At 40.3% G+C, this 144,179-nt stretch overlaps 2 protein-coding genes across 2 annotated transcripts; one reads left to right on the forward strand and one right to left on the reverse strand.

Moving 5' to 3' along the window:
• Positions 1-18,926: 18,926 nt before the first annotated feature.
• MRAP2 (melanocortin 2 receptor accessory protein 2) lies at positions 18,927-30,645 on the forward strand. The gene is made up of 6 exons (XM_008495371.2): positions 18,927-18,975; positions 20,047-20,176; positions 20,900-21,004; positions 22,215-22,348; positions 26,758-26,857; positions 30,252-30,645. Exons 4-6 carry the CDS (start codon positions 22,222-22,224, stop codon positions 30,643-30,645), a joined length of 621 nt encoding a protein of 206 aa, XP_008493593.1. The 5' UTR covers positions 18,927-18,975; positions 20,047-20,176; positions 20,900-21,004; positions 22,215-22,221.
• Positions 30,646-36,700: 6,055 nt separating this feature from the next.
• CEP162 (centrosomal protein 162) lies at positions 36,701-81,753 on the reverse strand. The gene is made up of 27 exons (XM_030447613.1): positions 81,562-81,753; positions 79,584-79,687; positions 74,504-74,642; positions 66,821-66,973; positions 66,365-66,551; positions 65,341-65,390; positions 63,118-63,233; positions 62,225-62,255; positions 61,753-61,872; positions 60,952-61,143; positions 60,689-60,770; positions 58,737-59,001; positions 57,296-57,563; positions 55,570-55,712; positions 54,562-54,789; positions 53,768-53,905; positions 52,719-52,831; positions 51,836-51,944; positions 51,398-51,524; positions 50,334-50,497; positions 48,718-48,822; positions 47,415-47,639; positions 45,288-45,952; positions 44,122-44,263; positions 41,565-41,663; positions 38,537-38,671; positions 36,701-37,090 (listed from the first exon to the last, which is right to left on the reverse strand). Exons 2-27 carry the CDS (start codon positions 79,641-79,643, stop codon positions 36,872-36,874), a joined length of 4,275 nt encoding a protein of 1,424 aa, XP_030303473.1. The 5' UTR covers positions 79,644-79,687; positions 81,562-81,753; the 3' UTR covers positions 36,701-36,871.
• Between the last annotated feature and the right edge of the window lie 62,426 nt (positions 81,754-144,179).

Genomic DNA, 144,179 nt, shown 5'->3' on the forward strand with positions numbered 1-144,179 from the left:
TTGACCCTTTCCAGAATATAGAAGTATTAGTGCTTGCTGAGACCATGCCAGGGTTTCAGGAACTTAGATACCTCTGTGACTTAAAAAATAAGTTTCGCGTTTACTTTGGAATTTTGTTGTCTTCTGTTCTTGTTCAGATGCAGTGGGGAAACAGAGGTCAGAGATAGAGAGTATGGAGTGTGGTGAGCTGAACAGATGTGGCATGGGAGCTCTTCTGGGAGGCTGATATCCAGCATCTTTCCAACACAGACCCATCAAAGTAACATTCATTTCACATGGTGTTCTGGGTCTGGCTGGAATTAACTCAATTTACCTCACAGCAGCTCATGTTTTGGTTTGGATTTGTGACAAAAACAGTGTTGATAACACACTCATATGTTAGCTATTGCTGAACAGTGTCTGCATAGTGTCAAGGCTTCCTTGGTTTTTCATTCTACATATCCCCCTGGCCACTGAACAGGTTGGAAGTGGAGAGGGGGCACAACCAAGCAGATGACCCCAACTCACCAAATAAATATCCCATGCCATAGAACATCATGCTGAGGAACAAAACAGACAGGAGGAGGTTTAGGGAGATGAGCCATTTTTTGTTTTGCTCATTACTGGGCATCACTCCACCTGTGGGAGGTGGTGAGTGTTTGCCTTTGCATTGTTTGTTCTGGTTTTGTTTTCTTTCTTCTTCCACTTCTTTGCTTATTAAACAATTTTTATTGTGACCAACAAGTTTTCTTGCTTTTACTCTTCCTTTTCTCTTCCTCTGCCCCACTGGGGATGCAGGTGAGCAAGCAGTTGTGTGGTGCTTGGCTGCCCACCAGGATTACCCCATAGCAGAACATCACTGCATTGAAAAGAAAGCTTCCACCTCAAATCAAGCTGCTTGATTTCTGAAGCCCTGGTTACACAAGCCTATACAAGAACTGAAACAAACAAACAAAAAAAAGAAAAATAAACTAAGAACATTTATCTCAAGTTACAAGCCCTCCATCACTACGTCTCCACTGCCCACACTAAGCAGTCCTCAGCTCACAGCAGCTAAACTGGTAACTACATGGAGCAGTAGTCTATATCCCCAAAGCTGTCTGCATGATATTGCAGCTGACTCATGAGCTATGTCTCTTGTCAAGGCTCATTATTTCTAACACAGAACCACATCAGCATGGCTGCAATATTTTTCATCTCCCACAGATAACTCTCTCCACACCTAACAGTACACGTTCTGCACAGCATCAGAAGGTGTGGTAATCCTCAGCATGTTTATAGGAGATCTTTGAAGACATTTAAGCCAGCCAACTTTTATAGGATGGATCCTACCAGTGCAAACACTTGGTGAAAGTCATAGAACTTCTGAAAATAAACAGGCATAAGTGTCTTGGCAGATATGCATAGGCCTGGCTCTTATCCACAGTTGTGAACCTTGGCTTACAAAGCCCTGGTCATTTTTAAGTGCTAGCTGCTTTGGGATGACCAGTCTAGACCTGGCAATATCTAGCCCAGAGTCATGCAGGAGTGAGAAATACTGGTCTTAAGTACCAGCTGGTTTCAGCTCTTGGCTTAGCCATGGACTGCTTGGGAAAGGCCCTTCAAATCTGTGCCTCAGCTCCACAATATCTGCTCCATTAGAATGGCAGTGGGAGGGTGCCACAGAAAAGCTCAGTATCAGCTCAAATAATTGTGCACATTATGGCTACAAATAATTTTCTCATGTGCTTTGAAGCTGAGCTACACAAATTGCATGCTGAATGAAGGAAAACAGAAAGCTCTTCATGTCTTTTCCCTCCTATGGTTTAATTTTTTAAATTAAGGCAATTTTGATCCATCACCCTTTCTCTGCACCTTTATTTCATTTCCAGCCTCTTGGCATTTTTCTTTCCCTTTTTTATTCTTAAAAATTGCTCATGATTTTTACTCTTCATGTTTTTATTTTATTTATTTATTTAGGGCTCCACCTATCACTTGTTTATTGTCTGACTCACTTGCTCTCCCCATTTTCCTGTTTTTTAATACTTAGTATATACATTGCACTTCCCAGCTGCAGCAATCTTTTCTCCATCTTTCTTGGCTGTTGTCCAGTATTTTGCTTATGAATAGTTCTCATGACATAAATTCTCCCCAGTGTAATACATCAGTGTTGGAAACCTTCAGGTCAGCTTCTTAGCCAAAAAATGGACCTTGTTCCACCATTTTTGCAACTTTCAGTATTAGCTAGTATTGTCATGGCTAGTTAAGCCACCACATTGTTTCTTTTGTGATATCAAATGCAAGCTTTGAAAAGACACATATATATGTATATCAAAAGACACAAGTAAGGAAATTAAATTTGAATCAGGTCTCAGTGCCAGAACATTTTGATGGATTCTGCCACTGACTGCACCCTTGCCAAATACAGAGGATGCCTGGAGATGTCTTGAGAACTGTCTGAGTGAAAAGTCTCTGTTCTTGCAAACCAACACCTGGAGCTTCACCTATGACTTCTTACTGACAGATATCAGACTGCACGTGGAGTACTCAAGCTCTGTCTATATAGTTCCTGTGAGATACTAGCTTATGTTAATTGATACCATCTTATGGCCACATTACTTCTGGTTGACTTAGAGAGCAGGCAGAATATGGTCTTTTTGTATGCAAAAAGCATGCAGAGATGCAGTTAAGTAGCCCAGTCTTATCTCCATGTACCTCGTACTGGCTTTACCTGTGATGGATTTAATTTTCTTCATAGCAGCTTGAGTGATTCTTTGCCTTGGATTTGTCATCAAAACAGCACTGATAACACACTGATGTTTTAGCTGTTGCTGAGAAGTGCTTACCCAGAGTGAAGGCCTTTTCTGCTGCTCAGCAAATAGTTAGGAGGGAACACAGCCAGGAAAGCTGATCCCAACTGATGGAGGGATCTTCCATCTCATATAATATCATGCTCAGCAATAAAAAGCTGATGAAAAAAGGAGGTAGAGAGAAACATTCAGAGGTATGGTGTCTGTCTTTCCAAGAAGCTGTTCCATGAGATGAAGCCCTGCTTCCCTGGAAATGGCAAAAAAAACCCTGATGATGGGAAGTAGTGAATTAATTTGTTATCTTGCCTAACCTAAATGGCTTTTGTTCTACCTATAAAGCTGTCTTTATCTTAGCCCAGAGGCTTTCTCATATTTATCCTTCTGATTCTCCTCCCTTATCTGTTTAGGGTGGTGCTTGTCTGTCTACCAAGTCAAGCCCACAACATGCTGGCAATAGAATTTCAAGTCAGCATTTGACAGTCTAGCCAAAGCTTTCATGGGCCAAAGGGACTATAAAGTGAACGTAAGGCTGGGATTCAGACTTGGACCCCAAATGTCAGTGGTCTCAGGTCTGAGGTAGTCAGGCTTCCTGAAACATCAGGCTTGGGCTTGCAGCAAAGGCACATTTGTGTGTCCTCATTTAGATGAGAGAAAGAAAAGATGCCTGTCTGCCCCCAAATTTGAGAGAGATGTTTTTAACCATGGGGTTGTGCTGGTATCTCCAGCCTTATGCTCTCCCAACATTTCCTGCTCTTGTGCCCTTTTTGCTTCTGTGAAGATGGTAAGACAAAAAAGGTTAAATATATTGTATTCTTATATTTGGCTTTTCTTCTGGTAAGTCACAGATATGTTTGATACCAGTTGAAACAAATCAGTGTAGCACAGTGATGGGATGCATCCATCAGCAATTCAACAGAGTTTACTTTCTCACTGCTGTTGATGGAGGATTTAATCATACTGACAAGGTAAGATTTGGAAATAGAGTTTCTAGTACATTTTTATGCTTCACCCTTGAGATTGGCATCTGGAGTGTCTTTCCCTGGACACAAATTTGACTGATTTTTTCTACTTTGGACTTCTCAGTTGTCTCTTTGGGAACCTTGCTATAACATCCCCCCTCTCTCATTTAACCTCTATGTGATTCAGGACAGGGCCTGTACCACTATATATTCTTGTACTATGCTTCCTACAGTGAAACCTCAATATCTGAAGCTACTGCCAAGGCATATGTTAAAAGAAAAAAAAAGCAAATTACGAACAGAAACTCTTAGTTTGAAGTTCTTTAACTTGTATGTCAAGCTTTTTTTCTGGATGTTGTTCTCCACAAGATCTGAGGGCACTGGTCTCTTTTCATTACCATGAAGGACTAATTAATAGATGATAAGCTGCTTCCCAGAAACTTGAGTTGTAGAGCTATTATGTGCTTTGTTTTCATTCCCTCCCATGTAATCCAAAAACTGTTCTCCTTGAAGACATGTAAATGTGGCAAGAAGTTAATAAACAGACCCTGGTGGAGAGAAGCACATCAGCATTAATTATATTTGTCAGGAGGAGACTTGAGGCATATTGCTTCCACCCACACTAACCATAAAACCAGACCTGTGAATTGTTTCACAGTTGTATCTCTGTCAAGCCAGTGCCAATTTATGACTGGTACAGTCTTTTAAATATTAAAACCTTTTTTTCTTTTGATTAATACAGATAAAGTCTGTTAGTTTTGTTATGAGGTGTACAGTATGATCCCATAAAGCTGCCTATTATTTATATTATTGACCTGTTTGAACTTCACTGTCAGCCTAGCAGGAGAATTAGCATATCAGGCATATAGTGTCACTGTCACATTTGATAGCCTGAATTTACCTGGTATTCAACTTTTAGCTTAGCTTTCTAAACCATATGCTTTACTATAGTATGTTCTTGTGGCTGTGGATTTTGTTTTGCTCTCTCCAGGAAATGGTTGTGTGTGTGTTTGCCTGGAGCATACAGAGGACTGAGTGATTCTCCAACCTGGTGGCCCCCACCTCTGTCCCTCCCACTGATGTCCCATTAAATTCCATTTGAGAACAAGTTGCCAGTGAGGATGTCAGGAACAGGGCTGACTTGGAAACACAGAGTTGCTTCTATTAGGTCTGACAGTCAGTGGACTGAATTTTTGACCTAAGTGAGCTGGAGAGAAGGTTTTTTCCTCTACCAAAGACCTTGAATGGATACAGAATCTTATTTCTGAGTGCAGACTTATAAATTCCATACTTGTATCACCTCTGACACGAGAGACTTCTGCTGAAGTCAGGCTGCATGCCACCCTGGGAGGTTTTCAATGCTGCAGAGCAAAATTCTTCCAGACTGTGAAATAATCCTTGAACTGTTGGATGATCCAGATGACAGACCCTCTGTAAGAAAGGCTTGCAGGTTAGAAAGTTCAGACTTTTGATTTGTTAGTCAGCACTCCAGGATGTAAGCAACCTCATTCAAAGGAGCAGGAAGGAATACTCCTCACTTATTTGCTGGTAAGAAGTTCTGACCTCCTGCCAGCAGGATTCCTGTATCAATCATCCTTGTTCTCCATGCTCTCCGTTTGCTTGAGATTTTCTGGCCTCTGGAGCACTTCATTTCTCATCAAGCAGAAGATAAAATGGTGTATGGTCTTCTCTCTAAGACAGGAGGCAGCTTTTACATACTTTGTTGAACACGAGTTAGATGTGAAGCTGGCCAAAAGCTTGAGGCCTCCAGATGAAAGATGCTTTGCTATTCAAATACCACTTACTTAAATATTAATAGCTATTTCTGAGCCCTATCCTAGTCCAAGCAGACAGATCATTTCTTTGAAGAAACATGACTCATGAAGACTAGAGCCTAAAGAAAAAGATCATAGGAGAAATATGTCTGCTTTTATTAAAAGGGAAATTTCCAAAACCAAAGGTGTATGCCACATGCAGACCTCTGTGACTTGTGCCTTTATATCAGCTGAGGATTGAAAACTAATTGTTTGAAACACCAAACCCATTAAAGAGCAACATCTCCATTGAAGGTTAAATGAGTTCTAAAGTTATGTTTGGCATTTTAAGTGTATGTTAGTAGAAATGAGAACTGTTAAAATTTCAGGAGTCCCTGCTGATCATCTTCAGGAAGGGAGGCAATCCTTCCCCACCATGGATCTTTTCTCTCACTGTAGATGGTGATTCACTCTTTATTGTGCCTCTCTTCCATACACCCACCAGTACTGATGCTAGGTGACAGATGTGCATGTACCATACACAGGGTTTGTTAACCAGAAGAGCCTGACAAGTATAGTTCATAATCATACTGCATACTGAAAACTTCAGACTGACAAGAAAGCTGGTGTCCTGGTATATGCTGCTTCTGCCTGCTTCCCACCCTTGGCTTGCCTCTTAAAGATCTACTCTGTAAGGAGTAAACTACTTGTCTTTGAGAATCTGACTTTTCCTGCAGACCAGAAGAAGGGCTGTGTGCATGTTTGTTTGCCTGTCTGATTATTTTGGTTTCTCTAACAAAAGAAATTGTCTCTTGCAGCAAACAATGGCTCACAAAAAGTACTGCAATAGTTTTTTTTATGGTGAGTTGTGTGGTGGTTCAATGATGCTGTTTCTCAACAGCATAAAAAAAGTTGATCAAGATCCTCTCTACAGCACTGAACAAGTTATTGTGTATCTTCTAAGAGTAGTTGTGGCAGAGAATGATGCTTGCTATAGGTTACGTGCTCTGCTCTAAGGAGAAGCCAGAAAGAAAGGAAATACTGTAAAAAAACTATTAAACTGAAGCTTTCAGTATTAATATGCTAGGCAGGTCTTCCCTGCCTAGGGAAGAAAGAATGTGAATCTATGAAAAGAGAACAGGAGAGCTGCAGATAGAGTGAGTTGCCCTTGCAGGAAATCTGAGGATTCTTCCAGTGGAAAGATTTCCTTTCCTCCAGCTTCAGAGCCACCAGTTCCTTACAAACAACTTGAATGACACTTGACTTTCAGTGTAAGAGCCTGTGAGCACTTGTGAGCCTGATCTCAAGATGCAGAAACGAACTCAGTATCCTTCCTTCCCTTTCCTTGGAGCTGTTTATCAGTCTGTAAAATAAAGTATATGTAACCTGGAAGAGCTGTTGCTTAGGTGTGATGGGTTGACCTTGGGCAGGCACCCAGTGCCCACCAGAGCCACTCTATCACTCCTCTCCTCAGCAGGACAGGGGAGAGAAAATACAACAGAAGGTCAGTAAGTCTCGATAAGGACAGGGAGATCACTCAGCAATTACTATCATGGGCAAAACAGACTCAGCTCTAGGAAAAGCAATTACATTTATTACCAATCAAATCAGAGTAGGATAATGAGAAAATAAACCCCAAATCTTGAAACAACTTCCCCCACCCTTCCTTTCTTCCCCGCCCCAACTTCACCCCCGATTTCTCTACCTCCTCTCCCCCAGCAGTGCAGGGGCATGGCAAATAGGTCAGTTCATCCTCAAGTTCTCTCCACCACTCTCTCCTCCTTAGGGGGAGGGCCCTTCACACTCTTCCCTGCTCCATCCTGGGGTCCCTCCCAAGGCAGACAGTCCTCCATGAACTTCACCAGTGTGAGTCCCTCCCATGGGATGCAGTCCTTCAGACTCAGAAGCTCCAGTGTGGGCTTCTCTCCTTGGGTCCACAAGTCCTGTCAAGAGCCTCGTCAAGAGCACAGGATTTCCACAGGGTCACAGCCTCCTTCAGGAATTCACTTGCTCCAGTGTGGGGTCCTCCATGGGCTGCTGGTGGGTAGCTCCTCCACAGTAGACCTCCATGGGCTGTGGGGTCACAGCCTGCCTCACCATGGTCTTCATCATGGGCTGCAGGGGAATCTCTGCTCTGACACCTGGAGTACCTCCTCCTGTCTCCATCTTGACTGACTTAGTGTCTGCAGAAGTTGTTCCTCTCACATACTCTCATGCCTCTTTCCAGCTGCAATTGCTGCTGTGCAGTACTTTCTCCCCCTTCTTAAATATCTTATCCCAAAGGTGCTACCACCGTCACTGGTGGGCTCAGCCTTGGCCAGTGGTGGGTTGGTCCATCTTGGAGCTGGCTGGCACTGGCTCTGTGAGGCACAGGGGAAGCTTCTAGCACCTTCTCACAGATGCAACCCCGACAGCCTCCCTGCTAAGCTAACAAAACCTTGCCTTGCAAACCAAATACATTTGGGTACTTTGGTGTACTTGTGGTTTCCACCAGTTGCTGTGGCTCACCAAATACAGAAGGTGAACACAACACTCTGGTAAGGCTTAGAACTACATGCTGTGGCTTATCAAATTTCAGTGATGCAGACCACATTTCTGTGTTACTGATGCTGGGCTCGGCAGGTACTGCAGAATATTTTACTGAAGTATGACAGAACCTGTAAAAGAAACTATATTTTGCTGGATTAAAGCTGCTTCATATCTAGCATAAATATTTAGAAAACAATACCTGAAATTTCTTGGAGTGACACCTGCCAGTCTCTCTCCTTTTGCTTTGCATACAAGAATGAACTAGAAGCCTTTCAGGTTCATCAGAAAAGATGCTCCACAAATCAGGGTGAAGCATGCTAACTGTGATCACTATTGTGGGATCAAAATACCAAGAAAAAGGATGCTGTGCTAAAACATTAATAAAAAGACAAGATGAGAGGATCTGTAAAAGTACAGTCTTAGAAAGTTTGCTACCAGGTGGTCAAAAGAGAATAAAGAGTGGCATAGGATTACTCTACTAAAGCACAGACACCAAGCATTTTTTAAAATTTAGTCTTTCTTTCCATAAATTAAAATAGACTGAGAGGTAATTGCAAATGCTGAGGCATGGGACAATATCCAAGAATCTGATTATGGGTATTTAATGGCTATCAGAGAGAGATGTTAATTTCCTAGCCTAAATCTTGTATTAGTATTTTAGGGGAGTAAGGGTATATCTAACAATCATAAACCAGTTTTTCAAGGAGATTACAAGTTTGGGCTAAGGAAAATACCAGTCATTTACATGCGGTATCTGCACTGTGTTCAGATGAGAAAATTAATCACATCAAAATTGCCAATAAGAATGCATCAGATGGTGGTTCAAATTTTAAACAGCTGTCAGTGACAAGATAGCATAGGCATGAGCTTACATGGATTATTTTTTTTTAAATATTAAAAGGTACTACAGAACATTCAGTCTATAGGGAGAGGAACACAGACTAAAGGTCACACATAAAGAAAGAGTTTATGCAAGAAATTTGTCATTCTGACTAATTTTTGAAGGACAATACTATCAGTAAAGGACATACCTGCTGTTATGAAGGAGTTATGTCAGCTTTATACCTTACTTAAAAGGGGAATACTCAGGATTAGTAGAGAGGCAATACTTACATCTCAGGTGGCTGATGCTGGAATAACACCTAAAATCTGATTGATCTTTATTGAAAGCTTGAGATGTGTTACCAAAAAGGAAGAAAAAAAATCACTCTAAGTGATGGAGTGCTCAAGGCTACGGAACCTTAGCCAATGTTAACTACAATTACACAGCAGGTGAAAAACATACCAGGAAACAACTTCCTTTCAACACAGAATCAGTACTAGAGCTTCAAACTCCAGCTGGAAACTGAGACAGCATGTTTTACTGTTGGGCACAAGAGCAATGAAAGATGCTCCAGTGGAGGGGAGTGGATTCTCCTACTGCTACTGTGGGCAAGGAGGGTCTCTCTGAAGCTATACTTCTCACAGAACATGGGAGTTTTCCTATAGTTACTCTGAAACCTCAACTTAATATTAATTCCATCTTAAAAACTATATCTTATTAAAGTGATATGGCTGCAAGAAATGAACATAATTCATTACTCGCCCACTTTTTATTACTGTTATGTATCATCTGTGGATTTGCACCTCACTGGCCCGGGTGGCTTCTGTTAAAACTTTACTCTCTATTCATGGATGTGACAGTTTTAGCTTTTAATTTAGTTTCACATCATAAGGAACATAAAACAAGCTTTCCCCTGTAATATATTTCTTTTGAAGCAAGACAAACGGAGGAACTCAGCAGAGTATGAGAGACAATTGAAATAATTTTTTGGCAACTGGGAACCCTGAATGTTTAAGTACATTTGTCTATCAACAGCATTGGGAAGTTGCTGACTTCCCAAGGGCAGCCTGTTCATAAATCTGCAACCCTGGAAAATGTCTTTGAGATTGAAGTATAGAAAAATGGTAAATATGCTGTAGTTTGTTTCTGTATTCCATTTTTATTAAGATAAAAATGCAAGCAAGCAGCTTTATTCTTGTCATATAGTCCTACTTGTCATAAGTGGTACAGGAAATTCCTGCTGTTGCTTTCTTTTAAATCACCACAGATCTGGAAGAAATGCAAAGCTCTTAACTCTGTAGTAATGTTCCTTTTCAAAATTGCTTTTCTTTTTTTTTTTTTCTTGTTTTATTTCTTTCTAGACAGCTGCTAAACCCCAGGCAGCTACTAACTATACATGAATCTAAAGATTTGGCAAGTGAAGACTGATACAATGAATTTCTGCAGCACTTGTGCTTTAATTGTAAATGTGGTCTCTAGCTATGTATCAGTAATACCTGGGCCGATGCTGCAGGTGCTGAGCCATAAGAGGGCAGCTACTGCAGATGAAGCTCCATCATCATACTGGTCAGCTGTAGCATGAATGCCTTCTCTGCTTCTCCTCTTCCCTAAGCTGAATTCCTCTGCCTTCTGAAAATTCTTCCTGCTGTCTCTGTTATAAGGAAGAGACATCAATGATGTGCACAAAGGGACAGGAAAGGAAATGACACGAGGAGTGAAAAAAAGATTGTGCAGCACCTTGGACTTTGTGCACCTGCAGTTCCACATCTCATCAGGAAAGATCACTACTTTTCCTTCACTGAGATCACAGCCACATTGCTATTACTGAAAAGTCATTAATTCTGCATTGCTACCAATAAGTGTTAGAAATGAAATTAAGAATCTTGAGAAAATGCTACGATGCTGTTTCACCAGTCCAGCTGTGGTTTGGTTTTGTTTAGCCTCTCCTGCATTTTGTATCAAAGCTCTGAAATTTTTCCTTAAATGACAAAGCACAGGAGAAGTGGTGGAAGAGGGGCTTTGGCTACCTATGGCTTCTTTCTTTTAGATGAAATTTCAGTGATTTTTTTTTTTAAAGACTCAAGAAAAACAACAAAAGCTGGAGTAATTTTGCTTTTCCAGCACCAGTGGAATTAGTGGAAAGTGGCAGGTTCCCAACTTGCCATTGTGCTCCCTTTCTGATCATGATCTTGATGTCAGTTCTATATTTTTGAGATACAGATGACAGCATTCATAACTTTTATGACTGAGACCACACCTGGAGTACTGTGTCCAGCTCTGGAGTCCCCAACATAAGAAGGACATGGAGCTCCTTGAATGTGTCCAGAGGGCCACTAAAATGATCAGAGGGCTGGGAGCACCTCCCCTGTGAAGCCAGGCTGAGGAAGTTGGGGTTTGTTCAGCCTGGAGAAGAGGAGGCTTTGAGGTGACCTTATATTGACTTTCCAATATCTGAAGGGAGCCTACAAGAAAGCTAGGGTAGGGCCTTTTGCATAGCTGTGTAGCAAGAGAATAAGGGGAAAGGGTTTAAAACATGAAGAGGTGAAATTTAGGCTAGATATTAGGAAGAAATTATTTGAGGGTGGTGAGACACTAGTGTCTTCCCTCTTCCTGAGTGTTCAAGGCCAGGTGGATGGGGGCTTTGAGCAACCTGATCTAGTGGGAGATGTCCCTGTCCATGCAGGGGGGTTGGAACTGGATATCTTTAATGTCCCTTCCAAACCAGAGCATTCTATTGGATTCTGTGACTGTTCAAGGCATCACCTGGTCCTTGGCTTAAGAAAAAGAAAGAAGTGGTTTTTATGGATGCCCTTAATTCTACATGATCTGCATTTGAATGCAAGAAGAACAAATGGATATAAAACCACATGGAAAAGCTGATGCTAAAGAGTAGGAGCACTAGTAAAAGAATTGAAAGAGCAGTGCCAGAGCACTAGCAAGGATCACTAAGAACATCTAATGGGGAGTATTGCAGCAGGCTGTTGGCTTTGTTAGACAGATCTGTGAGACTTGTTTCTGGTACTGGATTGAAAAAATTAAGTGATGCCATTCATTATTACAAGTACTTGATTGCCACAAAGATGATTAAAAGCCATGAAGATGATGAAGGAACTGCAGCATGTGATAGCTAGAGAAGGCTCAGGGTGCTCTTAACAATGTGGATAAGTAACTGCTGGTGGGGAGCAAAGATGGAGTGAGATTCTTTCCAGAGTGTTCCAGTAACAGAAGAGGCAAGGGGCACAAATTGAAATAGGAAGGAAATTCCATTAACGACAAGAAAAACGTGGGTTTTCCTTTCTTGGCAGTGAGAGCAATCAAACAGCAGCACAGGTTGCCGCAGAGACATTGTGTCTCTATCCTTGGAGACTCATGTCCTGACTTCAGCAGGCCTAGATGATCGCCTCATGTCCCTACCAACCCTCAATCATTCTGTAATTTCCCGTCCTTTTGAAATTTCAAGCAGCAAGGTGAAGTACCTCGCTGTCACACACCCACAATACTATCTTTTTTTTAGAAGCTGCAGCTCACAGGGGATGGAAATGGTGCAAGGGACCCTACAGACCCTGTAGATTTTAAAGCCCTTCACCTCCTGAACAGCTGAGGCAGCACCCTCTCACAGCTTCTCATTCTCCCTGCCAGGACAAGGGCTGACAGCAGACCTGGCTGCCAAGGGCCACATGCCCATGGCTCCCCACGGGGTCGACATGTGCTAACACACTGACCCTACACCTCTATGTGTCAACAGACCATTGGCTCTCCTCACACTCCAAAACTAACACTCCCCCCGTGAGACGCGTGTGCCAGGCAAGCAACCACACGGGGTTACTCCACACTGGTGCTCTGCCCATGCCAAAACCCCCCCAGCTCCCTCCTTTCCCTTTCTTTCCTTTCCTGTCCCCTGCTTTTCCTTCTCCTTCCCTTCCCTCTCTCCCTTTCCCTTTCCTTTCCCTCCATTCTCCTTTCACTTGCCTCACTTCTCTTTTCCTTCCTTCCTTCCCTTCTCCCTTCCCTTCCCCTCCCCCCTTCCACTCCCTCCTTCCCCATCTCCTTCTTTCCCTTCCCCTCCTAATTATCCCTTTCCTTTCCCCTCTCTTCCTTACCCTTCTTTCCCCCTTCCCTTCTTCCTTCTACCGGTTAGCTTTTCTCTCTCCCTTCCCTTCCCTGCCCTTCTCCCTTCCCTTCCCTTCCCTCCCTTGCCCTTCCCTTGCCGCTGTCCCTTATCCTTCCCTTCCCTTCCCTTCCCTTCCCTTCCCTTCCTTCCTTCCCTTCCGTTCTCCCTTTCCCTTTCCCTTCCCTTCCCTTCCCTTCCCTTCCCTCTCCCTTTCCCCCCTTCCCTTTCCCTTCCCTTTCCCTTCACTTCCTCCCTCTCCCTTACCCTTTCCTTCCCTCCCTTCCCTTCCTTCCCTTCCTTCCCTTCGCCTTCTCCTTCCCTTCCCTTCCCTTACTCGCCATTCCCTTCTCCCTTCCCGTTTTCCCTTTTTTCATTTTTTCGCTTTTCCTTCTCCCTTCTCCCTTCTCCTCCTCTTCCCCTTCCCTTTCCTTTCCTTTTCCCATTTCCCTTCTCCCTTCTTGCCTTTTCTCTTTGTTTTCCTTTTCCCTTCTCCCTTGTCCCTTCCCCTCCGATGCCCACACACGCTCTCCCCGCCGCCCCGGCTGCCCGCACCTGGCCGGAGCCGCTCTCCCGCCGCCCGCTGACGCCACTGGCTGGGGAGGGTCACGTGGTGCTGCCACACCCGCACGGGCGGCGATTCATGGGCTGGGCCGGGGCGCGGCCCGTTTGCCACCGACCAGTCCGTCCGTCGGTCCTTCGGTCAGTCAGTCAGTCAGTCAGTCAGTCAGGTCAGTCGTCAGTCAGTCCAGTCAGTGCAGATGTCAGACAGTCGGGTTCCGTCAGTCAGACAGGTAGGAGGGAGGGAGGTAGGAGGGGAGGCAGGTAGGAGGAGAGGGGGCGGACAGACGGGCGGACGGCGGGGGAGACCGGTGTTTCCTCGGGGGCTACGCCTCTCGCCCGGACGGCGCTGCGCTTCGAGGGAGCGGGGCAGACGGGTCCGGTGCGGGTAAGGGGACGGTGCTGTGGGTGTGTGGCGTGCGGGTGTGGTGTATGTGAGTGACCGGAGGAGGGCTGAGGGTCGCCCCGCCCGCCCCTCCCCCGGTTCCGCCCCGCCGCAGCGAGGGTGCTCCCGGACGAAAGGCTGGGACGCGGTGAGGGCTGCCGCTGCCCGGGTGTCTGTAGCTCAGCCTGCGTCGGGTAACAGGCAGCCGGAGGATTTCGGAACCGAGGAGACTTTCGCAAGCCTTAAGGTCTGAAATACTCTATTGATTTTTCAATTGCGCTCAAAATAATAATAAAAAAGCTTGAGCTGGCAACTGTTCGCTTGGGTGATAGTGAAGAGGCCACCTGCAGAAAGGTGGTGTCGTGTTGCTGAATTTGCAGCGGAGTGATTCCTTCTGGTGTTGCGAAGTCTGCATGTTCAAAATCAAAACAGATAGCACAGAGCTTTCTTGGAATGCAAGGAAATTATTTTCTGTGTCACCAGATTTTATGATGTGTTGTGCTCTGACTGCTAACTATTTCATAGAATCATAGAACATAGAATCGACTGGGTTGGAAGGACCTCAGACATCGTCAAGTCCAAACCCTTGGACTTGAATGAACTTAAAAGTGTAACCTAAAGTGCTTGAAAAAAACCCAAACCAACCCAAACAAAAAAAAACCCAAACCCAAAGCCAAGATAACTTTGTGGGTGGTTATGTTTGGGCACTCACTTTTTTTTTTTTCGTTTCTTTTTTTTTTTTTTTTTTTTTTAGAGGAGGCTTTGGTTGTGATTTTGGTTGTGGTGTGGTTTTTTTCGTTTTGTTTTGGTTTCTGGTTTTTTTGGGTCTTTTTGTTTGGTTTGGTTTTGGTTTTTGTTTTTGTTTTTTTTTTCCCCGTCCAAATGACACCTTCCTTTGTGCTTTCAGAGGAGGGATGCCTAAGATTACTTCTTTATTCTCAGTCTTGCCTTCTTCCCATGGGCTTTTCCCTAGTCTTCTGCTGATTTGCATAGTTTTTTCCTTCCCCTGTGGCTTTCCTTCTCCCTTACCACTGTCTTTCTGAACAGTCTTCTTAGCAATCTCATCCTCTGCTGAACAACCTCTGTTGAGAGTGCCTGGTATGATAAGCAGTTCAGGTCCTTCCGAGCTGTCTGCTCTGTTTTCTTTTTCTGCAGATGATCGCCTCAAGGAAAAGCTGCCAAAACTTCCTTCCAAACAGTCTCTGCTCCTTGGCACTTGACTGCTTTGTCCTGGTGCATCAACCTTGTCCTGTGCTTAACAGTGTCTGGGAGCAAAGGCACACAATTAGTTTGCTGCTTCTCCTGTGACATGTGTAGCTGTCAGAACAGTGGGACAGCAGTGTCAATACTGCCTTAAATTGCCTTGGCAAGAAGGCTTGGTGGGGTTGGTTTGTCAGAACACAGAAGGATTTCTGTTTCCAGGTGTTTCCCAGCCTCATGCTCTGTTTTGGAGCTGCTCTCTCTGCTTTTGTCTTTTACTCTAATTAGAGCTTCCCAGAGGCTGTATACTCAGGGATGCAGATGTATGTAATTGCTGTGGAAATAAATGGATGTTTTGGTTTCTGCTTGGAAATGATTGGGTAATAGCCTCAAATATGGCTTGTTTTTTTTCTTGTGCATTTGTGGTTTCCTATTCAGGTTCCTAATCAGAGAGTCGAGATAATTTTTGCATCACAGGAGTAAGTACCTGGAAAGATTCCAGGGGAGTGGCAACTCTCCATTGACTGTGGAAAATCTGCCCCATCTGCTGAAAATAGACACATTCTGGGCATATCAATCACAAGTAAAAATGTATAAAATAAATCAACTGATTGAAAGATTTTTTTTTTAAAGGAAAAGAAACCAAATCAGAATATTATGAGCAGAAGTTCTCCACTGGAAAAAAATCCCAAACCAGTTTGACGTTTTATTAAAAGCTCTTTTTCAGTGACTGTTTGAATTTGTTGCTGTAAGCCCTGAGCTGATTAAGGCAAAATTTCTGCACTGTGTAGCAGGCTAACTACAAAAGTCCAGAAAATGTTTTGGCATCAAAGTGTGGAAGTTTTCAAGAAAAGCTGTAGTATTTTTTTTTAGTTCTTGAGGAAACTAATTGCACTGAATTGACAAATTGAATAGTTCAAGCATTGCTTTGTGTCTCTGAGTTTGATTTTACAGACCCTGTGTGGGTGAGAGCATAAACTGAAGATTTCTACCATAGCACAGCCAGAGCCCAGCTGTGAGATACCCAAGTGTGGGAGTGACTCTGAAGAAATGGTCTGTCATACCTGGGTTATTTGTCATCTCTGATGCTTTATCTTCTGCTAGCTTTAGTGTAGACTAGAAAAAAAGCTATTTCTGTGGGGAAAACTGCTGAGAAGTGAAGAGGTGCTGTGAGAGATGTGCTGTGGTCTGTACTTCAAACCAGATGCACCTTATGTGAAGATTAGTCTTATTTTGTAACAGGGGAGGAGAAATGTACTCAGCTTCCACTCTGCCTACCAGCCTTAGCACTTTGGTTTGGGGTTTTTTTTGAGCTTTTAAGTGAGTCCTGAATGCACTTACCCATTTTCTGGGCTGTTCAACCCTGTGAAAGGTTGCTCTGTATTTATACCCAGGACTGGCACAGTGATGGGGCACAGAAGGGTGGCCACAGCACCCCCACTGCATGGCACAGGTAACACATAAAAAGGGAGCCCAGATAACTTCAGCTGTTAATCAGTACAGAGTTTCCCAGAAACAATCACTCAAGAGTAATTCCTTCTTTCAAATGGTCATTTGAAAATACTTGTGAGTGAGTATTTTTCTGTGTTCTGACATGATACCAAAAATAGAAGGTATTTGAAAAGCAACTCTTAGAGCTTGCTCATCTTCTGATGCAGCCATCAGTGTGGGCTGATCAGTAAGAGTATGGAGGGGGGCAAACTTTCCTTTTCTCTGTTCAGAATAAGGCATTTAATTGACAGGCTTCAAGTGGAAATAAAGTTAATAAAACAGGACATTTAATAAAATAAAAAGGGAACCAATACTTTGCCAAGCCAGGAAAGTAGTTCACCCCAAAAGCAGAGGCATATAAGACAGGCTAGTGGAAACTTGCTTTATGCTTTACCCTTCCCACATAGGTGGGAAGGCCAGAGCTCTTTCACTTCAGGATTTTCCATAAACAAATCAGCCTGAGACCTCTATCTGTGATGTTTACTGAAAGTTTAAAGGTAAAAAATTTTTAGTGTGAAAGGTTAAAATTGGTAGTATTCTGAACAGCTGAGGGAAAAGGCAGCCTTTCTTTTGGAAAGTGTTGAATATACTTACATATACCAGTCATGTCAGCATTTAGTGATGGAACATTATAGGATGGAAAAGTTCTCAGTACTTCAGTGCTTACTGATGGGGCATCTTCTAGTCTGGTTGGTATTTAGGGAACTTGGGTTTTGAAGGTGCCATAACAGCACCTAAGAACATCTAAGAGGAGGTTGACTTTTAGTTAGAGAGGAGAATGGGCTCAGCAATACCCAAGGGTCTCTTCTGACCAGAGCTGCATCTGCAGCCATTTCTGTGAGCCATGTTCTGAATTAGGTTAAGCAGTGGTTCATCTGGGGCATATCTGGGAGAAGGCTGTTAAAAGGACAATCTTCCTTCTTTAAAAATGGCTCGGAAATATAAACATGTTAATTTGTCTGTTGAAAAATAGACTTTGCTTAAAAGGAAGAGGTAGTCTTGTTTTCTACTGTGACTGTAGCAACTGTCAAGTTGTTGGGATTTTTTTTTTTTTTTTTTTTGTGTAGAGAGGTATTATTTGGTGGGAGGTGAATTATTATATACATAGCAGCTTTTACTATCCTGAATGTCAAAAATGAAATGTTTTTAAAATGTTTACTGAGCTCAACTGAAACTCAGATTCATACCTTGAACTAGATCATAGATTGATTGTGTAATTCCTCCCTAGTTGAAGAAAATAAGAATAATTATAGCTAATGTACCTTTATTATTTGTAGATAATTCTGTCTCTTCAGATTGTATATTCTGGAGAGAACTCTTAAGGCTTTGGTATTAGAGCTGAGCTAAACATTTTGCTTCGTTATGTTTTGGGAGTAAATCCCAGGGGCTCTATTCTAACTATTCCCTGTCCCTTTGGTGTCAGTACAGGACAGACACTTTGTAAAGAGAGAGAAATATATAGCTTCTGTGATGCCACATTAGGTATAATTCAGCTGTCCTCTCAGACAAGGCTTATAAGTGAGCTTATATGCTATTAGTTTTATCTCTGCAGATCCATATGTTGTCTGTGAACTCATAGTATGGTATGATTTCCTATCACTTGCTTCCAGGTCATTGCACTACTAAGTGAACATTAGTGTTTGCATAAAAAAACATTAGTGTTTGCATATTCCTAAAGGAAAATACTTGGCAAACTCTTTTGGTCTTCTGTTTGGTAAATTCTACTTTAAAGACATAGTGTCATCGTTTTTGAACTAAATACAAACTGTTGTTGCACCATTAGCATCCAAATTGTATATAGTTGTGTGGAGAATTCCTTTTAAACTGCAGCACACATGGCGAGATATTAGGCATTAGTACATGGAAAATAAGGCATTTTCATGAGAAAATGTGTAGTGTGTAAGTATTGTTGAAGTCTAGTTTCTATTGCAGTTGTAAGGATAATAATAGGTATGTTATATGCTGTGTAATACAGTAGTACGAGGCACAGATGGCTGTAACTTGGCCTTTTTTCATCCTTAGCTCCCAGGATAAACAGTGACTAAACCAGCATTTTCCTTACCAGTTGTTATAAAAGCCTTTTGTGATGAGTCCAACATCATTCTTGTTATTTTATTGCAACAGCTCAAGCAGATGATGCTGTTTGTGAGCATCAGTGACAAACATGACCAGTTTTAACACTGGTACTTTCTTTTCTCCCTAATAAAAGGTATCACATACTCGGTATTGGCACTGTAGAGTCAGTTTTCAGATATCTTTTGTTTTTTCTTGCTAAATGTAATTTATTTTGTATAGCTTGCTTTTCTCTCTTTTATTGCAGATGAAAAGACCACAAGTTTGATCTCAAATCCTGCCTATTTATGACCTTGAGAATTAGCAAGAAGCGAGGACCATTTGGTTAAGTATTCCCTGCAGACTTCTTTTTCACTGATGGTTGGTAGCAGCACAGCTTATTCAAAGCAATAGCAGTGTGGCAGAGCAATAGAAAGATGGGGTTTATATTACCATTTAGCTGATACAATGCGAAGTAAATAATTTTGTGCCTTTTCTTTTCTTTTCCTTTCTTTTTTTCATTATGCCCAGCTGTACTGAGTGATTTGGAGGCACATTTTCTATGTTCCACAAACCCTGAGGCACAGGTTAGCCTGGGAACTGGGGACCCATGTTTCAGTTTAGTGCCTCTCCCTCTCCTAGTGGTTTGTCTGCCTTAAAAGTAAGTCTGGAAATGCCTGTAGTTAGTGGGGAAACACTGAAGCTTCAAGTCCTAACCTAAGTTTAAACCAGGACAGATTTTTTTGTGTCTTAGAAGTGGCTACTCTCCCCATAAATCATAAATAGGCACTATTTGTATGACTAGATCAGGGAGAGATCTGCCTGCACTAGAGGGAGAAGAAGAAATATTTTTTTGATAGTTCATGCACACTCCTCTGAAGTTTTCTGCCTGCAGATTCCTGCTCAGCTCTTATTACACTAAAAGCAAAGAGGTGACAATGAACATTGGTGATGCCATATGGGAAATATTTTAATGAAGGATTTCTCTGGAAGGCTATAAAAGAAAAAACCAGACCTTAAACAGGAATATGCTAATAAAGTTTGTCAAGAGTCATGTCATCAAGAAAACTGTGAGGAGAATAGGGGTAAGAAGATGGTGGGAAGCCTGTGCAGCAGCATGTAGTCTCAGGGTCCAGTCACAAAATGAAACACAAACTCTTATAAATATGCAACAGGCAGAGTTGATATGGAGGAAACTAGGACAGGAATCTTAGTTTTTTTCACGTACCACTTGCTTTTACCAGAAGCAGCAGTTGACTAAACCCAAGAAAAGCTCTGTCTAATGCTTAATTAGACATTCTGTCTTTGATTCCAGGAAATAAGGTGGGTTTCTAGTCATGGGGAAAGCAAAGGAGGAACTTTATTGCTAGCACAGGCATATGAAGTCACTTACCTCTTTCTATCATGTTTTTGTAGGACTGGAAATAGCAGATGGGAAACATCTTCAGCCATGACCTGGATTCTCCATTACAGCCATCTTTTTGTTTCCTCCTCTGTGCTTCAGGCTACTTATTCTTCTTGGGAATTTCTGAGTGGCTAAAGGAAGGTGAGGGTAATGGCAAACTCCTTATCCTGACTGAAGAATGGGGTTGGTCACTTCTCTTCCCACCCCATTCCCCTCACCTTTCTGTTGGCAAGTTGCTCCTTGTGAAAAGGAAGTAGGTTTGAATTGAAAAATAGTTCTGTTTCTTGTTTTAAAGGATTTGTCATTTGCTAGTCAAGTTTTGGTATTTGTTTAAAGTTCTGAATGTTGTAACTGGGTATGAAGTTTACTCTTTCAAGCATACTTCACTATTTATTTAAAGTTGGTTTTAGGTATTCCAGACTGCACTTGCTCAAGGTAAGATAGTTTCAGAAATAACTTTTATGAAAATCTGAGAATTTCTGAGAAGTTTCATTGTCCACAGAACAACTGATTGCAATAGTTTTATGACTTGCATGAAGTCGTCACCTTGTTGGGTTTTAACTGAATACAGAATTACCCAAAGCTTAATTTAATTTTACAAAAATATTTTTGTAATATGTTTCGAGTTGAATGTCCTGAGTCCAGCTGCTGCAGGATATGTTTTGTGCAGAGATGTGCTCTCTTTTGGTGTGCATAGAACTGTCTTAATATTCTGAAAAAAAACATTCTGCAAAAATGCACATCCCTAATAAGGTGTTGTAATGACAGAATTATCTATCAAGAGAATTTAATGATGATAATGTTGCATTGCCATTTTTTGTTGATCTAAGGGGAAAGCCACTCCTGATTATTTTCCTTCTGTAGAGGCATATTGAAGCTGTCTGTTAGCACAGATAAATTTACGTTGGAAGGGACCTCTAGTGGTCATCTGGTCCAACCTCTGGCTCAAAGCATGTGCAACTAGATCAGGTAAATTTTTCCTTGTATCTAATTTAAATTTCCTGTTTCCCAATTTGTGTTTCTTGCCTCTTGTCCTCTTACTCTGCACCTCCAAGTAGAGACTGGCTCTGTCATCTCTGCACCCTCTGACTGTAGCTGTAGACAGCAGTAAGGTCTCCCTGCACCCTTCTCTTCAGGCTGACCAAACCCAGTTCCCTTAAGCTCTGATGCATCCTGGCCTGCATCTCTCTGACCATCTTGGTGGCTTTCCACTGGACTTACCCCAGCGTGTCTGTGTCTTTCTGTTACTGGGGGTACCAAAACTGGATGCAGTAACTCCAGATTCAGTCTTACCAGTGGTGAGTAGAGAAGAATAAACACTTCTCTTGACCTGCCCAGGACACACTTGGCCTTCTTTGCCACAAGGCATGTTGTTGACTTAAGTTCAGCCTGTTCCTCACAGTCCTTCTCTGCAGAGCTGGGCCTCACCAGTCAACTCCCAGCCTTTATTACTTCATTGGGTTATTCCCTTCCAGATGCAGGACTTTGCACTTGCACTGCTAATCCACATAATGTTCCTGCCACTCTTTCTTCAGCTTGTCCTGGTCCCTCTGAGTGGCAGTCTGCCCTCCAGCCTCTTGACTGTCCCCCTCATAATCTGTGGATTTACTTACCAATGCACTTCAGTCTCTTCACAATATCCATCCGTGAGGGGTGCCACTAGTGAGCAGCTGCCAGCTGGACTTTTTTTAGATAATAAAACCCTTTGAGCCTGATTGTCTGGCAGTTCTCCACCCATATGAAAAATTTCATGGGAACATTTATCCCAAGCTCTGAGGCTGGGGGTCTTTGATATTTACTATTTTTGAGCTCTAAAACCTGTACTCAATCTGAGGAGCCTGGTTTTGATTCTTCATATGCTTAAAGTCATCTCTCTGGAGGTGAAGATAGGTTCTTCCCTTCCCATTGAAGAGACACTTTGTATTGACTCATGGTTGGCCATCCAAGATTGGGGAAGGAATGGGAGAGTCTGGGATAGCCTTGTCTGATGAGACAGTGATACAGGATGTGAAAGGAACAGGTGAGAGAGAGGGAGGCTTTTTAAGTATGAGTGGCTGATCCTGGGAACGGTGATGAGGAAGAGATCCCATAAAAGAGAGAGGAGTATCCATAAAATCAAAAGATGTGCTACAAGTACCTAGTTTCTCTGAATGCATTTTGTATCCACAGGTATATTGAGGTTCAGGATGTCTGCCCTGAGGCTGATTTCTAACAGAACCTCCCAGCAGACCTTGTCTAATTCTGACTACACCTGGGAGTATGAGTACTATGAGTATGGACCAGTGTCATTTGAAGGCCTGAAAGCTCATAAATGTAAGTTCAGTAGAGACATACTTCACCGCAGCTGAGCTTCCCCATCTTAATGTTCCTGCTCTTCATTTCTAACTGAATATTGTACAAAAAGATACTCTTAATTTTTTGGTTTCTCCACACTCAGAGATATTAATATCTCTATTACATAGAGATATTACTGTGTTAGACTATTATAATTATCGTTCTGTGTCTTTTTGTTGACTGCTTTTATTGTGCATGTGAGAAACATGGATTTCTTGGCTGTGGTGGAAATTTGCCAATACTGAGGAGTAACAGACTATCAGAAAGAGTTCATAGCACCAAAGGCACTGCTGCTTCTGGTGACTACTCAGTATGATCCATGTTGCTTTGTTCTTTTTCTTGTTAACATTGCAAAGGCAGTGGTGAGCAACCTTACTGGTTTTGTTTGTCTTCATAGAAAATAAATGTAAGGCTTTAAAAAGATTTGAAAAACTCCAAGAAATTTCTCATTCTGAACAATGATTATCATTGGGAATTAATACTGGAGCTGTTTTACATCATAAGTAACAAGTGGAGGACCAGAGAGATGAAAAATATGGATAGGAATGAAAGGAAATACAGTTGGGATAAGCTAGTACATTTACCTAAATCTAGACAATGGCTTCAGCTTTTTTTATTTTTTAATTTTTTAATTTTTTTTTTAAGGTGGAAGCAGTAGTGTAGGGGAGGAAGAAAAAAAAAAGTAACTCAGTATTACTGCATGTGTTTTGCAAGCACTTTGCTAAAAAGAAGCAAACCGTCTTGTTTCTGTGTTTCTACACTGGACACAGTGTGAGAGGGTTTGAGCTCCAGTGTTAAAAGTACCAGGGAAGGGTCTCCATAGTCCTGGAACACTGCGCCGGGGTGAGATGTGTACTCTCTGCCTCATTTGTCATAATGAGTATTCAGAGTGCCTGCACTGGTAAACAGCAGCCCAGAAAGGCTGATCCCCCTTGGTGCTGCACAGCCAGGTGGTTTGGGAAGCCTGTGTAAGATTCAGAAGAAATTTTAAAAAGTTATTAATGCTTTAAAAAAAAAAAAATGGGGGGGGGAGGGGGGGAGGGGGAGCAGAATTTTATTTTTATCCTGAATTGTATTTCTCTTCATTTTTTTTTTCAAGCAAAAGGTCTGATTACTGTCTGTATTTTTACAGATGGTAGGTTGGTATGTACTTGAAAATTGTAGGTTCTCTTTTGTCATGTCTCTGATTTATATTCTTCTACTCAGTCAAAGGCTAAACCTGATTACAAAGATTACTGGTTACAAAGATTAGCTCTAGGGTTAGGTACATGCCTGCTTTTTAGCTGGGTGTGTCAAAGAGTGTGATGGGGGAAAACTTTATATATGATAGTTACCTCTGGACTGAGGAAGGTACAGTGGCAAAACAGATGTTGGGTTGCTATTTGTAGAGCAGGCAGGTTCTGAACAACCATTAGTAGAGAATGGGACCAAGGTAAAAAAGACTTTTCAGATGGAGATGGATGTACTTAGGAAAGAGGTTAATAGAAGTAATGAATCAGTGACCTAGGAAGTCCCTTCTCACTTGGTAGTTGGTTATTTATTTTTTTTTTTAAATCTTTTCCAGTGGTTTACTTTGTGTTTTTTTTGTTTGTTTTTTTTTTTTTTTTTTAAACTGATAGGTTTGAGTTAGTTCTGTTTACTTCAGTGGTGCTGCATGCTTTCTGAGAGGGCTGTGCTTAACTTCATAATGGAACATTCTATGTCCATATTGTGGACAGCGTGGTATTTCTTGTCATGGTGTGTTTTTTCCTGTGTTTTTTGGAGCTATTTCCAGCTGAGTTGAGGCTGTTAAGGAGTGTGGAGGCAATATGGTCAAACATTTAACTTCACTGAAATCCTAAACTGGAGAGGAAGGAAGAGATTGAACTGGGATTGTATTGGGAAGGAGACCTTGAATATTGAAAAAGAAGTGGGGTTAATAAATAAATGCCTGTAACTTATGTTGGAGAGCATAAAAGGGGAGTGGGCTCCAGTTTAGGTGATACAAGCTGGCAGTCACACTTGGCCAGTTGCAAAACATCCTTCTTAAACTTAGAGGTGTGTGATTATTTTTTAAAATTTATTATTTATTTACTCATATCTGATAGACAAGGCATTTCACCCAAAATGAGAGGATGCTGATTTGAACCATAATTTAAAATGAATTCCACAAGAGGAAGCTGGAAGCCTCTTTCATTTCAGCATTGATTTAATTAATTGGAGGCAAGGTCAAGGTTAATGTGTATACATAGGGATTCAGAAGCCTGTTTTTTGAAAGCAGAGGAAATTTTCTTCAGTGGCCTTTGAAGAAGAATACTGACAAAACAATTTAATACACAAAAATAAGTTTCTTGAAAAAAGTGAAGATGGGAAGATGATGAATTTTCAAATATAGGACTTAAAAAAAAAAAAAAAGTTGCTTTACAAGCAAAAAGTATGTTTGAGCTAGGAGATATGAAATCAGAAAAGCCAGAAAAGTAGGACAATTCTTTGTAAGCTAAGCCTTTAGAAAGAAAATAGACAAAGATAGCCAGGATATACCTATGACTAGCAGAGATAAGAACAAAATTGTTTTTTTGGGACAGAAGAAAATTCAATTAGAGAGAGGTAAAATAGGTAGGAATGATCAGGGGAGTCAGAACTGCTGCCAGGATGTTAGGAGTCTGTGTTAGGAAGGAGAAGGCTGATCCTGCAACTAGAGAAAGTCAGAGCATATTTCTCAATCTATTTGGAACTCGAGACAGTTTTATGGCTGTAGTTCTATGTACCACATTTTTGAATAAAGATTTTGTTACATACCTTTTATTTTGAATGAATGTTTAGAAGCTAGGATATCTGGATAATTTGCATTAAAATGACTGAGACTTAAATAGCAGAGAGTATTTAAGAGAGCCAACTGCTTTAATTTTAAACAAATCCAAAAAATGTAATTGAAATAGCAGAGGGCTGGAAGTGTGTCAGGAGGCACAATAAAGCAAGGAAGATGTAGTGCTAGGCTCAGTTAGGAATTCTCCTTGGGGGAAACACCAAACAAATCTCTAGTCAAGCTTGTTATTAATCAAAAAAAGCTGGCAGGTGTGGGGGGTTTGTTGTGGTTTTGTGGTTTTGTTGTGTGTTTGTTGTGTACACTCAAACCACCCTCTAGCTGTTTCACACAGGGTGTTGCAGCAGGCATTTTGACTTCACAGAGAAAGAGCAAATGGTTAGAATTAATTTCCAGATTCCATATCTACCTTTTAGTATGGAAGATATTTCACAATGAAAGTGTGATTAACCAGCAGGGTCAAGCACCAGGCAGGGTGTTCTTGTTTTCTGGTGTCTTTAGTTAGTCCTGTGGGAGATGTAACAAGCTGGCTAAAGTTCTGTGCTGTGCTTGCTGCACTGGGTTTGACACATCACTGTGCACCTTTACAGCCAGCATGGGTATTTGAGGTTCAGGAGGAGCTGTGTAATGAGAGGTTGAGGATAGGTAGGGTATCTGGCCCCACCAAGACTCCCCAATGGCATGGTTGTACGTTAATTAGTTTTTTTTTTACTTTTAACTTTTGCCATTTTTAATATTTATATGAACAAAAACAAAAAAGTGAAGTTGTAGGTGAAAAATCACCTGTGTATCATGAGTCTGGACCAGATCATACTTTAAATTGATCTGCTTTAACTTTGGGGAATGCTCATCAATTGATCATTGCCTGGAAATAATATTTGTCCCACTTGGACCTCTCTTAATCAAGTTCCTGGAAGCTTTAAGCTTCCTTCTGGAGCAACTCTGCATCAACTTTGAAGTCCCACGGGGATGTAGATTTGTTTTAAGTAGGTCTGGCTATTTATCTGTGGGTCCATTGGTTATAAACGAGGACAGCAGGTGCATCTTATGCAGAAGGAAAAAAGCAACACCCTTCTCATTTACTTCTGTTGGTGTTTACCTTGTAATTAACAGGTGGTTTGACTTTTCTTTTCCAAATCTTTAAGGTCCCTTCCAATCCAGACCATTTTATGATTCTGTGAATATAGCAGGAGTTCAGTTCTACAGGGGCAGAGGTTTTTGCTGAAAATTAAATAATTCTCTCTTCTGAGTTTTAGTACTTAATTTTTTTTCAAATCAATGCTTGGAAATGGGCCAGGCATCACAAAGGGAGCTGCTCTCATTTTATTAGCTAAGAGAATTCAGTATATTCCTTCTTTCAGCTTTTGTTTTCTCCAGGCATCAGTAAAATCTGGGCTTGAAAAGAAAGCTTCAGTGACAGCTTTCTGTTTAAACATAGGTAATGATAAATTTGATCCTCCTTCCTCTTTGCCACATGGGAATAAGCTGCAAAATCTTTTGGGACTTGCAGTCATGCTTCAATGCCTCCTGGATTTCTGCAAGTGCAGGTGAAATACTGATCACCTTGTTTTTTCTTTTTTACTAGATTCCATTGTGATTGGATTTTGGGTTGGTCTTGCAGTTTTTGTCATCTTCATGTTTTTTGTCCTGACTCTGCTGACGAAGACAGGAGCACCACATCAAGAGTAAGTCTAAAAATTGGAATAACAAATGCAGGTTGCTAACTGGGGTGTCTGTTCTTTTCCAGCCCCCAAACAAGCAGCATCAGTGCTGACACTGCACTGGCTCAGCACCATTTTGCTTTAGTTTATTTTTACAAAAGGGTGCAGTCTATCTTTGTTTCAAGTATTCTCTGTTCTAAGCACTTCTAGGTTCAGTAGATTCATTATGAACATGTTCCCTATTTAGTAAATAGTCAGTAATCATGCAGTAAGAGAAGGGAACAGCTGCCTGTATGCATTTTCAGGATAAGAGAAACTTGGTGGGTAGGCTGCCAAAGAGGTGGCTTTAGGTTACTTTGCTCTGCAGATAAACCAGGTCGTTCTAGATAGGCTGACATTACGATGGACAGAGAAATGTGAATAGAGTATACACAAATAAAATGCAATGAAGGTGATTAATTAAGGAGGCTGAAGTGTGGTGGGTTTCCTCATGTTTGCATTCAAGTCCAAAAGGTAGGTATCAGTAGTATCTACAAAATCTTCCCTTAACCCTGTAGCTCCCCTAATCTCAGTGTCTTGGTTTCTGCCAAGAAATTCCAGGAGGTACTGAAGTACAGATCAGCCCCACATTTTTTTGATACCAGACTCTCCTGAAAGTCTGTATGGACCGACCTTTTTTTCTTGTTCTTTCTTAGTGATTAAGTGTGTGCAGACCATGCCTTGCCTCAGCTGTTTGTCTGCATCTGCACAGCACACAGCCTGTGGGTGTCCCATCCTCTGAAAAAGTCTGGACCCTCATCTCCTCTCAGGCTTGTGTGCTGTGAAGTAGAAATAAAATCCTCTCTGGAGGGTGAGATCATTTGCAGGCAGGCAGCAATGAGGAGCTGATTGTGAAAGGCAAATTAGTGCTTATTGCTTCCTAAAGCATCCTGCTTATCTCTGCATACTGAATGCCCTTTGCTATTTAGTCACATATAAATAGGCTCTGAAACTTTATGTAATAGCACATCTGTAGAGACAGGTCCATATTAGAGAGAACATCTCTATATTGTGAGCCTCTTCTTTGCTTCTAAATTTTTGCTTCTGTAAGAAGGAAAAAGAGGCAAAAATTCAGCTCCCCAGAACTGACTTGCCAGTATTTTTCTCTCCCTTGCAGACTTTCATAAAGTAGCCAGACTGTGCTCCCAAATATCTTTAAAGTTCCTGTGATTGTTGGCGTGCTGCTGATTTTTTACTGGAGATCTTGCTCCTTAGCTGAGCAGTATCCTGCAGCAATAATTTGAGAGAGGAAGAAGTGATGAAGTTGTCAAATCCACAACTAAGAGAATTTAATATGGGTATTTTTGTCAGAAGTGTGTACACTTGTAAAGTTGTACTTTCAGGTAGCAGAGGCCTGCTTGGTATCTCTCACTGTCATCTTGCTTTCTTCATCAATTTTCTTGGAACAGGTTGCTCAGAGAGTTTGTGAAACCTCATTTTGATCAACTTCTACATCCAGATAACCCGATGTTAAGCATGGTTGGCCTGGCCTTTATCAGGGCATTAGGCTAGGGACTCCAGAAGTCGTTTCCAATATAAACCTTAATCTCATTTTTCTTCAGTTGCTGAAGAGGGCCTGGTTATTCCTTTTAATATTGGTTTTTAACTTCCTTTGCAGCTTTAGGAGCAACCTTTGTGCTTGCATGCTTGCTCACTCACCATGTATGCTGAGCTAGCACCTTTAAAAAATTTGAGCACTATTTTTTGAGATTTGATGATCAAATATGTGTGCTACTGGAAATCTTATCATCTAGAAATATACTAAGGGCAGTGCAAATTGTTTCCTCTTGTTTTTGATACATGTGTATAAAAACAGGAGATTGTAAATACCTACCTTTAAAACCAGTCCAGACTGTGGTTTTAGTTTGCCCAGATCTTTTGTCTTTAGACCTGACTGGATTCTTCATGACTCATCTTTTCATTAGTGGGCTGTCTTTCAGTCCTCTTTAGACACAGATGTTAATGGAATTCCTGGGTGCTGGGTGAAAGCCAGCCTGACTGATGGACATGTCTCTGACTTGAGTAAGTCAATCTGGCTGTTCTTTCAAGTACCATTAATGTGGGAGAGAAATGTAGCTAGGTTCAGATGGATGCATCTGAAGTAGAATACTCTTGATTTTGCTAGCACTATATTCTCCTTGGCTCAGTAGAAAGGAGTATGATAGCATGTACTTTTCAAAATTGTACAGGATGTTCAGAATTAGGTACATTCTTGGACCAGAACAGAAGGAAAGGGTCAGAATATTGATGGGGAGAGGTAGAAATTTACTTATGGGAATAATGCCTCTTGCACTTTTGCTTGCTTGCTTATTAGCATGGGTAGAACGTTAGCTTATGCCATGAAATAATTTGTTGACAAATTTTATGAATGTCTGCCTGAAAAGTGCAGAAAGGTTCATCATTTACTTTCTACTGCAGGTTTGAGGGACTTAAATTATGTTTCTGTGAAAATCTCAAGTGCTGTGTCCACCTATTTGACTCTGGTGTCACTCACTGCATGTTCATGTGTAAAGAGTAAGCTTCATTAACTCTTACTTAACAAAACTTGTATTTTATGTTTAGATTTTTTCATTACTCATCCTCTGAACACCTCTACTGCCTTTCAGATGCAAATCACTTCCATTTTGTGATGATAGCACATAAATTCAGCCTGACAAAGAATGTAGAACTATCTGTAAAACTTGTGTCTAGATTCAGGTTTTCTCACCCCCTGTTGTTCATCCCTTTTGCACAGGTCCATGCAGAGTGGAGCTGGTTTGAGCTCATACTTCTAGAAAAGTCCAAGAGAGATGTTAAGATGTCATTCCTGGGCCATGTCTCTGACATGTCTCTGAGCAGTCTTTAGGTCCAGCTCTCCTAATTTGGGAATCTGAATGTCATTGGCTGAAGTCAGTACAAAAGATGGTTTGATATCTGGTCAGCCAAGCACTCAAGTGATGGCTTTAGTGACAGCAGTGCTGCCTATGTCTCAGATTTTCTTTACTGAAGACTTTTTTTCTCAGTGTTCTATAGGCCATTAAAAAAAATCTTATTACTTGACATCAAGAGGAAATACTGCAGTGTATTTCTAAACTCATTTGGTGACCTGATTAATAAAATATATTTATTACTAGAAGTCCCATTTAAGAGTTTTGGCATTTATAACATTCCCATGGAAAATCATGTTGACAAACCAAGACTTAGAATATCTTCAGCAGGAAATAATAAGTCATGATGGCTTTTCAAGTCTGTTGTAGGTAAACTGTAGTGTTTTCTTTCTTTCTGATCAGAATAACCATAATGATCTGAAACCAACACTATGACCTGAAAACCAGTTTGCTGCTAACAACTGCAATAGTTCTACTTTCATGTTTACTGTATTTTTCTTTTCCCTCCTTAGCAATGCAGACACTTCTGAAAAAAGATTTCGCATGAATAGCTTTGTGGCAGATTTTGGAAGACCTCTGGAGTCGGAGAGGGTCTTTTCACATCAAATAGCTGAAGAATCCCGCTCACTTTTCCATTTCTGTATTAATGAAGTGGAACATTTGGATAAAGCAAAACCAAGTCAGAAAAGCCCAGGTCTGGAGACTAATATCCACTTCCAGGAAGTTCCCAGGAGCAGTGAAATGTTTGAAGATGACCTGAATTGTCTTACAAAATTTAACATTCCTAACTTTGTGAACACAGAGCAGAACTCTTCATTAGGTGAGGATGATCTCCTCATCTCAGAGCCACCAATCATTTTAGAAAGCAAATCAGTTATGCAATCTTCCCATCGGATCCTTGACTGAAGTGTCTTTACTTTAAACATTCCAGTTGGAAACCTTTCTTGGCTTTCTGGGATTCTGACAGAAGGTATTTCCTACCTGTTTTTTTTACTGTATGTAAGAGTGGCTGTGCTGACAGAACTCTGTTCAGGCGAAAGTAAAATGCAGAATGCTTTATTCTGATGCCTTCTGTGGTCTAATCCTTTTGCCCAGCATTATTTTTGCTTCCTGATTTTCTGGGTTTTGTTTGTTTGTTTATTTGGGTTGTTTTTTATGACTGTTTATGTTCAACTTCAGAAGGATACAGTAATAAATTATGAGGACTGTCAAGGCTGAAGCATGGCACAGGGAGGTCTATGAGAACTCCTTGGCCAAGAAATGTGTAAACCTCAAGTTAAGACTGAAACAAGGAGTAACCAGGTAGCCTCTGGGGAGGTTCTGCAGCTTCTGCCACTCTCAAAAAGGACACCTGAAACTGAGCACCACAATGGATATTTGCTTGGTGTTAGCTTCAACTTCTGATTTTTAACTGCTTTTTACTGCAGGTTAAACCCAACTCACAAACCTTATAGAGGGAATACTTTGCATACCCAACTTTTCAGTTACAAAATGCCACCCCCATCTGCTGCTGAGTGAAAGCAAAATAGTGCCTGTAATTACAGTTTTTCAGTGACATTCTGACAGCTGCCCAGTGATGACCTGGAAGCAGTATTCTACATAGAGTAATTTTATTTTATTTATTATTTTACTGGAGATGAGAACTTCCTTTTTGGCAAGTGCAGTATTCAGTACCTAAATCACAGGAAATCAGACAAAAACTACTTTGCTGTTGCCAATAGAGTTACTATATGCAAATGATTGTGGTATGTTAAGCTGCTTATGCTTTTTGGCTCTTTTAATGGCCCTTTCTTGACTAGTGGGCCAGTGAAGGTCTAGCAGGCTTCCAGCTCTTGAGAGGACCAACTCCAAAGGCACAGCTGAGCTGCACTTGCTCCATTTTCTTTGTGCTCCTTTGGGCTGATGTTGCAACAGCAGCTGTTCTCCCAGTTGAAGGTTTGTTAAGGGACTGGACAGGTATAGTGGCAACTTTATTCCTATTACAAAATGCCAATTACTTTTTAGAGAAGGAATAAGGTTCTGCACCTTAGCCAGTACTGAAATTATGTTTCAGCTTTCTTCAAGAGATGGGTAACTAAGAGTGAAATGGTTTTAGGGCAAGCACGTAGGATTCAGAGGAACCAGGACCAAATCCTTTGCTTGATTTGGAGTAAGAGTGCTCTGAAGGAAGTTGTTAATAAACCTAACTTGTGGATTCAAGCACTTGTGCCTAGCTGGATTTTCTTGAAACTAAACTATTTTGTGTACCACGTGTTTGTGGCAGAGTGAAAATGTAGCAATGGTCTCCTGGTACATTCTTCAGGTGCTTAAACACTGAATTCATTCTTCCTTTACCTGACAAAGATAAAAAAATTGTGAACGGAATTCACAAGGAGGGGGGAAGAACTCAAGGAGGGGGGAAAAGATCTTGTTTTCCTTTCCTGTGCACTTATTATAAACCATTTATACATAGATTTCCTGCTTTCAAATGCAATTTGAAACAGATTTCTTTTTTAAACTAGCAGATCATTGAAAACAGTTCCCAAGAGAAGTCTGAAGTGAACCCTTTCACACATGAGCACAGCTCCATGGGTTGCAAGGTGGGTCTCCAGTATTTGCTGCATGTGCAGAAAAAGTCTCCTTTTACAGTAAGAACTTAACCAGGAGCATTCAATTGTAGCTGTCACCTTCCCTTTTCCCAAATTAAGAGATTTGGGAAATCTGCCTTCTGAATGTGGCACCTCAAGCAACTATTAGCTGACTAAGGGTTATGCTTTTGTCCTCACTGAAGCTCAGTATTGTTCTAGCTAACAAGCTCAGAGCCTTCTACTAAATGTGGCTTTTCTATTTCTGGATGAGTGAGCTGCCCTCAGTGATGTCTGATCTATTATTTTTTTTTATTATTTTGTTGTGCTTGAAAAGAGAGATGCTGCTTAAATGAAGGGAAAATCTGTGTAAAAGAAATATGGTTTCTTCTGCTACTGAGAAATGTAAGTTACTCTTAAAGCACCTAAAACTAGGTTTCAGAATAATGAAGATCTGGTTTTAGAAGAAAAAAAGCTTGCTACTCCCAGTGGGCTAACCTAAGCTTTGCTTAAGTCTTTTTGGGTTTTTTGAACATGCAAAACTGCTACTTCAGGGAGAAAGGAGAAGTATTGGTGTATCTGGATGCTGGTGACACTTCAACCTGGTTGACAGATAAGTAACAAAACGATTAAGGGATTTTACTAACTTAATTTACAACATATTTGAGTTGTATTCTTATGTGCTTGTGAAGCATGTATTACTTCTGTAACGGGGTATTTAAGTGTTTGGTTCTGTTCTTCCCTGATGGTTCTACTTTTCCCCTCTTATCTCCCTTCTGTATTTGAAGTTCTTCACAGTGCTTTTTACAGTAAAGGAGCCTGCCTTTTCCTGCTCCACAGCTCCCACACGACTTCAGAAACTGTGGCAACAATAGAGTCATTCACATTTTTGCTCTGACTCTGCATTAGAGCAGAATCAAAGACAAACTTTCTGCAGCTTTTGAAAGCAGTTATTTTAAAGCTTTTTTTGTTGTTTTTTTTTTGTTTTCCTTTTAAAGCACTAATAGGCATGGATTTTCCCTCAGAGGAAAGGTGACAGGCATAACAATCAGCTTTATGAAAAACTGTTTAAAAAAAATCTTCCATCTTTTCCTAGAAAGCCAAGTTGGTTCATAATGAATGGAAAGTGTTTTGACCTTCCTTTCAAAGGGTAATCCTTAATAAAAAATATTCTGAATTTAATGGAGTTTGACAGACCAAGTAGTCAGAAAACTTGCAATAATTCTGTTTTCAGAGAGCCTTTTCTCAAAATTCACTATAAATGTGAATATTTACTATACCTGTGGGAAATTTAACTTCATGGAGAGTCCCCCCAAGATAAATACCTATGTTTACATAAACATGTAATTGAATTCTGTAATAACTTACTAGGTCATGTTATGCATTCCACTTTTCAAAGCTGAATCTTTGTGAAATGTTATTCTGTGTAAACACTTTTTAGCTGTGTACCTTTTAAAAACCAAAACAATCAAAAGGCAAACCAAACTCTACAACCTAAAATCAGAAAGTGCCTGCTTATAAAGAGAAATAGAAAGGTAAACACTTGAAGTTCTCTACTAAGATCCAGTGATCTACACTCTCTGATGCTAAAAGGTTAAAGTGATGTGTGTTTGTTATGCAACTTAGTGTTTATGAACTGGGGCAGCAGAACTTGAATAATAGTTATGCTACTCTGTGGTTAAAAGAACCCCACAACACCCTCCACGAGCCACTGGCAAAAGAATTCAAATGTGCTTCTCCCCTTTCTCCTGGCACTGAAAGGTGAGAAAGCTAAATAAATCAAGTTGAGATATTGCAGAGCTGAACTGAACATAGTTGCCTCAGGTATGGAAAGGGAGCAAGGACGGCACCGAGCCAGAACCTTTTGCTACACATGTCCAACAAAATCAAGAGTTGGAGGCCTGTGCTTTCTTATTTTTGGCTAAGAGGCTTGTAGTAAGCAGCAGGAAAGACCAAACATTACCCAAGTGCTCAAGAGGACTCCGTTCAAAAGAGTCGTGGCAGCACTTGATGCATGGTCTCCCTTTGTTTCAGAACTGGATTTGCACAGCTGGTGCTCGCACACAGCTCTGTTTTCCCTCTTTTTCCAAAGCAGATTAAATACTAAGAGATAGTGGCAGACTTAAGAATGTATTGTGTACTGTCAAATAAAGTCTTCATGCATGATAACCTATTTAATTTGTTATATGAACAAATCTGACATTTCAGAAAACATGAAACAGAGCACGCTGCTTATGTCTCTGCCACAGATGCCATGCTGAGATCTGATGTTCTTCTGTACACCCAATTTTGCTCTCTTGAAACAAACAAGTGTCTTTGTAATCTGGGTCACTGAGTCACCTAGCCAGCTGCTCACGTGGTTGCCTAAAAGCTTTAAGCATGACAATTCAAATTATTGTACTCCAGCTGCTTTGCAGTAAACAAATGAATTCCAGATAAACGTATGGCAATGATGCAAGGGAATGATATTAAAGTCTTTTAATCAATTCATTGTAATGCCTCTTGGAAATGCATGATGAAATAGTAAGGAAGAAGAAAAGGAAAATGGTACAAAAGGAGTATTTAATTCTGTTACTGTCTGAAAGATCCCACTGAAAGCAGCCAGAGCTGGTGACCTGTTTTGTCAGCCTCTGCTCCATTTCAGGGTATTCCTCTTTCTTGAGTGTACAGCTACATAAATACATAGGGAAAAACATGGTCCCTAGAAGTAAAACAAACTCAGAGAATTTACTTTGAAATTTAATTCAAATAGATAAAACAGCATTTTGCTGATACCTGAATGTGAGAATTTTAAAGGGTGTTTGAATGAACTCTATGAATGCTAAAGCAATACTTTCTTGATGACCTAAGGATTATACATTTGGAGTATTTTTTTTATATTGCAGCAAATAGAAATGCTTCCCCTAGCCCTTCCTGTCCCAGGCAGTGCCCTCTTATACTTACAGCCAGGACCTGGGCCCCTCTGAGAACACAATGGTCGCTGTCATTTCAAAAATCTTACTTCAGATCACGTGCTTTAATACATTGTTACGTATATAGCAAACTGTACAGGAAATAAATAAGTTTCAATTACTCAGTTTTATCCTTTTCATTTGCAAACCACTCACAAATCAAGAAAATACAGCATCTTTACACATAGCTCTTCCTTTATATACAAAGCATTATTGTATTTACATGTTTTATGATACTAATACTTCATTACTGGGGGACAAAACATCCATACTAAAAATATCTGAATATGAAGCAACCATGATTACTATATTGATTGCTTTCACTTTGTGTGTGTACATGCTTAAAAAAGCCCCCAAACAATCCTTGCACTGTTGATTTCTGTCTGTGCCTATATGGAATAATTTGTTAGACTATTTTGTTCTTTATCCAGGCTCAGTCACGTGCTTGTATAAGCCAAAATGCATGTTTACTGCTGATCCCTGAAGAAGAATGACACATAAATACATATACACAGAGCTGAACTGCATCACATTTGACTTAAATGCTAGCTTTGACCCATACTACAAGGACCTGAAGAGTACATTCTAGCTTTATCTTCTCTTTGCCCTACATAAAAGTTGTTTGTCCAGAACCTCAGTACATGTGCTGTGGAATTCTTAAGAACTTCCCCTGTTGAGGCTTCAAAACTAGTAATTTCATGATTTTAATGTCTGAAAAACCTGTCATTTAAGCTACCAAATAGCAATCTCCCTTGACTTTTCCTTACTACGATCTGTCTTACTGGTTCTCCTTTTTCTGTCCTCTTAGCAGCAGGTTTTTCATGGGAAAAACCTCCCCAGTCTCCTCTCTGGGGCAGGTAGCCCCAGTGGCTTCAGTAATTCCTAAGGCTACACTTTCTAGACTGCTTTTTCCTTCCTGCCCAGCTGGTCCATCTCTTTTCTGAAACAAGGGAACGAGACCTTAGCACTCCAAGTTCCATGTTAATGATGCAGTAAGCAATTGCTCCTGTGCTGTCAGGCTTGACCCTTATGTGTGTAACTCTAACAGGGTGTGAGAGGGAGAAGGGAATGGTCCCTCTAACATTGAGAGGGGTCTTGAAGATATGGGAAGGAACATTTTATGAATTGGAGGAAGAGAAGCAAAATTTTGGAAAAAAACCCAGATTTTCATGTTCTGCCAAATGAAAATAACCCCATATACTAAAAATACAAGCCAAACAGCATATTACTCAAATTTTTGTCCACAAAGGAATTACTGTAAGTTATAAACAGAAGTTAAAAATATTCAGGTATATTCTGCAGTATCTGAAAAAACACTAGATGGAATTTCTCAATGGTAAATGAATATATAGAATAACCCCAATGAATGCATAGAATAAATAATAAATGAACTTACAGAATATTTAAAAATACATGTAACTATTCCTTAAGAAATAAAAGACAATATGATTGGGGTGTAATTTGCTCAGTGCAAATATACCCTTGGACAAGGGTAGGTTCCAGATAAGAGCAGAATGGAACCCAATTTACCAGTGTTATATCCATGATTTTTAATAATATTTTATTTATATAACTTTGAGTAATAAACCCCTTTCTCTCTAACCAACTCCTACCTAATCAGGTCTTCCAGCAGCCGCCTGTCACGCTGCATCCCCTGGGATCAGGTGCAGGGATAACAACCCCTTGTTTCTGCAGCTCCCGTAGAACATCCAGTATCGAATCCAGTTCCACCCGGAACCTCTCGAGTTCCCGGTTCTTGCGCTGCGCCAGCCTGCGCCACTTCTCAGCCTCCTGACTCTGCCTCCCCTCGCTCAGAGCCTGCGGGAGTTGGGCTGCCTGAAAACCAGAAACAAGTCAAACACTCGGCCAGAACTGCCCCCGGGCAAACCCACGCCACTTGGTTACATCTGATGCTCGGTCTCAAAGCCCAGTGCTCGCTTTAAGTGGAAATAATTTGTTCTGAATGTAACAAAAGTAATTCCAATAGCAATAAATTACTGTCAAGATTTGCACTGGTGACAGAGGGGTAGAATCTATTCCTGACTGGTGAGCCTCAGGAAAATTTAGCTTCTCCTCGCCAGAGCACCAATTAAAAATTTAAATATTGAAGACAAAGCTGAGAATGTAACATAACACCCTCTGTCATCAAAATTAACCTTATAAATTGCTATTTAAATGTGTTAATTAAAAGAACACTCTGCATGAGAAAGAAACCAAATCTAACGTATTCTGGACTACTACTGGACTTTTTAAAACCAGAAACTTCAATACACAAAGGTCTGAAGCTCCTGCAGATAAAAGCTGGTATTAATTTTGACATGAATCCATGGCATAATCCTATTAAATGACCCCAAATAAAAAAAACTGGGTAATTTCACAACGTACCAAAATCTCCATACTGCTGTTTATTCTAATAGAGTCTTTAATGAATGCTCTACCAGCTAAAGGCCATGATTATTGCATTTGTAGTTTGATAATAAAGATAACCTATTATTTCCTAGTTCAGCAATTAGTTTTTCTACATTGCTCCCTTTCATCATTGTTTGGGGGATGTTGTTCTGTGCCCCACTGCAGATGATGGAAGGTAAAAGAATAGCACAAAAAAACCCCCCAAAGCTTCAGACATAACAAGGCTGGTAGCACCAGGAAAGATGAAAGTACTTAGAACTAGTTGGTGTGTATACTATTATTTCTATTTTTTTACAAAAAAAGATTAATTTGGTGGTGAAAGATCACAGACTAGGAAGCAGCAGATACTTTGCAGAAACAGTAAAGAAATCTTCACATTATACAAAAGCAAACAAATACCATCAAAAAAGTAACTGTATTACAGTTGCCTTTAGCAGAACAGAATGTGAATAAATTGGTAGAGACCAATAAAGTGTGGAGACATTTTTTAGCTTCATCATATTTACCCTCAAGTTTTGTTTCAAACGTTTTAATTCTTCTATCCCCCCAAAAGCAACTATGTTTGTTTTAGCTGAAGGATCATTAGTTTTCTCAGCAGCAGCAGTAAGATAAATCAAAAGAGGCAAAGTTGCTTCTTTCTATCAGCTGATTCCTGAGTCATGCACAAGTTATCTCAATTACCACAGCAAGAACATGAGAGCAAGGACTCCATCTACATTCTGTTGCATCTGGAGGCATCAGAGACAAAACCATGGCTGGATCAAAAAGTAATTGCCCCCCCTGCAGCATGAGCTAAATGAGCCTGTAATAATGAAATTACAGTTAAAGAGATCAACTGCTCTTAAGAATAAATGCAGATGTACCCTGGTGTACCTTTTGAATTTCTTGCTCTCTTTCTGCATGTCTGGTTTCTATATGCTTGATTTTCTTCTCCAGACACAAGAAATGCTTCATTTCAGGGCTCTGGCTCTCCTTAGCCTCTCTGAGTTCTTCCAACAATTTTGTCACCTACAGTTGGAAAGAATTGAAGAAAATTGCTATCACTGTGTTAAGTAGTGGCTAAGACAGATTCCTTTCATAGTGTATTTGAATAGCTTAATCATTCCATTCAAAAGCTGCAGAAAGGGAAACATAAAAGATATCTGTATTCACCAGCTTGAACAGGGGCTCTGGGACTTGGACTGGGATCTTTGATTTGTAAGGAGTAGCCTGAGGGTATGAAACTCTAGTCCTTTTTGATAAATCCAACCCTGTTCATAATATGTGATGAGGTGATTACTGACAGTCAATTTTTATACTTGTAAACATACTAAAAAAATAATAGTTGGGGTGGTTCAGCCTGGAAGAGGCACTGGGGAGACCTTACAGTGGCTTTCAAGTATGTGAAGAGGGCTGGGGAGGGACTATTTACAATGGCATGGCGTGACAGGACATGGGGAAATGGCTTTAAACTGGAAGAGGGTAGAGTAAGGATGGGCAGTAGGAAGAAACCCTTCCCTGTGAGGGTGGTGAGACACTGGCACAGGTTGGCCAGAGAAGTGGCAGACACCCCATACCTGGGAGTGTTCAAGGCCAGGTTGGATGGGGCTTTGAGCAGCCTGGCCTAACGGAGGTGTCCCTGTCCATGCCCATAGGTGATCTTTAAGGTCCCTTTAAGGTTCAAAACATTCTATATTTCTGTAAATAGCATGATTAGATGTTATTACACAATCCCTTCTCACACCCTGGATAAAGAGAAACTATAAAACGTACCAGTGTATTTCTAAGGAATAAGTTAAAGAGATGTGCAGATGCACATTATTACAAACCTCCTTTGGTCTAATAATTCTCAGGTCAAATCAAATCAAATCTATCAAGACTTACAACAGATTTCCTGAGCTCATCTCAAGTAAATAATTAAATCCAAGAAAAACTTATGTAGGAAAGATGTTATGAAGGGAAAAAAGCTTCAGGATAACAATGGCTCCATATATTTTGCCAGAAACAGAACTATATTAAATAAAAAGCAGTGTTACGTGCAAGCTATGTTATATAGTTAAAGGAAAAGATCCACGAACAGCATATCCCAATAGCTATCTTTCAGTGAGCCTCACAAAAGATGTTTGCCTTATCTGAGGTACCACCATTTTAGACAGTCCTACTAAAAATTGTAGTGCTTTTCCCTATCACAACTCATTACATTTGCAGGTTTGGTTGCCTTCTTTTTTTCAGCTAAAATTATCAAACCATTTAATGCTTAAAATGTATTTTAAGACCAGCAGAGAGTATTACATAAAGCAATCATACTTAGAGGGTGACAAGCAAGATTAAATGTCCATTACAGAATATGAGAATCCTTTTTAATAACTTTTGAAGGTTAATTACTGTGTTATCAAAATGCAATTAAAATTAGCAAAGTTTCTACACCAAGGAGATGGTGAATTAAGCACAGGCACAATGCTAAGACAGGCTACATTCTCCTCCTGACCAAGAGGAGACAAAAAGAACATCAGCGTTTTAAGAATGACAAAAGCAGAGCCAATAGTTAAGAAGCTTGAGCTTAAAGACAGAAATTTTACACAATATTAACCCAAAAATGAAAACATGAACAACTCTAATGTTTAGACTACGTTAACAGTAGAAGTAGAAAATTAGGAAAACCCAAGATACCTCTCAAACCAGTGAATTTCAGAAGAACTATTACAACTAACCTTCTCTTTAGAGACCTCAAGTTTCATAGATATCAAAGGAGAAAAGCAAGAATATAATTGCCTAGGTCAGTTGTATAGCAATGAAGGTTGAAAAAAGGAAGGCTTTATCTGAAGAAGGAATCTGAAAACAAAAATTAAATATCCTATTTTAATAAAGAAAAAATCCTGTGGCCTATTTACTGTCCCTCACAACTCTCAAAGAAGAGGTCAGGAATGCTTGGATTAACCTGTTGATCATTTTTCATACAGCTGTCAGACAGTTCTAACTTCTTACTACTAATCATTAATAGTGATGATCACTGTAGTAATGATAACAATACTAGTGATAATGCCAGAAATACTACGACTAATAATGGCAGGTCAAAGTTCCACCTTCTGAGCTATGTTTTTTTGTTCATATAGAAAAATATATAGCATTCTCAGGTAATAATTGGTAGGAGCAATGACAAAGATACCCTTTCTAAAACTTATTTCATAGAATCATAGAACTGGCTGGGTTGGAAGGGACCTCAGAGATCATCGAGTCCAACCCTTGAACCACTGTTGCGGTTGCTAGACCATGGCACTGAGTGTTACATCCAGTCTCTTTTTAAATATCTCCAGGGATGGAGAATCCACCACTTCCCTGGGCAGCCCATTCCAATGCTTGATCACCCTCTCCGTAAAGAAATTCTTTCTAATATCCAACCTAAACTTCCCCTGGCACAACTTAAGACCGTGCCCTCTTGTCTTGTTGAAAGTCGTCTGGCAAAAGAGACCAACCCCCCCCTGGCTACACCCTCCTTTCAGGGAGTTGTAGAGAGTGATGAGGTCTCCCTTGAGCCTCCTCTTCTCCAGGATGAACAGCCCCAGCTCCCTCAGCCTCTCCTCATAGGGTCTGTGTTCGAGTCCCTTCACCAGCCTGGTTGCCCTCCTTTGGACCTGCTCCAGGACCTCGATATCCTTCCTGAACTGAGGGGCCCAGAGCTGGACACAGGACTCGAGGTGTGGCCTCACCAGGGCTGAGTACAGGGGCAGAATCACTTCCTTGGACCTGCTGGCCACGCTGTTCCGGATACAGGCCAGGATGCCATTGGCTTTCTTGGCCACCTGGGCACACTGCTGGCTCATGTTCAGCTTCCTATTTTTTACATATCATTTGAGATTTTACAAAGATGAAAGTGAAACCTCTTTTATTTAGCAAGGTAGCCCCAACCCAAATATAAAGATACCTCTTTTTGTAGAAGTTCCTCTCTCATTTGTGACAATAGAAGGGCTTCCTGCCGTGTCTGTTGTTCACTGATCTGTTCTTGGAGATGTTTTATTAATATCTGCAAAAATGTTAAAAAATAGTTGTCATTAACACGAATACCCATGACAACATGTGAAGAGCTAGACAGGAAAAATACACCAAGAATACAATCAGTATGGTAGTACTACAGGTCTAAGTGATGCATGGATTAACAATACTACCTCTAACACATGTGCATCCTCTACATATACTGTTAAATAGCACATATGTACATATACAGGATATGAAAACAAGTCTTAATTTTCAATTTACTTTCCTCAGTTAAAAAAAAGTTCTGAAACAATCTGAATGCAATAGGTCTTTATACTAAATGTAAAAAATCTCCCAAAATTTTAAAGCACAGATATAATCACAGGCCTGGCTCCTCACTGGGGACTTTAACTACCCTGATACCTGCTGGAGATACAACCCAGCATGGGATAAGCAATCCAAAAAAGCTTCTTGGAATGCAAGGATCACCTGCCCCCAAGCTCAAGAGCAGCCCCTCTGAACAAGCAGGAAGTTAGGAGGCCTGCATGAATAAATAAGGAACTCCTGGCAAAACTCAAACATAAAAAGGGAACACACAGATGGTGGGAAAAAGTACAGAAAGCATGGGAGCAATAGAGACACTGTCTGAACATGCAGAGCCCTGGTTAGAAAAGTCCAGGCCCAGGTGAATCTGGTGAGAGTGGCAAAGGCAACAAGAAGGACTTCTATAAGTACCTGGATGGCAAACAGAAGAATAGAGCAAATTTGGAGTATTTGATGGATGGCATGGGGGCCCTGGTGACCCAGGATATGGAAGAGACTGAGGTACTGAATGCCTTATTCACCTCAGTCTTCACTAGCAAGACTTGGCCTTCAGGAATCCAAGGCCCCAGAGACTAGGGACAAGTCTGGAATGAGGAAGATACACCCTTGGTCAAAGAGATCTGGTCAGGGAATCCTTATGCAAGCTGCACATACATACGTCCGTGGCCCTCAAGAGTTGTAACCATGTGTGCTGAGGGCAAATGTCACTCTTACCCTCAAAATGGGCAAGAAGGAGGATGCAGGGAACTACAGGCTAATCAGCCTCACTCCCCCTGGGGAAGCAATGGAACAACTAATCCTGGAAACCAGGCAGACACAAGAAGGACAAGAAGGTGATCAGGAGCAGCAAGCATGGATTCACAAGCATGGATTCACAAGTGATGCTTGAGCACTCTGAAAACCCTCTGTGATGAAATGGCTGGGCTGGCACATGAGGGGAGAGCAGGGAACATTGCCTGGACTTGAACAGCAAGTCTTTCAGCACTGTCTCCTGAAAGACCCTCATAGAGAAGATGATGAAGTGTGGGTGGGATAAGCAGATAGTGAGGGGGATTGCAAACTGACTTAAATGTCTGAGCCAAAGGGTGGCAATGAGTGCAATGAAGTCCAGTTGGAGGCCAGCAGCTCAGCTGTGTGGTGTGTAGAATTGTCATTTCTGGGTCAAATCCTGTTCAACATCTTCATTAATGGTCTGCATAATAGGTCAGAGTGGAGTCTGAACAAGTTTGCTGATCATATAAAACTGGAAGGCATGGCATGATAGACTAGAGGGTTGTGTTGCCATCCAGGGCGTCCTCAACAGGCTGGAATAATGGACTTACACAAATGTAATGAATTTCAACACAGGAAATGCAAAGTCCTGCTCCTGGTGAGGGACAACCACAGGCATCAGTGTGCCAGGGGCCACCCAGCTGGAAAGCAGCTATGTAGAAAAGGACCTGGGCATCCTGGTGGATACCAAGCTGACCAAAAGGCTAATGGCATTAGTATGAACATTGCCAGCTGACTGAGGAAGGTGGTCCTGCCCCTTAGCTCAGCTCTGGTGAAGCCACACACCCAGTGCTGTGTCCAATTCTGGGTTCCCCAATGGAAGAGACATGGAGCTATGGGAAAGAGTCTACAAAAGGACACTAAGATGATGAAGGAACTGGATCTCTCTCACATAAGGAAAGTCTGAGAGAAGGCTGAGAGAACTGCAACTGTTTAGCCTAGAGGAGAGAAGCTCAAAGAGGATCTCAGAATCAGGCTCTTTCCAGTGGTATCCAGTGACAGAAGCAGAAGCAAATGCCACCAGCTGAAATACAGGTAGTTCTGTCTGAACACAAGAAAAACTTCCTTACTGTGAGGGTGACTATGCACTTGCTTAGGTGTCTAAGATCAAAGAAGTTATGGAACCTCCCTCCTGGGAGATACTCAAAAGCCTTCTGGCGTGGTCCTGAGCAGCTGGCACTAAGTGACCCTGCTTGAGCAGGATAAGATGTGATATTCAGAGAGCAGGATAAAATGTGATATTCTGAATGCCGTTCCAACCTCAGTCATTGTGTGATTCTGTAAATATAGTGGCATGGGGCCATGTTTTAAACAATTGATTCTACTAAAAGAAAGATAAAGTTTGTTGTAATCTAAAAAGAAATAACTTTAACAGCTAACTACATGTGATGAATGCATTTCTTGTATCTTACCTCTTGTGCTGAAATTCTGTTGTTTAGTTCAGCTACTTTAGAAACAGAATGCTCCTTTGCATGCTGGCAAATGATCCTCTCCACTTCCCTCTGATGGGAAGCTTTCAAAGATGCAATGTATTCTGCTGTGTCTTCCTGTATCCTGAACAGTGACAGGAAAATAAGATATAGTAAAGCAGCTACAGACAGTTTTTCAAAAATGTGGCAGCTTCTCACTTTAATATACAAAGTATCAAAAACATTAAAGGCAGCCTGTATGTAAAATTTCATTAAAAAACCTTGCAAGATAACATCACAATTAGTTCTACTGCTCTAGAAAGATCATAGAACAGTTTGGGTTGGAAGGGACCTGAAGGATCATCTTGTTCCAACTGCCCTGCATGGGCAGGGACACCTTCCACTGGACCAGGTTGCTCAAGGCCCCATCCAACCTGGCCTTGAGCACTTCCAGGGAGGGGGCAGCCACAACTTCCCTGGGCAACCTGTGCCAGTGTCTCACCACCCTCATGTTGATGTCAGGGTGAGAAGCCATCAACATTGGGTATGTGTCTCATTTAACCAGAGTTAGCTAGAATACAGAAAATTTGGCCAGTCTAGTTTTTTTTTGCTCCTCTTATAAAAAAGAAAAGAGAAAAAAGGTTATTTTTAAATCATAATGCAGCTGTCCTATTTCAGGTGTGTATTTCAGAATAGAATATGTTGCAATCTAAACACACCAGTTTCCTTTACTTTGACTTTGAAGGGATCTAAGGGAGAGCAGGTGAAGTGTGAAGTTCCTACAGTTGGTCAAGAAAATCCCACTGAAAACATACCCTAGTTTGAAGGGAAGTATATGTATCAAATATGCTATACAACACAAAGCATCTAAAATGCAATTATCTATACTGAGATCTTTTTACTAAAAACCATAATGAACTGCAGCATTAATAAGAAAGATTAATCAGGCTTACTTGTAGAAAGAATCATAACAGTGCACTGCTATTAAAAACCCAGAAACCAAAAAAACCAAAACCAAAACCAAACAAACCAAAAACCCAAACAGCAAAACTGAAATGTACAGAGAACATCAGCCAAGTATAAGCTGGTTCCACACACAGCTGACATGTCAGCATGTTTTTCCATCAACATTTTAACAAAGTTTATAAAGGAACACATTGGGCATTTACCTTCGTATGTTATTTTCGGAATAAGCCATTGCTGCTTGAGACTTTACCCTCTGCTGGTTCATTTCTAGAGACAATCTTTCTAGTTCTTCTTTCAGCTGTGCATTTTCTTGCAGAACTTCTGAGAGATTAGAATCAGAAAAGGCACATGGCTGGTATATTTTGTCATTGTTGATAATGCTTCGAAAGGGTTCACTGTTGCTGGAATTCCTTTCATCTGAGGTATTCTTTTTCAGGATCTCTGTTGAGTTTTCCTTATTATCATTTCTGTTTCTCAAATTATCATCTGACAACATCACCATCCTTTCTTTTTGAAGTTTCTCTACAGTTTTTGTAAGGTCTTGTATTTCTTTATTTTTGGTGACCAGTTCTTCATTTAGCTTCAGCAGTCTGTCTTTTGTGTTAGCTTGTTTCACCTCAGTGTCTTTGGCCTCCATGTCTTTATTATCCTTTTTATTTCTGAGTTTTAATTGGGAATTCTGACTTTTAAGGTTTTCAATTTCTGTCTGGAGGTTTTTAACGGTGATCTGATGGGTCTTCCTGAGATTCTGAAGCTCTTGTTCAAGTTCTGTTGAAATGGCTTTACCACCATTCACTTCTGGTGATTCACTCATAAATTTGTAAGCAAGTAGTTGTTCAAGCTCTGCAAGTCTTTGCTCATACTGTATCTAGGGGGGTGGAGGAGTGAAGAAAAAGCAGTTTCTTCAAGTGCACTTTTATTAGCTCTTCCTATTATTCTCTAAAGTTACTGCACATCTGAAGCAAGATTTTACATGATAGGATAGACATCAGCATTACTAACAACACTGCTCAATCAGCTCAGAAATCAGTGAGTGAAAAAATTATGGGAAGCAAACCTAAGTCTACTGTAAAACAGAATTACTCAAAATATTTATGACAAAAACATTTACTACAAAGTAATGCTTACAATGCATGCAGTAACTATGAGAAAGAAATTAAATTAACAAGAAATTATTTCACAGCTGTCGCTTCAGAACTGCACTTCACATTTTTAAAAACATCTTAAATTTACTGGAACAGATTTTTATTTTTTACTTATTTCAGTATGAACATACAAGTACGAATTCAGAAAGACACAACATCTTTCTTCCTAATGAACTGAGGGAAACCTTAACACTTCCTAATAGCCTGGATAGCCTTGAAGAAAGCACAGGGAATTACTCACATGGAGAAAAGAAGGAACAACTGGCCAAGGTTTTCCTTTCCTGCTCATTAAGAACCTTTCTTTTCCTTGAAGTAAAATGCCAGACTTCCATGATTCCTAACACAAGTCTTAAGACTCACTATCATGTAATTTTGGAAAGAATGTTTTGTTCCCAGAGATTCCCTGCAGAAATCTCTAGACAGCAGCCCTTTGAAACCACAGCCTTTGGCTCAGCAAGGAGCTAGGTTAGCAGCTACTCTGACCCACAGAATGAAACCCTCATCTTAATTGTAAGAATTAAATTATTATGCCTCAAAAAACTGTCCTCTCAGCTTCAATACCATTTGAACAATTCAAATGATCCTTTTATCTTAGGTGCTGAAGCTACCAAAATTCTGGCTATAAATTGATGGAATATTTTTTTCCCTTGCATGTCACAGAATCATAGAATTGTGTTTGTTGGAAAAGACCTTCAAGATCATCACTTATAACTATTACCCCAGCACTGCCAAGTTCACCACTAAACCATGTCCCTCAGCACCACATCTACACACAGCTTAGATATTCCCGGGGATGGTGACTCCCTGGGCAGCCTGCTCAGTGCCTGAAGACCCTTTCAGTGAAGGTATTTTTCCCAATATCCAATCTAAACCTCTCCCAGCACCACTTGAGGCCATTTCCCCTTGTTCTATTGCCTGTTACTTGACCAACCCCACAACAACCTCCTTTCAGGTAGTTGTAGAAAGCAGTAAGGTCTCCTCTCAGCCTCCTTCAGCAGATCCTTGGAAGACTACTCCAGACCCTCACCTAAGATTCACTGACCTACTCTGGACTTGCTCCAGCACCTCAGTGTCCTTTTAATGAGGCAAAATGTAGTTTTTGCCTTCAGTTCTCACTGCTAGACCCCAGTAACCTTGTGATTGTTACTTGTGGAACAAACTACTCAACGATCCTCCAACTTTTACCTTTATTTTTTGAAATTGTTGTTCCATGGCACGGAGACTTTTTTTAGCTTCATCATCTTTACCCTCGAGTTCTGTTTCTAACTTTTTAATTCTTCTTTCCAAAAAATCAACTGTGTTTGTTTTAGCTGAAAGATCATTATTTTTCTCTGCAGCAGCAGCAGCATAAATCAAAGCAGGCAGGGAATTTGGATACCTTCTTTTTAGAATTCCTTCCATTTCTCTGATCTATCAAAAAGAAAATTAAGTCAGAAGTAAAATAAAGTTCTAATGAAAATTGAACTGAACTAAATTACAGAATGTTAACAAATGTCATCCACCTTACCTGGGCAAGAATGAAAACTACAGATGAATAGATTCAGATTTTTTTTTTACATGGTTTACATTTGTTATTGTTTGCAGAAAAGCAAGACTCATGATTGACTTGCATATAATAAAGTATTGCTCTGGTCTTCAGACTGTCTTACATCACACACTTTTATTTACTTTTTCAGCACTTTTGTATTATTATATGTTATTATTTATGGCTCTTAATGCTGGTGAAGTACTTGTTTCTTTGTTTTTTTCTTTGACTTTCACTCATGTTCTACTCCTTCCCAATTGTTAGAGAGATAATTTGTAACAGTCCTGAAAACATTATCCCAGTAACAGATTATGTGCCCTTTATTTTGTAGTCTGCAATAAAACAAAACTAACACTTTGCATGCAAGACTAATAAAATACCCCTCTTTTATCTGTGGATAAGATATTCTTCACATTAAGAGTACTGCAGAGGCTTTTTCCCATTTGTTCCATATTCCTACCAAATGCAGCTGCCACTTCCTAAAATTCAGAAAGGCCCACTTCTCTCTGACTTTTACTCAGTAGAGGCATGGATTTTAAGGTCTCTACTCCCTCATTTTCACGAGTCTTGCAGGAATCCAATAAAATTTAAACCCCAACTCTTGAATCAGCTTGCTTGAAATTGGTTATAATGTTAAGGGATTACAGAACATAGAGAGTCTTAGAAGATAACCAGCAAGTCTGTGTGTGCTGCTTTTGCCCTCTTACCTCTTTTCAGTAAACTCTATACAGTAGTTTAATGTTAAAGGATCTTAAGAGGGAAATATCAGTAAATACCTTATTAGAAAATAGTAACAGAATAGCTCTTTGTAAGTAAACAACTTTGTTTTGAGTGTTCCATAACACAAGTTAATTTATCAAAGGGCTTCATTTAATGCTTTATCCTTATGAAATGGCTGCTAAATGTTGTAAGAGACCTTATCTGAAAAAAAGTTAAACAAAACACAGCTCTACTATTGCATACCTGTCGCTCAAGATCCTGAATTCTTTTAGCATCTGCTGCTCTGTCTCGCAAACGTTTCTTCTGTTGCACACATTGATCTCCAGCTTCAGTTCTCAGCTTCTCTACCTACCCAATGTATGAGAAATAAATTGAAATATATACTCAGACATTGCCCTGTAATACACAAAAGTAAACATTTCAAACACACAAAATAGAATGGAAGTATTCTGTAACTTAAGAACTGGTAATATTAATTTCTGTAGTAACAGATTCTTGAGGTTCCTTAACTAAGTAGCAGCTTCTTCAGGCCACTTAAGGTCAAAGAAGCTGAAGCCATCCATAGAAACCCGGAAGAGAACTTCAGCTCTGGGACATTCTTGTCTTCAGACCAGTAAACCACCTTCTTTCTCCCATCCATCCAGTATGAGGGCTTGGTTAATAAGCCAAAGCACTACAGTGCATTATATGAATTCAAGGGGAGTTAAGCAAGTAGTTTGTGGTTTGCAAAGCTATGCTCTGTGATGAGCTATAGAAACAGCCAAAATGCAAAATTACTTTGTGACTAAATAAATGGATAGCTAACACTCCCATGCTCCCACTAAGTCTGACCACGAAGATTCAAATCTTTAATCTAAAATTGAATTTCCTAACTTTATCAGCCACTAAAGAGATATTACACTTTGTATCTTTGGAAGTATTCTTATCTTCATTTCTCTCTCAGTCTGGCATTGCTACAGTGTAAGTAATCATAGAATCACAGAATGGTTTGGGTTTAAAAGGATCTTAAGGATCATCTACTTCCAACTTCCCTGCCATGGGCAGGGAGAAAGTAATGCTTTTATACCAACATAATTTGTCTACTTTGATTGCCTCTAGTTTTTAATTGTTTTTAAACACAAAATCATGCTGGAAAATGGAAATAAAAAATTTTCTTTCATAGCAATGATATGCTCAGGAAAGTTTGACATGGTGGTGTTTAAGGGATCACCTCCCCTGGCTGCTCCTTCATAATAAGCATGTCCTTTCATCTGTGATGACTCCAGTAAAAAAAAAACCCATGCCAAATTATATTTTACAACTGGTATAACTCTTTATTTCTGTGAATCCAAAATCAAATCTGCTTAAAAGCAGGAGATGCAAGTTTCAGAATTATTCAAGATTCATGTATGCTTGCCTAATACTTTATGTGTTTTGGCTTTTTCCTTCCTCCTACATCAACCAGAGAATTTTTCTAGGCAAGATTTAGAACTGATGCATCAGAGAAAAAGTAAGTGCTGCCTATGCTATCATAGAGCAAAAAGAAGGAAGAGAATGATGACATAGCACAGGGATGTGCGAAGTTTTTCATGTAACAATGGACTTCCTTTTCTTAGTCAAGAAATTTCCAGGTTTTAAGGAAACATGTAACTTTTGTTCCTAGAAGCACCATCAAGATGCCCAATAGAAGCAAAACCAGGTTTTAAGCATTCTGCACTGGCAACTCTCACTGCAAATGCAGTATTATCAATTTTACATATATGGACACCAGATTTGATTTTAAAATTATGAAGAATTCATGTTTTTTCTTGAAAAATGGGAGTTAAAAAGACAGAATTACTATAACTTCCAAGTTCTTAGATAAAGCTAGATATTATCACCTCTAGTTTTAGTTTCTCAATTTCTTCCCTTGCATCTTTAAGACGGGCTGCATCTTTATCCAGAAGATCTTGATTTTCTGCATACCACTGAAGTCGTCTTTTTAAATTAGTGATTTCCTGTTTATATGATTCTTCCATAACTTTATATTCATAAGACTTCTCACCTGCAAGAATAAAAAAACACTTATTATTGTTTTATTAGTAATTATCTATTGAAAAAGTGATTAGTCCATACTTCTCAGCACATTTCATACATTTATACTTCTGACAATCATGTTACTGCAGTACAGTTTTAAAACCAGACCCTAATTAGGATTTTAAATGCAACAGTATTTGAAAAAACCCTTTTTTCTCTCATAGACAGTAGTACTCAATGGTTCACAGCCTACCACGGAAAGTATTTAAAACAGAATCTCAGGGTGATTTACTTATGATGGCATTCCAGTAAACAAATTTTCAGTAACAAATGGATGACAATATAGAGTATGTGCTTAGATACATACTGACCAAACTCCTCCCATTTAGGGATCAAGAATTTTGGGGAGACTTGGAGGCAAGTCCTACAGCTCTTAACACTTGTGATGCCTGGTACTGGAAGTGTTAGAGCCCAGTTTCTGGCCCTCTCTCATCAAGAGAGATAAAGTCAAATTGAAAAGAGTGAGTCCTGGTAAGACTGTTGAAAAAAAAGTCACAAGGCTCAAGGTACAGGTGAAAAATGGGCAAGCTCTAAATAGGAGACTAAGATGCAATCTAGTAAAACTATTTGTATGAAAAGTCTTCTCACATAAGTGGAATTGTTAACCATGCCCTGTGGGAGATGAATGATAAATCAAAATAAATAGCAATAAGGAGTTTGGTTGGATGCAAGAAAAGGATTTCAAACAGAACGCTAAAGGTACTGTAGCATGTCCTTGTCTCTACACTTGTGAGGTTTAGACAACATCTGGAAATGGTATAGATGAATTTGACTAAGTAATATTTGAATTAGAAAAAGTTTTAGTTATATATTTACTTAATGAAGCACAGACCAAGCAAAATTACTCAACAAAATGAGGGTGCTTTACCTGTTGCGATTGCAATCTGGACTTTTGCTAAATCTCTCTCCTTCTTTGCTTGTCCCAAGTCTACCTCCAGAGCTTGTTTATCTTGTTTGAGACGTTTTATCTCTTCTTGTAATTTATTTTCTTCCTTCTGAGTTTTACAGAACATGGGAAAACAAACTAAACACACACTGTCATACAAAAAACCTCAACAATCATTTTCATCATAAAATGACTAAATCCCAACAACTGTTCCAGACCTCAGCAGCAATGGGATTTCCTAATTTTGGCATTATTCTCAGGCTCTAGAAGAAGAGTTCATCTGATGAGACATTGGTGATACACAAGTATGGCAAATAATAGCATAGTTGAATACTCCCTTCATTTACATTATTAGCCTACAATATGGATGGTTATGTTTTTTGTAAGAACACATAAGATCAGGCTTGGCCAGACACCTACCCGTGCTGCTCGAAGTTCTGAAATCAATTCTGTGAAACTCTGATTTCTGGCTGCTTCAGAATCCTGCACAATCGATGACTGGATATTGTTAGTCTTCTCTATCTTTTCTCTAAATGGTAACAGCAAAAACATTTATGCAATGCAAGGACTTGCACTAACAGTGGCATAGTAAAAACCAAACACAACCTCCCCCCTAGTGGTATTACTTTGTATTTACTTTGTATTATTGAAGCATGTGCAGGCTTAAAACAAAGAAAGAAGCAACTATGCAGTATATTTATACCCCAAAAAACAACCTGTTAGGTAAAATCTGCTCACGTTGCAGACAGCCTGTTAGGAATACACAAGGGAGGAAACAAAACCTGCCTCAGTGGAACTCATTTGTGGCAAAGATTTGTAAATTAGGAATACACACAACTGCTAGGTTTTTTTTCCTTGTTGCAAGCATAAGATGCAAATCTTAACAGGACCTACAGTGCAGTGAATTTAATGGTTCCTCCACTACCAGGATCTCCTGTGGCCCCTGATCTGCTGTGTACCTTACAGCAGTATCAAAACACTTGGACATGTGAGCAGAGCCATCATACTGGAACAACTGTTGCATATGTATTATACCCTGATGTGAATACTTGAATTTTATTAGTCCCAAAATGGAAGATTACAGTCTTTCCACAGGTCTGCAAGAGCAAAAAAAAAGCCTAAGAATTAAATGGCCATAATCAACATAAATCAATTCTCAAAGAAAAAGGAAACGAAACACAAATCCAAGAAACACTGAAAAACATGCATTTGACAGACTCTGCAGTGATTCTTCCTAAGTAAAAATAATAAAACACAGCTGAAAACTCCAGGGATTTTAGATTGGGTGGTCAAATAAGCCTACCTTATGGCTACTAATTCAGACATTAAGCACTGATTTTCCTTAAACATTCGTTCCTCATTTTTTTTGTTTTGGATCTGTAGCTCTTTCGTTTGTTTGTACAACCTTTCATTTTCCTAAGACGAGAAAGAATTAAAGAATGTTCATTAATTACTGTTTCATCCAGTTCAAAACCAATTATCTATGACTTATATAGTTCCTCTACTGAAACACTAAGTATTTTGTAACTAAGTTTCTAAACTAGGTATCCATTTTCATTACCCTTATGCTAGAGTAGCATACAGTGACCTCTACATTTTTATCCAACCTCACCCTGGAGAGCCTATGTCATCTCCTCTACAAAGTTATCCCTATATTATATATAGGGACATATATATTCCTATAGAATATATAGAACTATATTCTAAAAGCCCATTGATGGAGGAGTGCTGACAGATCAGCACTCAGCCTGCCCAAGCTCCAGTCCTGTGGACACAAACCATTGCAGATTTGGGATATTCACAGCCACACTGGCAAGGCACTGCACCTACACCAAAAAATGCTGCTGAGCACCAAGTGGAAGCTGGTTACAGAAATCTATTTGATTTTACAGCTGCAGAAGTGTTCAGAAGGATTAACCTTGCATTATGTATTTCTACACTAAGTAATAAAAATCAGGCACACTAATAGCATTCCCTTGAAATCAGCTGCTCAGATCCCGTGAAAAACATCTTAAAATCAAATCCTGCCAATTTCTAATATTGCTTAAAAAGCCTAGTTTTTCTACTGTATTTGAGGCAAAAAGGTTGTGGTTCTTTATTGAACATAAAGCATTATCCCAGTTGTCAAGTGACTACTGCAAATTTTCACAATTTAGAACGTTTACATGGAATCAGCTAAACCTTAGCACAAACTAGACCATGTAGGAAATACTACAGAAATGTGCCCTTCCCACCTAAATTTAATATGCTTTTTAGATAGAAAGATAACATTTTTTAACAGAAAAGTAGTAACCATTAAACAATATTGTCTCTGAAACAGGACAGAACAAGTTAATATGCTGTGTTGCATACCTGTTGATAACCTTGAATAATGACCTCTTGATCTTCAATTTCTTTTCGTATCTGTGCCAGTTTTTCTTCAGTGACAGGAACTGTTTCTGTATGATGGGTCCATTTCTTTTCTTTAGTCTGCTCTTCCATGCTTCTTAACTTTCAGAAGGAAAGAGGCAGACAACTAATATAAAAATTCTGTTAGCAATAAGGAAATCTCTAGGAGACTACACTTTTATCATATAAGTAGGTCAATATTTTCATTCAGGTATGCAAGCAGAGCCAATCTTACTGGAGTTTTACAGAAGCATTACAAGAAAGTAACGAAGTATAAAAAGCTTGGGAAAAGTTAACAAAGTTTTACCCCCACTCTTCCATTCTTACATATCTGGACAAGAGGGAATAGGGGAATAATCCTGGGAATATGCCACACAGACAAAGCACAACGCTGAAAAATGTATCAAATAAATAAACAATATCTCAACATACAGTGCTTATCTATGTAGCAAGTGGCACCTGTTAATATTTTATTTTTTTAATGTAAGAATGAGTTAAATCTTCACAAAAAACCTGCTGCAGAACTCTCAAAATAGTGAACTAAAGGAACTTGGGATAACATAGTTTTTCTCTGCACAAAAAAAAAGATCATGTCTTCTAAGCAATACATGCAACAGTGAATAGGCATTTACAAACTAGCAGTGTGTGTGAAAATCTGGATTTTCAACTCATTAACAACTCATGTAAAATAATATTAATTTGTTTTTCAGAAGCAATGTTTCTCCCATACAGTAGTGGGATATGAGATGATAAAGTACCTTACTCTGAAGAACATAGTTTTCCTGACCCAACCGAGAGAGCTCTTTTCCATGCTGTGTTTTCAGTTCTTCTATCTTTGTCTCCATTTCTTTCTCTTTTTCTGAAACCATGCTGGTTAGCTGGTGAATCAAATCACGAGCTGCACTCAGGTCATCTTCTGCAACTTGCACTCGTTTTAGCAAATACAGTTCTCTATCACAACTTCTGACAGGAGAAATTGATAAATCCTAATGAAGAGGAAAATTCAGGGAATCATTACACTGAGCTGATTGTTAATCAAAAATTTATCAGTTTTATTTAACTGGCTTGTATCTTTCTTGGCAACTCCATAAAGCACTTCAAAACAAACCAGGACAAAACAAAAAACCAGCCCAAAATTCTAATAGCAAACCAACCTGCATTTACTTTTATGAGCTATTTTCTCATTTCTGAAATATGTATGAAGAACACAAGCCAGAAAAACAACAACAAACACCTCTCATAAGAAGACACTACACAGCTACCAGAATTATTCTGTCTTATTTTTTGAAAAGCAGTAATGATTTAGGTATTCAATTAATAATTTTTCATAGAGTTTATAAGGAAGAAGGAAAATCCATGATGATTCTATAAATATGCTATTAAATACTCAATGCAATGCAAATAGAAAGAAACCCCCAAACAGCAGTACTGTGTAGCACTCATAACAGAATACTCTTAATAAAAGTTTTATTTAAAATTCACCACTCTTCTACCACAAAATATGTGTTTTTTTAGAAATTACTAGGCATTCCAACTCTAAGTGTATAGAAACATCAAAGTAATAGAATAATTCATGCAACTGAAAAGCAGCATGATTATACTTCTGTATTTTAAAAAGCAAAACCTAGTGTGTGACTAAAGGGAAGTCTTTATTCAATATTTCAGCATTTGCTAATCTTGTGATGATTATTAAAAGTCTTGACAAAATAGGCTTGGAAAGCAGGTTCTACATACTATAATTAGGGGCATCACTGGTTATTACTTACATGCTGATACTGCCTGGAATAATCCCCAGCATGGTGTCCAAGATTATTAACATCTGATTGGCCAGACATAACTCTGCTAATATTCCCCTTAGAAGTTGGTTCATTTGTTGCAGATCTTGTTATCCTTGTAGCAAATAAGGTTTCTTCATTTAGGCAGACAGTAAAATAGAACAAAATGAAATTCAGAATTTAATGTCCTTTCAGAAAAATCTAGTCATGTGATATACCCCTTAGACATATAAATTAAGTATTCTACAACCAGAATTTTGAATTAAATATAGAAACTTGAGAACAATTAAACATAATGTCATAGTTATTAAACAATAAACTGATGACAAGAAAAAATAAAACCCAAGTGATTAACTGAAACAAGTAGCTGGATAATAAACTCTTCATGATACAGGTTTTCTGCTCAAGTAATGGCCAGGTCCCCAAATATACAGAAATACAACATATTTCAAGCTATGATGAAGGCAAGACACAGCAACTTTCAAAGCAGACTTCAAAGTGCTGATAGCATGCAAAACCATTCAACATATACTTGTTGCATCAAACAGTCACTTGGCTGGAAATTAAAGATTAGGAAAGTTCCCCCTAAAGAGTAACAAGTAATTATTCAGACCTTCATCTTTTGAAATACAGACAGCAAACTACAACTGTCAATTTATGTCTGTCTATAGCAATTTACACTAAGCACTCCTGCTTAGGAATGCTATACCTGAAATCAATTAGGCAATGATAATTTTCCACATTTAACACCTTTTACATTTTTCATACTATCCCCTCACAAAGGTGCTCCCTTAGCACTGATGATCAGGAATTGTTTGATTCAATTCTGTTTTCTTCCTCACTATTGAAGGCCCCTGCAGTATGCACCCCAGTGAGATGAACTTCTGGAGTCACCTGGAACTGCTATGGAGAACACTTAGAGCCAGAGGAGGGAAGAACATGTTTGAATGAGACCAGTGGCTTCATTTTCTCAGGATTTGTCATGCACTTCACAACCCCCATCTGGCTGTGCACCCTCCTCTTCTCCAGCAAGTGCCACAGCAATACACTGAGCAACAAAGGTCCCTCAGTTTTACAGCAGCCACTGAAGAGCTCCCTACAACATACAACATAATCCTAAAATGCTTTTTTCAGCACTACTTGAGTGGTTTAAAGCAATTACATGCTAGAAACATGCTAAAACTTGGGCATGTGTAGAGTCACTTTCCCATGCCTCAGAGACAGCAAACATCATCTGCAAGACACTAAACTGAATTATCTCCTTAAACTCTTCAGGCTTTGTTCCAAAATAAAAAAAGTTCAGGCCTTTGCTTGCAACTCAGCTTTCATAGGACCACCATGTTATTCTTCTTCCCTTAGTGTCACAACAGATGTAAACAGAAAAACAGGACTTTTTTTATAGTGCTTTCTTTGTTCCCTACGGAAGCAAAGATTAAAAGCTGAAAACAGAAATTTGGTATAACACGCAGAAGTCTCAAGTCTCAAATATTGCAGTGGTACATGTGGGTAGAAATGAAACAAGATTACAGTGCAACTCTCTCTTTAAAAGCCTGTCTTCCAGCAATTTCATGCTCATTACAGAACACAGTAATTACCTAATTGAGTTTAGATTTAGATTTCTTCTACAACATTTTGAAACTTTTTTTTTTAAATATATGAAGCGTGAACAGCAAAACTCTCTGAGTCTTAAAACTCAGACTTCTTACAACAGAATTACCTTTAGATCTTCCTCTATCTCCAGGACTTTTGGCTTTCACATTGGTCTTTTTGAAAGTTTCTTTTGGTGTTTTCTTTTCATGAACTGGATAAGACTGTTTTGGGAGTGAAGTGGGTTTCCCATACCCAGAACTTCTAACCACCCCATGGGGACCATATGAAGATTTCTTTTTATGTAAAGATGCTGGACTTCTGATATTCTTGGGTAACATTGGTTTAGTGGTCATTGATTCTGATCTTTCATTCTTAAAGGAATAAGGTGGGAGAGCCTGTAATAGAACACATTTATTGAAAACAGGTTTTAGGCTCTCTGTAATCTGAAGGTAGCTTTCACTACTAAAAAACCCAAAGAACCAGTCACCAGAATTACACAGCAGTAAGACTCAGGGTGACAGGAAGCATAACTTTTAACCAAATTAACAGCATGTCATTTTGCAGAATTTTATTACTTCAGAAGTGCACTTAGCTCAAGTATTTTGTACTAGCTCCATTTCATTGTCCTGAGGTACTACACTACAGGATCTTTAGCTTACTAAAGCTAACCCTAGCTTACCAAAGCAGGTAGCTTGTGAATAAAGGCTCATCAGTGAACACAGACACGCAGTGATGGAGAGAGGAAGAATGGCAGGCACAGGAACCTTACCAAACTTGATGAAAACCAGAACACGCAACCCTGAATACTGCCAAATGTGAAAGCTTAACCTGTTTGTCCTGGTGGGAATTCCACCAGGATGAATCAACCAAACAACCTCTCTCCCTGCAATGCCTTACAAACAGAAGCAGGGATGGCATAATGGAGTGTGGAGCTAATTCAGGGGATGGAAGGAGAAGAGAAACTGGAGATGCAGGGAGAAAACTTGAGATCATGTAGATCTTGTTATGGAACGTTTGAGGGGATTTTGAGAATATGAGAATTGTGAGAATGTGCAATACTTACAGGATGTTTAGGAAATGGATAAACTTAAGTAAAGGGTAAGATAAAGGTGGATCAAATAGGAACAAGTGTGAGAAACAGAGGGAAAATAGGATTAAAGAAGCTGGTGACATGACCAGGTTGCTGGTCAGTACATCTGTCTAAGCCTACACTGATCACTGCAGTCTCTCCTATATTCTTTTTTAACTGTATTGCTCATTCTGCTCTCTGTAGCTATGCTCTCTACTCTGACCCTGGGTGTGTTGCTCTTACAGGAACAAGTGACTCAGGGGACATGGAACTGCAGCAGCCTTGTATACATTAGGTTTGGACAGGAAGCATCCTGCTGGTCCCAAAGTGCACTGGATTTGCCTACCTTAACAATAGCAATGGTAACATGAGTGTTTCAAGAAAAACAGCAATAGCATCTCAATTTCTAAGCACAGAGCATAACCAAATGATAGGCAGTCTAAAATATATAAATTTTAATATATTTCCATTTAATAAAAATCTGGTTGGTATTACTTACTTGTTCAGTTTTGCTGTCTTGTGAAAGCAAAGAGTCTTGTACTATTTTTTCTCTTAGTATGTCAGGCTGTACTTCATTGGTCTGAATTTCTCTCTCAGTCACTCTCTGGAAGTTACAGTCATTCACAGATGTCTGCAGAAAGTTGCTCTTTTCTCTGTTAAATTTGTCAAGTAAGTTTGTCTCCCAAACTATATTATTCTGGTGCTCTTCAAAGGGTGAGTGGCTGATAAGGTCATTTGCAGTGCTGTCTACCAGTTTCACAGGACTACAAGAGAAAGGAAAAAAAAGTCATATGCAACAGACTTTCTTCTTTTGATTTTCTATCACTCTGGAAAAAGCAGGCCATTTTACTTTTAGGCTGTCAAGACTGCTGCAATGGTAAAGAGCCACTAGGTTTCTTCTAAGAACAACTTTGCAGATTTAGTTAAACAGATAAATATGGGTTTGATGGATGGACCACTCAGTGGATTAAGAACTGGCTTGATGGCCACACCCAGAGTGGCTGCCAATAGGTCCATCCAAGTGGAGGGCAGTGACAAGTGGAGTCCCTCAGGATCAGTACTGGGTCAGGTCTTGTTTAACATCTTTGTCAGTGACATGGACGGTGGCATTGAGTGCACCCTCAGCAAGTTCCCTGATGACCCCAAGCTGTGTGTGCAGGTGACACACTGGAGGGAAGGGATGCCATCCAGAGGGACCCTGACAGGCTGGAGAGGTGGGCCCTTGGCAACCTCATCAAGTTCAACAAGACCAAGTGCAAGGTCCTGCACCTGGGTTGAGGCAATGCCAAGCTCTGATACAGGCTGGGCAGTGCCTGGCTTGAGAGCAGCCCTGAGGAAAAGGACTTGGGAGTGCTGGTGGATGAGAAGTTCAACGTGAGCCATCAGTGTACACCTGCAGCCAAGAAAGCCAACCAGATCCTGGGCTGCATCAAGAGAAGCGTGGCCAGCAGGTCCAGGGGGGTGATTCTCCCCCTCTACTCTGCTCTCATGAGACCCCACCTGGAGTATTGCATCCAGTTCTGGAGCCCCTGTTACAAGAAAGACATGGATGTGCTGGAGTGTGTCCAGAGAAGGGCCACGAGGATGATCAGAGGGCTGGAGCACCTCTCCTGTGAAGACAGGCTGAGAGAGTTGGGTTTATTCAGTATGGAAAGGCGAAGACTGAGGAGACCTTACTGTAGCCTTCCAGTATCTGAAGGGGGGCTACAGAATGCTGGTGAGGGACTTTTTAGGGAGTCAGGCAGCAATAGGACCAGGGGGAATGGATTCAAACTAGAGGAGAGTAGATTTAGTTTGGATGTTAAGAAGTTCTTCACCATGAGGGTGGTGAGACACCGGAACAGGTTGCCCAGAGAGGTGGTGGAAGCCCCATCCCTGGAAGTTTTTAAGGCCAGGCTGGACAGGGCTCTCAGCAACCTGATCCAGTGGGAGGTGTCCCTGCCCATGGCAGGGGGTTGGAGCTGGGTGATCTTACAGGTCCCTTCCTACCCGGAAAATTCTATGATTCAATTCCATGCTGTGGAAGAAGAGCCATTTCCCAGCAGTGTCTGTTCTTGTGGAAGTACCAAATTTGGATGCAAGATGAACACCTAGAAGCATGAAATTAATGCTAATAAAACATTGCATAGGATGTGGGGTGAAATCCATGTATGGGGAGGGGAAAGAGCAGAAGATGGAGAGAGATGCCTGATGTGGTAGCTGTGAGCATGCAGAACACTCCTTCAAATGATGTGGCAAACATTACTGATTAACACTCAAACAAAATTTGGGAATGCCTTGTCTAAACCAATTAACCCTGTATATTCATTTTACAATCCACTGCCAATACCATACCAATGCAGACAATGAAATTTCATTATTTAATTAGGCAAAAAGACAGATGACTTATTTTACAAACAGCTAATGCACTTAAGTTATTACAATTTTTTGCATGCTTTCTGAAATAAATACCTGTCAAGCTCCACATCAATACTTCTGATATCACATGAATGTCCTTTAATTGGTTTCATCAATTCATCCATTGTAGGTAAATCTGGTTAGTGGAATATGAAAAAAACCCCACATCACAAACAAGCAAAAAATAACAACTTAGAAAAAGTATTTGTAAAAAGGGCAACATTTCAAAATATTTCATAAATGGAATATTAAAAGATGTTTCTAGTCCACTCATTTTACATGTTTATACAATACATGCCTGCCTTTAAGGTTTTTACCTGATTCAATAGTTGACATGTTTTTTGAATAGATGTCATTATTTTGTGAAACATCTTGTACGAGGCATTCTGAGATCACCATTGCAGAATTATGCAATTTCTGTTCATCAGTGTCACCCAAAGACTGATCAATGTGATGGTAAGCTTGGTGTAATGCTTCTATGTCACTAGCAGTTTGTTCATAGGAAGTGCCTGTGAAAAAACACAGGCTGGTAAGAGACATTAAAGGATTTTCTGTTTTCAGAGACAACCCACTGGAACCTATGTTTCAGTTCCTGACTTGGTTTAGTAAGTGGTAAGAACAGTGACTTCAATTATGAAAAAAAAATTTAAAATCTTATTTTAACAATAAAATTAAACAGTTGCAAAGTTACTTAGTACGTACTAAATAGTCTCAACTAGTTTGCAGGCCTCTCCAGCTTTCCCACATCAGTACTGAAACTAACAGTATAGTTATATTATAGAATTGTGTTCATTGCTGTCAAAGAAGAATTTTAGCTACAATGAATAACCAAAGAGATGATCCTTAAAATCAAATTGCAATGTCAAAAGCAACTTTACAATAACCAAGTGTCAAAAGGTGTTTCTTTAGCAGAAGACTCATGACTTTTTTCCTGAAATATTTCCTCTTCTTTTCAAGATGTTACTAAGAGCCAAGGGCTTCCTGATCACTAATAACCTAAGAACAAATTAAAGGATCAGACCCATCTACTCTACTCAAGTAAGACTTTGGGGGTTGAGTTCTGTTGTGTGGGTTTGTTGTTTTTTGTTTGTTTGTTTATTTTTTTAAGACATCCTTACCTGCTTCATTCACTGCAGTTCCACTGACTTCAGGCAGGTAATGTTCATCTGGAGCTACATCTGATGTTTCAACAGCCTTCTGAAGTTCTGGAGTTGAATCTTGTGAATCAAGTAATACAACTAAAACCAAGAAGATAATTAAAAAAAAATAATTCCCAAATACTCTTGAGTATATCAAATCTTATACTGATGTACTAAATGTGCAAAAAATGCTATCTAGATTATTCTAATGCCATTAATGGTAAACTGATTAACTCTGAATGTAAGTGTTAAAATCTGAGTCCTGACTTGATTTAATAAAATAAAAAATACACTGATGAACACTTGGAAGTGCTAACATGCAGATTTTTTTTAACCATTTTGGTTCAACAGGATTTTAGTAGAAAACAATGTAATCTGTTGAAAAACATTAGAATAATAAAAATCTGGTAAGAAAGCTTCAAAAAGTATTCTCCTACTCATCAAATTTTACCTTTAGCCAGCATGCCAGTGTTTGCTTCTTCCTAACAAAAGTAAAGAAAAAAAAATTACTTTTTGAAGTAATTTTCAAGGGATGAACTTTAGAAGTTGGTCCAAAATGCAAGAAAACTTTTTAAAACTTAAAACTAAGCAGTTCTTTGTTCTCCAAAAATATACACTTCCCTATAACTCTCTTTAGAATGCCAAAAGATCCTCAACACACTCAAACTCTCTCACAAGTGACTGGTAACTAAATGGTGCTCTGCATAAATGGAGTATTTTTATACCTTCCTGCTTCTCTTATATTGTAATTTGAGAAAAGAAAATAATGTAACAGTAAGTACATTACATTCTATTTGTTCTCTTCAAACATTTATTAGAAATATTACTCTAATAAACTTACTTAAAAAGAATTAAATCTACCCCCACGTTTATCTGTTATAGATGAATGCATAGTGCTCTATAAACACCTTTCATTGCAAAAAAAAAAAAAAACCAGAACATGTGTTCCAGGAATCCACCTGATGTGCTCTACTACATGTGCCCCACATCAAAAGAGCTCAACAACAGCAGCATCCCCAAAGCTCAAGCAGTGCAGAGTTTGAGTTGAGGTTTTTGGGGCTGAGATTTTTTTGTCTGAGGCTGAGGCTCCAACCTGAACTTATCATTTGTGGACTCCCATCTGCAGTTCTTAATTCCAAGGAGGAAGAAGCCTATGAAGAACTTAATACTAAGTGATTTATTACAAGAAAATGTATATCCTTAATAGAACAATATAGTCCCAGGTTCACTGTATTCTTTTTTTTCAGCTAATACCTACTATATAAATGTTTACTACATTTACAGGCACATATTGCAGCACTTTCATAATTCAAATAAGTAATATAAATATTTGGTAATTTATACCTGTTCTTGAGGATTTATATCAACTCCTGGCATGATGTTTTGATCCTCCTGACTTCCCTCAGTTTTAGCAGCAGAATTAGTATCTGCTTCTTCTTCAAAATCTTCACTGTAGCTTCCTGAAGAGTAAAATAAATACCAAATAGAATGAATATTCAAAGAAGACAAAACAGTAACGGCAATCTATTTCTTTTCTCCAATCTCTCATCTAAGAAGAGCTGCTGCCACTATTACTCCTTTCAGAAAGGCAACAGAAAGGTTTAAAAACTGGCTGTGCTTCTGAAAGTGCAGTAAAAACAATGCATACGATCTCTAAATTCAAATGAAGTTTGTCATATGATCAGACATATTTTTCCTCTGTGGGCTCAGGGTATACTTGAATTTGACCCATTTTAGTCAATTTCTTTCTCTCACTTAAGGGTGAAATGATGCAATTTCCCCCCTAACAGACAAAGTATTCTTTACACCCCCTTGACAACTCCAGCAGTTTTTAGGCTCAGAATCTATAATTTGGCTTCCTCTGACCAGCTCTGGTGGCATAAGAGCCACTCTGAAGAGGAGTGTGGTTATTTAAAACCACAAGTGTGCCAAAGGATGAATTTTACAAGCAAGCCAAACACTTTTCTTACCTAGATCCTGCCACAAGTTCTGATTCCTTGTTACCCACTCAGCTCCTGTGGCTACAGCCTTCAGTGCTTGAGCTGTCTGTAATGCTTAAATCAACAAGCACTGCAAAACACTGGTTTATGATGTGTCCTTTCTGTGTTTTGTCACCAATACAACAGACTCATGTGAAAACTACATTATGAAAACCACTATTTCAGCATTCTCTTTGGTTATAGACCATGGGAAGTCTGATCAGCTGAAAACAGCTTTCTCATACTGACTTAAGACCTACACAATGCTATTTCTGCACGTGTATGACCCACTATATTGGTTGCTATTTCACAAAGGAGAAGTTTGGCAGAGACAAAACCTAACCACACACAACAAACAGACAGGTCATTCCAGGAATTCCATGAAAATTGTTTTCCTCCAAATCCTAAGTGTCAGTTTCATAAAACTGACTGTAACAATCAGATAATTTCAATCGTTTTCCTAGGGAAAAGGTTAAAAGAATAGTTGTGGCATTTCCACTACATCATGATCTGTTGCAGCCTACAAGAGTAAACAAGCTTTCAGGGAGAAAAGATTTCCTGTGATTAGGGTTATATATACAGCTGCTTCAAGTTTGGGAAATTGAAGCCTGGCACTAGGACCTCTCAAAAATTCAGCTAAATATAAAAATTTGAAAAAACAATCTGTTGTTCAAATCACAGAAATACACTATCACATGCTACCAATGAAGAGTGAAATGCAGAGTGATGGAAAGAGAAGATTGAAAGAGTGCAGCATGGAAATCAGGTAAAACTGCAGATTACAGGGATCAAACTCAGGCACAAGAGATGGTACAAAAATACAGATGACAGTTAAGATACCAGACTATCTCAAACATTAATACATATTTCAACATCAGCCATTTTTTATTTTTTCATTGATAGTGGGTTGGTTTGTTTGTTTTTTCTGTTTGCCTTTCAGAACACAATAGATTAAAAATGAACCTCAAAGAGAAAAAACTCAAAACATTTAAACAAACAAAAGCACAAATCTAGAAGCAAACACCTAAAATCCTCTGAATAAAAGCTGCAGAGTCATAATGCCAAGGCAGCCTAAAAGGCTGATGTTAGAACTACAAATAAATGAAGATCATCTGTATGAAAATACATAAACTTTCAGATAAATAAAAGCTTTACTCATAAAAGTCAGGGTGATATAGGAACAGAAATTCAATGGCTTAAATATTACTCAGAACAAAAACCTTTCAGTGAGGATGCTGGACTCTCTTGTAAATCTGAAGCCTAGAGACAGCCAAGTTTTCTGACCAGCTCCAAAGGCAACACAGAGCACAGAGCAAGCTCTGAGGCTGCAATACAGTTTCCACTTTTCAGACCTTTAAATTAATTCCTCAATAAACTATAAAAAATACTACACTACCCTCTGACATCCTGCTATGATGTTTTCTGAAGACTTTGCATTTGAACTGGTGCACTAATCAACAGCTTTTATTTCTGTTATTCTGCTTAATGAATTCTTGCAATTCTTTTTGCTTAATGGTTCTTGCAATTCTCAGTGTACACACTGCAATAAAAAAAGGATTTTCAAATTAATTTAGAAAGATGTTATTACCAGATTTCTCTTCATGTGCAGATTCCTCTTCTCTTTCAGTTTTTTCATTTCTGAGAAACAAAATGAAAATTTTATGTGGCCACTTCCCACAATTTTACTTCCTTCTTGAATAGTAAATAAATTCATTTTTTCCAGCTCCAAACTTTGATATTTCTTACAATTAGCAATAACATTTAAAACCTGGTTTTGTCCATCAAAGCATAGGTAAGAAAGTCGCATGTCAATTACTAAATAAATATTTTTGTTTCCTTTCCCCGTTCCCTCCAACATCTACATAAGCTTCTAAAATTTTTATCATCAGTTTTGCTTCCTGTTCTGACATTCTTGTTTGCATTAACAACACAAAATAATCCTTCCTTTTTTTCCTCTATTACAGTGAACTTGAAATTTGTCCTTACCTAAAACTCTCCAGAATTCTGCCCCTCCAAATGTTTTCACCTTGGAAGTTTTCTTTGCACTCAGCATTTTTAGCAACAGCAGCCTAAATAGCCCCTTCACCTGTTTCTCTCACATTTGTTTGAACTTATTTTCATGTAACTGATCATAAATGGATTGCCTTAGTCTGTGAAGATTTTGTATTTTTCCTCTAGATTTATTTGTAACACGATGTCTAAGGGAACACAGAATCTCTCCTGATCTACTTCCCTGTTATTATCAGTTATTAACTTTTTATTTAATTACACTTTGAAATTAAGAATGTTAAATTAACTTTTAAGTACTGAGTTATGCACAAGACTTTGGGTAGCTTTGTCCATTCATCACCAAGTCATGTTCTCACCTTACTCCTTTTTTTATTCCTTTTCTTTATTGAGCTCATTTCTGTCCTTGTCTTCAGAAAAACAAAACCAAAACCAAAAAACCCCCCAAAAAGCCCGAGACCAAAACAATCACAACTAACATACAAAAAATTGAATTAAATAATACGGAATCTTGTTCCATAAAATCTCAGTGGCCATGGTATGCAGATATTCAAGTCATACGCTTCTACTAATATAGTTCACAACTTTTTTTCTTTCTAAATTACCGTACAAATGGTGCTAGTAATACAGAATCATTGGAATCCAGCTCTTTATTCAGTTTTGAATAATCAACAGCTGAGGAAGCTTCACGTTCAAGTTGGGCAAAGAAGATCTCTTTTTCTTCTTCTTCTTCCAAAGTATCCAGTCCAAGTCCCACGATGCTTTGGTTAAGCCCAGAAGCTAAAACTGAATCTAAATTTCAAAACAAAGAATAAGCAATGTCTGTGTTGTAGGGTCCCATATAATAGTCATATTAGTTCACAGCAACTATAGAAAGGCTCACAAAATATTAACACTACCAAACAATCACAAGTTAGTAATAGGGGACTTCAGCTCACAATCAGACTTCAGCTGGTTGCAGTGAAGAATCTGACTTGCAATGAAATAAGAAAAACAGATGGTAATAATACTTTATGTAGATCTAGCTAACTTCATGAAATGGCTGCAGTCTCAGTTCTCACCATTTGTCTCCAGGCTGTCTCTACTTGAGGAGACAGCAACCTCATTACTTTTCTCAAGCTGCATCTTTTCCACATGCATACTGTCATCAGCTTCCCCCACAAGCTGCGAAGTGTTCTGTATCTTCACAAAGCTTCTATTGGCTCCAAGCATTTCTAGGAAAAAAATTTGCAATAGTCTTGACCATCACCTAAAAGCTATTTGTATGACACTTGAGTCTATTAGTTATCTTGCAGAACCACCAATTTTAAGATCATGTCACAACTGCAAAGAAACTCAGTCTCACAGATTGCATTAATCTAACTTCAATTTCTATTAAGAGATAAGTAAATCTTGTTTCATTACAATTAATTGATCTATTATACATATCTCTTTCCCATCCACTGTATTGGCATATTTCCATATATAAACCTATAGTTCAGCACGGGGAAAATAAAACAACTGTAAGCAAATTCACTTACTGTAACATTATTTATGGATGACAATCACATACACAAGCTCTGTATAGAAATTAATATTTCTTTGTTAAGAGCCTAAGAATTTTGTTTGATCTACTATCCACAGATGTTTGAAAATTGCAGTCTTTGCCCTAGCAGCTCTTTTTCATTTGTTGCAAAGTAAATCCTTTAAAGGAAAAAATTAGTAACCAAAGTTACTTGGAGGCCACTGATGAACACCCAGTTGTTCCATTCTGTAGGTTTATGCCGCTACAATGTGAAGCTGGCTCTTCTGGATCTAATTTCATTGCTATGGGGGTTCTACACCACCTTACCAACTTTATGTGTGTATTATACTTATGGACAGAATAGTGTCATGTCAACTTCTTTATGGAAAACTAAAAACCAAATATTGCAATATATTAATCATTAAAAAGCAGTACCAAGTCCCTTCTGCCTGCCCGTAACACGTGTGCATTTATACCTAAATTCTAGAGGTTCTCTTAGGATAAATACTAGCAGAAAAACTGCTTATGCATTTTAGCTAATGACATGTTAAATGACTTAACAGTTCTCACAGAAGGGAACAGAAACTACACTCCAACATAAACCTCCAGTTGGTAAAATAAACTCAGAATTTTTTGTTCTCTTTGGCCAAACTATATTTAGACTGTAGCTATGTCCTTGTACTGAACATACCAGGAGGAATGAATACACTGACAACAGCTCATTTCCTCCTGCTAGGAGAATGCAGGATGTGAGTACATCAATAACCCTTCAGATTCAAGAACACTAAACCAGTCTTCCACTTGCCAGTCAAGTCCTTCATCTCTTGGCTGTTAACTCTGTCCTCTATACAGGCCCAACCAAATTCCTTTTAAGAAATGCCATACTTGCCTATATCATGACAATGGAGAATCCTTTCCCTTCAGTACTGAAGGACCCCTCACCCAGGGTGAGGCAGGGTAGGGAAAAAAGTATGAATGCCTTTTCCTTCCCTACTAGGCAGCACTTAGAACATGTGCTGTGATGACAAGAGCCTTCCCATTAAGAAGCAGAACAGGTATTTTTCTTGAGTTCAGTGACAAAGTGCTCTTGCACATTTTATGGGAAGGCTACATACATAAGACTCTACATCTTGGAAATAATTTCAATATTCCTCTATCTGTCCTCAGCTCTGTCCTCAACACTCAGCTCTGAATGGCTTGCCTTGCAGACAACAAATAAATGTCAGAGACACTGAATAAAAGTCAAGCTCCACACAAATACAAAGTTAGTGCCTAAATACATTATGCTACCACATTGAAAAATATAAAAATGGAAAGCTTTAAGTGCTGAACAGAAGTGAAAAAGTATGAATAGTCCATTTCTCTGCTAGCTGAATGCAATAGTTTAAAAGTAATTTACCCAGATGACACTCTATTGATACAGTTATCAAGACAGCAAAAAGGAATCTGCAAGCTGGGTCACAAGGTTTTTGCTGATCTTTACATAAACCATAATCTCACCTCACCTCCAATACCCACTCTATTTTTTCAGTAAAAATATGGTAGAAGAATCAAAGGGTCACTGCCCTCCCACGTAAGGTTTACAAGAAAGGAGATGTGAATATACTTCAGTAAAAAAACAATTAGAATATTTGACAGAAAATTTTAGAAAAACATTCCAAATGTTTTCCTGAGTTGTTTTATTTAAATAATCTCAAACTGAATAATCTCAATGAACTTCCTGAACACTCTACATTGATTGTGAAGGCTTCATGGGATTTATGTAAGCTATCCCAGTATTTTTTCAGTATTTTGCCCACTCAAACCAATGAAAGCTTTTTTAAAAAAACACCTCCTATAATGATAGGAAATGACATTTTCAGTGTTTTGTAGCCACTGAGTCTTGCAACTCATCCACTCCCAATTCCCAGACACACCCTCCAGATCACAAGGATACTGCCATTGCTAAATGAGGCAAAAAAGTGGTTTTTACACAACTACACAACCTGCAAAACCTGAACTCTGAGAAACCTATTGCACTTGGAAAAAAACAACAACTTGGATGGATTTCAAAGTTGCTTTTCACTGTTTTGTTTGTTTGTTTGTTTAAACAGTGCTACTGATTTATTTGGGGCAGAGGGGGGGCAGTATTTGTTACTTTTCGTACAAACTTCTGGAAGCAGCAAGAAGCACCCATATCTTCCTATGCAATATTTCATAAGACTAATGATATATAGTCCTGCTACTTGAAATTAAAGAACTTGAGTTTCACTTTAAAATATTTCTAGACACCACAATTGTGGAGAAATGTTTAAAAAAATAAATACAAAGGACTCAAACCTACAACCAATGACAAGCACCTATTTAAAAAGTAAATTATTTTCTCCTTCATCTGACCAAGACTGTAGGAATTAAGTCATTTTACCTTTTTAATGTCATATAAAATACAGTAAATTTGTTACCCTCAGAACTGTCTGGACTGTCAGGAGTGAGGCTTCCTTCTTCTTTGTTAAAGTATGAATCTTTCTTATCCTTATGAAATTTTTCCAGCATTTTGAATTTAGACAAAGCCTTGCTGCGAGATGCACTGGAAGAAGGTTTAGGGGGATCTACTTCTAAGTGTACACAAACATTTTTAAGTTTTTATACAAAATGGACAGGGAATAAAGAGAAAAGTAAGATGTGAGAATTCAAAGTAGCACTTCTGAAAACGTAATGCAGTTCAGTTTCTTGTTGACTGAATTATCTGTAATTTTCTAGTTATAAGTATTAACTTTAAGTTTTGTAACTTCTGAGAATAAAACTTTTTTCCTTTATTTTTTTTAAAAAAAAGACAAATGCCTTCTTGCTCCACATATATTTTTCCTTCAAATACACTGTTCTAGAAGCTCAATATATCACCTGAAAACAAAGAAAACTAGTGAAACTACTTCAACAATGAAGGAAGTTTTGTACTACAAGTTTTAAAGAAAGCATCTCGATTTGTTCAAAGAAAAGTGGAGAAACAGAAGTACATAAATGCAAATTACTCTTATTTATCTGTTACTGTTTTAACTGTTGTTTGCTCAAACCCTTGTGAGGACTTGCTTAGCAGCAAAAAATGCAAATACCTTCCATTTGCACCAGTAGAATGAGATTTTAGAGAACACAACCCATGCTGAAAACTGGGCTCTCTCATGATACTTAGATGACAGTCACAGCACACAATTTAGAAACCTAAGGCTAGCTAGACTTTTACTTGTTGTCAGGGTGATGTAGGATTCTAAATGGGCTAATTCAGAGATAACTTTTAAGTTACAGGTCTTTTGAATTTCCCTTGACACAAGGGAGAGCAAGACTAGTTGAGAGGATCAAGCCAAATAATTCTGCTATCCAGAAAAAGGCTTATGGGGATACATGAGCAGAACACAACTCAGAAAGATCCAAGATGACTAAAGGAAGCTGGTGAATGAATGGCAGATGCAGTGAAAAAAGAGAAATGCTATGACATCCATTCTGATACACTGCATGGGTCTTTCATTGCCTCAGCTGATCTCTATGTCCACTAGTGAGACATCACTTCTCAAGATTTATATTTATATTTTCCCATGTTTCCTAAGAAAATGAGAATTGTTGACAGCATGCCTTCCATTGTAAATAGTGCAAACACCTGGTATCTTTCACAACACTAATTTGAAATTACTGCTAAAATCCTATTACTGCTCAAATTTCAAATATTAAGCCTAATTAAATAGATTCAGTTTTTGTGTTTCTCTCCCAGATCGAGATGCTTTGTAACTGTTCTATGCAAACAGGGAACCACATATGCTCTAGAAAGCTAACAGAGAACGTTCTACAGGCTCCACAGTAGATCACCAACGTGATCTAAAGACCAAGTGCCAAATATTTCCTTGTCATGGCTCTCCAAAATATTATTCATCCATTTGAATTTAACACCAAATCCACATTTAAACTAGAACATACAGGTTAATTGCTTTTGTAACCATTAAATATTGTTTAGAGTTTCCCTTCACATCACATAAAAGTGATTTCACTGAAAAGGCTGAATCTGAAGTTATACTGAATAAAATAATTCTGCAGCTTCAACAATCTGGTTCTCTCATTATTACACCAACTCTACTATTTCCATTCCAGAGTAGCCTGTGCTGGGTCAGCAGAGGGAAAAGTAAGTAGAAAATAAATAGAATACTTAGCTGACTGTAGTCTTTGAAATTAAACAAATAGAACAGCGAATAGTAATTTTTTGGCTTACATGCAATACAATTTGTCCTAATACATCACTATAGGTTGTAACGTATGGTGCAACCACAAGTGAGCAAAAGTTTACACAGTTACTAGGGTTTTTTTTTTAAATAACAAATGAAGTAAGTGGCAGCTTGCTTTCAATGAGAATACCATAGTCAAACTGAGATTTTGCAAAGGATTTTCTACAGGACACACACTAGTAACACAAGGCTTACATTGAAGAAATTTAACAAAACATATTTAACCAAATACCAGACTGGGAATCTGAACGAGGACTCTTTTGTTCACTGTATTCCACTATTTCTGCATGGCTTTCCATCATTTTCTTCTCTTTTCTCAGTTTAACAAATCTTGTTTGAAAATCTTGAAAAGTAAGACAAACAGCAAGAACAGAGAGGCAAGCAAGGCAGGACAGGAATTCTTATTATCTGATTTCTTTCTATAATTTACATGACAAAAGCTAGTAGGAAGGACATTAGTCAGAGGTAGGTCTTTAACCTGTGAAATATGGAAGACAGTATCTTGAATCATAATTCGCACATTTCAGTTTAAAGCTGAAGAACAAAGAGTTCAAATGTGCCTAGAATAACTAGTTATTTAAAATGAACTTTATACTTCTCAGCCAAGTGAACAGCAATAGTATATACTAATATATAATAGTATTAATCTACAAAACCAAGGGAAGACAGGCTATTATTTTAAATCTCTGTGTGTATCCTGGAACTTCTGCAACAAGATGCCATGGTAAAAAAAAAATAATAAGACAACAATTAAATGTCTAGCATATATTTTGTTTTCCAGTCATCTGTCTTTGTCTTTCAAGAAAGCATGATATAGATACTGAAGTAACCCAAAATAAACCCCCTCAAACTGGAACCAACCTACGACCTCGGTGCATTACCTGAGCTAATTACCCAGACACTATTAATATAACAGTATCTCTATACAGTGCCAGCCAAACACATGGAGTCATGCATACGGAGCACATATTTGTACTGCAGTGCCACACAGTGGGTGAAGGTAAGATTTTTAGATGTAACATTAGTTTGATTCACTTTAAAAATAATAATTCTATTAGCTGACAGCCTGTTAACAAAGTCCTATCTCCAAGCAACATGGAGGGTTGAGTCTAGAAGAATACACAAGGATCTCCACTAACTTTCAACGAAAGCCAATATTACATTTTTCAGTAATTAAATACAGCTTATTTCCACATTTGTTATAATTGCAGCAATACTATTATTTTTTCCATGCAACAATGATCTTGCTATTTAGGGCACATTTATTAACCTTACAAAAAGGTTAAAAAAGCCAACACCTTTTCAATCTTGCTGTGCAGTAACTTATATTGCAATGCTGCTGTGCATTATTAATCCATGTGAGCACAGACTCCACAACATACATGTGCTGCACAATATTAGACCTAGCAAAACTGTACTTGACAAAGTATTTGGAAGCATGCAAGACAAAGAGAGAGAGACACACATACAGGGAAAGAGGAGAAGTTCTTCTGAATGTCTTCCTGTTAAAGGGCCATCTTGTTTTGAGACCTCAAATGGTTTATCAAAAGTATCTTTTTATTTTATACATCAATAAACTGCACATCAAGCATGTCTCAGTTTCAATAGATTCACTTCTGGTTAAACTAGCTGATAAAATATTCAAGGGTGGTAGAATTGGTTTGAATGGAAACATCTTCAGATAATCAGATTATTTCTTCTGATTCTTCTTTGCATTTAACATGTACAAGCACTGTTCTCTAAAATTGTGATCACCCTGTCTTTCAATTACCTATTTCAGTGTTTTTTGGTTTAAGTAGCATGAGAAGCGTCAAACTGCTTTATGGGTTGCCTCAAGCATCTCAGAAAAAAACACAGAAGGATGCTGAACTTCTAAAATCACCTGGAGATTTTGTTTGATAGCATGTAGAAAAATGAAGTCATGCTAACCCCTTAATTCTCACACTCTGTGCAACAAGAACCCTCTGTCCTTCATTTTTTGACAAGTTGCATGGAAGTATCATAAGGAGATATCATAATAACTCATAAATACCTGATAAGTAGCTGCATTGATTGCCTGATATGAAATCATTCATATCCATCTGAGTTTTCCAGAAGCATCTTAAAAGGCCAGAGGCAGATAAGCAGCCCAGACACCAAGTGTCAGTTATACCTAAATGGAACAACTGCTGACTAAAATTTGACTACTACCAGCTGTATCTTAATCCTGTCACATGAAAAACTGAGGGATGGAACTTTCTGTTAAGCTCCAGATGTAAATTATACATTTCATGAAAACAAGAAGCCAATTACTACAATAAGAGGCCGTCACCCTATGGAAACTTAACTACATGTAGGCTTTATTACCCAGCAAAAAACCACGAAGAAATGCAAAAATAGAGGTAGAAAGCTTTCAAATAATAATGTATTTTCTTCCAAAACTACGTGACCAAGTCAATACTGACCTAGCCATCATGTCATCTCAGCCCTTTCCCCCTTGAACCATGGCTCTTCAAAAGGGAAATGTTGAGAATACTGACAGACACACATCTTTGAATCAGCTGCTGTTGCAAAGTTTTTCTGGGCTTCCCTAACCTATTACAAATGCTGCAATTAGTTTAAGATTATACAAATTAGACTTTTACCTCTCCAGTTTGGAAACTATCTATTTATCTCACACTAATCTATAAAAAGGAACTGTTTGGTTACAATCACCTACAAACACTTCAGCAAAAATGTTTAAGTTACATTTTCTAACTATCTTATTATTTATAACATATGTACCCTTAGCAAGTTTTATTAACTTGTAAGAAAAAATAACAGAAAACTTGCTTACAGCCTGAATACAATCCCTTTTAAACAAATACAATTACATTTGAGTTTTATACTTTCCAAACTTGCATTGTAATGTTCTAAAGCACTTGAGTGGCAGCAACGTAATCTGAAAACACATGAAGTATGAGAAAGAACTAGCCTGACCCCCTGTGGCCAAAAAATTGTAAATCTACATTATTTACCACCATCATCCAAATCTTCTTCAGACATCCACCACGGCACTGAACCCTTTTTCTTTGTTTCTTTTTTCCTGGGCTGTCCCAATGACTCAAGAATGCTGGGTTTTTTCTTTGAATTTCCAAGTGAATCATCTGAAAGAGACTGAGTGAATTATATACAATATTAAAGACAGCTTTTACATTTTCACATTGTTTAACTGTCTTTCAGCCATTCAATTCTAGACTTCTGAGTTCAGATGCCTCCATGCTCCCCACTGCTTGCTCTTTTTGTATATGCAGGACAAAGTTGAGTACGAGACAATAATTATATTCATATGGCATAATACTGCATATTATAATAACCCAATGCCAAAGTTCAGACATGTTAAAAGTTAACTGCTCAATAAATATCTAGTAGTAAATACTAGTATTTAATAAATACTAGTAGTAACTTAATAGTGTTGAATACTAATACTTAGTAAATATGCTTATAAACAGCTCTTTTCCAATTAGTTACAACCTGTAAGAACCAAAATCCTAACTATAGCCCTAAAGACAATGAATTAGAGAAGAAATAGTGTGGCCTTGGCCTTGCTTCATACATGAACAGATGATAGAAACTCTAAAAATAAAGCTTCACAAGCAGCATTCTAGCTCTTAGCAAATCAGATTTCAGGAATTTATTTTGCACTTTATGTTAATGGAAAAAACAGACAAGCTACAGCTATTCCCAGTCAACTCTGTGTATAAAGTTTTCATGTGTCACTCATCCATCTTGATTTTGACTGCTAGCTTAAATCAATGGAGGAAAAAGATTTTAAGTATGAATGAAATTAAGTTACTGCAGAGTAACAGGGAAGAAAACACCTACAGACACTTCATGAGACAAGAGCACTTTTTTGATGTGATGCAGGTATTTGTTTAAAACAACACACCTAATCCCTGTTTCTTGCCTTTCCATGGCTCATAGCAGGCTCAGAGCCACAATAAGCTGTCCAGATACTGAACAAGGAAATATATCTTTTAGTTAGTGCACTGTAACCTTACATGCTATGTATTCTTTGTGCTTAAACTCGGTAAACATTGGGTTAAAGGGAGTGCCACACTTTTCATTTTTATCTAATTCTTTAGCCATAACTGTTGAAACTTATTGTCATAAAGAGTCTTAAAGAATGTATGAATAGACTTAGCAAAGCCATAAGGCATAACAAACAATTAACATATGAAATGCACCATATGGGAAAATCTCAAAAGCTTTCCTTTTTTAATAGTCACAAATAAGAAAATGGGCAAGAATAAACAATTCTAGAGGCAACAGGTATGTGGGTACTAAATACATAAAACACAAGAGGACATTTATTAAACAATAATGCTGCATACCTCTGCAGTCCACTGCCTGATTCCTATTGCATTAAAAAGCACTACCAAAAAAGCCTACCTCTACTATATATCCAATGCTTCAATTTATATGGGCCTCACAAGAACATCCATAAATCAAATGCCCATTGTCCAAAATTTCCATTAAAAAAAAACAACAGAAAAACATTGTTATGAATATCTCTGACCAATAACATATTTAAAGCTCATTGTTTCACTTGAGACAATTAATTGCCTGTCACACAGTCTCAGAAAGAAAATCTAAGTGCTCTGACCTTTGTACTTCAATAAACAATTTGAATAAATTATGAAACTGCTAGACAACAGGAGGTACTGCAATTTCTTTAAGTTGACACAACCACATAGAACAACTTTAAGTTCTTAATAAAAGCCCTATAAATAACAACTTGCTTACACTAGTCCCAACAGAAGTACAAATGCCATTGTCCCCAAAGGTTGAGCTGCTTCCTGCTAGCTAGATGCAAGCTCTGTTGTCGCTTGCTGTTTCATTTATGACTAAGAGTATCCTCTACTCTGCAAGCTGAATCTTGATAATGCTCCTACACATAGAGTATTGTAACTTAAGAAACTGAAATTCCCACAGGTTGTTCTCAAGTTCTGGAAACTTTCTTTGTCCAGCCTCATCAACTTCAGACAGTAAAGTTGCAGCAGCTGGGAAAGAAATGTTGACACAAAAATAGGAGTGCATTTTTCCCAATATGTCAGTTGTCTCAACAGTGAAACTTCCAAATTTTTTTCTTCCTTTTGAAAACAAACAAAAAGAGCAAATAAATCAACTTTTTTTTTTTGACCAGCAATGGCTTTCTAGTGCCAACAACTGGCACTGATTTCTTCCTTCTCCTCCTCTGTAAAACAGTTTGTCAGCCTTTCGGGAGCACAGACACACACACATAAAAAAAAAACCCAAAAAACCAAAACAAAAAAAGTGTCAGTTGTTTAATCTCTACTGAAATGAAAGCCCAAATAGTCAATTTTAAGAACTGGGACAACTACTTGGCACATAATCACCTTACCACCTCCTATGTACACGAAGCATAGGAGTGGCTCCCAATTATTCAACGAAACTGTTCTCCAACAAAACAAGTCTACAACAAATTATATTTGGAATATGAAATATCTATCTTAATATATAAAACCTTTTAATGAAAATTAAAAGTTTTTCAAACATGGTTTAATGGCTACATTAATCTTCCAGTTACTATTATACAGATTTTCTAATAAGATGCTACATCCTTTCTTTGTGGAAGTTTTTCTTCTTATCTGTCCATGGATATTAAGAATAAAAGTCTACCTATAAGACCAGAAGCAGACAACTGCTCTTTCCTAATTTTGCTTCATTTGAGGTGTCATCAAGAAAGCAAATATGTGAAGCTCTGTGTATTAGAAAGAGCACAATCCAAGGGAACTTCACAGCCAACACTGAGAAAACAGAAGAGAGTTAACAGTCTGACAGGTGATACATAAATTAAAATAGCATTAAGTCATGTTAAAAGTTGGTTTAAGACATGACGTATGCTAACATCAGATACTGATGATGGGGAGTAGAAGGATGACAGAATTAGGAAGAGAAGAATTATGGATGCCAAAAGGCTGTTCTGGCAAGGGGCTGGGAATAAGTGTGACCAGGCAGAAGGCCTATTCTATATACAGTAATTGTTATTACACGTTTGTGACTCCGTCTGTATAATGATAAAAGTTTAGAATATCCTCAGCTTTTAAAGTTCAGTGTTGCGTACCAAAATACTTCAGTTTAATCCTCATATTAGACCTGCATCATCCAACTGCCTCTAACGTCTTATTTTTAGCTTTGTATGTTTTAATCATATACACACAATCCTCCACACAGAAAAAGCCAGTTTCACTATCTATGAGTTACTTTACAGGGTGGAAAAGTCTGATCCATTTCTTCTCTGAACAGTAACTAAGTCTTCCTCACACAACTACTACTACTAACAGTTTCTGCTATTCTCCCCACCCCTGTCATTATACTCAACACAAATATCACCCATACATCAACTTCAATGTTGATGATGTCAATCAATGTCAATCAGTTTCTCATATTTCTAATATCAAAAGGGTGCAGACTTTTTATAAAGAACAAAAGCAAAGGTGGGGAACATAACAGAAGATGCATGCCTGTAAAGTTACAGAGAATACATAATGCCGCTTTTGTTTGGGTCTGTATCTAAATGGCAAAACATAAAGCAATGCATATTTTTAATGACTGGCTTGGCATTATACTTTTAATCAAGATTAAACACTTTACAGTTTTAGTTTCAAATGATAAAATACAGACATGAGTTGCTAGAAGTTAAATTCTCTGGAGCATGCCAAGCACCACTGATAATAATTCAGTACAGTTATTTTAATTTTTTTCTCAATGGGCAATAGCTGAGGAGCAAGAGCATGTCAAATGAGGAACAAAATACTAGAATTAATCCCATGCAGTTTTGTCAGATGCACTAAATAAATAAAAGAACAAACATCCTTTTTATTTCCCAGAGCAACTCCCTTTATAACAATAATAAGAACTTTTGCAGAGTCTACTTTTCTATTTTTACTAACATTAATAATTTCAGTGACTTCAAGAATGCTAGCTCAATTAACATCTTCAAATTACAGGCTAAAATCTACCTTTAAGTTATTAGCGAATCTTAATTTTCAGGTGGCATTTTGGTTTCATGTTGCCTCTATTTAGTATTGCTCAGTAAAGCTACAGGCACTCTGCATCTGTAAAAACACCTCACAAGCTGCATGGTCAATGCAGAGTTGCAGACAAACCTGGGAAAGCTAAAATCTTGAATCAGAAGTCTCTGATTACTGTGAATCTTGATGACAAAGTGGAATTCTATGACAAAGATGTATTCTATGGAATACATCACCTACATTTTTCACCAGTATTTAAACTATAGCACAACCTCTATATCAAAACAAGCCTTAAGCATCCATTACATATAACAGAGACCCCCAGAATGTCCTCTGCCGTTATTACCTGCACTTACATACAATAGAACCTAGTAAGGGCTTTATGTATGCAGTATTTATATCTTAGGGTTACCACAATGTGTGTTGGAGTGAAGGAAAAATTCTGAAATTACAGATCTATGTGAAGTGACAAAAACATACCAAGTCAGGGCATTTTCACTATGTCAGGTAACTGTTAGCTTAAGTTGTGTCCCACAGACTCGAATGATTTTGCTCGTATTGGAAATCATGAAGCACCATGAGGAATAAAAGGAATCAAAGTAAAATTTTCTAATCACTACAACATAGGCTGTTTTGCTAGGGTTAATAAAATAATTTTTAAATAGAATTCAGTGAAATTAGGTAGTGCACAGGAAAAGAATTTTCTTGAAACATAGCTTCTGCCTCCATAAAGAATTTTTTTCAATTATATATCAAACTGAAGCATCTGCTACTAAATAAAACCCACAAAGTGTAACAAAAAACAAGGGCTTTTTCAGAAGACAACCTAGCAGTGACAAAATATTTATTTCATCACAAAACTGTTCTCTTGATTTAAATAATGCAAAACAGAATGAATCAAGTTTAGCAATGAAGACCTTGCACAGACCCACACATCAGACAGCTATGTGAGTCATGTGATAAAAGCACATCTGCATATTCCATTCCGTATTATTCTGAACTAAATCTTCCCCCTGCATTTTAATGGAGAAAAGGGATGTGACCTTGCTCTGAAACATACCTCTTTCAGAAACTCTTCAAACTGCTCATCTAATTCTTCCTTTGAAAATCGACACGCCATAATCTGCAGCTGGATGTCACCTTCCAAACAACCGAGTTTAAAAACTAAGATTTAAAATAAAAGTAAAGTAAATTAAGAACGTTCTGAAGATAGTGACAGCCTAGTGATCTGCTGGTTTCATAGAGAGCTATAAGCAAAAAATAACCTGACAAAGATGCCAAATTTCATTCCTCCCACCCCTAATGTACTTCCAGAGCAAGACAACCAATGCAAACATACCTGCAATACTCAAATTCCTTACAATGAAAACACTACTTCAAAAAACAACAGTTTTTGCATCTAAACTTTGAGGGACAGATAAAATATGATTTCTTTCACCATCTTTACATTTGTCTTCAAAAGAGAGCTGTCTTAGCTACCCACAATTAAGCATTTTGTCAATGATCAAACAAGAATCCACTACAGTAATACTTCACATGCATTTTAAAGGCTTTTAATTTATTTCTGTGTTTCAAAACTGAAGACATCTGGCATTATAAATTTTGTTTCACCATCTCTGCTGTGCTTCAGGCTCAGTAAACAATAAATAAATGAAACTCTTTTATGATAAGAGGATGACAGCATTTGGTTTGATCTACCCTGACACAGAAAGCCAATGGTACTTGTTCCCCTCCCATTCCCCAAAGTCTGTGTTGACTTCTCAGGTATAAAACATGCCTCACACTGAAAAACACTACAAAACTTTTGCATATTAAACTGCTCCACACATGTGGCTGCCTTCAAAGCTGCATACATGTAGCAGCATTAAAGTCCTCTAGCATCTTCCATGCTGATAAATCCTAGGTAAACATTAAAGAGCTAAGCATTCACAGAAATGCTTTTACCATTAAATAAAATTTCTCCCAGCACGGAGACCTCTCAGTACACAGGACTGTTACCTACCTAGTAAATTGATTCTGACAGGTGAGCTGTGAAAACTGCTTCCTGCTTTCACTCCTTATCCATCCACAGACCACCCGACACTTTGGCAGTTAAAAAAAGTTATAGCAGACTGCCCAGACTTTGAATTGAGTAAGATACTCTTATGTAAGCACTTGGACAGTATCTCTTAAAACATGGTAAGAAGATTAAGAACGCTACCTCTCATGACACACATAATCCAGTATCCTTTTATACTTTTACATCAAAGAACACTAGATGCTGAACACCAGGTGCTTTAAGACTTTACTAGCTGTGCCAACTACTTAAGCAAGTGGAGAATAGTTAATTCTAGCCTGGCCAGAAAACCAAACTGATTCTCCTGACGTTCTCTGTACTTCTGTCAACCTTGCGCTCACAGCTTTAATAAAAATTAATAATATAAAACTTTATTTTGCAGAAGAATATATCAACTCCAATAACGTCAGATCACACACACTATTCTTAGCAAATACACTTCACAGACATACCTTTAAAATTGAAGGCTCACAAATAAATGACTTTGGAAGTTGTAAAGCTAAGCCACTTGCTGCGATAGATGCTATTAGCAGTGCAGAAAGCCTAAGTTTGGGGTAGGTATGGCTGAGCCACAGGGATGAAATAACGCTTACAGAGCCCAACACTATTCATGTAAGCTTTAATCATCCCAGCGCTGGGACCAGCCGTGACCCGATCCTCCTCCTCCTCCGCCCTCCTCAGAAGCACTTGAAGAGCCGGCAAACGGCGGCTGGGCAGCAGCCCTGGGACCAATAGGCCCTGCTTCTCTCGACCCCAGCCCCGTTCTCTCCCGAACTGGGCCTAACGAATGATGGCGAAGAGAGGCGGTGGCCGCGGGCAGCACAGGGGCTGCGGACTGGGGCGAGGGGGGGAAGGAAGGGAGAAGAGCAGCCGGGATGGGACACCCCTAGGCCGAGCCGGCGGGCAGGGCTCGGCTCCACGGTACGAGGGGACGGGGGAAGAAGCGTTTGGGAGCCGAGCCTGGGGGGCACCGGGAGCGTACCTGACCCACCCCAGCCTCCTTTAGGCCAGGGCCGCTTCTCTGGCTGATGGCGCGGTGCGGTTGCCTAGGAAACCCTCCCGGCCACCGTACCGCCCGCCAAAACCGGCTGAGGGGAGAGAGTGGGGTCACGTGACCCGACAAACCCGCCGGCTCTCCCCTCCGCCGTGCGTGGCGTACATGTGACGGGTGCGGGGGGGGGGGAATGGGCTCAGGGCCGACATTACCAGCGAGGGTACGGCCGGCCCCGACCACACCGGCACCGGCACCGGCCCCGAACCGGTCCTGCCCCGGCCCTGCCCGCCCCGGTTGTAAGGCGGAAGTGGCCACGCCGTCACGTGAGACGGCGGCGGCGCCCGCCGGGAGTAGGGAGCGGCGGCGCCGCCTGTCGGGCGTCGGTGGAGAGGGGAGCGAGCCCGGGGAGTGGGGAGGGGGTGCATGGCAGCTCAGCGCCAACGCCGTGAGGAGTCACGGCAGCTCCCGGGAGCCGCCCGCCGAACCTGCGGCGCCTGCCCGCGCACCTGCCCCCTACGCGCCGCCGCTGCTCGACAAAAAGGGCTCGGAGTGCCAGGACGATGCCGGCCCCGGGGGCTGCTCCGTGACCCCCCGCAGGGGGACGGACTCGGGGCTGCCGGTGCCCCCGTCGTCGGTTCTCCTGATCTCGCTGCTTTGCCGGTGTGTGGTTCCGGCCGCTCAGCAGCTGGGCGGGGGGTGAACGGGGGGGAATTAGAGCTGAATTCGGTTTATTTCTCCGCCGAGTGGCGATGCCAGACCCCTGCAGGGGACACCCTTGTTCTGGTCACGAAGCCCGCGGGGCCAGCGCTTGTTGGCAACCTGCAGCCAATGTTTCTGCTTCTTGCTTCGCCGGAGCTCGCTCTTTCCGCCGATCTTTTGCAGAAGAAGAGATGTAAAGTTAAGCGTGTGTTGATTTCTCGAATGCGAAGACCAACTCCAAACCATCCCTTTTCGCTCTTCCACACAGAAACCCCCATCTACAGCTTTGCTAATGTTTCAGCCTTAGGTGGCGGCTGCTGCGCTTTTTAATGTATTTTAGAACATCTCTGGAAATGTTTAAAATAGGCAGAGAAATTAATGACCCCTGTTTCCCTGACCACTGTCTCTCAAATAACCACAGAACAATTGCAGTCTGTGCTTGCATGTGCTCTCCAGCTAGGGTCTGTCAGTCGTGTTTGTTGTGAGAGTCACGTTGCTTTAGGAATTTTTATGCCAGCATTTAGTAAATGGCAAAATAAAACAGGCTCACTTAAGAATACAAATTAACATTGTTTGCGGGTGCACACGCACATTTTGAGTCTGCGTTGAGCAGCCTTTGAATGAAGGTTTCTGAAAGGAAGTTTTCTTCTGTGAGCGTTCGATGCTCAGCGCAACTGAGAAACTGGTTAAAATCCTCCTAACTGTCTCACCTCCTGGTTGTTTGAGTGTTAAAGACAGTGCTTCCAGTATGGCCTCTGAGTGTCCCAGATCTGTTTACACAAGTGTAGGTTACAGTTTAAATTCAAAGATGCATAGAAGCGCAGGCTCTGCCGCTGCCAGCCAAGTCTATAGGAATTCTTCGCTGGAGGTGTTGCGGCACTTCTTTCAGTCAAACCTTTTGTCTGCAGATGGAGTATTATATTTCCATTTGTAAATTATGGGTCATTTATTTCGTCTTGGTGCACAACTGTTGCTGCTGTCTGTGGGAAATGTGGGAGCTGATCAAGGACAGGATGCCCACGTAAACCAATATACTAAGACAATTTGTTAAATGTGACAGCCTGCTGTTGGCAAAAACCTGGGTTTCCAGCATTTGCTCTTTCCCCTCGTGCCATGAAAAAACATGGAGCTAGGCATGAGTGCGTAAAGAGAGATGTGGAAGTTAATTAAGGGATGTCAGTCTGATGGTGCATGCCTTGATCCTGCTCAGATTGAAGCCAATGCAAATTTTGCTATTAACTTCAAAGTGATAGCTGTGACATCATTCACTGATCATCAGAGTTACTTCATATATAATCAAATAATCACATCAAGGCCTCCGTCCTGCAAGCTGCTAAAAAACTGTTGCACATTGAAGCCTTTCTGTTTGCAGGAAGATGTTCAAAGAAAGAGGCTTTTACAAAGTATAGAAAAATGTGCAGAGGGATCAGTGCTGTTGGAAACCTCGGTGCCCATATGGGAAGGAAAAAAAAAAACCAACCCAAACCACTCTTGATGACTGTGGCGGAGGGGAGGCATTGCATGGTGTTGAAATGTCATTCAGTGCATTCAAATGACATGCACAATAGCCACTTAAAAGATTTTCATTTCCTTCTAATGCCAAGCAGTTGGAGCAGTTTTCTCAAGAGCTCTTAACAGTGGAGTTTAAAAAGAATGAAGAGTGGGGCTAGGCATGAATTTCAGCCAGGAACGTGGCAATTGGGGTGGCAATGCTAATAAAGCAGAAGGATGGGCACAAATTCTGAAACAGAGAGAGCTGGAGAGAGCTCCAGATTATAAGGTAAAATTCTGTCTCTGCTGGCATGTGTGGGAAGCCCTTTTTGACTTAGATGAAACCAGATTTTGCTGGTGTAGTCAGTGGCTTCTCATTTAAATACATGGCATTTGATCACCCAAGGCATTCGTTTTCTTTCTTCAGATTGCTAAAACATAAGGTTTCACATATTAGTATAATATTTCCAAACAATTAATGGTAAAATTTAAAGGTATAAAATATCTACACTTTTGGTTTTGAACATCTAATTTCAGTGGGTTTCATCTGTAACTGTCAATAGAGAAAAACATCAAATAAAAAAGAAACAAAACTTCTGCCACATCCACTTTGGCTGAGGCATTGCAATAGATATTATTTCAGTTCTGAACTTGCAAATACCTGAAATATGAGATTGTCATAATAAATATTTATCCATATTCTTGGTTATGTTTTTTTAAAGGTTAACAGTTTCATACTGAATGAAAAGCAAACAAACAGTGGTGAATTAAGAAGTTAAAACTGCATCCTCTTTGCATGCCTACTGTGATAATACTTCTTTACATGACTGTGCAATAAAAATATGCAGTATATAATACCCAGTATATGCATCAGAAAAAAGGGAAAAGCCTTCCATAAATATACAAGTTGCACAGAAAATGGAAAATTTCTTTGGAACTCTATTTTGTGAAAGAGAAACGGCGGTATGGCATTGTTAAATTAGGATTAATTATAAAATAGCTCACCTAACTAAAATTTCAATTTAAAGGATAATTTTTGATACTTTCATTTTTGGTTTACTGCAGGTCTTATTTTGTTCTGCCACCAATTAATCATAGTCCTCAGATCCCAAGGACCAGATTTACGAATGATTGTGTTATGTTATTTAGCCTGAACTCAGTTTAGCACCTCAGCATCTCTCTCTCCTGCTCTTTTCCATCACGGAGTTTCTCCACAGAAATAAATACTGAGTGGTGTTTCCTACTATTGCAGAAACTTAGACCGGTTGATAATCCTATTTCTGCTTCATACTTCTGTCCCTTTAGCCGAGCTGCAAGTTTATAAGCTGGGCTGTCATGTCATGTCATGGCCATCTCCCAGTTTCTGGAAGTTATCAAACATGCACCGTTTCTCAGGGTTTTAGGCAGAAAATCCCCCTTTTGGCTCATCTGTGTAAATGCTTAATTGCCATAATGCTGTGCCCCGTGCTGCCAACTTTTTGGTTCCTCTGGAAGAGGGGCAGCAGCGAAGCTGCTGTAGTTGCTGCAGGATTTCCCCATCATAGAGAAAACTGTGCTACTGCCAGCAAAAGTGAGCAGTTTAAAGTTCCTTCAAGAGGGTGGATGTTTGCAGTCAGTAATTGCAGCTGCTTCTCACTCTCTCGGCTTGAGTGAATTTGCCAGCGTTTAGCACTGTTTTTTCTTCCATTTCCTCATCTCTATAAACTTGTTGGGAAACATTGCTCTGCTGCATAATTCAGACAGTGCAGCAAGATGCCTCCTATTACAAGCCTTTGTGACCAGCCATAGGACATCTAATGATGCTGTCTTGTCCCTACTGCAGGTATTTCTTTGCTGATAAAAATTCTCAGTACCTGGCATCAGGCAATGCACCAATGACTCCTACACTCCACAGGGACAGGAGAAACAACTTGGGTTACTTTCATCCCAAAGTAATTTGAACTGCAAGCTTTCATCTGCCATGAATATTCTCCTTTGTATATAGAAAGTTTTATAATAAATTTTTCTCTTTGCTGGAAGACACACCACATATCTTTAGTTCAGAAAAAATTAAGGTAAATATTTTTATAAAAAATTCTTTGTAGCTTAGGAAAGATTAAACTCAGAAAACTCAGCAAAGAAAAATTAAGTGTTCTGATTTATTCAGATTTTTTCAGATCTGTAAAATCTCTCGTTAATCCTGACAACGTATCTGCTCAACACTGGCAAGAATATTAGCTTTGCATTTCAGATTTTCACTTGGTTATTTTTAGTTCTTCTGAAGCCTGGGAAATAAGAAATATAACCGCTTTGAACGGTCTGAAAGAGCTAACTCTAGCAGGGCCTCTGAATCTGATTAGATAAAACAACAAAGAGGTTCTGTTAGGGCAAAGGCAGGAAGAACTAAGGTGGGTGGCAATATCTGTCATAACTCAAGGGAAATGTAGCCTCAAAGCATTCAAAAGTGGGTGAAAAAATAACATAAGCAATAGACAACTTTCCCACATCTCAGGTCACTTTCCAAATGCAGTTTGAAGATTTTTCTCTGCCCTCAAGACTTCTTTAAATTTATTTTTTTATTTATTTTTAAGTACAATAAACAGCACATGCATGTCTGTTTATCTTAAAAAGCTCATTCAGGGGGACATCATTTAGCTGCAGATAAGTATCCAAAAAGCACACAGTATGGCAAGTGTGATTACATTTGTTGGTACAGAAACAGTGTTAGATCTTAACTGATTGATTTTCTATTTTCAACATTTTCCTATGAAAGTAAGGTAGCCTGAGGATTGCCACAGGAGGTTTCTCCCTAAAATGCAGCTAGTCATAACACCACATTTTATCCTCCTGGCCGAAAAAGGATGTTGTGTTTAGTGCAACTGGGAGGTCTTCAGGTTTTTCAGGGGGTTGATTTAAAAATGATCTGTTATTGGAGTGGTGGGAATCTGAACACCCACTTGGCCAAGGATCGGGCTTCCCAACTTTCAGTGCGGGTGAAGAAGTAGAACAAAACATCTCAGGAAAGGGAATCAAACTGTTTTCGAAGTTGCTGTGCATCCATGATACTGAGATTTATCTCTTTCAGAAGCCGGGAGCGTTACCTGTTTGAAGGCCACCACTAAAGATGCCCCACACTGGTGATGGCTGCAGCTGAGGAACGTGTAGCTCATTCCTCGTATGGAGTTTTCTGGGAATAGTCCATCCAACCTGTTCTTCAGCCACGTGGAACTGCTGGCATTTCTCCAGCAAGTCTAGGTCTGCCTTTCCTGGGACAGATGTGGGGCGTAGCAGTAGGTGTGTACATGTATTTAATGTGAATCCCATCCCAGTTTTTGTTGCCCTGGTGGCTGAGGTCCCGTGCCAGGCTGCAGCATTCAGCCCACATGCACTGATACGGAATGGCAGAGCTGTGGGCACAGAGAGTTCAAGCTTTATGGGCAGGATCTGCTTGGCCCTTTGCAGCTTCTGGCAAAAAGCTTGTTGCAGTTATGCTGCTAAGGTAATAATTTCATTAAGCAGTTCATTATTGGATGAGGTTGTCTTCTGGCTTGAAAGGTCATTACTTTGTTAATGGATCACTTGCTTTGCTGTATTCTAGCCTATTTTTTAGAAAGAAAATTTGGAGTGACTGTTAATTTATTTGCCAGGAGTTTGATTTAACTTTTTAACCAATAATGTATTCTACAGTTTTCCTGAGTTCATGTCTGCTATAAACAGTATTCCTGTGAACCAAATGGCTTGTTAGTGGTATTTCTATGGCATTTCCAGCAGGCTGAGGGTAGTTACAGTGTACATTTGGACAGAAGAGCTGGAGTGTGAAATTTATCCCAATTACCTTTTTCCTCAAGCTGTTTTTTTCTCGTTACGATTTTGTTATAAGTAAATCTGTTCTGCATTTTTTATTTGCTTTGAGACTGTGTTTTTCGATTTAGTACTAATGTTCCTGCACAGGAAATTGAGCATCAGGTCTTAAAAGATAAGGGGACAGAATTAGATCCTCTCTAGGAATCATTGCCTATTCCCGTTCTGTTCCCCTGGGTGATCCACGGATGGCTTAGATGAATGTGTTTCTGTTTCCTAGTGAATAGAAAAAAGGTAGATTGGGTGTATATGAATATCCCTTTTTTATATTTGGCCAGTCAAAGAATAACTCCTCCTGAACTTAGATCCACACATAATTACAAAAATCCTGGGAAGTCTTAACCGGTGTTGATGGGAGGAACAGGGTGACTTTTAGAATTCTGTTCTCTGTGCAAAGCAAGTTCATGTGTTTGTTAAGTTAATGTCACTGTCTCACTCATCATCCTCCTGCTCATGGAGTGGCTGGCCCTGGTCTCATGCTGTTTGTACAGATGCTGTTAGTGCAGAGCTGGGGGATGGGGAGTCAGAAATCTGAGGTCTCCTTCTCTACTGCCACATCTCCAGTACTGCTTGGGGCCATTTCAGCTAGCTGTAGGTAAGATCCATTACCAACAACACACTTATTTGCATCAAAGGCACCCTGCCTCCATTGTCCTGTGCTGGTGGCACTTGACAGGGAGGTCTCATTATACACCAGGTGAAGAAACCTTTCTGGGGTCAGCACATATCCTCTTCTTGGTTTAACTTTTTTTCCTACGTGGAAGTTGAAGTAAGCTAAACTGCTTTCTGGTACAGAAGAAAAATGCTAATCAGGTAGGTACTATGGAAAGGAAAACCTCACTGCTCTGAAACACTCAAATTCAGACAGGCAGAATTTTTTTATTAATTTTTTTTTTCATAAAAAGTGCTTTAGGTAGGGATCCAACCTGTCATTGCTTAGCGATTTCCAACAGCTGAACATTTGGTGTCTGTCTGCCACCCACCTAGTACCAAAAATGCTACCAAGAGATCAGCTTGTCGAAGGACTAAAATAGTCCTCAAAGCTTAGCCTCAAAGGACTGTGACACCTACTTTCTCATGTCTTCTCTTCCTCTTCATATCTACCCCACTAATCACCTATTAGGTCCTAAGGTACCAGAAATAAACACCAGCAGTCCCAAGCTTCACCCAGTGTATATTAAGACCTGTGAAAACTGCTTTTTGCAAGCATTTGTCTGGAAAATAATATCTAGCTTAAAGATTTAAAACCCAGTGAGGTTCTTTGTTGTTTCAGGCTTCTGGGAAGTGGTAATTTCCTTAATGTGATAAGAAGCTGAAACGTTTTCAAAGACAAGACATTTAGCTATGTGGCCAGGGTGGATTAGTAAGACTGGAAGCTGCTGTTCCATGAATCCTTTAATTACAAAAAGCCTTCCCTGGTGAGCTCCTATATTTACTTTGTGGAACATTAGCTACGATTTTTATGTGTGTATCAAAGGTATTTAGGTGTCACTGTTTTCTTGCAGTCCAGTATTATTTGATTTGATTTAATTTAGGTCTGGATAACTTGGGCTTTCTGTTCATTTCCTCTCCTCTGAGGGATAAAATAGCCCGGTGTGAAAGCCTTTCAAGATTCAACAATATTGTTCAAGCATGACATCTGCAACTAATAATAAAGACTATGCAACTCTGAATGAAAAAAAATGCCTAATTATCATGGCAAAGGGAAGATGGTTGACTCATCTTCGGCAGTTTGGGTTACATGTGTGGGATTGTGTTTTGGATGGAGCACTCCAGAATAGCAACACTCCATCAAAAACACAGTCATGCACCTGTACTCCAAATGGCTGAATAAGGCAAAACACATGTCATGGAAACACTGCGAATCAAATTAAAAAAAAAAAAAAAAAAAAAAAGGAAAAGAAAAGAAAGGAAAGCTGGAAGAGAAATAAAGACAAGCACCATAACATTGGTGTGTGTGAAGACTTGTTTCTCTAAAGCTCCCTGAGTGATTTATTTATCGCTAAACCTCTGTTCACAAGCCATGTTTGATTTTGCCTGATGCTGATATAGACACTGCAACTGGATCTTATGGAAAGGGCTGCCAGCAACTGTTTGATCCTGATAAATTACAATAACAGGCACAATTTACAATGAGAATCTATTGCTGCTTCTGGCCCGAATATGTGGTGAGGTTTAAAACGTGGTGGGCCAAAATTCTCCTTACCTGGTGGCCCCCTCAGACCACTTACAGAAGAGTGTTAAGAGAGCCCTCAAGCAGATGAAAATTACATTCACAGCAAGAGCCAGGCCCAATTTTAAATCAAAGTTGAGCATGTGTGTGTATGTGTATCTGCATCTGCCTGCACTTGGAGTGAAAGAGATGTCGTGGGGCAAAGAGGTACAAGGAGAGTGTATAATCTGTATGTTTGAAGCTGTGTGTGAACTGAGCAGCCCATTCCCCTGGTTCCTTCTACACGTGCACACACACACACGCACACACACTGCCACCAACACCCCCTTCCCCTACCCCCAGCATTCATGCCTGCAATGCATATGTGTTGGGAATATTGAAGTATTCGCTTTGGAAAGTTAACTGATGACTGGCTGCTTGTTTGATCTTCACAGTGTCGAGTTCAAAATGTAATTAGCAATAAAACCCACCCAGTCCTTGGACAAGGAAAGAGGTGCAAATTCAGAAGGGGACATGAAGTGATACAAATTAGACCCCACCCTGTGTATTTTCTTTGCAGTAGCATTTCCAGACACCTGCCTCTTACTTCAGAAATACATGCAAGCCACAGTCTACACACAGGAGAATAAAGCCATGAGATATTTCATGGCCTAGAAGCTTCTAATAATTCCCTCAGATGCTTTTTTTGCCTATTCAGGGGATTTTGAGTCTAATCAGATTAAAATGTACATCCCTACTGGTGTTCCAAGAGTTAGCTGCCATCATTATTAAGTTAATAATAATAATTTTTAAAAATACACATTAAATAATGAAATTGAGTGAAAAGGATGTTGCAGGGAAAAGAACAAGGAAAAATTATCAACTATGTTTAGAAATGTTTGCATTCTCTGAGAAGTATTTCTCGTGCCTCCTGTAGGGAAGCATACAAGGTCAGAAAAGATAATTTTACATCTTTTTTAAGTGAAATGAATGAGAAAGAGGCTTCAGAAAGCCTCTAGGAGTAGCACTGACATTCGGTGGGTCTGACAGATTGTTTACTAAACTTCTGAATGACTGTAATGCACCTCTTCTAATGCTGGATTCCTGCCTTTGGGAAGTGTTCAATGAAGCAAGACTGTACCACAGCTCTTGCCCAACCTCATCTCCTGGTAGTCAGCTCATCCAGCTGCTGTCAGGCTCACAAGAGATGTGTCCAAAGGTGACTGGAAGAAGTTATACTCTATTCACTGCATGATTCTTCCTCACCCCACACTTGCACATGAATACCATTTGCTGTCCCCATATCCACAAAACACAATCTGCCTGTGTCCTCTGCCTTCTGTAGCCTCTGACAAATAAGCACTGTCACTTACTCCCTTGCTTCTTCCAGTTCTTTTCTTATTAAAAGACATATATATATGTATATATATTCCTCTAACCAGTCCTCTTTTCTGGATACATGTACCTACTATCCCCTCTCCCTGCCTCTGCTTCCCTAGCTTTTATATAGTATCAGTATTTCCCATGTCATCTTTGGAGAGAGGAAAGCAGAGTTGCTGCACATATTTTAAAAATGAGTATATATTTTAAAAAGTGAACACAAATAGAATTATAAAAGTGTCCAGGCCGGAAGGGACCTTCAAGATCATCCAGTTCCAACCCATCTTCCATGAGCAGGGACACCTTCCTCTATACCAGGTTGCTCAAAGACCCAACCTGGCTTTGAACACTTCCAGGGAGGGGGCAGCCACAGCTCCTGGGGCCAACCTCTTCTGATACCTCACCACCCTCACAATAAGGAATTTCTTCCTAATGTCCAACCTAAATCTACCCTCTTTTAGCTTAGAACCATTACCCTTTGTCCTATCACTACATGCCCTTGCAAAATGTCCCTCCCCAGCTTTCTTGCAGGACCCCCAGGTACTGGAGGGCTGCTATAAACTCTCACCAGAACCTTCTCTTCTCCAAGCTGAACAACCCCAACTTTCAAAGCCTGTCTTCACTGGAGAGGTGCTCCAGCCCTCTGATCATCTTCATGATCTATGTGTGAAGGGGCAAACTACCTGAGAAAGAGAAGCTAAGACTCATTGATTCGGACATACCCATTTGTATTAACTATTTTGCAGGAAGCTTGGGGGCCAGAAAATTAGTTTGGAAAGTTCCAGCCTAGGTTCCAAGATTACACATGTACCAAGGAGGCATATATTAGAAATTGAAGTTAGACGTGACAAGCTGATTGTAAGAGAGAGAAGTGTTGAAGTCAAAATAGTCTGGAAAATATTTTTGACTTGGAATTATATTAATGGTTGCAAAAAGTGACCAGAATATTTAAAATGAGGGTACTCCATAGGAAGTGCCTTAAATGAGTCTCTTTTTTTCTCAGCATGGTTTCTAAAATTGCCAAAAAATAGCAGAATTTAAGGTGGTTTTTTTCCTCAGTTGGTCCCATAGTGGAAGAAGAAGTGTGACTGTCATTTCTGTACATTTTCAAGGATGGTAAGTGATGCACCGACAGCTCAGTGGCTTCCTGGAGTATGCAGCTTGAAGGTAAGTACACAGCCTGGACCTCCTGTACTGTGATACCTGGGCTGGTAATTTGTTTGACTGTGACCTGCCTTCTGGGAAAGCAGCTGTGAAGACATCACTTGCCCTAGTAACTGGTGCTGGTCAGTAACATTGCTTACTCCTTTTGTTAAGCAAAACATCTGATTCATCACTTAAATGTCTTTGGCTTGAGCCTTCCATTTGTGAGACTATCCTCTGCAAGAGTGCAAATCCTCTGGTTTAAGAGAGACCTCTGTTTGGTCTCTTTGAAACTCCTACTGCATTGCAGCCAAACCACTTCTTGATCTTCTTGACCAGTTGTGACTTGAGGCAAGTAGAGTTGCTTCATACAACCACTGGAAGGTATTTTTTGCATGTTTTAGCAGTCTCTACAATAATACAACAGAGGGATGTGCAAGTCACTGAAGTTTACCCTTCCACCTGCTTGCACAGACTCAAGACAGCAAACAAAAATGATGAGTAAATTAACAACCAGAGATATCAGAGGTGGCCTCATATTCCGCCCATGCCCCGCCTGTATGTCAGCTTTGCTTCAGCTGAGCTGATATTGCCACAGGGGGTGATGTAGCTTTTAAGAGAGTTTTCTGCATGTCTCTTCTGCCTTCTCTAGGCAGCAAAGTACCTCACATAGTTCAGATTTCATCGTGAGCTGTGTTTACCAAGTTGTCAGAGATAAGGCTGACTCTGGAGGCAAATGTTAGCATGGGGAACAGAAATGCCAGCAGTGAGCACATATGGCACTGTTTGTACTCTTAAGTTTGAAAAAACTAAACAAGTTAACAAATACAGATGTTTGAAATCAGTAAGAGTGTTTAATGAAAACAAACAAAATACTGTAGTCTATAAAGCAAAACCTGTTTTTCTTTTGCTTCTTTTTGACCAGCTGGGATTAGTGTTTTTCTGAGCCTATACCCTCCTTTGCCATATGGGATGTTTTTGAGGGACATTAGTCCCAGCAGATGCTGGGTGGCGCTTGGGTGGATGCCTCTGATTTTTAGTTAGTTAATAAATCAGCTTTTACAGCCATGTGTATCCTATGATTTAACACATGCGTAACAATAATAGTGGATTAGGAAGAACAAACTGTTTCACTGCAAAGGATATTTTATTTCTTAGTAATACTGCATACAATATGAGCTTTTCTGTAAAATAAACAAAGGATTCATGCTGTTTTTTTTTTCATTCAGCCCCTGCCCTTCATCCCCATAGGTCAAATTGTGCTCAGACTTGCATTAGTACAAATGCAGAGCACCTCCGCTGAGCTCAGTAAAACTTTTTCCATTCACTTCAAAGGCTGCTGCTTCAAACCTCATGCAGCCTGCTTTCCACAGACATCAGCAGCCACTTCCTGCCCAGTAAACTGCTTAAGTGACATTCCCTCAATTAAAAAGACTCACGTAATGCTTCACCTAATCAGAAGGTTAAATAGTGTCACCTTGGTTTCCTACAAAAAAACCTTTTTTCCTATGTGTCCCGCTCTTGTTTTTGCAAGGAAAACTTCCTTTTTAATCTTCAGGCTCCCACTTCAGCTATGTGCTAAGCTACTAGCACACATGACATCATCCTTGGCTTCAGCCTTTGAAAGTGAAATGGAATTTAAAAATATGAAATTCTGGTAGCAATGTCACACCCGAAGTTGAAGTTTAAAACAAAACTGACAATAAAATCAACTGCCAGGAAATGGACTATTTTTTAAATTAGACATCTATCATGTCAGCTTTGGGTTAATCTCTGGAGCAAGCTCAAGGATGGATGAGGTAATATTTGCACATGTTATGGATAAGATAGAATGAAAATGGACTTTTTTAATATTTTTTTTGGCTAATGTGCTACAAAGATTATGAGCCTGCTGGTTGGAATCAGTACGAGCTGTGATTGAGGGGTTATGTGTGAAGCAGTAGATTAGAATGGTTTAATATGTTGCATGATGGTCTCCGAAAGTCTCAGGCTATGTACAAAGCATTGTGAATAGAAGCACTTGCAGGAGGTTGGAAGATAAGTGATAAGTGGAGGGTTGACACAATTCTGGAAAAAGCTCTCAGAGCCGACACGTTTAGTGCGTAAATTTTAAGGACTTTGTCTTGTTGCTCTGGTTCTGAGTGCCAAAGATTGAGGCATAACAGGGAGTCAGGACTTGGTGAAAGAGCCAGCTAAAAGATGGTTGGACTGCAGTTATAATGCATAAAAGAAAATGAAACAGTGAATCATAACCTGCTACAATAGCAACCCCTTTTGCCATTACAGAAACTATCTGAGAATTTGTTTTTGTCTCTGTTAATAGTATTTAAAACACTCGTGAATCACAGCTGGAGAAGGGATTCCATTAGTTCCTGTTTCTGTGCTTTATGTGAAAGCTTTTCTTAGCCTTTGTCCACGCTTTTCTCTAAAGCATATTCCTGGCAAAGGCCAACATTTGCTCAACATTTGCACCAAACTGCCTGTGAAAGGTTGACACGTGCAGAAACTCTCACAGGCATGGCTTAGAAAGTGTGGATCTCAAGTGGTTTAATTTTATCCTGTGCTTTTTTTTTTTTTTTTTTTTTTTTTTTTTGGTGGCCTCAGTGGTCTTCAGCATAATCTTGGCAGTTCTGGAGACATAGTTAAGTTACATAAGTCTGTTCCAAGAGCCTGCCCAGGGGTCCATGCTGCAGCATCGTCCATGGTGAACACCTTTGAATTGCTGCTTCTTTGACCCGTTTCTCCACACCACTGGACCAGCTGCTTTGCACCTCCTAGAAGTGTAGAGGAGCAGAGGCAGGAGAGGACTGCAGGGTAAGCCTCCACCCTTACACAGGCAGTGAAATTAGGGTTTTTTGCACTTTTTAGGCCTCTTTCACTGAAAGAGACTGAGCAACGTACAAGGGGCGGGGAGGAAAAAAACCCATGCATTTCCTCAGAAATGTGAGGGCCAGAAAAATAAGTAAGATGTTGCACTGATCTTTGAATCAGAGAAGAGAAGGTTTGTCCCAGAGCAATTTCCTCTTGAGATGTACGCAGACAAGAGGCAGGTTTGGTTTCAGTCAGTAATATCAGGTTTATGAGTTTGAACTTTCTCCCAGGTATTTTTGCCATGGGCAGCTGTGAGCTTGTTACAATCTTCTAGAAACTGCACGGGCTTTATGCACAAGTGGCCATAGCCTTTGTACATATAATATGTGCTTGCCCATGTATCTGATGCTGCAATATACTGCTCAAAACACATCACAACAATGGGAAGATTGACTTTCTTGTACTTGCCCCCCTACTACTTTCAGTTCCACCTGACAACTGTAAGGAAATTCAAAGAGTCTGCTTTTAGAGTTATACTTAGAAGGTTATTGTCATCATCACAAGAGATTGCCAAAATCCCCCAACAAACTATCAAGAAACAACAGGCATTAGTCCAGACAGCAGCATGATTGAACTCCAAATTTTGATGTCAAGAATATTGGTTCTTCAATTTATATATCTGCACTCCAGCTGAGCAACAGGTCTGAAAACTGATTACCTGTGTTTAGGGCAAGGATATTGCACTGCCTAAGAATGCCAGAGGATGCTCAGGTAAGAACTAGCAGAAGGAAAGGACTGAAAGGACTGAAAGGACTCAACGCCAGCCTTGTCTGTGGACCTGACTTACTGAGGAGCTCAGCTTTCTCCTGAGAACACACACAGAAAATTCTTATAGGCCCACACAGAACAGGACACAACAGCTGCGACTCTGCCAATGGGTGGGGGAGCAAAATAATAAATAAAAAGAATCAGTGATTGTGAAGGTTTGGGATTTTTCAAGTACACAGTAAAGTGTCTACACAAATTTTTTTCAAGTACACAAGATTCACTGATTCTGAAAGGGAGTCACTGAAGAAAATACGAAGTAGCTATGACTGGGAAGCGAAAAGGTTTTTAAAAAGTTGGATTTCTCTATTTTTAATTTCCCTAAGATTCTTGGATTTTTTCCACATTCATTTGACTGTGAAAAGCTGTTTACATGTTATTTACCCTGCATACCTCTTTGTGAAGGAAATTAACCAATATGTATCTTAGTCCATGCAGGTGTTTATAACTGTAAATGTTGCTTTTGTAGTTTGCAGATTGAAAATACATGCAACAGGATCTTCATGGACATGTAAATAAAGTGGTTTCCAGAGCAGCCATCAAGCACATCATGAAAGGAAACGGAAGAACAATTCCACTGACAATAGCATGAGAATTATTATGAACCAGATGTGAAGCAATAAAAATATTAGTGAAAAAAATTCCTTCTGTCTACCCGAGCATGACAAAGCTTCAGAAAGCACACTGATATTGATTGGATGTGCAGTGAAAACAAGTGTGCAATGCTCTGATTGGACCTGCAGGCTGAAAGTCTTCTGTATGAGCTTGCAAATGACATGTCACTGCTATGAACACCAACAAGATGCTGCTCATCCCTTTGACTGGATGAGCTTTTAAAATCAGAGAATGTTTTGAGCTGGAAGGGACCTTCAAAGGTCTCCTAGTCCAACCCCACCCCCTGCAGTGAGCAGGGACATCTTCAGCTAGATCAGGTTCTTACAAGTCTGTCCATGGGGATGGAGCAACAGCATCACTGCTGGGAGACAGAGGGCATCAAACCACAGGGTGTCTCCCTGGAGAATCTGGCAGCCACTCTGGAAGTATGCTGATGGATACACAGGGATGTGGGGAGTAGTGGGTTGTACTCTACATCTTCCATCCCCTCGATGATGTCTCATACATGTCAAGGCATTTTGAAGGGCACCAAGACCTATTTTTGTGCAGCTGAATCATGTCCTAGATGTTTCATGCATCAGTAAGGTGCCAGCAGCTTGGATGGGAGTATGAACAGCAGCACTGCACTGTGGCTGAAGGTTAAAAATAGTGTAACCCTGGCATTTCAGAAACAGAAGATAAGGTTTCACTCTGGAATTTGTCAGAGTACTGGTGCTAACACAGAAATTATGCAGAATAATCACATTTTATCTCTTTAAGTTTAGAGCGCTTCCTTATCAGTAAATGAAGTCAATTACTAATTGACCAGGTTTCTGTTGAGACTGTGTGAGGGCAAACTAACCTGATTATAATCTGACACTTTTTTTCACCCCTGATGTTTCTTGTGAGAACTTCAACAGCCCATCTGGCCTCAGTTGGTGGTTTTCTAACTTGCCAGCTTTACTTCAGAGTATTGTGATAATATTATTTCAGAGTAGCCACATCATTGAGCATCTCTCAAAATGTGAACTGTCTGTAAAAAGATATATCCCTGTCTCATCTTACACAATCCCTGCCATCCTTTACCTACCAGAGCTGTGTCGTGCAAGCTTTTATTCTGTTATTAAAAGGGAGAGGTAAGGTCATGTGGCCATCCTATCACAAGCCTCTGCCAGCTGTAAACCTCATCACAGTTCCTGTAAAGTACATTTCCACAGATCAAGTTACTGCCAGGGAAGACTTTAACAATCTTCTACCCTACTTTCAACCAACAACAATTAGTATTAGCAAATGGTTCAGGCCACTGCCTGGAATCACATATGATTTCTATTCAAAAAAGACAAACTTTTATTCAAACCAGACCCATAAGCTAAACACATGAGTCTCCCTGCTTAAAATAATGAATCAGGAGTAGATTCTATCATCCATTTTAAAAATCACTCTTATATTTGAAATCAAGTTGGCTATTTTCCCTTGTCTGTATTAGCCATCTGGTAAGTATGACTTTTCTAACACTGGTATCTAGGGCTAGGATTTATTCTTTTTTTAAAAAGCAAAACTTTCCTCTTCCCCCCCTTTTTTTTTTGCTTTTTGCTTTGTTTTGTTTTTGAAGCTTGTCCCTGTAACATGGGCAAAACTCATCCTATCTTTGAAAACAGAGAAAAAACCTACACACGTTATAACTTCCTCTGTAAGATTCTTAATATATTTTACAGTCAAAATGTAGGTTTGTAAGTGATGATTTAAGAAGGCGCACACATGCTTTCAGGTCATTAAAGTGCATTGTAAATATAATAGAGACACAAAGGGCTTATTCTCAAGAAATAATGCACACCCTTTTCTCCATGGAATATTGAAGATCTGTTTCATTTTTCAGTATAAGGCAAGTCCAAGATGCTATTTCCTTACCACATACCTCAGTGGTGCATGACCCGAGAAATAAAAAGCGAGAGGATTTATACACAAAAGAAAAGTCTTGGCACTTCTTTTTTTTTTTTTGCTCCTTTTCCTAAATAAAAGACCTTCAGAACAAATCCTGTTCAAACTGCTGTTGCAAAAGCAGTTGCTCTGCTTGTGCCTCATTCTCTGTGGATGCTGGGCAGAGTGAGCCAGGGAGTATGTTAGATGTTGTGTTGTGGCAAGCACTGCTGAAACAACATAATAATAAACAAAATAATACTTATTAACTGAGTGTCTACCATGAGGATGAATAGTAAGCACACAGGTAGCAACTGGTAAAAACACAAAGGCTGAGCCTCTGAAGTAGGGGACCCCTAGAAGACAGAACTGAAGCCTACATGGGTGGGAAAAACATGGCATCTCCCAGGAAGAAACACCTGGTTTCCAGAGAAAAGAGCTCCCACTGATTTTACTTGAGGATTTCTGGGGCCCAAGGCTTGTGTAAAAAGCAGCCAAGTAAAAGAACAGGCTGGGAGTCACTGTGTGCAGGCATCTGCAGCTGAGTGATATTCAAGATGCCCAAGATTGCTACTGACAATCTTTTTTTCTCTTCTGTTGTCACATGGAAATGAGAGTCTGATGAGATCCCCAAAGCTTCAGCCTCTTCATAAAGCCATGGTCCACCCTGTGATGTTACAGCCACCAGCTTCAGTCTAAGCTTTGGTCCATATTATGAATAACTGTCTAAAGGAAGCTGCTTCTCCCTATGGAATGGAAGAGAAACAGAGATATGCAAAGGAGAAGCAACAAAAAGAGGTCACATAGAGGAAACTGAGATGCTTACATAGCTGTAGAAGATAGGATGTAAGCTATTGATGCACTGACTCTAATAGAATTAGAAGTAAAATTCAAAGGCAGTTCAGTCAGAATATTTGTAAAGTTAAATACAGGCAAAGACCTCTTACCAGGTATGCTTTGGCAGATGGAAACTGTCTGTATTTTACCACCTTCTTTAAAAATGTAGGATCTCATGATGCACAGGAACAGGGCTCAATAAACAGGCCTCTCCACAACAGTAGAACACACAGAGTATTTCTGATAGCAGTTGGTCTTGCTTTTCTGTCTGTCCTTGCAATAGTTCAGGTCTGCCCTCAGTGAAGGTGTTGGTTCCCCCCAGGGGAGTGAATGGGAAAGAATTTAACTTTTACCACAGAATCGGGTCTACCTGTATCCCTGCCCTGTTAACATCAGATCAGCAAGACAAATTCTACTATAATTTGAGAAAGCAGACTGAAATGAGGTTTGGTACCAGCATTCCTGAAGGTGCAGTAGCTTTCAAAGACAGGTAGCCCTTAGGCCAGGTCTTGGACCCCTGCTATACAGGTGAAGGAGTTTATGGCAGTCCTCTGCATGAGTATCAACTCAGCAGCTTCCACATGTCCAGGTTGCCCAGTGGTGTTGTAGAATGCTCCCAAAAGGTAGAGGGCGTGACCCCTTTGCTGTGCCCAACCCCATGTTTGAGGGGCCAATTAGATCGGCCCGTAATTCAGTGCTACCTGCACCAGGGATTCACTGTGCTACAGGTAACCACACCAGGTGTCCAATAATGTAGTGAACCAGGTGCCACTAATTGCCAGGTAGTAGGTGTGAGCTTGTGTTAAGACCACCTGTGCCTGATTAAGGTGGGCCCCCACTGCACATGAGCAGGACCAGGGGGCCAATAAAAGGTGAGGCTCAGACTCACAGGCTTGGCTCAGTCCTGAGGAAGCCAGCAGAGGGGTTGGTTGCTCTCAGAGCAATAGCACTGATCCAGGCTGGTCAGCCCTGAGGGCTATAGGCTCAGAGCACTGTTTGTGAGTCTCTGCTGGAACACCTGGTTGGACCTTGAAGCGCTGTGCCCTAAAAGAGGTCCATCTTGCTACACAATAATATGTTATATTGGTGTGTGGTGGCAGGGGCGTGGTCACAGAAACACTATATAAATAAATCTAGGGCTACTTTGCTCTCCATTGCGTGCTTAATCTATCCCTTTGGTGCAGCCTTTACCTGTTGCAAGCCGGTAGCCCCATTCCCGGATGGTGAGCCACTTTTGTTCCTCTCGAGCATGGGTCGCCTTCTTACGCCTGCGTCAAGGTGACCTTCTGCCTGTTGATCGCTGCTATCGACGCTGCTCTGGGCTCGGCACTCCCTATTTCACCGATTTGGGTCTGCTAAGTGTCCCTGCTCGGGTGCCACTATGTTGGGAGCGATGAGGGAAGACAAGTGGGCAATCAGTATGATTAGTAAACAAGCTTCAACTTTATTGCACAGTAAGTTTTACTTATACAGTGCTTCTGTGACCACGCCCCCGCCACCACACACCAACATAATGTATTATTGGACACCTGGTGTGGTTACCTGTAGCACAGTGAATCCCTGGTGCAGGTAGCACTGAATTATAGGCCGATCTAATTGGCCCCTCAAACATGGGGTTGGGCACAGCAAAGGGGTCATGCCTTCTACCTCTTGGGAACATTCGGGAGCATTCTACAACACAGTGGTGCCTCCCACCATGAATCAATAAGCAGCATCCCTGGAATGAGGGCAGGAGGAAAGGGCAGTCTGTGCCCCACTGTGGAGGGAGGAACAGTCCAAATGGGATCTTTGGTGCATAGTGAAAGGACACTTATGAGGAGAGGCTGAGGGAGCTGGGGCTGTTCAGCCTGAAGAAGAGGTGGCTCAGGGGAGACCTCATCACTCTCTACAACTCCCTGAAAGGAGGGTGTAGCCAGGTGGGGGTCAGTCTCCTTTCCCAGACAACTTTCAACAAGACGAGGGCATGGTCTTAAGTTGTGCCAGGGGAGGTTTAGGTTGGATATTAGAAAGAATTTCTTTACAGAGAGGGTGATCAGGCATTGGAATGGGCTGCCCAGTGAAGTAGTGAATTCTCCATCCCTGGAGATATTTAAAAAGAGACTGTATGTGGCACTCAGTGCCATGGTCTGGTAACTGCAGCGGTAGTGGATCAAGGGTTGGACTTGATGATCTCTGAGGTCCCTTCCAACCTAGTTGATTCTATGATTCTATGACACTGAAGCCAGGGCCTCTGTCTGCCATGAAGGGTATCCAGAAAAAAGCCTCCAAGGTCCATTTGTGTTCCCCACTGGTGCAAAAAAGGGATCCTGTGCCACAGACTGGGGATAAAGATCCCAGAATTTCAGGCAGGAGGATTTGTTTGGTTTCTAGCTAAATGATAGGCATGCTTCTACCACAGGTTTTTAAACTTGCCCTTTTAATCTGAATGCTGAAGCACTGCTGGAAATAACATTTACAACACTTTAATCAGTTGAAGCAAGGTTTCTAAGGGAAGAGATATTTTTTTATTACCCTATGCTGAAAAAGCAGACAAGCTTTCAGCAGACAAAAATCTTCCTTAGGTCAGTAAAGCTATGCCTGGGGAACCATGAACACTTTTGTTTTGTAATCACTTTACCAGTAAAAAAATGGCCTAAGATATAAGCAAGATTGAAAGCAAGTTGAACTTGCACAGTGCCCTGGAAAGCTTTTCTGTAGCATTTTTATCTCTTGTGGCATTCTGGGAATCTGCAGTTAATTGTAATTTTAAAATTTCTCAAGGATTCCTGATGATGGGGAGAACCACTGGCCCAACAACTACCAAATACTTTAAAAGTTTTCAGGTACTTTTAAAATCATAGAATCATAGAAAGATTTGGGTTGGAGGAACATAAATATCATCCAGTTCCATAGATGTATGGGCAGGGACACCTTCCACTAGACCAGGTTGCTCAAAGCCCCATCCAACCTGGCCTTGAACATTTCCAGGGAGGGAGCAGCCACAACATTCCTGGGCAACCTGTGTCAGTGTCTCACTACCCTCACACTACAGAATTTCTTCCTAAGGTCTTATCTAAATCTACCCTCTTTCAGCTTATAACCATTACCCCTTGTCCTGTCACTACACACCCTCGAGAAAAATCCTTCTCCAGCTTTCCTATAGGCCCATTCAGGTACTGGAAAGCTCCTATAGGCTCTCCCCAGAGCCTTCTCTTCTCCAGCCTGAACAAACCCAACTTTCTAAGCCTATCTTCATAGGAGAGGTGCTCCAGCCCTCTGATCATCTTTGTGACCTTCCTCTTGACTCAGTCCAACAGCTCTATGTCCTTCCTGTGCTATGGGCTCCAGAACTGAACACAGTGCTCCATGTGGGGTCTTACCAGGGTGAAATAATGGGGGAGAATCCCCTCCCTCAACTTGCTCACCTCCCTTCTTTTAATGCAGCCCAAGATACAGTTGGCTTTCTGGCTCATTGCCAGCTCATGTTGAGCTTCTCATCAAGTCAAATCCTTCTCCTCAGGGCTGTTCTCCAAGTATTCTCCATTCAGCCTGCATTTGTGCTTGAGATTGCCCTGACCCATGTGCAGGACATTGAAAAAAACATTTAAAAATTTAAAAGTGAAATAATTAAATAGACATTTTTCATAGTGACAAGAGCAGGAAGGACAAGTACTTGACACCCATGCTCTGGAGACTGTTTATTTATGGTGATTTAGTCCACATGTCCCTGCACGAAGATGCTGTCCAACTGTTTTCACCATTGTTACTGCTGTTTCCAACTCCAGAGATGTCACGGATGGGAAGGAAGTGGACTAAGATCTACCCAGTGCACACTTGTAGGGATGCCTCTTCTTTTCAGCCTGTGACTGCTGGTCCAGAGCATCTGTCCCACCTGCAGAGAGTTACCTTTATCACAGCAAATATATCTGCCCACATCCTCTCCTGTGCTTCATTCAGACCTGGGGTGAAATAGGAGAATGGGGCAAACACCATCACACACAATATCCTGCTTTCAGGTGTAACCATCTAGACCATTTCCTTGTGGTTTTGGCTCAAGAGAAGCCTTTTCAGTGTGATTTCTGGAGCACACCCACAGAAACAACACTGGGCTTTCTGAAAGAGACACTTTGCCAGCTGAGGGTGCCCTGCATGGGGTTCCCCAGAATTACCAATCAGTGTATTTCCACTAGAGTGCCCTCCATTTCTGCTTTGCTGGGACATTAGGCCTTGCTGTTTGCTGCAGAGCCAGGGCTGTAACAGGCACCACCACCCTGGAGGAGCTGAGATGCAGTGTCTCTGCATCTTGGGGCTGGCCCCAGCGGAGACCCAGGGTGACCATCACCCTGCCTCAGGGCTGCTGCCCTGCGCGGGAGTCAGCAGAGGGTGCTCCTGCAGCAAGGCAGCCCACTCCCTCTGCCAGGCACCCCTATGCTGAAAAAATATGCCAAGTAGGAAGTATTGGTTTATAAATTATTAACCACAGTCCTCCAACACACTAGCAGACTCACATCTGTGGACATTTTATGTAAAAGACAAGTAATGGGAGAAGGTGAGATCTTCAAAGTGTCTTGTAACCCAAGAAGGTCTGTACTGTGTAAGCACAGGAGGCAGCAAGGGATTACAGTAACTTGTGACTGGGCTACAACGAGAGCCCCTGCTCTTTGGGCTGGTGTTTGATTCCTGGGGCCTTCGAGAGCAGCGAAGTTTCCTGATGGCAATGCTGAAGGGAAACCCTGGAGGGAATATTTCAGATGCACCCTCTCCTTTTTGCTGGCACTGCTGCTCACCACAGGGTGTATGGGGATGTACTGGGCTGTAGGGAGGAGTATGGGGGATGGGAGGGAGGTGGGTTGCAGCAGAGGGGTAGCACGGCTAAGAGCAGAGAGGAGAGGGAGGATAAAAAAGCAGAAGGAAAAAGCAAAAGGATACAAGGAGGAAACACTCCCATGTCCCCAAACACCTGCTGGCTTTGCCACATTTTTTGTTTCATACTGTGAGTGCCTTTCCGGGACTTCTGAAAACATGGACATGCAGAGAGGATGTTGTAGGGATGCTTTGCAATCTCCAAGCCTGCCACGTGGATACTATCCCCACCTTGATGACCTGAATGATTTGCTGTAGACAGCTGGATTCTAGGTACTTTGTCATCTCATTAAAGTCATTTAACATGCCAGCAGGGTCACAAATACCCTTCTTTCTAGATGACATTTTCCTACAGTTATTTGCTGGTGTCCAGGAGGTTGGAAAACACGAGTTTTGTTTCTTAAACAATTTTTGCTCACTCAGCATGCTGTCTTCTTTTCATGTTGAGAAAACCTAGCACAATTATCAAGCATTTGGGTGTAAGCTATAAAATAAAGTAAAATAAAATAAAAAGTATTTTTTGTACGATTTCACACTGTTAGCTCCTGAGGGATACTCTCATAACAATGAGGAGTGAAACACATAAATTAGGCTGTAACTACAGCTGAATAAATAATAGCCAGACTTTTTTGTCAAGTAAGTTGTTCAATTAATATTTTTGCCATCTTCAGCAGGAAGAAAGAACATGACCAGCATGATTATGTTTTTCTCTGTTTTTAAAACAGCTTTGGTAAATACGGTGACTCCTGTGCCTGGAGTGACTGCTGGCTCTACCTGTGTATTCTTTTCTTTTAACCACTTCCTTAAAATAGACTTTTTCTAAAAAGCTTATATGTCTTCTTTTCAAAGAGGCATTTGCAGACCACAGAAAACCAAACCAAGCCAAAACCCAACACCCAAACTGGTTTCCAAGCCCTTGTAATGAGCGAGGTTTATTTCAGGACACCTTTATTTCCTCTTCTCTTGACCCGTCTTTCCTGTCAGGGCTGTATCTGTGCCTTTTCTCAGTTTCTCCATACAGGTAGACCTGCCTGTTCCTCCTGGAGCCTCCTGACCTGAGGGATATGCAGGGTCTATGTGAGAAGATGCATTTGCCCCTGCAGACAGGGCCTGGAATTGGGAAGCTATTTCTGTGGTGCCCTTTATTCTGTTCCATGGTAGAGCCTCCAGCCAGCTACCAGTGCCCTGGGAAGAGCAATAGCCACAGTCACTGAAACTGAGGTAGATCAGCACAGATGTATAGCAGCATATGTTGAAAAAGTAGCTGCAAGTAAAGCTTATATGGTAGGTAAGAACAGGATTTTCTGGTGAATAAGAGAAGGCTCTAGTCTGCTGTATCCATTGCTGTTGACAGACTTTTTAAGTGCAGATTAAAAAAAAACAAACTAAGGTGTAACATTAGCTATCAGTTAAAACAGGGACATTGCATCCCCTGTTTCTCTCTGAAATTCCTTGGATTATCTTCACCAGTGACACTATTAACTTGTCCTGCCTTCAAAAGATCCAACTCAGAGCATTTCCCCAGGCCTAATTCCTCTGGATATTTCATTATCCAGATGAGCCAGACTGCATGAAGTAGCTTTTTGTTTCTTGGATTCACAGTATTAGCCAGGAGGATGTGTGTTGTGTGCAGCTAGAAGAAAAAGGTCTTTTAAGCCTTTGTAAACATGTGACACCTTTAATTTGAGTAGTTTCCATTTTACCCCCGCTGCCATAGCAGACTCAAACAGATACTTGCAGTGCCTGGAACTGTAACATTGTGAAGTGAAAACGCAGATTTTGCATGAAGAAAAGTTTTCTGTAGCAGAGCAGATATGCTGGGTTCAACCATACCTGGTGCCTAAAAGTGTTTTTCCTGCATGGTGTTAGAGAGCTGACCTGATCCCGACCTATTTCCCCCTAAACACACTGGTGGAATTCAATGGCAAAATTCCCAAGTACTGGCCAGGATTGGACCCTTGAAACCAAGATCTCCAAACTGCTGCAGTGTTCCTACTGAATCTGAGGACTGCTCACATGCATCGAGGTTTGTTTAATGGCCTATATTAAAGGACTACAATGTGTGCTCAACAAATTGCAGGATCAACCTGCCTGCCAAATGACTAATGTAGGATTGCAGCTGCTTGATTTGGCCAAATTTAGAGCATACTGTGAAAGGCTGCTATGAAATGGCAATTCTGCCCTAGGGAATTTTCAGGCTTTGCCTTACATACAGTGGATTAATATGGTTTGGTGAAAGGGTTCTTGCCCCTTGCTGTGTGCTCCTGCCAGCTGAGGGGGCTGCATTCCCATGGGAAGGTACCACCACTAGCCCACAGGCAGCTCCAGACTTGCCCATGATGGGCAATTGATGGCAACTGATTTCTGGACTAATTTCAGAATTAACTTTGTGACTGTTCTGTTGTTCTGTTGAGCTCTTCCAGGATGGCTGATGTCTTTGTGTGTCATGGGGGAAGGAAAATCAAGTTAACCCAAACCGAAGACATTCAGAGATTTTTGGTAAATATCACAGTTATTCTAAAATATTAGGAAAACCTATAGGTCTGAGGACTTTTAAAACTCTTTTTTAAAACAAACAAACACAAAATGAAAATGTATTTTGGAATGAAGTCTCATATTTTAAGCAGGAAACAAAAAATATTTGGTTTACAATGTCAATGTGGCCAGTTAGCATTCGGTGTTCTTTAACATTCCTAATATATAAACTATTTGCTCAAAGCAAAATGTGTTCACAAACCTGACATGCTCATAAACCTGATGGTCAGGTTCACATTTCTGCAAAAAAAAAAAAGAATAAACAACTTTTTCTGAAGTAAAATAAATGCCAAAACATTTGTCCTGTGACAAGTCCCTTGACTGAGCTTAAAGCTTAACTACTTATTTTCTAGCATTAGGTATATGTGTAAACATAGTGACATTATGTAGTTAAATTTCAGCATGGAAACAAAAAGTTAGGTCTTTATCTACTGCTTGACAGAAATATTAGCTCAATTCTTAGATGCATTTTGCTTGATATTTGCAGTGAACACAATGTGTCCAGTCCGTAACCTCAAACACATGATGCCAGCTGTGAAATTTCACTAAATTAAATGAGCAGCCCAATTACAGCCTGCTTGTAGAATATTTGCAAATAGAAAAACCATCTAAAATCAGTAACAAGGCTCTCAGCTATGGCTGCACCAAGGACTTTTAGTGTGCATGCTTGCCTGAGAAAGGAAGTATAACTTGAAAAGCTTTGAAGCCTGCATCAGAGATTAACGAAGAATGCAAACCCTTGACTTTTACACAATTTGGGGTTAAACTCATACCTATAGTTTGATGGCAAAATACTATTGTGATACCCCAATGTTTTTGTAAAATCTAATTTAGTGCTTATCTAGCGTAAAAACCAGTAACTCAAATGTTTTCAATTTTAATTCCATTTGTCTGTTGGTGAATTTTGTCTCCTGACAGTTGCAGTTCTGAGTGTTTTCATACTTTACATGAAACTGGACATTTTACAAAAGACTTTTACAAATCCCAGAATTCCTGGCTTGCAGATGGACTGGAATGAATTATGACCTTTTCCATAATAGCATGTCATTCTAGTTGTTGTGTACAAAGTTAACTAAAACCCTAAGTGCATGAAAATGCCTTCAGCCAACCCTTTTCTGCTACTAGGATCTTTCTAAGAGATCACGTTGAATTAACTGCTTCAGCTCCTGGAATTTCCAAGAAACGTAATGGCTGGCAAAGATCAACAGATTCTCTGATCAATACAAAAGCCTTGGCTTTATGAAACTGGGATCCTTTTGGTTTAGGAAAACAATAGGAAGGGTTCCGTATTTTTTTTTGCATTTTTAGTGGAAAGATTCTCCTGGGCTAAGCAGCTGATGTCTGTGCAATTACCTCATGGTCAGCAAAGCCCAGCAGAGTGAAAGGATTTGGGTCTATTCCAAGTGCAGTTATTCCTGGGATGGTTATATGGAGTCTCCACATGTAGGACAGTTGAGGATTCACCATGGAGCCTATGTAACACAAATGACAATCTGGATTCTTGAGTCAAATAACAGAACACAATCATATATTTGGGGACAGATGAGAACAAAACAGGATGTTTAATAACTGAACAGCATTAGATGCAGCAAATAGATGAAATCTGTGTTCTGGGGAATACTTCTTACCACAACAAGAGATTCTGTCTTTATTCCTTGGAGACTGAGGGGAAGAACTGGGGATTATGTATCACTTAAATGTGCCACACACATTGTCTCTGAACACTCTGGTAAAGAGAAAAGTGCTTTCTAGGGTCATGGCTTCCCCTTGCTGAGCTGGATAGCTTTCAAGTGAAAAAAAAAAAAAGAAAAAAAAAAGAAAAAAATTAATAAAGGAGGGGAATTTTACATGTTTCACATTACCTTTGTTTGTTAAGCTGGAGTATGATGTGTGGAAAAATTTTAAATCTTTAAGGCATCTTTTAATATTTTAGTTACCTGAAATATTAACTGATTTATTAGGTTCTATGATATTGGATCCAGGTCAGTACAGGAAATACTCAGCTGCAGTGAGTCTCTACAAAAAAATAGGTCAGTCTATCCATATATCTTCTTGTATTATTGGGAAATTGTTTCCCAGATAGCACCATAAGTAGAAATGTGAGGTTTTTGCATCTCACCGTATCCCCAGTGGTCACACTGTGACTTCCTGCACATGCTGTTCCAATGCCCCTCTGTCCTAGTCCATAAAAAAACTCAATTTGTATTCCCCAGAAAACCATGAAATATGGAGACAGCAATATTTTCCAATTTAGGAGCAGAGCATGTAGTGACATTCCAGGAAAAGAGCTCTTGGTTACACATTTGTTGGGTCCTATTATCTCAAAGACAAAAGAACTTCAGAAGCTATGGATAAATTATAATCTTTCCATGGGAAAATACAAATATTTTTGAAAACACTGTGCATTTATTGCACTATCCAAATGCAATTGAAATTTTACTGCAGCTTTATGGATTTGTATGAATTACTATGCAAACTCAAAGTGTACTATTTGCTCCAGAACCTTCTTGTTTTTCATAATACACACACACACATAAAAAGTCAAGAGGCTGAGTGAAAAATCTGTAGTGTTACAGATTTTGCAAGAGTGCAGGCAAGAGTTGGTATTTCAGGTATTGTGTTTTGGGCCTTGGTTTATTTACCTTACCCTTTCTCACAACATCTGACCAAAGTATCTCAGTGTGCCCAAGGGAGGCTGGAGCTTTCTGTCCCTGTGTTGCAGCCAAAACTGGAGACCAGTAGTTAAAAATCCAGATTAAATTAATAAATCCAGAGTTAAAAGCTCTGTGGAAAGTCAAGTTTTTCAGCTTAGGCTATTTGCAGCAGGTTGTTGTGTAACTGGCTATCAATCAGGAAAAAAACCTCCAGTCTTGGTAGATTGAAACTTGAAAAAAACACCCCACTTTTCCAAGTGAAAATCCACTGGCCTAGGTTCAGTCAGCCTCACTTGCCTTGGAAATCCCTCTTTTAGTGTTTTTGTATTGCCATGGATTCCTGAAGACCCAGAGCCAGCCACAGGAAACCCTAAGCACAGGGATTTATGTGGAGTTAGGATGTCCAAAATCTGGACCAAGTAGCTCTAGGCAGCTCTTACCTCTTAAGGATGTGCAGCAAAGCTGCTTTCCCCTGAATTATGAATCAAGTTCAAGATGTTGGTGCTTGTTTTCAAAACAGGATAGGATCTGAGCTCATGTTTTCCAAAGAACTGGCTGAAAAGTCTCAAAGGGAAGACCATGGATAGACGCCTGTCTTCACCCTGAACACAGTGGCAGATACAAGGAACACTCATGTCCATGGAATGACCTGTTCTAAGAAAGGAGATCCATCCACACCTGGCCAAGAAGCAGGGCATGCATCCATGTCTCATTCTCTCCAACACACCTGACCTCTCTGTGTAGCCAAAAAGCAAAACATAGAAGGAAAAGCCCAAGTAAAACAAAGTACTGCCATATACACAACTCTTTTCCAGAGAAATAGCCATATATTACGGATGCCATCCTTAGGAAAGAGGCTTCCATACTTGCAGACTCTTGTGATGACCAGAGTTGTGTGAAACAGGAAAAGTGATTTTTCTGCTCTCCAAGTCCAGAGCCCCTGTACATTTGAGGAGTTACTTTGCTCACACTCACACTGCAGCCCTAATTTGCTAAATTTTGCATTCCAGTTGTATTTGCAGACTGGGATGACCTAACATGGTGTTTACCTGCTGCTATCTGGAACACGTGTTTATACAGATTTACACACCATATCACAGGAAGAGGATATGATTTGTCTATTTCTAATAGCAATGCATGCAGTAAGCTGAAGAACAGTAGGTGTCAGGGAGACCTGGTGATAAGGAAAGGTTAGAGAAGCTACTTTTTTTTTCTTTTTCTTTCTTCTCAAAGGCAAAGGAAATATTTGAAGTGGCCTTTTCTAATAACTCAATATGATAAAAAAAATTAAACAGGTGAGGTGATTTACTACATTAAGCCCAAGTGTAGCTCTATAAAAAGAAGTAGGCATTGCAACACCCAAGTTTTACACATTATAAAGATATTATGGGTGGTGCTTATGCAGAGCAGTGCATGGGTCAGGTACCTAAGAATGAAAACCACAAGATCCAACAGGCTGAACTGGAGTCATATAAAGTAAAAAATGGTGAAGAGAGAGGTATATCTTAAAGACCCACCCTACTGTTCAACTTTGATTGCTAACTCTGGACTCATTGAGAACTGTAGCCCTGAACATACTTTTGGAGTTAGGTACTCTGACACCCTTTTTAAACAACAGCCCCAGTTTAGTTATTCACACATTTGTGGATTGGACAAAAAGCAGGTTTTGATAACTCTAGAACCATTTCTATTTTTTGGCTCCACTACGGTTAGTGTCTTCTAGGTGATAAAGTGATTCTGTGGTGTGGTAGATTGGTGAGGTCTGGAGGATGCAGGAATGGCTCCATGGGTACTGTGCTCTTTTTGTCCCATAATTTACTGGATTAACAGCATGTGACACCACTTCATCAAACTTCTCATTCCTTTGTCTTTCCACCTTACCTATTTAAGGGTAAATTTCAATGAATAAATGCCTACAATGTCCTTTATTTTGTCCAGGTGCTTTTTTTGTCTCAGTTCAAATGATAGAACCAGGATCTCTCCTTGAACACCTTGCCTGGCTCATTTCAGATGAGCTCTTATTATTATACCTCAGCCAACAGAGCAGTGATTTCCTCATTTGGGCAGGACAGAGTGATGCTGCTTTGCACCGTGGCTAAAGAAAAATGCAAGGAAAAAAGAGATTTCCTGCTTTTATTCAGGGCAATGCCAAGTTTTTCCAGTTGACAAATGGAGTTAGACACTGGTTGGGTCACCATAACTCAGTGGTGCTCTACTGGAACCTCTCCAGCATCAGGAGGTGTCTGCTGCAGAGTGTCCAAGTCTCACACCTGCAAGAAGCAACAACCTTGCTCACCTTTCCTCTGCTGGAGAACTGGGTTCCAGGCTGGCTCCACACTTGCTGGGAGAGCCTGCCAGAGGCTGTGCAGCCCTTTGGGATATGAGTGATTACCTCTCTGTCAATGCTGGCATGATTGTCTAGCAACACTTCCAAGCTAAGTGAGAACCTATGGCTGTTAATAAGGAGCCTGTCCCTACAGACTGGTTCTCCAGCATCAGACAGTTTTCTTTTCCAACCTATATATCTCCTTTAAAAAAGCTGCCTCTGAACCAGTCACTGAGAACATAAAAAGATTATTTCTATCTCTGGATGGACACGTAATGAATTTTTATAGAAGGAAAGCCTCTGTTTTCTCTCTTCTGCCATTTTATTCCTCGTGGAACAGAGCAGCTGACAGGAACCTGCATGTGTTTTGCTGCAGTTGCATCTGCAGTGACAACCAAAAATAATACAGGAGGGAGATAATTAACATATTGCTACTTTTCTCTTTGTACTGCACTGCTTACACATGTATTTACTAACATGCTGCTCTATCATGGCTCCCATTAGGGTTATAAAGTTTTCCTACATATGGGCTTTAAGCTTTTCTAAGCACAAATTTGACTTTTATTAGAGAAACTTGATATAAGACAGTAATTTCAAAACTGACTTATTGCACACTTATTGGCTCAATTTGTGAAGTTTTATAAGATGCCATTATTTAATTCCCAGAGCCTGCTTACAGCTGCTGCTGCTCTTCTTGGAACACCTTTTTGCCTTGGCAAAATTGCATTCTACAACCCCCTTCAGTTGGTAAACACACAAACAGACCATTGAATGCTGAAACAAAGTGTCCTGTATGCTTCTGTAAGTGATCCTAATGCCGGGTTGAGTCAAAACTGCTGAAACCCAGAGTTTTCTGGGCATGACCATGCAGGCAGTGGGTTACCTCCAGAGCCAAGATTGCCTGTGGGATAGCAAACATGGCTTTGGAAGTGTGGGGCAGTGCAGACATACCTAAAGTTAGTTTTAAGAAAAGTGGCTGAGGTACTGGGAGGATGCCAGTGGCCGGGGCAGTAAAACCCAACTGAGAGGCTGGAAAAGCCTTTGGGAATTGCCTCAGAGATTCTCAGCAGAATGACTCGTTGATGCTGCCAGGTGGAGCAAGAGGAGGGAGAGAAGGACCAGGAATGTGCTGCAGAAAGGCCCTGGCCATCTGTCTTAGCAAGAGGCATTGTCCCATATGCCTTCATCACAGGGATGGCAGCAGCTCAGCAGGGCAGATCTGAGCCTTGAGTGCCCTCTGCAACCCCATGCAGCTTCTCATAGCTGAGATGATGCTTGTGCTGGTCCCCAGCCACAGGTCCACAGGCTAAATCAGAGCTAACTCAAGGCTGTCCATGTTGTCTCCAGTGTGGGTTCCACGAAGACATTAGTGAGGAACTGATGCCATTTAGTAAGGCTGAAGTGTGGGGAGGGCATTGTGCTAGCTGGTAAAGCAGAAGTATGCAGACCCTAACAAAACTTTGTCCTGTGATGTTTGTCCTGTGTAATACCTCTAAGGCTGGACTTTTCATAAAGAGTCATTTTAACTTCCCTAAGTGTTTCATTAAGAGACCTAAACCAGGCTGTGAAAATGCTTAGATTTCTTTTAATTGCATGTTGCATCTAGCAACATTCAGAACAGGACCTTTAATTACTGACTGTCATCATAGGATTTTTTCTGGAACTGCTTCTTTTGAAGAAACAAGCAAAGATGGCCCAGAAGTACACTGGTTTGGGCTGAGGGAGTGTATACAGAAGGAAGAAATGCTCGTGGTTCTCTAAATCCTTCTGCCAGTTGGTTGATGTTGTCTTGAATCTTATGATATATTTCTGAGGAACCTGCAACAATGAAGGGTAGCTCATTCTTGTTGTAGCTTTATTTCTCTTCTCTTCTCTTCTCTTCTCTTCTCTTCTCTTCTCTTCTCTTCTCTTCTCTTCTCTTCTCTTCTCTTCTCTTCTCTTCTCTTCTCTTCTCTTCTCTTCTCTTCTCTTCTCTTCTCTTCTCTTCTCTTCTCTTCTCTTCTCTTCTCTTCTCTTCTCCTCTCAGCATTCCTACATCTGGCACAAGAACCCATAACAAAGCAAGCAAAACCATTACATTGCAAAAGCCAAATGTGAAATGTTCTTGTGTGCATTGTGTATGGGACTGTTTTAAAATGTGGCCATTTTTAGAGGTGTGAGAAGGCAGAAAACAGCCAGATTCATTTCAACAGACATGTGGATGGGTGCCATAGTTGGGAGGCTGGTCCAAGGCTCTCCCTTGCTCCCTAACCACTGAGAGCTCCAGGATCCTCCAGAGGGATGTGGAGAGCAGGAGCCCAGAGCCCAGAGTCAATGAGAGCTGAGTGTAGTTGCACACTCTGGACCTGCCTTTTTAAGACCATCCTCAGCACAGACTTTTTTTTCACTTGATGAAACTTCTGTCCAAAATACACTTTTGAAACTGACCTGCCAAGATGCAATTTTGGAACAAAGGTACTGATATAACTTTAATTAAGCGTGTATTAAAGCTAGTGATTCAGCTTTGTTGAAACATTCAAACTTATTTCATTAAATATATCCATTTATAGATCGTATAGTCAGGGTAACCTGAATCTGTTGCTATCCTAAGGGGAACATACCTTATTTACTGAAGCTCAGGGTAATTTCCTCTGTAGGCTTGCCACCCTTCCACCAGCTAATAAGTAAAGCATTCTGAGATTAAAAACACCATTCAAGATACGAGGTGATAATTTGGCAATCCTACAATGGGAATGTGAGTTTTCACTGCTTATTCATTTGTTTGCTTTGTAGGGTTTCAGTCTGAAACTTTAATGTTTGAATTAAAAAGCTGGCAAGATGTCCTGTGAGTTGAAAAGCTCTGTGGAGAATGTAAAAATGTTCTTGTCACTGTGAAAAACTGAAGGTCACTCAAACCCAGTAGGCAAGAAGTGATAGAATACTAATGTAAGGCATGTAGAGCTTAACAATCTTCACAGCCTTTAGAAATCAGTGGCTTAGTGGTGCTCTACTCTGACATCCACTATGATTAATAACCTGAGATAGCCCTACCTCCCATAAATCTAACTGATGCTTTTTAGCTTCCATAACTTAACTGCATGCATGTGGTATTAAGAACTACTTCTGTACATGCATTTTAATGATCTGAAAATATCACAGGCTGCACAAGACAAAAGGTAGTCCAAAGAAAGTGTGGCTACCTCCAAACAGTGACAGTGGTTGCTTAGTCATACTTGCTATGCTACTTATGGTACTGTTGGTCACTCTGTAATGTCACTTTCTGCTGTCACTTTAACAAACTGAGTCACCCAGGCTAAGTATTCTCTTGAATGGCAGGTGCTGTGTAAGCTGAATGGTGTGGTTGTCATGCCTGAGAGAGGAGATGCTATGCAGAGACACCTGGACGAGCTCAAGATACGTGCTCATGGGAACCTCATGAGGTTCAACAAGGCCAAGGGCAAGGTACTGCATTTGGGCTGGTGTAACCTCTGGTATCAGGACAGGCTTGGGGATGAAGGGATTTGGAGCAGCCCTTCAAAAAAGGACTTGGGGGTACTGGTGTATGAACAGCTTAACATGAGCCAACAATGTGCACTTGTAGTACAGAAAGGCAACTGTATCCCTGGCTGCATCAAAAGAAGTGGAACCAGCAGGATGAGGGTGGTGATTCTCCCCCTCTGCTTCATGCTAAGTACTGTGTCCACTTCTGGAGCCTCCAACACAGGAAGGACTTGGAAGGGACCTGTAAGATCATCTTTTTCCAACCCCCTGCCATGGGCAGCGGCACTTCCCACTGGATCAGGTTTCTCAGAGTTCCATCCAGCCTGGACTTAAAAACTTCCAGGGATGGGGCTTCCACCACCTCTCTGGGCAACCTGTGCCAGTGTCTCACCACCCTCATGGTGAAGAACTCCTTCCTAACCTCCAATCGAAATCTACCCTTCTCTGGTTTGAATCCATCCCCCTTGGTCCAGTCACTGCCTGACACCCTAAAAAGTCGCTCACCAGCATTCTTGTAGCCCCTCTTCAGATACTAGAAGGCAGTAATGATCAGGCTACAATGATCAGAGAGCTGAAGCACCTCTCCTACAAAAACAAGCTGAGAGAGTTGGGGTTGTTCAGCCTGGGGAAGGATCAGGGAAGACTTTATTGAGGCCTTTTAATACTGAAAAGGGACTGTAAGAAAGATGGGGACAAATGTTTTACCAGGGTCTGTAGTAACAGGACAAGTGGTAATGGTTTTAAGCTGAAGGAGGATAGAATCAGCCTAGATATAAGGAAGAAATTTTTTTCAGTGAGTGTCCTGAAACACTGAGACAGGTTGCCCCTTCCTGGAAACATACGAGGTTGAGTTGGATGGGTCTCTGACCATCCTGGTCTGGTTGTAGATGTCCCTGCTCACTGCAGAAGGGTTGGACTAGATTGGGTTGGACTTCCAACCCAAGACATTCTAGTATTTTATGTGTGATTCTCCTGGTTGTCTTTGTATTTTCTCTAGTTCTAGTACAGAGCCACAGCAGTTGAGAATCTGGTCCAAACATGTGTTCTTACCCATACATTTGAAATAATTAGGACAAATGTGTCAATTTTTTACCTGACTTTACTACGTCAAGTGTCAGTCTCTAATTCTACCTAATGGTTGATTTAAAACCAGTATACTTATAAAGCAGATAACATCTGTACACTTAGGAGCACAGCCAAAGAATCCAAAATTTCTCCTTTGACAATGACTGCTAAAGTGCCTTTATATCCCTTCAGCTTTCATGATTACCTGTTGCCAGTTGTTTCTTTGTCCTGACTCAGCAGTTTCAATTGCATCTCTGAATTTCACGTGCTGTTCTCCAGCAGAAGTAATCCAATTCATTTCCCAAAGAAGGGCTACATCTTCATTTATTTGCTTTATTGTACATGCCATTGCTGCTGTCATAGGCAAGCACTGTGACTTTAGTGAAGCTCTTTGCCCATGAGCCTCTCCTGGTCAGACATCGAGAGTTTCCCCTTCTGTTGCCAAGACTCTGTGGGAAGGCAACAGTGTTATGAAAGGGGAGCTCATTTCCTAAGCAAAATTAAACCCTCTCCAGGTCTTATACTGCAGTACTCTCTGTACTTACCTTACTAGACCACTGTCAAGAGCTGCACTTAGGACTCCCTCCTAATCACAGTATATTTTGGCACCCAAATGCCTACAAAACAAACCCACCATCCTCAGATCTACCTCCAGTGCTCCGGTCACACAGTGACTTTCCTGCACCAATCGCTTTTCCACTTCAAAGCTATTAGAAAACTCAGGGAAGGGTAAACCTGGTCCAGGGACCATGTGGACCACAATTTCTTCTGGGCAAAGCTGGTTCGCCCTAGAGCTTTTTGGGACCTGCACCACTGCCCTTCTCTATGCTTAATGAGGCCTGTGGGCATAGAGCTGATTTAGTGGAAACTAACAGTCAGAGTTTAAATATGCTCTGACGGCAGCTGACTTTACTTGCTCGAGCTGTTGCACAAGGCTTTTTTGCTAATGATTAAAGCATATGGACAGAAGGAAGAAAGCAGAAAGCTCGAATGTGTGAGAGGTGAAAGGGCAGGAGAATTAGCCCAGAGATTTCCTGTGGTCTGTGGGTGTTTTGTGTTACGTGTTAAATCAAAGAATTGTTTTTAATGAACGAAAGGGCTATACTTCAGCAGCTTAATTGTAGCAAGCCCTTTTTCTCCTGCCTTGCCACAGTGGGACTGGGCTATTACTTCAGATGTGCTTGTGGCAGAGTATAAAATGGCCTCACTTTACTATTCTAGGGCCTTATTCTGCAAATGTTTCATTTGGGGTGACCCTCAGGAAGGCCGTGCTGGGAAAGGTCCCTGAGGCTGAGCAGCCCGGCATGGCACAAGGCAGGGGGAGAAGGGGAGAGCCCCCCCCGTGGGCTCACTCTGAGCCTTGCAGAGCAGATGCTGTCATTGCATCTGCTGTACTGAAACTTTGCAGGACTTTTCTTTATGTTGGCCTTTGCCTGTCACCACTGGCATACCCTCTTCTTTAATTTATTGGTGCTGAGCAGCTGCCCCAGTGGTGTGCCTTGCCAGTGTGCCCTGTCCCCTTTGGACAGGGGGGAACACAGGAAGGCTGGGAGAGCACAGCCAGCTTGTGGCTTTAAGATTTGACCCCGAGAAGGAGATGCTCCAGTTGCAGGGTGTTGGAGGGATAAACAATCTCAGAGTGAAGCCTGTCTCTCACCACCTCTTTCCACCACCTCATCAACCATAGCATTTCTAGATAGTCTTATCACCCATATAAAAACCCTATCTATTTTTTTAAACTTTCTTTTCTAACGTTTGTTCATGCCCTGTGCTGAAGTAATCCGTGTCCTCCTTTTGCATTTTGCTCAGGTTTAAATATCATCTTTTCATTTCCTAAATGATACCAAAAAAGGCCCTGATTCCCCCTTGCCAGAGTATTTGTGTAAATGAACTTGTAACTACATCATATTCTACTTTGTGTCACTATGATGGTACCAATGTGTTCTCCTTTACCCTCCAGTGATGAAGATATTAAATATGTTTTAATTCTGTCTTAAGAAAATTTACAGTACAATTTGCTGCTGTATTTACTCTAGCATCAGATCCACTGTACATTAAATTAAATGCATTCTTCTGTCAAGGAAAACATCTGCAATTCAAAGAAAAAGCTGTATTTGCTTTGGTGAATTTTTTAATTAAAGCTGAAAGGAAATGATTTTGTATAACCATATGAGGAAAAAACGCTGTGCTACCTGCCCAAGTTCTGCAATTATTTTTTTGCTTGTTTAATATCTGTTTTTGTGAGGAGTTGGCTATGTGTGTGCATTAGCTTGAAGATATGAAGGTGTGGAATTTTTTCCAAATTAATTATTTCACTGGGTAAATTTAAATCTATGTGAAAATATCAGTAAAACGATAAGAAAGTTATTTGCAACTTACATTCTCTAAAACTCTTCTGTCTGGAAAAAAAAAATCAGCTTAAAGATTCCAAATAATAACTATGATGGCGACGAAATAAGGAAGTGCCAGAAATTTTGCAATGCACAGGAATTTTCCAGAATAGCAAAATTAGCCTCTCTTTTCTGCATCTTTCTCCTTTATTGGTGCTTTCATTGCTTTCATTTGCCTATTCCCTGTAATTTAACATTTAGAACAGTACTTTATTTTAATGTGTCAAATAAAACCGTGAGAGTTTCTCCCTGTCTTTTTGGTTGAACGTCTCTGCATATTTTAGGTAAAAAGAGTTCTCTGTTTTTGAAGAATCTATTTGTTGTGAAGAAACACACCTTGAACAGACTGTGAGGACTTCGAAGGTTCTGGTGAATATAGTTAAATGGAGATCAGGAAAAACCTTGTACCAAAAATCAGCACGATTTTCCATTTGTAAATGTTCAGGCAGACTAAAGCCACAGATAAAATATTTTATGGAGGTTGGCTCAAGATTAAAAAAGAACCAAACCAAAATAACTTTTGTTCCTGTAAGAAAAAAAAAAATAAGAAGAAGCAGGAAAAAAACCCCCAAAACTTTTGTTCCAGTAATGTCTTTCTAGCTTTGATTTAAGCTTTAGTTTCATTCATTCATTCATTAGCTTTGTCTGGTTTGAGAGTCAGGATCATACGAAATAACCGTGTTTTGCCAAAGACAATAAATCAGACCAAGTTCAGTCTAAATTTGTTTCACATTTTTTCCAAATTCAATATATATTTAGCAGGTTGGACCAAGGTTTGAGGTTTCTAATGGATTCCCTGGCTGTGTTTGGCCCCCTTTGATGGTTGGATGCAGAAATAAAACACGGTTCTGGTGAAATGTGGAAGGTGGTGACCAAGAAATGCAGATGGAGAGCTGTGTGGACATGTTTCTCTGGTCCCCTAGGACTTTGTAAGCCATCAAAATCTCGGTCTAGCGAAGCTCTCTAATTAGGAGATAATTAGCAGTGCACCTTGTCATAGGCATTATGAACATTTTGATGACACACCAAGTCCCCAGTCCCCCAGTTGAATGAACTCCTTTATGAGTGATGATGTCCAAATTCAAGTTCTTTGACTTCAGACAATGATTTTCTTTTGTCTGGATGATACTGTGCCAAATTATGAAACTATTTAGTATACAGTTAGTGTCTACTTATGCAAAAGATCTTATTATTACTGTATTTCTGTTACTGGCTATGAATTGGCTGAGCCTGGGGATATGCCTCCCTATCAATAGAAAGATTTGTAGTTTAACAGACATTATTAATTTGCTGAGGAAATATGGAACCCTGGTGATAATGGTGCTGTGAAGTTTGCAACTTCTTGCAAATCTTTCATTTTATAGTTCAGTCCTGCCACCCATTCAGAAATGTTTCATTTTAGCTTCCAAATAGTATTGTGAAATTTTTCTCGTGGCAATTTTGGGATTAGAGAGTGTTAAAGCAAAATGAACAAACACATGAAAAAAATTATGTACATTGGTGGAATTTCATGTTAAAATTTTAAAGAATTAAATAATGTATTAATTTTATAGCAGATCAAATTAATATTACTGTTACTTTTGAGGAAAAAAAATGACTTTATTTTTTAAAATGTCATATGTTCTACTTTTTCTTTAACCAAATGAGAGTTAAAGGAAGAGGCAAAGTTACAGCAAGAAAACAAAACAAAATAAAACCAAAACCCAAAACTTTTAGCTATTTCCCATCACAAAACAGACAACTAAAATATTATTGTTAGTGAAAATCAGTTCAGGCTACTGATTGCACTTGTTTACAGACACTTTGTTCCCGACTTTCATAGAACTGTGAGGGACTTGTGCTTTATAGACTCTGATGCAGCACAAGCAAACAGTGAGATGGGTATAAATCTTATCTTTCAGTCACATTTCACATAGTCCCATATGATGGCAATTATGAAAGACAATGAGCTTGGACAAGACAGTATGAACAGGTACGCTGAACATGCAGAGCTGGCTTCAGCCCTTCTGGTTTTGTTTAAACCTCCCGTGTTGCCTGCATTGGGGATGCCAATGGGACCTCAAGATGGGGGAAAGGTGGGGTTGGGACTGTTACGCACAGCCTGATTTATGATCAGACTCTGCCTGTGTTCAAATCTGTGCTTGTGTTACTAGTTTACCTCTGGATATAACAGCAGGGGACAACAGAATGTACCTAAAGCCAAGAGGAACATTTTTTTTCAAGCTACCACATGAATATACCATCTGAGCCAGGGAAACAAACAAAAAACCTGACTCTCTGCAGCTGTCCTTTGTAGCTGTCTTTGAAAGAAAGAGCTATGTAAAAGCAAAACATTTTTCCCCCTGAACATTCTTAAAAGTAAGTGTGTGGTATTATTTTTCTAAAATGATCATTTTTCTCATTTGATCATGGTTGCCCAGGTATTCATTCCTCTCAGCTGTTTGTTTTATTTGTACTAAAGGTTTACCCTTCACGGGGGTGAGCAGTGTCTGTAAGGTACACCACGAAGGCAAGGAGGAGATAGATAGCACATCCAAAAAATGTTGAACCTAAGAGGGGAATTGAGAAAAAATGAGATTCAGGCATTAAAAGAGAGCACTGGCACTTCAAATTCTGACAGCAAGGAAGCCAGCAAAAGCAGGAAGCAAGGGAAAGATGCATTATATGCTGCATATTTTGTTTCACTTCTGAAATGGCATAAGGAGGAGATATGGATAAGATTAAAGGAGAACGTGGAGTGCCAGGACAAAAGAGGGATCAGTGCATAAGCCCCTGAGTCAAGAATATGATTTGTTACTTTGTTTTTCCATCCTTGGCTCTGGGAAGAAGGAGGTCTGGGATTTGAGACAGCAGAAGAGCTGATGTAGGAGAATCAGCACTGCTCAGAGATTGCCTCCCATGATCCTGAGTGGGGCATGGGGAGGGCAAGAGGAGACCCCCAGCCAAAGGGAAGGGGTGGCAGAGCATAATGAGTGCAAAAAGCCCCAGGTGGAAGTGAAGGCTGAATGGAAAGTGGAGACCAGTTAGTTCAGTGGGGAAAGCTAATTTACAAAGAGGTGAAAGGAAGTGAACAAAAAAGGGAGTAAAACACCTTGAAGACTAGAAAGCAATTTAGAAAAAAGGCTCTTGCAGAAAGGGATAACATTTGCTACATGTACCTTGAGAGAACTAAGTCTGGATGTATGGGAGCCAGTCCAAGACTGTAAGTTAAAAAAGGGTAAGAAAACACACCAGCAGGAGTGCTGAATTGAGATCAAGAGCAAGCATCCTTACAGGTCACTGGAAAATCAGAGTCTGCCAGTCATTACCTCACCGTGACCACAGATATCTTCTAGCCAAAGTGTAAAGAAACAACATACTAATCTCAGATACCCTTGTGTGTGAATTCTAGATCTGTGATGATCTGCTGAAGATACCAAGTGAGGTCCTGAGGTCTGATTGGCTTTGGAAGAGAGCTGGAACTAAAGCCTTGGTTTTGTCTCTCTGCTCTGGCATTTTATAACATGAGGGGCTGCCCCATCCCTGTGGGCCTATCTCCCTGTGGAAAAAAAAAACAACAAAACAACAACCAGGATTTGTCCTGCATTAATAAGGACAGGAGAATGCCTTTAGCTCCACAAAAATAGAAGGCAATGCTCTTCTGAGAAGAGACAGTTCATTTCAATGGTGCAGTTACTATGTAGAAAAGTCCTTGTAGAGCCCACTGGAAGATGCTGGTGGTGGAAACAGCCACTGTTTTCTTGCATTATGTCAAAATTGCAACAACAAATCACAGTTTTGGGACAAGCTGAAAACGAAGCAGGGGCCTGGACTCCAAATGTTCTTTGTTTCATGGGCTACAGTGAAAACAATGGTAGAGGCAGTTGGCAGGTCATATTTTAATGACTGAACATTTCCATTGTTTCATATTGATTTTCATAAATACTCATTAATGTGACACATAGAGTTGACTTGTGTAACAGTTTGCAGAATCTGAGACCATTCTGTTAATCTGATTATTTTATCATTTGCACATCTAACAGTGACAAGCTGGGAGGCCTGAATGTCAGTCTGCTTCATTCCTCCAACTAATTAGGTCACTCCTCTTTTTTTCTTGCATTATGACCCCGGTATTTTCTCCCTGTTTGACTGTCTGGCAGAAGAGTAGTTGAAAGAAACTCACAATGCACCCTGGCTTCTGCCTTTGTAATCATCATAAACTTTTAATGTAAAATGCCATCTTTCCATATTCTACACATTACACTTCATTCACCAAGGAATCAGAAAGCCCAATGTATGATGTAACACAAATGCAGATGAAAATGTATGGATACATGTACTAAGCAAGTCACCTCTAGCTTCTTTTTCCAAACATTTCCTGCAAACATGGGGCTTTCAGTTCATGTTTCCCTGAGATATAAAGCCTTAAGAATTTATTATCATTATTGTTACCAGTACTATTATTTAAAGAAAAGCAATATTGCCTAAGCCACTGTACAAATGAGTGATAAGTTGAAAGTGCCTCCTCTCCTAGACAAATTGAAATCTTATTATATGAGAAGAGGAAATGTTCTGATTAAATAAACAAAAAAAGTAAGAAAACTGAAGAAGAAATATATACTTTCTCTGGGAAGTTTTTACAAAGTTTTGCTGGTAAGAAGAAAAGGCAGTACAAAAGGCCTTTGAGAGCTGAGGGTTAGGGCTGCAGAGATGTGGTCATCATCCCAGCTGCTGGAGACAAGCCCTTGCAAGACTCAGGCCATTATGAAGGCAGTAGAGACCTCAACCCTCAGCATAATTCTGTGTGCCAAGCTGATAAGAGACTGCCATTATGGACTGAAATGCACAGGTAACAACATGTTCTCATGCTCAGCTTTTTCATCAGGATTCACTGAGTTTATGGAATGATCAAGAAAAGAGAAAGGTAGGATCTGCTTCTCACATATACATGTGCTGCTTCAGGGCAGCTGAAAAGCACTCTTACCAAGTCCTTAAAGCAACTGAGTGGTATTCTGTAGGTAGCTTACAACATGTGGTCAAGAACCTCCATGCCAATGCCTAGCTTGGCTCTTACTGTGTTATGGCTGATATGCAGTGCAAGGCCTGAAGATGAGAACCACAGTATCATAAAAGGGGTGTCTGTGAGGGGTACCAGCTTCTGCATCCTGCCTGCACTAATCTCAGCTCATGAAAAGCCCAGAGACAGATAGTGCTCATTAGGTGAGCATGTCTGTTATCTACAGGCATGCATGATCTCTAAGAAAGGAAAATGAAGTCTGCTTCACTTCCCTTAAAAATGTGCCTGCTGCAGGCCTCAGCAGTCTTTGCCCACTCAACCAAGTTTTCCATTATGTAGGCTTCCTATTTTCTCTGAAGGCTTCATATGAAGCTCTTTGTGATGAAATGTAGCAGTCAGAAGACTTAGAATACAATTTCAGTATACATAGCATGCCCATTGGAGAAGCAGGGAGTTCTGCAGCTTGGGCTTTATATTAAATACACAGAATAGGGTCCTTCTGCCATCAGGCCAGCCCCAGCAAAAGCTCTTGGCTTGATTTCCAAAGTTGCTGAACATCTGTTGTTCTTGCTGATTTCAGCACACAGTGCAGAAGCTCAGCAAGAGCTCAGCAGCTCTGAGTGTCAGACTGGCTGCGTGACATCCTGAAGTCTCCTGCAGTACAGGGAGGTCCACAGTGGGTTTGATGCTGGCATGAGACCAGTTGTTTCACTACACAGGAGGAAAAAAGCACTCATGCTCTGTGGCCAAACAGGCAATTGATGGGGGAAATGCAGCAGTGGCACAAAAAATGTGGTGCAAGCTGAGGCAATCATCACTCCAGCAAGCACAATGAACACCTTCTGGCTACATACATGGCTACATGTGTTCTGCATTAGAGTTACACATGTTAACTATACCCATATATTTTTTCCTTCTGTAGAGATAGCCAAACCCTGGTACTGGAGGCCAGTTGACTGACAGATATAACATGATCCACTTGCTTCACAAGTCTATGGGTGCAGGAGGTCCAAGATGACTGCTTAAGCTGCTGACCAGTAGCTTGACCTTGGGTGACTTTGCTTCTCTGCTAATGCTGCTGCTCATCCATTCCCTGCACTTGTAAGCTCCTGTCAGGAAACATCAGCAGGAGTTGGGGAAATAATGGTAGCTGATTCCAGTGAGTGCTACTGCCTGTTGACAATTAACTTCACCTTAGGAGATGGAGCAGGGCTAAGCAGGATGGCTTGGGAGAAGGGATGGGTGTTTATATGGAGTTAATCACAGAGACAAAGATAAAAGCATAGACTTAGAGATAATAAGGGTTCAAGGAGGCATGAGAAGTCACTATCCATCTCCTTGACTCCATACAGGATCTTCTGTTCTGAGACAGTCCCAGACAGATGAAGTTTTTTTCCTACAGAGGCTGGCAGTAGTAGAAATTGCACAACATCCCTGAGAAGCACCTTCTAGGGCTTAAGGATGCTTAAGGCTAGAAGGTTTTCCCAATGCTTGACCTCATGACAATGGGGAAGCCTGTATATTTCTTCACTGCCCTTGTTTCCATGATCTCTGCTTGTTCTCATTGTCTTTCTCTGGGTCACTCCCTTCACATAATTTTGAGGTGCCAAATCCAAGACCAGAACTTCAGCAGAAAACTCCAAGACCAGAACTTCAGCAAAAGTCCTCCAAGTGAGACAAAGGATCTCTCACAAATGTTGATACCCTCAGCGTTTACCCTTCACGAAGTTCCCAGCACTGGTAGCTGACATTTGATGTCTAAGCCAGGGTCACCCACAGGGTTCTTTTCCCCCTTGGATCTGCTGTCCTTCCTGAGGAATTAGGCCACTGATTGCTGAGAAATAAAGCACTCTCAGGACAAACTGGTAAACCAGTGCTTTGACACATGGATCATTTTGAAATGGAACATAATTTACTGAGCAAAACCAAGAGAACTCAGCACAAATAAAACTGCTCTGCCAAGTCTGTGGAAAGCTGTCAGGCCCCAAAGCCAGTTTGATGTAACCTCTGATGTCCAGGCCCTTGTAGCAAAGAAAGCTGCTGGAACAATAGTAGCAGCCAAAGCAGCAAGGAAAACAGGAGCAGCAAGGTTTGCAAGGACTGGATACTGGCCATACATCTGGGCAAGGCCACTGCACAGCCAGGATGCAAGCCCTGCTCAATGCAAACAGACGTGTGTTTAATCCAGCCTACCTGTAAGCTTTTCATAGTTGAGTGATCCCTTGGAGTGCAGCCCCTTCAGCATTAAAAGAACCATTTATATCCATGATGGAACGTCATGGAGAAGGGCATGTCTGGGGTCGAAGGGAAGAATAGCAAGGAATTCCCACCAGAAGAAAAAGTGCCTTTTTCTTTCACTCTTTGTACTCTCTTATTTGGGCATGAGGATCAAATTCTAAAATACATCAATACTAGAGAAAAAAAAAACAACAAACCAACAAAAAACCTAAACCAAACCCTCAGTAGATTGTTTGAGGTGATATTTTTCTTTCCATTCAGATTTCAAGCAACAGCCAAATCAATGGGAGTATTTCAGTTGTCTTCAGTGTGAAAAACAGTTTGCAGAAGGTACAGTATGGCTCTACATAACATGCACTGGCTAAGGCTTACTCTTTTCTCTATTTCTAGATAAAACATAACCTTTTGATAAGACTATGGCTCAATGGTACTCTGTGTGTGTGAGAGAGAAGCCCTCAGCAGTTTTTATTTTCTTACTTTTAATGGGGCTATTTTGTGAGGCTGAAAAAAAAAATTGTTAAACTTGCCTTAATTGATTGTTTAAAGTACCATGGTGGATTTTCTTTTAAACATAGCCTGTGGTTAAAGTTCCCATTGCATTGCATTTGAAGTAGGTCCTTTGTGCTTTAAAATGAAAACTGTAAAACTTTTGGTGTTTAAGGCTTTCTGACTCCAAGTTAATTGTTTTCCTTTAATATGAGCAGAATTAAAGATATTAAAAATCGACTGTTGGAGCACATAATTGTGGCCTCCCATCTATTCTTCTTGTGGAAATGAAAGGAATATTGAAAGAGTTTCTATTTTACAATACCAGAGGTGGCCAAGCATTTACAACTCTATATATTCTTTTAGTTAAATTCTTCTAAACCTCACGCCTGGCTAGCAGTTTTCTCCCAGACGATTTTCATTTTCAAAACATTCACATCCAATAAACTACACGAAACATAGTGTGAGAGAAAAAAGGGGACAGGAAATGGCTCTGTTGCATGGTTATTACACCCTATTGCCTGTGGGTTGCTTTGTTATGAGTTTTAACTATGTAAATATGACGTATATGACATCAGAATTTAATCTAAAGCTACTAGGTGGGAGATAGAGTGTGACTTTATTGTTAAGGCTAAAATCAACTGGGTGTTGACAGGTCTCAAAAGTCACTGAGTATAAGCTTGAAAAGGAAAAGCCCAGACTGATAAGCTGTTCCTTGATTGACAACTTCAGGCTTGACTGCAAGTATTGAAAACAGTTGAGCAAATGGAGGGAAAAAAGTTTTATTTCATAAGAAACTACACTGGGAAATACGACAGGATTTATAGGCTGATGTAGCACAAAAACTTAAGAAAAACAGGTGTGAGGTTTATAAAACCTGGAAACTGGGGAGGGACATTGTCCGTGAATGATTTCCCCATTATGGTTTAATTAACCTTGTAAAAGCCCCTATGCAAAAATAATGCCACGATGGGGGGGAAAAAAATAAAACACTGGTGTCCACTAGCTTTGACTTTCAACAAATCATATGTCAACAGCTCACAGCAAGGAGGTGGCTTGAAAAAAATGAGAAGAAAATAGGAGGAAAGGATTTCAGTGGGAAATAAATGCACCAGGGGAAACAACACACTGATTTTTCATCTTTCTAGTGAAGTCAGACCAATTTTTGGCACTGTAAAATCTATTATGGAGACAATAAAATAAATACAGTTTAAAGTAGCAATCATGGATTGACTGAAATGTTACAATAGCTAAACATGCTATATCTTATCAAATATTATCCATAAGGAAACATTCAATTCATATTGTGCCAGTTATCATACTCTGTGCATCATAAACTTTTATTGCTTGTTATGGAATGCCACTCAGCCAACTTTTTCTTTAAATATTGCATCATCAGATTCAGCTGGAAAACATATTCTAATGTGGCAAAGTGTTAAAGAAACCTAATACTCTGGAGCTAAATGAAAATGTTAAGGTTCATCTCCTGGATAAGAAAAACAATTTATGAATGCAATATTCATTTCCTGAGGTGGGCATAAGCAAAAACCTCATCTGAAATTTAAAACCAAGATGTTGGCCTTCACTAGTTCCTTTTGTTTAACTCATTGATGTCACGTACTGGGGACCACTGCTAAGACCACATCTGCAAAGGACTCACTTTTTTCAGCTCTCCAGATCACTTTTACAGGGGACTCCTTGTATAATTGCATGTGCTAGGACTTGAACCTCAAGGGCCAGTGGATCATGTTTCACTTTTAATATATTACAGAAGAATATCAAAATAATCTACTTGTTTAATCTTGATCATGCCAGCTGATTAACACTTTGACACCCTGAATCACAGATGTTAAGTGCTAGAGGGTAAGGTTTCAGTGAAGCATACAAGCTATAATGAGGCTTTGTGAAGTTACAGATCTGAGGTTAATGTATTTACTTAAGCATTCACAGTACACAAAGCAGTGCTGTAGCTATCAAAAGATAACTGGGACAACATTAATAAAAAGCACCCATTGTACATGGGAGTAGTGTTAAAGCAAGCAGCACCTCGATAGGGTAGGAATATGCCTCCTGGAGGAGGTGACAAAATGATTGATTTGACTTTTAAGGGCTTCACAAGTGAAGCATTAAGGGTACAGAAATAGAAATTCAGTCCAAAGAACAAGTGATTTGTAATGGAAACTTGGACCACTTCTGACCCATCTTCTGTGTGGAAACAATATCAGCAGCAAATAGCAAGACTCCTCAGACCTGCAGTTAGATGTAACTGTGCCAGACAACATCCTGATTAATACCACCAGGTATAGCTGGCACAGTGAAGACCAGACCAGATTCTGTTCTCTAATGTATTGGTTCTGCTTGCACAATTTGTAGTGTGCACCTCTTCATCCCACACAAAAACCCTACTGATTTCAATGACAATTTACATAGGCAAGGTAACGTGGCATATTTCTATTCTTTCCGGGTGAGATTTTTTTTCACTCTTTTCTTTCTAAATTCCCATGGTTTTCACTTGGTAAGTTTACTGACAGTGACTGTGTGGTTGGATAAAAGCATTCTGAGATCATTACAGATGTAAAATGCATGGCAATATCTTAAAGAGTGAGACAGTGTCTTGACTGCTATTCCATAATGGTCCAAATTCCTGTTTCAGGCTTTATTGATCTGGATCACATTTGTCTGAGAAGAGAGCAACTAGAGACGGGAAGCAGTGTGTTCTGTATGTTTACAGCCTGTACTTACCTTCTTCCAAGCACCTCTGCAGGTGTCTCTGTCTATCCTGCAGTTTAAGCTGAGGTATCTTAATCCAGAAACCTCTCTTCTAAGCACTGGAGAACATGTAGCTGCAGGGGTTAAGTCTGCTAGTCTGTCATGAAACATTTACTCCTTTATGAAGGTACCCTATATTGACATACACATTGCCCCTAAAGAGACATATGTGGACAGTGAACAGGGCAGGCGCTACTACTGTCTTCAGTACAGTGACTGAGGGACTGAGCATTACTGTGTCTGCTGATCTGTGGTTTTATAACAAACAGGTGTCACTAACCTTCCAAAATGCTCCACTGAGTACACTGAACACTTGACCTAGGTGAAAAGCCCAGCATATATATCACATACCTCAAAAAGCCCAGGGGAGAAAGAACACTGCAAGATGAGAAATGCTGTGCAGGTGTCCAATTGTTCCATTGGGAAGGAAGCAACCAGGGTCCTGGCAGACTCAGTGACCAACAGCTGCTGAGGCTTCTGGTGGGTCTCTTCTTCTATCCCTGAACATCCCAGTTATGCACCAAAACATTGCTGTTGCTTCTCATGTGGAGCAGTCTCCACTTAGGAAACAACTCCAGCACTGCGTGTGCTTCAAGAGTCATAGGTTGGCAGCTCCTGTTTCTTTTTCAGGTTTTTTTATTCAGCTGCCTACAGTAAGAAAAAGGCAGCCTGCTCCCAGAAGCACATATTTCCATTCTGTGAAACACGACCTGCTCCTGAGTTCTTGATCTTTCTTTCCCAAATAAGAAATCTTAGCTATTCCCAGTTTACTCTGGCTAAGAATTAGCTGGCATCTCTAATGTATACATGATACCAGGCCCTGCTGCAGTAATGCCTCTGACTCCCCTTTACATCCAAATACTTTCTAAATGAAAATCTAGGAGTCTGCAGATCCTCCATTACAATTTCTTTATGTGACCCATTGCTCTTCCAGGGTGCATTTTTCCTTCTTGCATAACAATAACGAGTGAGGTTTGCAGAAGAACTCAGCAGTGGATTATTTCTGTTCATTTGAAGTCAATGGGATGGGAGTTATGCCAAATCTGAGCATTAAAAAAATCATAATAATAATGGATAGGCAAAAATAAATAGCTTGTGCTGTGGAACTTGAGAGTTTCTGTAGTCCTTCTGCCCTGGCAGGATGCTGGGAGAGCTACTGTTTTTCCTTTGTACACAGAAATACTCTCTATTCTGACTTCCCAGTTTAGTGGCAGGCACAGCAAGATTCCATGTATTAAAATATGAGTTATTTCACTGTTCATTTCTGTAATTCTGTTTGGGTTTTTTTTGGTGGGTTTTTTGTTTGGTTTTAGTTTTCTGTATTTTTTTTTAAACCAGTTACTTGTCACAAGCACAGCAGACACCAAAGTCTTAATCACAAAAGAGAAAGGATGAACTCATGTGGAAAGGGCTGTTTGCCATCCCAAGACCCATGGTAAACAGGAGTTAGTTAGGTAGAAGAAAAAGAGAAAATACTCCCATTGCAGCTCTCACACTCTTATTAGACCTTCTACCTTCACTTTTTGGATGCATTTTCCCTCCATTTTATTAGATGGCAGTTCCAGAACTCCTACCTCACACCTCTGGACTGCCTTGGCAATGTCATAAAAACAGATTGATCATCCAGCACCAGCCTCAGTCCAACAAGCTAGTGACAACAGAAATGTGAAAATAACCGAAGTTGGTTCCTTGGGCAACAAAAAAACCACCAAATAGTTGTGCAACATAATGCACATTTTTAAAAAACTCTTTTTGGAGAAAGACTATTTTTCCCATTCAGTTGTGCTCCAATCTGATACACTATACAGGAACATTTGTCAATTAATTTCATGATCCTTCTGACAGAATTTACCACTAAACTGCTCCTGTTGTTACAGCTGCAGAAAAACTAGGGATCTCGATCCAAAACTCAGCACTAAAATGATGTGGGAACTCAATACTAGAAATGATGTGGCAACCTCAGCCACTGAGAGAAGCCAAAAGGGGAGAATTGGGGCATCTGTTTATCTCTATTTGTATCTTTCCTGGAGAGCTGGATGGATGCTGTGGTGAGAGCAAGAGGTCAAAGAGCACATTTCCAACTAATGTGAGTTTGACCTGGGAATAAATACCTTGGCAAACCATTTACTCCAGTAGCAAATTAATATTTCTGTAGAAAATATTCGTGGCTACTCAAGTGGTGGATCCGACCTGTAATCATCTGGGCAGACACGTGCACCGCAGTTCTGAGCAAAGAGGAAATGTTGATCCCAGCAACTTGTGCTTCAAGCAAAGGGGGAAAGAGATGAGAGATTTGGATGCTCAGGCAGCAAAGGCGGATGTAGGGAAAATGTTATTAACAATTAAGTTGTGACCACTGTGTTTTTAGTACAATTGTCCATCTTCCTTCTTCCTTGTGCATCAGTAACATTCCCTTACAACCATATGCAGTTCTTGCCAGTAAAAACAGCTCTGCCTAATCCTTCTGCCAGAGGCTGTAAAGCAGGAACAGGGGCCAGGTCCAAGCAGCTGGGGTAGTCTGCAATGGGTGTGACAGCTCCATCAGCTTTATTCCTTCTCTAACTCCAGGGCCTCTGTGTAACTAGTAGCTTGGAACAAACTGAGCCATCTACTCTGAGAAGCAGCCAAAACACAGAGGGGAGAGGATGGCTTGTGCCAAGGTCCTCTCCCCTTGGAGTGGCAACAGGGATGTGAGCCAGTCTGCAGCAGTGGAGATCTGGCAGGATTCCCCACAATGGTTTGGATACATCCTCTAAAGCAGCCAGCCACACCAACCATTGTATTTAAGAGTCACTGAGTATGGCACCTATGCAAAGTCTGACCTCTCCACTGATCTGGTGTGGAACAAGAGGATTTTGCTGGGTGTAGTGGTTTAGATCCAGCAGGTACCAACCAGGCCTCTGCTCACTCACCTCCCACCCCACTGTGGGATGGGGAGGAGAAAATCCTCCTAAAGGCTCATCAATGGAGACGAGGACAGGGGGGGGTTTACTCCCCAGTTCAGTAAGGGCAAAAGGCAGACTCAACTAGGGAAGGAAAAAAACCCTAATTTAATCTACCAGGAAAAAGAGAAAACATGACCAGATCTAAATACTGTCCTCTGACCCCTCCCTTCTCCCAAGTCCCGGACCGCTTCCCTACTGCCTTCCCCTTAGGGCACAGGGAGGGTCAGGGGGGGTTTAGGGTCAGTTCACCACACGGTGTTTCTGCCGCTCCTTCCTCCTCAGGGGAGGACTCCTCACGTTCTTTCTTCCCCTGCTCCAACGCGGGGTCCCTCTCTCTCACAGCAGAGAGTCCTTCAGGAATCCCTCCGACATGAGTCCCTCCCAGGAGGTGCAGTCCCTCAGGCACAGACTGCTCCAGCCTGGGCTGCACACAGAGTCACGGCTGCTGCGGGAACAGTCACCTCCTCTGTCTGACACGGGCTCCTCCATGGCTGCAGATACACATCTCACCCTCTCCCTCATCCTGCACAGGCTGCAGCTCCATGTCTGCCCACCTGTGACACTTCAGGGGCTACAAATCCACATTTACCCCACCGTGGTCCTCCAGGGACTGCTCCCCCGTGCTCCTCCATGGGCTGCAGGGGCACAGCTGCCATCTCACCACAGGCTGCGGGGAAACCTCTGCCCGGGCACCTTTCCCCCTCTTTCCTCACTGACTTTGGTGCCTCTGATCTGGCATTGCTCTCACCTCCTCTTCTCCTCTGCTCTACTGGTCTCTTTCTTTTTTATTTGTTTTTAATTTTTGTTTGTTTGTTTGTTTTGGTTTTTTTTTTGTTTTTTTTTTTTTAGTTTTTTTTTCCATTTTTTGAATACATTACCCGCAGAGGCTCATCCAGCTTCCCATATCTGCTGGTGGGGCCAGAATGGGAGCCAGGGGAGTTCCCAGCTCTTCTGCTGCTTCCATCAGCTTCTGACAGGAACAACCTTGTGCCCCCCCAGCTTCCAAAAGACCACTGCACTAAACCAAGACACTGGAGGATGAGAGGATCAGCAAGAGTTCACATGTATAATGTAATGACCCCAACAGTGAACAGGAAGGAACTCTGTTCATTTTCCAGCACTGAGAGTGAATAAGCAAAAGCAGCTCGTTCCTTGTCCCTTCCCTTTTCCCTAAGCCCTCCTCAAGGCTGGCTGCCAGCAGATAGTGTCATCCTCAATTGTGTGGATATTAGCAAAATGAATGGACCATCCTTGGGCACTTAAGCCAGGTGAAGACAGCTCTTCAACTATTTTGGTACTCTCCAGAAGAAAGAGGGTAGAAAATTTCAATTTTGTTCTTTTTATCAATATGAAGTAGTGGAAAATGTACTTCTCCTTGATTTCTACATAGCAGAAATTTGGGGTAAAACAAGATAAATAGATGAAACTGGTCATTATATAGAGGCAGCTCCTCACGCCTTCAGCCTCACTATTTATGCTTCTAAGTAATTAGTTGAAAAATACTATGGTGGCCTCCCAAAGAAACCCAACTTTTTTGGCATTATTTACTTTGCTCCTGTGATGTGGGCTTGGAGGTGTCAGGTCTGTGCACACACACATCTTGCTTTTTAGCTTTTTGTTGCACACTATGATGTAAGAAGTGAGATTCTGAATGCTGAAATGTGTAATCCAATTGCATCAGCTGTATTTGCTTAAGGATATTAAGGAAAGCTCAGCTTCTAAGGACAGATGTATCTAATCCATATTCTGTCTTTTTGTAGCCAGCTAGTCTGAAAACAAATAGACACAAGAATCACGAAAGATAGGTCTGATGGGATACTTCTTTTTCTAAGTTGTGCACTTTTTTCAGCATGAGGTGCCTCATAGTTCTTTATAAGTTATCCTCAAAAATGGTGGCTTGTTCCCTAAATTTACATCTATGGTAATGAAGATGTAGATAGATTAATTCATTTACTTGCTGACTAAACTTTGGTCAGATTTGGCTTGGAGTTCCATCAGTGTAAATCGTGAGAGATTCCATCCATTTTCACTGAGAGCAACTTTCCTCACTCCCAGAAGATCATTAGGTTCCTTCAACGCTTATTCTTTATTTTGCCAAGGTAAGGATTCAGTTGATTTGATTTTTCAGTTTCATTTCTAGAATGCAGTTGTTACATGTTCTGACAACATATGGCATGAATATGTTGTTTTCTATTTATTACAGGAAAATTACTCAAAAGTTCAGCCTTGCTTTAATGCTTTTCATTCCCTTGTAAATTTTTTCTTTTCTTTCTTTTTTTTTTTTTTTTGATTGCCTTCTGAGCAATGTCAAAAGGCATGACCAAGAAAAAAACCAAACAATATTCCACCAGAGTGTCTTCCTACTGAAGTGTTGGCATGCTCAGTAAAGCAAAATTCAAAAAAGGAACATTTTAATAATAAATTATTTGACAGTGAACCTGCCTTGGTAGAGGTTCCAACAATGAAATTATTGTACACAAATTTACTTTAATGCCTCTGTTGTTATCATGTTTTTTTAAGAGTGGTCTTGGTTGTTGCCAGATGTTCTGCTCAACAATGCTTCAGCACACATGGGATTGCTTGTGATGGCCAGTGAAGTGGGCTGGCAAAATAGAAACAGATGGCCATGGATGTGTGCCCTAAGACATCCTTAATGAAATGGAGCCTTGCCTAGATGATTGCATTGCTCTAATCACCTTTTGCCTATCCCAACATCCCTGAATCTCCTGTTATATACCACCTAGTGACCTAATTTTGAATTACAACTTGTTTAGTCACCTATTGTAGTTTTGGATACTAGCTAAAGATGGCCTAGCATGGGTAAAACTGCATGAAAACTGCTGGGTGAAGAAATTAGAGGTAAAAACTACAGCTTGGCTTGAAAAGTGCACAAAATGTAGTACCAATGTGCTAATTATTTATTTCCTGCCTTTTACCTTTCAGTGTTGTTGGAGGGTTTTTTGAGTGGTATTTTTTTTTTTTTTTCCTTATTTAAAGTAGGGGCCATGTGTCATTCATATCTGTATCCAAAGCCACTCGTGGTCCATTATTACAATGAGAGTCAGACTTTAATAGATGCTCTGTGAGAGCAGAGATGTGTGCCAAACCGAACCCTTGCTGTACAGCTTCCCTTGGTTTTCCTGGGGCACTTTAGCCAAACAGTAACTGTTTTCATCTGCAATCAGATGGGCTCAGGAGGGCAGAAACCTTCTGGTAAGTTGGTACCTTCTGCAAAGTCACTGCATGATCTTTCAGTGTTTTCTGGATTTGGCATTGGACTCAGTTTTGTTAAATTCAGGAGATTTTAGGGTCAACAACACGCTTTGTCTCATCTGATAAGAGGCAGTGAATCTATTCTTCAGTATAAAATAATTTTACAAATCTACTGTTTAAAAAACCCCAACCTCCAATGAAATACCCATAACCACTTGATTAAGAAAAATTAGGGGTCTAGAAAAGGATAATGGCTAAGAAGCTCTTGCATCTGGGGACAAAATAGGGATTAATGTTTTCAGGCTTTCCATTGCAGCCACAAGAGCTAGAAACTTTGCTTTTTTAGAAAGCTAGTGGAGCTTTGAATAATGAAGGCCTCCACAGACAGCCCTGGGGGGCTTACAGTAGCATGGTTACTGCTGACACTTCTTTACTCAATAAACAGAACACTGCTGGGTTCAGAATAGCTGGTGAGTATGGGAAATAAGAGGGGAAAAAAATCCCCAAACTTTTGACTTTTTTCCTCCTTTGCTTCTATATGTTGCAGAAGACCTTCAGCAACGTGGCACTGTTGGCTTTGCCTGTGTCAAGGACTTCAGTATTGCATCCAAAGGGTGAAGTGAGGTGGGATTTAAAAAAAAAAAACTTAAAATGTGGGTTGGGAAAGGGGCAGGGAGGCTTCTCCTCCATTTAATACAGACTCACACACAGCTGAGAGAATGTGGTAGGGGAAGCTGAGAAGAGAGTGCTTGAGGGACACATCCAGATCCCCACACGATGAACACCAAGAACTCTGATTCTAACTTGGTTCCCTTCCACCCTAGAGCTACTTAACCAAGCCACAGCTTTAATGCTCTTGCTTGCACTTCATGCAGCCCTAATGTCCACAGCTCAGCATCTTCACCTCTCAATGTAGCTTTTGGGAGAGTTCAGCCATTCCTGTTTAAATTATTAATGAATACTTTTTCTTTCCTGCTTAGTGCATTGTGGAGATTATTTTTTTTTCACATACTCAGTGGCAAATTTTATTTAAAGGGACACATATGTTTTTTTAACCTCTTTTCAGATTTTTTTTTTTAAAATCTTAGAAAGAAGGGGCAGGGGAAGCTTTAAGCCCCACAGAAACATTTATTTTCAGATTATGCCTGGAATAAGCTTTTTTTAGGCCAGATGTAAGTGGACTGTATTCTTTTAAAGTGAGTTCTCAAACCCTCTTTGCAGGGTTTTCTAGTAAAAATGTATTTTTGGAAGAGTGCAAATAATGGAATGTTGGATTTCAGTTACTGGTCTTAATATATTTAACCATTCATCGTACTGTAATTGGCTAAATCAAAAGTTATTTCCCTAAGTAATACAAACAAGACCCAAAGGATGATGAAATAATTCTGAAATGTCAATCTTTCAAGATTCAGATATGCTCTAATAACATTACAGAAATTCCAAAGATCTCTATTTGGAAGTAATAATAATACCACCAAGTATAGACAATTTTTTAAGGCAAGAACTAATGAAGTTATTTTTTCACTTAGCTTCCATTCTGGACTAAATATTCCTATCTTTAAACTAAAATAATTCCAAAATATTGCTATATCTAACCTTACAAGGAGGAAGTGCAGTCACTAGTTTCCCATATCCATGACTGTATTTCTATCCTGGCATTTCACTCTTAAGAAAATGACAAAATCTGCTCTAATGCTTCTCTGAGTTCCTTGATGTTCTCTTCTGCTGGAACAAAGCATTTTGTTTTGTTTTGCTTTTTTCCCTTTCCTACAAATATCACTACACTAAGTAATTCAACTTAGACCTAATCATTGGCCTTTTCAACCACAAATTTATCGAATCCATACAAGAATATTGCTATCCATGGACAATGATAATGCCCTCTTCTGTGTAGCTGCCAAGGGTTTGTTTTATCTTTGCTATTCTAACACTTCCTAAAATAAATTAAATGATTACGCAGCTTTTTCACAAGCATCTTGGAAGCAGCAATGCAATCTTGGCAGGGCTTGAGTCTGGTAGGTGGTGGATGAGTGGATTTTCCATGCTCTAAGCTCAGCAGGCTGCTTGGTAGAATTGAAATTTACTTCTGAAAATCTATAAATACAACTGAACAGAACAAAGAGAGATAAGAAAGCCTAGTCAGTAAATTCAAAGGATCTGGTTCTTTACTCTTCCAAACTACGAGCAGCAGAAATGAAACTGACCCTTCAACAGCACTTTTGAGTTCAGAGCCAAGATTGGAATTTGGGTCAATGCACTTTTAAAACACTATCCCCAACCCATCCAGGTATTTTCTTTCCAGTCCTTATTCTCTTCTCTATTTACATGTTCAAACTGTGACTGCCAGGAATACTTGCTTTCTTCTGAATTGTTAGAATGAAGGTAGCAGGGAGGCAGTAGAGACAGGGGGAATAAAAAGAAAAATCAGGGGTGTCCCATACCGCCTTTTCCCCAATGCCTTATTTACTTTTCTTCTGGATGTTGTTCTAGTCTGGCCTCCGATGGCACAAAGTTTTAATCTTTAGATGCTACTTCAAGGACCCACAAAACAGGGCACAGGCTTGACCACGATCAATTTGTGATGGATGACAAATTACTGCTCAGGGTCATCCAGCAAATAGCAATCTGTTACACTGATGTAGCTGGATGAAGCCAGCTCATATGCCTGTTCTCATGGACAAAATATAGAAGAAGGAATAAAGAATACCATATTGTTTCTGACTATAGGATGTGCATCTTCAGAAGTGAAAATGTTAGGTGGAAACAAAACTCCTTTGCTATTCTCCCAAGGAAAGAAGTTTGCTAAATTAATCAAAATTCTTCTTTGGTCCAGACTGTTGGCTTTGCTGTCACAGTGTATGCTGACATGCAATGCCCCGTGGCATTGAAGAAATAGTTGCATTACTATGAGATTACAAATTCAAAATGTGTAAGTGGGGCCAGGTTCCTCACAGTGAGTAAAAGATCTAGAAAGAAGCAGCAACAAGGTATTAGCACAATGAATGTATATTCACAGCTTAATTAAGTATCAACAGTGAGTGCTCTTATAACAGGGTTGAGAAGCTGTTGCTCAAAACTTGTGTAAAAGTGGGATGCAAATTATGAGAAGAGGGAAACACTCCAAATAGTGGCCATAACATCAGCGTAGAATATCAGTGCTTATTTCATTACTCTGTCTTGGGTAGCTGTATCTCACTTGGTGCTGACGCTTGAGCAGCCACAGCTATGTCAGAGGCTCTGTTCTGGGTTCTGAGGTGACATGGCAGCTGTTGACCTGGTCACATTGGCCCTCTTTGCCATGGCCTTTAGTTTCAGTCACTAAAATGCCTAAAGGCTGGATTTCCCCCTTCAATCACATGGGGCTTCAGTCAACTTCTCAGCACATCCAGCAAATAACAGATTTCCAAAGTCACCCCTTAAGTAAGCTAGTCAAAAAGTTACTTGGTATTTATAATTGTGCATTGCTCCAAAACTGAACTTCAGTGTTGTGTGTGGACAGAGCTGAAAGTGTCTAAGTGACTTCTGGGCTCTCAAAATACTTGACCATGACAGTCACCCTTCCCTTCACAGACACTGAGGTGTCACTTATCCAAACTGACAGGAAAATGGAATTTAGGCTTCATCATTTCACTCAGCATGGTAGAGGACACAGAGTGACCCGTGGTCTTTATATACTATCTGTATCTAACAAACAGCAGGTATTTTAGGTGTTGCCATTCAAAGTTGGAAGGAACTGATATGTGATCTCCATAGCTGTGCTATTACCAAACCAAGAGGAAGAACACTGGCCATATCCAGGGGCTCAGAACCAGGACCAATTTGGCCACAGTGAAACATGAGCCCCAATTTGGCCACACTGAAGCATGAGCTCTGAATCCCTTGTGTGTGGAAGCCATTGGAAACTGGAGATCCCGGGGCCATGCAGCCTTAGCAAGGACTCTCAGCCTCAGGGATGCTGAGTGGCACCACAGATTTGCATGTAGTTCAGGCTAGTTCTGTTTGTATTGTAGATATTAATTGCAACTTTCATTATTTTTATGTATTTTTTGTGTTATCAAACCACCTAGAAGCTTTTGGGATCAGTGCAGTGATGCATGGATGGGTGCATGCTTGTCCTGATGCACTTGGCAAAACACAGCCTGTGACAATAGATAATGGGTGCAGAAGAAAACTCATTTGGAAGACTTATATGTTTTACTTTAAAAACTCTGTTATGGTTACGTTCCTTATAGCACCACCACCTCATAACAACACCTTAGATGCCTGGGATAGTGTTATGATGAGAGCAAGCTAAACTATATTTATAACAAGAATAGGTCAATGGTCCAGAGGGTAGTTTCCTATTATGGGAGGGATAAAATAACTGAAATCAATAAATCTCCAGATCATAAATGTAGCTACAGTCTGGGCAAGGTTGAGAAAATTATTAGCAGAGCCTCATGATGTCTGGATATTGTAGCTTGTAAATTTATACATACATATGTGTGTGGTTATGTACACGCTTGCTATTCATCCCCCACAGAATTCATTGAAATGGTAAGAGGAATGTGCATTTGGTGTTCCTTTCAGTTCTGGTAAAAGAAAAAAAAAAAAAGGGAAGAAAAAAAAAAAGAAAAATGAAAAAGAAAATAAAAAAGATAAAAGAAAAAAGAAAAGCAGAAAAAAGAAGGAAATCAAAATAAGAAAAAGAAGAGAAAAATGTAATAATGATAGAAAGGAAAAGGGAAAAGAGGCAAGAGGAAGAGAAAAACAATAATTCCTAGAAAATGCATACAGCTTGACTGCTTTTCCTTTTCAACTCATGGTGGATTTTTTCATGTAACTAACTGTACAGAGGCATGACAAAATGGCTGCATGTACTAGCCAGAGGTCTGAATGTGTTGAGGTCCATGAACCTTGGTGTCTTGTTTAAAATGTATATTAACTCTCCTAAACTCTTTCCTTCAGTTACACCTTTGTTACGAGCTAGCACCTCCTTTCATAATTTCCCAAACAAAAGGGCTTTATCTCTTCAAACTTCAGATCTCTAATGGTTCGTTGTTTAAATTTAATGTATTCCTTCAGGCTCCCTTTTTTATCTGCTGAATGAAGAGGCAGCTCCAAGGAGAATGTAGTCTCAAGGGTCTAAGATTGTTTTCTCCTTAAACCTGTTTTGTCCCATACGGATTACACAAGCAGCCTCAGACTTAGTTATTAGTATCCTTTGATATTAGATAGGATAAATCTCACCTAATGAGCCTAAATTATTTCCTATTTTGACATGATAATACATAAGAAAATATGCAAATATGCAAACTACTTCTATGTCCATGCTTCAGTTAACATTAACATCTTGGTGTTCTCTGTCCATCTGCTTCTAAACTCTGTGGTTGGGGAAAAAACCTAGTAGTCTCAGATGATAGAGTAATTAAAAAATATGAGGTGTGTGAGCTGTGTTTTCCACAGGCTGTTTGATGTATTTTCTGGAGATGAGCTTGATCTCAGTCTTGACTGAATCCAAATACTCACTAATTTGAGAAACGTATGAGCCTTGTATTCAGATGTGAGCTTTGCCCCCCAGGCAGCTCCAAGATTGAACTGATTAGGCTTTCAAAAGACATGACTGGTTTGGAAAGCTTTAAAAAAAAAAATAAAGGAAAAACTCTGGAGAAAGTCATGACACTCTGATGTAGCTGGTGATTCCAAGGCCATAGTCACCCATGTTTTTATTGATTTTGCTTTTGCTAACCCCATTATTGTGTTCCTTTCTGGTTTAGATTAAAAAGTTGTTCTGCCAGAGCAGAAATAACGAATCTTAGTTTCCGATGTATTGTACCTAACACACCCACATACCCTTTTGGCAGTATTAACAGCTACCCTCATCTTCCTAGCCCTCTGGCTGGTTTCCACTGCTCTATTTTCCACAGTCCTCTATAACCTAGAGGTGTTCCCCTGTAACTCTGTTAAATTCTCTCTCCACACTCGTGCCCCTAACCCTGGCAGTGCTCCCAGGTCTTCCCTCTGTCTGCTGCTGCAACTCCTCCTGTCTCCAGCCTGCCCAGGACCATTCCTCTGCCTCACAACCAACACATTCCATGACCACAGGGATGGGGCAAAAAAGGTCTCTGCCTTCCCCAGAGCTGTGAGAAGGGCTGAGCAGTCGTGGATTCCCTTTTACCAGTTTGCCAGTGAAAACTGGGTTGTGTACGCAAAAGTTGAGTGATGATCAGGCAGATGGAGCAATTCTGGGTTGGTTGTGATAGATGTTGCTTATCCAAATAGCAACATGGTACAATAAAAAAAAAAAAAAAAAAATACTGTGTGAAGAAGATACTTGGGGCAGTATTTCATAAGCCTGAAATATGCTTTCCTGTTCACAGGATATTATTCGTTATAAAAAACATTTAAAAGATCAATGATTTTTAAAAAGGCTTTGGGTATTTGTCCTAACAAACTGTTAGCAGTTATAAATAAGGAATGTGTTAAAACTCTTGCCAATTAACCCAGCCAATGTGAAACTGTGTATGAGCCTGGAGAGGCAAGAATTTCTCTAAGTCAGGCATTTTAAAGGAACTTAGTTTAACAAGGGTGCAGAAGAAAGCATGGAAAAGGAGCCAGAAAACTTATGAGTAAATGAAATACCTCAACGTTCAGAGCCTAAGTTGGTGTTTTTAGGAGCTGTCAGAAGATTTATTAAGTCTTTTAACTTTACTACATGCAACAGAGAAATTTTAAAATTCTAGACCGAATCAGAGGCTATAGGGGACTAAGGAGCACCAGCAGCCTGCAGAAATTGCATGGTGCTGATCAGTCAGGTCTCAAAGAATCAAGGATTGCTTAGAGACAGCTGTGGGACTTCTCCAAATAGCTGTACTGAGTTCATATAAATGATTGCATTGTAGGAACCTGGGTTCTGTCCATCCCTATCTGTGAGGGCTGCAGCAGCATCAGCAAAGAGGATGGGTCAGGTCCCAGAGAGAGGAGAATAGGAAGTAATAGTCTGTGACCTTCTTTAGATATTCACTGCCCTGGCCAAACACTAGCAGTAAGTGAGGAGCTGTCCTGCAAGAAAAAAACAGCTTCTTATGTCAATTAGATACAAACCATGTGTGACACTCCAGTCCCAGGAAGAACCTTACCAGGGCCCCATATACAGAAGAAATGAAAGATGTTTTCCATTTAGAAGAAACGCTGGCAGGATTTGAAAGGCCACCAAAACCTCTAAGAAAGCCAAAGGATGCAAATAGCAGGACACTCAGAAACAAAGAGGACGGGGGGGGTGGTGGTGGAAAAAGTGGCATGATAAAGCAATGTAGCAGGAAAAAAAAAGCATTATAGAAAGTACAGAAGGGAAAGATACTTAAGATCATTTAACATTGATTCAAAGGGAAGTCCAGGGGGCTAACGATGGCATCTGTAACAGATGGGCAAAAATAAAAGAGTGATAAGGAGAGTTTTCTTGAAAATTTAAAAGAAAATTTTTAAAATTTGGCTGAAAAATGCAGATTAAGGTACATATCCTCACAAATCAACAGACCAGGAGAAAAAAGCATCACAGTTTCTTGGCTTTACCAGAAAAATCAAACTGAAGGTGACAACCATTCAGAAGAGTACAAGGCACTCCTATGCATCCACATTTAAGTGGTAGGAAAAAAAACCCAAAAACCAAACCAAAACAACCTCAGCTCAGAAAGCAGTGCTTGCAACAGAAAATCAAAATGAAACATATTTTTCTCTCGCATAAAGTGAAAAATCAATAGAGATCATGGAGCTAGGTTGCACAAATATTGCTCTTGGTAAGCATGAGAGCCAGGATGGTGCAGGTGGTTTTGAGTTGGTCTCCAAGTTCATGGCTTTAGGTCCCATGCGAGGTCACAGTGATTAAAATTCTTACCTGCAAGCCAGGGGCCACTTCCAGTGCAACAGCACAGCCCATGAGGATGCTAGACTGTCAGTTCTTGGGAGAAGCTAGTAATTATTCCCCTATTAAGTTATGCCCTCATCTGTTAAACTTAATCCTTTTATTAGGAAGCAGCTGGAATCAATCCTGTGCCTTATGCTGCACCAATTCTGTAAGGATATGAAGCAGGAGCTTTTCTGAGTTCATCCCCTAAACTACCATTTATGAGCACATCCTGGGCAGAAAGAGGCACAAAGGAGAGATCTTTCTGGTTTTGGAGACAAGCTCCATTAAGGTGAGATTGACCAGATTGTCTCCTCAAACTGTCCCCAGACTTCTCCTTTCCAGCCCTGTCCTTTTTTTTTTTTTTGTGCACTCAGAATGGTGGCTGTGCACTGCTTTTTACATCACCCACTTTCACAGTAGCATCTGTGAATAGTAGCCGGGTCCTGCACTTTGGCCACAACAACCCCATGCAGCGCTACAGGCTGGGGACAGAGTGGCTGGAGAGCAGCCAGGCAGAAAGGGACCTGGGAGTCTGCATTGACAAGAAACTGAACATGAGCCAGCAGTGTGCCCAGGTAGCCAAGAAGGCCAATGGCATTCTGGCCTGTATCAGAAACAGCGTCACCAGCAGGTCCAGGGAGGTGATTCTTCCCCTGTACTCAGCGCTGGTTAGGCCACACCTCGAGTCCTGTGTCCAGTTCTGGGCCCCTCAGTTTAAGAAGGATGTAGAGGTCCTGGAACAGGTCCAAAGGAGGGCAACCAGGCTGGTGAAGGGACTCGAGCACAGGCCCTATGAGGAGAGGCTGAGGGAGCTGGGGCTGTTCAGCCTGAAGAAGAGGAGGCTCAGGGGAGACCTCATTGCTGCCTACAACTCCCTGAAAGGAGGCTGTAGCGAGGTGGGAACTGGACTCTTTTCACAGACGACCTTCAACAAGACAAGAGGACACAGTCTTAAGTTGTGCCAGGGGAGGTTTAGGTTAGATATTAGAAAGAATTTCTTCACGGAGAGGGTGATTAGGCATTGGAATGGACTGCCCGGTGAGGTGGTAGATTCTCTGTCCCTGGAGACATTTAAAAGAAGACTGGATGTGGC

The sequence above is a fragment of the Calypte anna genome, chromosome 3, assembly GCF_003957555.1.
Source record: "Calypte anna isolate BGI_N300 chromosome 3, bCalAnn1_v1.p, whole genome shotgun sequence".
In the NCBI taxonomy this organism is placed as follows: domain Eukaryota; kingdom Metazoa; phylum Chordata; class Aves; order Apodiformes; family Trochilidae; genus Calypte; species Calypte anna.

What these genes read in the sequence shown, in the direction of transcription:
- MRAP2 (XM_008495371.2), top strand. Translation starts at nt 22,222, where the DNA reads ATGTCTGCCCTGAGGCTGATTTCTAACAGAACCTCCCAGCAGACCTTG. An exon ending in AGGCCTGAAAGCTCATAAAT is followed by an intron (nt 22,349 to 26,757) that starts GTAAGTTCAGTA and finishes CTTTTTTACTAG; the next exon opens with ATTCCATTGTGATTGGATTT. An exon ending in ACAGGAGCACCACATCAAGA is followed by an intron (nt 26,858 to 30,251) that starts GTAAGTCTAAAA and finishes TTCCCTCCTTAG; the next exon opens with CAATGCAGACACTTCTGAAA.
- CEP162 (XM_030447613.1), bottom strand. Translation starts at nt 79,643, where the DNA reads ATGGCGTGTCGATTTTCAAAGGAAGAATTAGATGAGCAGTTTGAAGAG. An exon ending in CATGTCAACTATTGAATCAG is followed by an intron (nt 60,771 to 60,951) that starts GTAAAAACCTTA and finishes TCCACTAACCAG; the next exon opens with ATTTACCTACAATGGATGAA. An exon ending in CAGAACTTCGAGCAGCACGG is followed by an intron (nt 51,525 to 51,835) that starts GTAGGTGTCTGG and finishes TGTAAAACTCAG; the next exon opens with AAGGAAGAAAATAAATTACA.